This window comes from Oryctolagus cuniculus, chromosome 17, assembly GCF_051225735.1.
Source record: "Oryctolagus cuniculus isolate XC-2025 breed Fujian yellow rabbit chromosome 17, ASM5122573v1, whole genome shotgun sequence".
NCBI classification, from domain to species: Eukaryota; Metazoa; Chordata; class Mammalia; order Lagomorpha; family Leporidae; genus Oryctolagus; species Oryctolagus cuniculus.
The window spans coordinates 36,761,237-36,892,084 of record NC_142883.1 but is presented as its reverse complement, the minus strand read 5'-3'; the positions used below and the strand labels follow the sequence as shown (position 1 = coordinate 36,892,084).

The following is a 130,848-nucleotide window of genomic DNA, read 5'->3' as shown; positions in this document are numbered from 1 at the left end:
GGCTGGCGCACTGCAGCCGACGCACCGTGCTGATCCGATGGCAGGAGCCAGGTACTTCTCCTGGTCTCCCATAGGGTGCAGGGCCCAAGTACTTGGGCCATCCTCCACTGCACTTCCCTGGCCACAGCAGAGAACTGGCCTGGAAGAGGGGCAACCGGGACAGAATCCGGCGCCCTGACCGGGACTAGAACCCAGTGTGCCGGCGCCACAAGGCAGAGGATTAGCCTAGTGAGCCGCGGCACCAGCCCAGTGTAAGAATCTTTAACTTAGTCTCTTTTTCTGTCTTACCACATCCATGTTTAACAATCCTACACTACCCACTGAGTCTGTGAGTGAATGTTTGCTTGTTATAATATTCCCAGTCACCCTTCTTCAGACCAACACAGTGAAGTTGTGTTTCTGTTCCCTATAAATTTTTTTTTTCCAGCAAACGCCAACTACAAACTTGAGGACAACTACGTCAGTTGAACTCTAATCAGCCATGAATACGCATAGAGCAATGCCAATGCAGCTTTCCACACACGTGATATGACTTACTTCAGCTTCTGGGTCGTAAACAAGTTTGCCAAGTCACCTGGAGCCCAAGCTTATCAGTCTAATGTGCTTTCTTAGATAGCTGTGACATGCCGGCTCCAGCCACGTGCCTTTGACTTTGATTTCTTCCTCTTGTAGACGAGAGATTTCAACTCACTCAGGCCTTTTCCTGGTTCTTAAATCTACCACCTCAATATATCTTGAAATGTACACTCTTCCCAGTTCAAATCTTCTGGAGGGGCTGGCATTGTGGCACAGCATGTTGAGCTGCCACTCACAATGCCAGCATTCCCTACCAGAGTGTCCCTTGGTTCGAGTCCCAGCTGCTCAGCTTCTGATGCAGCTCCCTGCTCGTGTACCTGGGAAGGCAGCAGAAGATGGCCAAGTACTGGGGCCCCTGCCACCCACTGGAGATGTGGATGGAGTTCCTGGCTCCTGGTTCAGTCTGCCCTATGCCCAGCTGTTCGGGCCATTTGGGAAATGAACCAGCAGATGGAAGCTCTCTCTCTCTCTTTCTGTCTGCCACTTTCACTTGCAAATAAATAAATCTTTTCTAAAATATGCTTTTATTTTTGTTTCAGCCTGCATTTTTCTCTCCTGGCTATTAGACTTATCCTATTCTGTTTCTTTCTCTTTACTCAAGCACCAGTCTGCTGGTTTTCTAATTGTCCTCCTTTTCTTGACTGTGACTCTTTTTGATCAATAACTATTCAGATACTCAAGAATATTCTGATAAACAAATATTCTGAGGCAGAGATGTGCCCACCTATGTACAGCTATTTAATAGCCAAAGATTATGTTATAATTTGCAAGATCCAGGGATTTGCAGTGAAGTGAGGATGGACTAAGTCACTGGAGTCATGAAAGGAAAGGAAGCCAGACATGCCACAAGCAGTCTACGATTCCACATTTAGGTAAAACTCTGTTCTTGCTGGTACTGATTCAATAATTTCACATCTTGGGACTGGTGGCATGGAATTGTGGGTAAAACAGTTCATGTCTTTTAACAATCTATTTTCAGGGCTGGCACTGTGGCATAGCGGATAAACCCACCACCTGCAGTGCTGGCATCGTATATGGGCACTGGTTCAAGACCTGGCTGCTCCACTTCCCGTCCAGCTCTCTGACATGGCCTGGGAAAGCAGTAGAAGATGGCCCAAGTCCTTGGACCCCTGCACCCGTGTGGGAGATCCAGAAGAAGCTCCTGGCTCCTGGCGTCAGATTGGCTCAGCTCCAGCTATTGCAGTCACCTGGGGAGTGAATCAGAGGATAGAAGATCTCTCTTTCTCTTTATGCCTCTGCTTCTCTGTAATTCTGCCTTTCAAATAAATAAATCTTTTTTAAAAATCTATTTTCCTCCAAATGCATTTGAAATCTGTAAACTAGCATTTGGTCAAAGGTTAGCAAGTTTGTCCAATTGCCAGTGCTCTGCTGGGGGTGACAAATCCAATCTGGGTTTCTTAGAAAGAGGAAGGAAATTCATATAAAAAAAGGGGAAGTTGGCAAGTTCCACTCATGCCTCTTTAGCATTTTCCCACTACCCTAATAATTAGGAGAAATGTTGAAAATAGTTCATTTTAATGTTTATAAAGCACTTTCTAAACCCTAGGGAAAGTAATTACAAATTCTTTTTTAATCTCTGGAGTACTATGGTCAAGACAAATGCAGGATGTTATAAGAACCCAGAGTAGTCCAAGAGTTACAGAAGCCCAGCAGATGGAGTCCTAAGGGATAAATAAGAAAGCAGTCATTAAAAAATGATAATAATTATAATAGCAGTTATTCATTCACACCAATAAATCCAAAGTGCCTACTATGTGGCAAGCATTGCTTTAGGCACTGAAGATGCAAAGTTGAGAATTTACATTCGAGTAGGAAAATGAAGACAAAATAAGTAAAATAATAATGGCACATCAGTCGTTAGCCAAGATCAATGGAGAAAACTGCAGGGGAGGGAAACAAAGTTCTAAGACAGAGGCTGTAATTTAGAATGGTCAGAGAGGAGCAAGAAAGGTGGTCCTTAGCCAAGACCTGACCAAGACGACAGGTGCACCTTGTGGGTATCCAAGGGCTGAGTGTGCAAGACAATGAGGCAAGAATATTTCCTAACAGGTGTGAAAACCTACAAGAAAGGAAGTATGACTGTGTTATTGAAGCCTTCGGCTCTTAGTCTTTGGAAAATGGGAGGCTGCAGGTGTTTGAATGAAGAAGAGGTTTGTCAGACTTTTTTTTTTTTTGACAGGCAGAGTGGACAGTGAGAGAGAGACAGAGAGAAAGGTCTTCCTTTTCCATTGGTTCACCCCCCAGTGGCCACTGTGGCCGGCGCACTGCGCTGATCCGAAGCCAGGAGCCAGGTGCTTCTCCTGGTCTCCCATGTGGGTGCAGGACCCAAGGACTTGGGCCATCCTCCACTGCTTTCCCGGGCCACAGCAGAGAGCTGGACTGGAAGAGGAGCAACCGGGACAGAATCTAGCACCCCAACCAGGATTAGAACCCAGTGTGCTGGCGCCACAGGTGGAGGATTAGCCTAGTGAGCCGCAGCACCGGTGGTCTGTCAGACATTTTAAAAGGTATGTCTGATGCTGGGTTGAGAATGGACTGGAGAGCAGGGACAGAAGACAGACACAGGGAGGCAGGCTAAGGAGGCTACTGCAGCCATCCGGGCAGTGAAGACTAAGGGGTGAGAGGTTGATCCCCAGATCTTATTTTGAAAGAAGAGCCAACAGATTTGTTGACATATTAGCTTGGGATGTTTGAGAGACTATTTGAAGATGACCCCAAACTTAGTGACCCAAGTTACTAGAAGCACAGTGTCGCTCCCCCTCTTCGTGGAGGAACGACACAGGACCCTGCGCTGTTCTTTTGTCTGCTCGGCCCTCCCCGGGTTTGCTGCTGGTTCTTCCCGGGTTGGCTACTGTCCCTTCCACCTCCGTGGAAGGGCGGTTCCCCCTGGCCACTTTCCCCACTTCCGCAGGGGAGCGGCACACCGCCGGCCAGCTCTCTCGGGGGCTGCACAGGTGTTCCCCTTAGATGTTCCTGGTGCATGCCGTCTCTCTCCTCCTTTATAGTCCTCTTCCACCAATCCCAACTCTGCTACCCACACGCCGAGTACGCTGCTCTCCTCCAATCAGGAGCAAGTCCTACAGTTTATTGGCTGAACTGGAGGCAGCTGTGTAGAAGCTGTTTTCTTCTCTCCCAGCGCCATATTGTGGGAGAGCAGATGCATAGAATAAGTCTTAATTCCAGTAACTTAGTCTAGTCCGGGTTGCTCCCCACAGCACAGAATCGCTGTCACTGAGATGAGAAAGACGATGTTTGGGGGAAGACTTAGGTGCAATCTGGGGGCAGATTTTGCTGCAGCAAATAAGATACCACTTGGGACACCCGCTTCCCGTATTGGATTGCCTGAGTTCAAGTTCTGCTTCCTTCCAACTCCAGCGCACCCTGGGAGGCAAGATGATGGCTCGAGTGCTTGAGTCCCAGCTACCTACCTGGGAGACATGACTGGAGTTCTGGACTCCGGTCTTTGGCCTGGCCCAGCCCTAGCTGTTGTGAGCATCAGGGAGTGAACCAATGAGTGGGAACTCTCCCCCTCTCTCTCCCTATCTCTCTCTCCCTCTCTCCCTCTCTCCCTCTCCCCCTCTCCCTTTTCCTCTCTCCCTCTGCCTTTCAAATAAGTACAGGGGCCAGCACTGTGGTGCAGTGGGTAAAGCCCCAATTTGAGTTCTGACCCAGTTCCCTGTTAATGCTCCTAGGAAAGCAGCAAAAGATGGTCTGAGTACTTGAGCCCCTGCACCAATGGGAGACTCAGAAGAAGCTCCTGGTTCCTGGCTTTGGCCAGGCCCAGCCCTAGCCATTGCGGCCATGTAGGGAATGAACCAGCAGATAGAAGATGCCTTTTTCTTTATCTCTCCCTCTCTTCATAACTCTGCCTTTCAAATAAATAAATCTTCATAAGTACATAACATTTTTGGGAGAAGTCATCAGAAATCAGCAGAATTTAAGCTGTCTGGGAGCCGGCGCTGTGGCGTAGTGGATAGAGCCATCGCCTGCAGAGCCAGCATCCCATATGGGTGCCGGTTCATGTCCCAGCTGCTCCACTTCTGATCCAGCTCTCTGCTATGGCTTGGGAAAGCAGCAGAAGACGGCCCAAGTCCTTGGGCCCTTGCACTCACGTGGGAGACCTGGAAGAAGCTCCTGGCTCCTGGCTTCGGATCAGCATAGCTCTGGCCATTGCAGCCAACTGGGGAGTGAACCAGCAGATGGAAGACCTCTCTCTCTCTCTCTCTGCCTCTCCTTCTCTCTCTGTGTAACTCTGACTTTCAAATAAATAATAAGTAAATCTTTAAAAAAAAAAAGCTGTCTGACTAGATGAGCTCTCTCTCACTTGCAATGTGATAGCCACTTGCAGAGAGCCAACATTAAAAGCAGGAAGAGCAGCTAGCAGTAAGACAAGAAGGCAAACTGGAGAGGTGGGGAAGCGCAGAAGGAGAGCGGGCACGCCAAGAAAAAAGAAAACTGTGAGCAAAGGCACAGGGATGTAAGGTAGAACTCAAAAGATAAGAAGCTCTGCCTCGTCAGAGATGCCTTCGTACCAATGGAATCAAAGCCAGCTACCAACACAACCAGAAAATCAAAATTCATTATTAACCTGCAAGGTGATATTTCTCACTACTAACACTTGGTAACAATTGTAAGCAGTTTAGGAACACTTTCAGATAGATTTTAAGAGCTTCATTGATTCTTATCAGATTTCTGTTTTGCCAGGACCTCTTAGAGCTATGAATGGGCAATACTTGACAGGAGGTTCCGGGGACCACGGGCACCCTCCAACTTTGTCCAACAGGAATGGTGTGCCCAGTCCACCTGCAGCCCACGCCTGAGCATCCTGGGGCAGACCATTTTGTAACGATGCCCAAATAAACACACTGCATCTGCGTGAGCAAATTTCGACCCTGGCAGAAATGTGTATCCTTGCTGATGAAAATGACAGTAATGCTGGGGCTGAGACCCAAGAATTGTCACCTGCATGAAAACACTGAGACAGAGTCACTGCACTGAGCTTTTAGTGTCTTCCCGTTCAACACTGAAAATCAGCTCCTGCTAGAGCAGAGATGAGATGCTAAAATTATCTTTCCGGGTTGTTCTACCCATAGCTGTCATAGCATCCATTAAGTAAGCCAGGTGAGCTTGAAGGACATCATGCCACTGGTGTGGGACCCGTGGCACAGGGGTAGTTAAAAGCTGAATCAGGAGATCCGCACAAGAGGGTCCATTGGAAGAAATGAATTAGCCACCATGAGTTCACTACCAGGCTCACTCTGACAGTATCTGGGGTGAACTTGACGCTAATTCATTTAGTTTGTAAGGAAGAATGTAACTTTCAATCTAGATCCTGATGAGATTAAAAAAGAACCAGAAGAACTTGCTGAAAAAAGCAGCTGGTGGTGAAATTAAGATGACTCCACAGTTTCAATTATTGTAGAGACTTTTCTTTTTCAATAGTGTGATACCATAAAACATTTCAGTTTGTTGACTGTGAAAGAATATAAAATATGAATGTGCAGATGGACGAAGACTGAAAATTTTGTCTACCTTAGGAAACTCAGGCCAGCACCACGGCTCACTAGGCTAATCCTCTGCCTGCGGCGCCGGCACACCGGGTTCTAGTCCTGGTCAGGGTGCCACATTCTGTCCTGGTTGCCCCTCTTCCAGTCCAGCTCTCTGCTGTGGCCCAGGGAAGGCAGTGGAGGTTGGCCCAAGTGCTTGGGCCCTGCACCCCCATGGGAGACCAGGAGAAGCACCTGGCTCCTGGCTTCGGATCAGCGCAGTGGGCCAGCCGCAGCGCACTGGCCGCAGTGGCCATTGGAAGGTGAACCAACAGCAAAAGGAAGACCTTTCTCTCGCTCTCTCTCTCTCTCTCTCACTGTCCACTCTGCCTGTCAAAAAAAAAAGAAAAAAGAAAAGAAAAGAAAAAGAAAACTCAGAACAAAAATCATAACACAATTCCCTTAGATCCCTCATAATGATTCAGTGATACTTTATAATCAGAGTAATTGTAGCACAGTGGACTAAGCTGCCACTTGGAATGCCCAGATCATTTATCAAGGTGCCACTTGGGGGTCCTAGTTCCACCACTTCCAACTCAGTTTGCTGCTAATGTGCTGGGAATGCAGCAGATGGTAGCACAATGCTTGGATCCCTGCCACCCATGAGGGAGACCAGGATGGAGTTCCTGTCGCCTGGCAGATACCCGGCTGTTGGCTACCATTTGGAAACTGAAGCATTAAGTGGAAGATGATCTCTCAGACAATGCATGTTAAGATGCTGCCAGCAGCACTGGCATCCCATGTGAGTGCAGGCTCAAGTCCTGGTTGCTCCACTTCTGATCCAACTCCCTGCTGATGAGCCTGTGAAAGCAGCGGAGGATAACCCAAGAGTTTGGGCCCCTGCACCCATGTGGGAAACCCAGATAAAGCTCCCGGCTCCTGGTTTCAGCCTGGTCTAGCCCTGGCTGTTGTGGCCAGTTGGGAAGTGAATCAGCAGATGGAAGCTCTCGCTCGCTCGCTCTCTCTCCCCCTCTGTAACCCTGCCTTTCAATTAAATTTAAAAATCTTTAAAAAAGCTATCTCTATCATCTCTTCCTCTCTTCTTTCACTCTGCCTTTCAAACAAAAATATCTTTTTTAAAAAATGTTCTGTATCAAGAGAATATGGTAGTGAAATTTGAATTTGAGTTTATTTCTCAAACATACTCTCCTCAAAAGGGAAAGCCTGGTAGATACATAAGAGATTAGTTTATTATTACATATGAGTGCAGTATTTCCCCACCTCAACACTCCATCCCTCATTAGCCTCTCATTCCCCTGAAATGCTAATCCACTAATCAGGATCACATTATGGAAGACACATCTTTGTACAAGAGAGTGCACCTGTGCTACTGTGATATGTAGTGCCATCAACGGCAACAACAGTGTGGACATGTGGCACAGTGGTTAAGCTGCTGCTTGGGATGCTTGCACTGTACCCTGTGTTGGGGTGCCTGGGTTCAAAGCCCACCTCTGCTTTCAATCCAGCTTCCTATAAATGCATACACTGGGAGGCAGCAGGTTGTGGCTCACGCACATGGTTCCTGCCACCCATGTGGGAGATCCAAAAAGAGTTTTGGGCTCCTGGCTTCAGCCTAGCACAGCCATGACTGTTGCAGACATTTGTGGAGTGATCCAGCAGAAGGAAGACCTATTTCTCTCTCTCTTTCTGTGTCACTTTGTCTTTCAAACAAATAATAAATAAGAACTTTTTAAAAAGACAAAAAAGGAACAATGACACTTATTTTATTTACAAACCTGCAGTTTAGGCAAGGTTCACTGGGCACTGCTGACTTCTGTCCATTTAGTGTCAGCTGCTATGGTTCGAAGGCCAGGGACTGAAACTTCTAGAGGCTTGGTCACCCACGAGACTGCCGACTGATGCTGGTTGTCAGCTGAAACCTTAGTTGGTGCTTCCTCCTACCTCACACACTGTGGGCAGGTTGCAAAGGGGAGAAGAAAAGGGAAGAAGGAAGGTGGGAGAGAGGGAAAGAGAGAGGGAGAGAGAGAAGCTGCATTGCTGTTTATGACCTAGCCTCAGAGGTAACTCAGTGTCACTTCCACTGCACTGTAGTCCCTGAAGCAGCCACGCATCGTCCTGCCCAGCTCAAGATGGGGGAAATCACCTCCAGGGGCAAATTCTGGCTTGCACGTTGCATTAACCCCTGGAGGTGGAGGGAAAGCCCTTTAATTCCACCTTTGCCCAGATGTCTATGAGAAGACATATCCCATTTCCTTCAAGAGCTAGTGCTGGGATAAATCTCTCTTTGAGAGGGGAGATTTGGCTAAACTGAAACTTGGCTTTTCAGTGCTGTCTGAATTGCCTCTCACTGTAGGCACCTTGAAGCTTCCCTTGGCTCATTCAGAAACTGTGGAGGGATGCACATCAGTCTCCTTGTGACAAAAGAGGTGGGGATTAGCCTCCTCCAAGCACCATCATTGTGCTCCCAGAGCACAGACTAAAAATAGCGACCGCTGAGCAATGGCCTTCTCGTGTTTCCGGCTGGAATAGGCTTGAACAGAAGGCAGGTCTTTTTAGCTACGGTGTCAATCCCCAAACAAACAGGAACAGTCACAAAAGTCTCATTTTAGAGACTGTTTAATACACTTAAAGGCACAGGATGGCCATTTAATATGTTTACACCTAACCATTATAGGTACAATTTTATTCTTTCAAGACTGGTTACTGAAATCCTTGGACCCAAATCAGAAGTTTTGTCACCTCAAAATATCTAATTATCTATGCCAATGATTCATACAGAGTTCATTTTACAAGGCAAATCCTCTTCTTAATAATTTCTATCACTTATTTACCTCTTACACATATCAGACACTAGTTTAAGGTATTTTTCATATATCATTATATTATATAATGCTCACAACAGCCTTATAAAATGTATGTCATCATTATCTTGTTTTTTACAGATGAAGTAAATTGAACTCCAACAAGTTTACATAATAACTTGCCGAAAATCATGCATCTAAGTTGATGCAGGAACTGGAACTTGAACCCAGCAATCTGGAGCTGGAATCCTGCTCAAACCTACACTTACACCGTGTATTGGCAAAGAAAGCATGAACTGCAACAGATTTTTTTTTTTTTTTTTTGACAGGCAGAGTTAGACAGTGAGAGAGAGAGACAGAGAGAAAGGTCTTCCTTCCGTTGGTTCACCCCCAAAATGGCCACTATGGCTGGTGCTGCACCGATCCAAAACCAGGAGCCAGGTGCTTCCTCCTGGTCTCCCACGCAGGTGCAGGGCCCAAGCACTTGGGCCATCCTCCACTGCACTCCCGGGCCACAGCAGAGAGCTGGACTGGAAGAGGAGCAACCGGGACTAGAACCAGGGGTACCAGCGCCCCTGGCACAGGATTAGCCTAGTTAGCCGCGTCACTGGCCGAACTGCAGTAGATTTTGTGAGCTACTTTTCCTTCCTGAGATTACAGCTAAGCTTTTACTGCCCATGGTGAATATTCATTCCCTGGTAAATTAGTTTGTTTCTAATGATGAATATGAATATGATTAGATAACTTCTCTGCTATTAGAATCATAGGTCCACATGTTAGTAAGTTCTTAGGAGAAAGCAATCAGTCATTTAGTGACACTCGTTCATTAATTTACTTATTTAGCAAACATTGGTTGAGTAAACATTTTGTGTAGTCTGTGTATCAGCTATAACCTGGACAAGCCTGTTGGCTTCTAAAACAAGCAAAAAAGCCTCCAAGGTTGCAACTATTAGTATACTTACCTCAGCTGAAAAACTTTTAGATTTACAAACTGCATTTTTGTAGGTCAATCAGGTCCCCAAAGACTGGCTTCTTTCATCAAATTCCAAAGAAACAGAGGACTTTTTTTTCTGATTGTGATGGAGTTAAAACAAGCCAGATTTACCCTTCCACTATACACAACTTGGAAGCTAGAAAAATAGAGAAAACAGCCATCTTTAGCTATTGGACAATGAGTAGCATAGGGCTGACTATGTTGTAAGAAGGAAAACAAACGAGGTGACTTCTACAACTGCCCTGGCTTTTTCCAGTAGACACAGTCTGGATCATGAAATCAGAACATGGCAGTCTCGTTAAGGACACAGAGATTGGATTCACGGAACCTCAGTAGCGGGAGGTCGTGTAGAATTCCAAAAAGGAACAAGGTATACAAAAACAGAGAGAGAGATCCAAATACCTGCATAGAATTTTGAGTCTTCGCTAAATGTTAATGTAGTCATACACAGAGTTAAATTCCAGGAGGCTGGGCAAAGAATAATCGAACTATAACTGAACAATTCCCAGAGCTCAAACAGGGCTTGAAAACATTCAGAGTTTGGCCAACTGGAGTAGAAATACCTCCATGACAACCCAAGGTTTCAGGAGAGACCTCAGAAGAATCAAATCTGACTGATAGGTCTAAACTAACCCTAACGTATGCTCTACATCTGCTTAACAACAACAAAAACAAGGCTCTACAACATAAAGTTAATCTGAAATTAAGTTAACAGCCTGGCAAAAACAAGGACCTAAGTGCTTCAAGAGAAATGCAGACACTCAAAAATGTAAAAAACTACAGTATATGCCAAGAAGAAGGAAAAGAAAGAACTGGGAGAAATGGCAGACTGCCAGACCCCTGAAATAGACCCAATAATGACAGGAAGATCAGACAAGAAGGATAAAACTGCCACTATATTTAGAAATTTAAAGGAAAATACAAACATAATGAGAAAAGAAGTGGAAGATATGGAAAGAGCCAAATGGAAATCCTAGAGATGAAAAATAGAATAAATGAAGTGAAAACTTCAGCATGGCACCTGGCTTCTCCCAGAGCAAGTGATCAGGCAGGGGAAGAAAAGCGCAAAGAAGAAAAGAAGGTAACGAGGCTTTTTGTGGCTTCGTGTATCCAACGAGGCTTTTTGTGGCTTCGTGTATCCGTTTTCTACAGCCGTGATAACTTGCCACAAATTAATGGCTTAAAAGAACTCAAATTTAGCAGCTCACAACTCTATGGGCTCTCACAGTGTGAGGAAATTGAAGAAGTCCTTTCAAAGGTCCAGGTAGCAAACAATCAGCAGAAAGTTAGCAGGCATGTGAAATAAGCATCGTCCAAGTGGATCTCCCAGGAGCCAGCATTGCGGCGCAGCAGGTCCAGCTACTGCTTATGACTCTGGCGTTCCATTCTGCTTCTGAAGCTCTGCTTCTGATCCAGCTCCCTGTTAGTGCACCTGAGAAAGCAGCAGAGGATGGCCCAAGTGCTTGGGTCCCCACCACCCACATGGGAGACCAGGACGGAGTTCTTGGCTCCTGGCTTCAGCCTAGGTCAGCCCTGCCTGTTGTGTTCATTTGGGAAGTGAATCAGCCGAGAGAAGATCTCTGTCTCTCCCTCTCTAATAAAACAAATAAACCTTTTCTAAAAGAAAAAAAAAAAAAAAAAAAAAAAACAAGAAAGAAGGTGGAGCCAGCTCTGTGGCATAGCAGGTAAGGCCACCACCTGTGGCACCAGCGTCCCATAGGGGCACCAGTTCTAGTCTCGGCTGCTCCTCTTCTGATCTCACTCTCTGCTATGGCCTGGGAAAGCAGTAGAAGATGGCCCGAGTGCTTAGGCTCCTACACTTGAGTGGGAGATCCGGAAGAAGCTCCTGGCTCCTGGCTTCGGATTGGCTTGGCTCCGGCCATTGCGGTCATTTGGAGAGTGAACTGGCGGATAGAAGACTCTCTCTCTCTCCCTTTCTCTCTCTGCCTCTGCCTCTCTATAACTCTGCCTCTCAAATACATAAATAAATCTTTTAAAAAAGGAACTTTTTTGTTGTGCAGAATTTTTTTTTTTATTTTTTTTTTACAGGCAGAGTGGATAGTGAGAGAGAGAGACAGAGAGAAAGGTCTTCCTTTTGCCATTGGTTCACCCTCCAATGGCCGCCACGGCTGGCGCACTGCAGCTGGTGCACTGCGCCTATCTGAAGGCAGGAACCAGGTGCTTCTCCTGGTCTCCCATGGGGTGCAGGGCCCAAGCACTTGGGCCATCCTCCACTGCACTCCCGGGCCACAGCAGAGAGCTGGCCTGGAAGAGGGGCAACCGGGACAGAATCCGGCGCCCCGACCAGGACTAGAACCTGGTGTGCCGGCGCCGCTAGGTGGAGGATTAGCCTATTGAGCCGTGGCACCAGCCAGAATTGTTTTGTATATTAACTGTGGCTATAAAAGTTACAAAAGTGTATCACTTAAAACTCACTAAATATTACACATAGAATATTTGTTTTTATAAACTGAAAAAAAGATCCTATGAAACAAGTGTAGCTTCCTAAATAGCTATTACCTTTCATATAGGAGAGATTTATTCCATATTAAGGATCTGTCGCTTTCCAACATCAGAGGTACCCAGGAAACTAAATTAGCAGCATGAAGGTTTCTTGGCCAGCAGCTACCATTGTTCTAACTCCCCAACAGCTGATGTCACAATTTGTCATTGTCATTACAAATTTCTGGGATTGCTCACTGATGTTTTGCTCCTCCATTAGACAGTAAGCTCCACAAAGTTAGAGCCTGGGCCTGTTTGCCTCACTTCGGCATCCTCAGAGCGAAATGTGCCTAATATATATTTGTTGAATAAATTCTCTGTGTCAATCAAGGTCCACAAACTAATGCTATAAACACAGATTCCGGGCCTCTCTCACGGGGCGGGGGACAGATTCCTTTTCTCACACTCAGCACGCTGTGCTCTCACACAGCTCCCTTTGGCAGGCTTTGTGAGTTCTCCCTGTCCCTTCCTTTGTCTTCCCGTTTCTTCCTAGCCTGCCTGTCTTCTCTAACTCATGTGAATCCCTTCTCCAGGGGCCGGCGCTATGAGGTAGCAGGTAAGGCCACTGCCGGCAGTGCCGGCATCCCATATGGGTGCCGGTTCGAATCCTGGCTGCTCCACTTCCGATCCAGCTCTCTGCTATGGCCTGAGAAAGCAGTACAAGATGGCCCAAGTCCTTGGGCCCCTGCACCCGCGTGGGAGACCCAGTAGAAGTTCCTGGCTCCTGGCTTCTTATCGACACAGCTCCAGCCATTGCGGCCATCTGGGGAGTGAACCAGCAGATGGAAGACCTCTCTCTCTCTCTCTCTCTGCCTCTGCCTCTGCCTCTCTATAACTCTGCATCTCAAATAAATAAATAAAATTAAAAAAAAAATCCCTTCTCCATCTGCAGATGGTATCACAGACGCTGCCCCTGGCTTAGATGGCTGCCTTCCTTGACATTCTCTTCTCTTCCCTAACCCAGCTTCTTCACTTCCAGGAAGCTATTATGATCCTTTACCTCCACACAATTCTTATTTAAAAATTTTTTTTCATGTGATTTGAAAGGCAGCAAGACAGGAAAACATTCAGAGAGATCTTTTATCTACTGGTTCACTACCCAAATGTCCCCAATAGACAGGTCTGGGCCAGGTCAAAGTCAAGAACCTGGCAGATCTTCCACCTGGTGCCAACGACCGAAGTACTTGAGCCATCATCTGCCTCCAGGGTACACATTAGCAGGAAGCTAGATCAGAAGTGGAGGAGGGGCCAGCGCTGTGGCATTGTGGGTAAAGCTGCTGCCTGCAGTGTAGGCATCCTAGATGGGCACTGGTTCAAGTCCCGGCTGTTCCACTTCCAATCTAGCTCTCTACTATGATCTGGGAAAGCAGTACAAGATGGCCCAAGTCCTTAGGCCCCTGCACCCATGTGGGAGGCCCAGAAGAAGCTCTTGGTTCCTGGCTTTGAATCAGCCCAGCTCTGTCCATTGCAGCCATATGGGGAGTGAACCAGCGGATGAAAGATCTATCTCTCTCTCTCTCTCTCTCTCTCTCTCTCTCTCTCTCTGCCTTTCTGTAACTTTGCCTTTCAAATGAATAAATAAATCTTTAAAAAAAAAAAAAAAAAGAAGAAGAAGAAGAAGTGGAGGAGTCAGGACTCAAACCAGACACTCCAATATGGGATGTGGGCATCCCAAGCACGGTCTTAACTGCTGTACCAAACACTCTTTATTTACTTTCATTTTATTTGAAAGGCAAAGAGAGAGAGGAGAGAGAGATCTTCTGCCTGCACACTCCCCAAGTGCCTGGTCAGGCAAAAACCAGGAGTCTGGAACCCAATCTGGGTCTCCCACGTAGGTAACAGTGACCCAAATACTTGAGCCATCATCTGATGCTTCCCAGGGTGCACATTAGCAGGAAGCTGGAATCAGAAGCAGAGCTGGGGAGGCCAGCGTTGTAATACCAGCAGCCCATCCTGAAGTGCTCGTTTGAGTGCCAGCAACTCCACTTCCAATTGAGCAGTCCTGTTCATGTGCCTAAGAGGGCAGCAGAAGATGGACCAAGTACCTGGGCTCCTGCCGTCCATGTGGGAGCTCATGATGGAGCTCCTGGCTTCTGCCTGGCTCACAGCTGACCGCTATGGCCATTTGGGAAGTGAACCAGCAGATAGACTCTCTCTGTTTCTCTCTCTCTCTCCCCCTCCCCTTCTCCCTAGTCACTCTGACTTTAAAATAAAATAAATAAGTAAATGAGTACATAGTGTTAAAAAAAATAAGTTGAGTGGGGCTCAAAGCCAGGCACTCTGCTATGGAATATGGGCATCGCAGGCGGCATTTTATCGGAGGCACCAAATGTCTGCATCCTCACAGTTCTTTCTTCTTACTGTACAGTCTCCATGACTGTGACCAGGCCATTGCCTCCACTGCAAGAAACACTAATTCCCTCTTACCAGTCCACCAAATTTGGCCTAAAAATTATTTATTTTAGGAAACTATTCCTGCCAAACACCTCCTAACTGCTCTGCTCTGCTTGGGTTCAGCCTGGTCACACACAGACTGTGCACTCACGGAGCTGCCACTCAGGTGTACCAACCTAACGGACTTCGCGTGACTGTGATATTGTCCACTGACTTTAAACTCCTGCCAGATGCAGCCCGCTTGCCTGTTTCCCTCGTGTCTCTGTCCTTTCTTATACAACTACCCAGGGCAGAATGCTGTACAAGTTGCCCTAGAACTCTGGATCTGACCGTTGCACAAATGAAATCGCTGTGGGTTAATCACCTCAGGAGCCGACCTGAAGAGAAGCCAGACTTGACCTTACACAAGGAGCTTAAAGAGGACTGTTTGTCTTGGCAGTAGGTTCACAAATTCATCTCTTTTTGTAGGTATCAGAGCTTAGGGAATAAAAACACAATGTTACTATTTCTTTGCCATTAGGGACTCCTTGGAAGATGCCCAGTGAAGGTTTTCTGAAATTACTCTCCATGTGGCACAAATAAGCCATACAATAGAAAAGCTCAGTACAACGATAATGGGGTCCTTTGGTCAACCCAAAGGCCTTATATCTCATATTTGTTATTAAACTTTTTAAAAAAGATTTTTATTTATTTATTTGAGAGGGAGAGTTACAGAGAGAGAATGAGACAAAGAGAGAAAGGTCTTCCATCTGCTGGTTCACTCCCCAAATGCCTGCAATGGCCAGAGCTGTGCTGATCCGATTCCAGGAGCCAGGATCTTCCTTTGGGCCTCTCACACAGGTGCAGGGGCCCAAGCACTTGGGCCATCTTCCACTGCTTTGTCAGGGCATAAACAGAGTGCTGGATCGGAAGAGGAGCAACCGGAACACAAACCAGCACCCAGGTAGGATGCCAGTGCTGCAGGTAGAAGCTTAGCCTATTATGCCGTGGCACCAGCCCCATATTTTTTTGAAACACACTTTTTATTCAGAAATTGTTCTAGATTAACAAAAAAAAGTTGTAAAGATTGTGTAAAGAGTCCCTGAATACTGCTTACTCAATTTCCCCTACTGTTAACAGCTTTTATCACCATGGCACGTTTGTCAAAGCTAGAAATCAACAAAGCTGCATTATTAACTAAATTCCAGACTTTATCTGGATTTCACCAGTTTTTTTTCTTAACATTCCCTTTCTGTTGCAGGATTCCACGTTTCATTTAATTGTCATGTCTCCCCAGTCTTCACTAATCCGTGACAGTTTCAAACAGTACTGGCTGGATATCCTGTGGAATGTCCCCCAATCTGGGCTGATCTGATGGCTTTCTCATGATTAGACGGGGGTTATGGGTTTTTCAAAAAACTACTGTAGGGGCCATCATTGTGTAATAGTAGGTAGAGCTTCCGCCTGTGATACTGGCATCCCATACGGGTGCCAGTTGGAATCCTGGCTGCTCCACTTCCCATCAGGCTCTCTGCTAATGGCCTTGGGAAAGCAGTAGAAGATGGGCCCAGTGCTTGGGCCCCTGCCATCCATGTGGGAGACCCAGAAGAAGCTCCTGGCTCCTGGCTTTGGCCTGGCCCAGCCTTGGCTACTATAGCCATCTGAGGCATGAACCAGAGGATGGAAGATCAATCTCTCTCTCTCTCTCTCTCTCTCTCTCTCTCTCTCTCTCTTTCCTTCTCTCTGTAACTCTGACTTTCAAATAAATAAATAAACTACTACAGAGGTTAAGTGTCTTTCTTGGCACATCATAGGTGAGAATATAATATCCACATGACATCATTGGTAATAATATTCAGCCCTTAGTTAAGGTAGTGTCTGTCAGGCTTCTCCATGGTAAAAGACCTTCTTTTTTCCTACCCTATTCTTTGGATAGATTAGATTCTGACAGCCATCAAAAGCCAATTCACCACAGAGCAAGGTAATGTGATACTATAACAGCCTTAATTTTATAGATTTGCCCAGAACATTCTTAATTCAAGCTGAAGTCCAAGAAGACAAAGAATTCTCTCAAAATCTAAAACTCCAAACTATAGGAATGAACTAAAATGCATTAACACCCACAGATCAAGAAATAGAACATCACCAAGGCCTAAAAATGTCAAGATCATTGAATGTAACCTATGGGCCTCTGGGATACCCTCATCTCCATCTCCCTAAAAACTAGAGAAGATCCAACCTTCAGCATTAGACCACAGATCTTCAAAAGACCGCTCAGGCTTTCTCCAAGGACTTCCCAAGCGTTTGTATCACCATAGAGCTGGGTTCTGATCACCTTCCCTGCCTCTGCTACACTTTTTAGTCTGAAACACCATGTCCTGTCACTGTCCCTTCGTTGCCTCACTGGCAGCCGGGGCCAAAAGAGGCCAGCCCGGCTTCTTCTTGATTCATCACATTCCCAAACGAATCCAAACACAAGGCTGTTGAAGAGACTAGAAACTTCACTGAAGATGTGTGTGGGTCATAATGAGAGCCTACAGCAAACAAATACAGCCCGTTTTAACCCAGGAATGCCTATTAGAAATCCCATCTCCATCCCACCCGCCCTACAGCTCACTCCATGGACACCCAGCCTCTCCCTGTCTCTGCTTTTCTGGCTTCTATCCTTGCAGTGCCCCTTATTTCTGGCATCCTTTTCTGGGTCACAGAAAGGTCAAGCTCTTGTTTTCCCTTTCAGAGCTGCTGGGAGAAGACTCTCACCATGAGCGCAGGCCCCACCTTCTTCCCTAGCAGCTTCCAAAGTTAATTCTCTTACTGAAAGTGGTTCTGGTGCCAGCTGTTAAAATAGGAAAGCTCTCCACACTGGCACCAGGAATCCATCCATTTGTTCATTTGTTCAATCTAACATCTACTGCATGCCTCTAATAAAGACTTAGGAAACAGGTTATTTCAGCAGGATTGGCCCTCAAGGAGCTCAAGGTCCCTAGTGAAAAGGGACAAGTGCCATGTGGTGAGCACTCCCACAGGCCTTTTCACCTCAACTAATCCTCAGAGAAATTGCTGTTTCCTTTTCACTCTTGAGGAAACTGGGGGTCAGAATCAGTGGTGTGGAGCCAGCGCTGTGGTGTAACTGGTAAAGCCACTGCCTACAGTGCCAGCATCCTACAAGGGCACCAATTTGTCTCTGGCTGCTACACTTCCGATCAGGATCACTCGCTCGCTCTCTCTGTCTCTCTCTCTCTCTCTCTTTCTCTTTTTAATAGCCTGGGAAAGCAGTAGAAGATGGCCCAAGTGCTTGGGCCCCTGTACCCACGTGGGAGACCTGGAAGAAGCTCCTGGCTCCTGGCTCCTGGCTTCGGATCGGCTCAGCTCCAGCTACTGCAGCCATTTGGGGAGTGAACCAGCAGATGGAAGACCTCTGTCTCTTTCTCTCTGTAATTCTGCATTTCAAATAAATAAAAATAAATCTTAAAAAAAAAAAAAAGAATTAGCAGTGCGTTGACAAATGCTTAACAAACACTTGGAGGGGAGGAAAGACCCTGAGTTGTGGCGTTTTTGATTTCCAGCCAATATCTAACTATCAAGGTGATGTCACTGAGCATGGAGATTGGAAGAGATGCTTGACAGATACAGCAGACAAAACCTCAGAAACAAACCTAACTGTATAATGTGGAAAAAACTAGGAATCGTTCAATTTTGATGATTTTGTTTTCAAAATTATTTTTTTAGAAATGTGTATTTAATTTCTGACAGAATTCTACTTACTAATATGAACATATAGATGACACAAAATTTGTCATTTTAACCATTTCAAATATAATGCGGTAGCATTAAGTACTTCACAAAGTTGTGTAATCATTACCACTATTTCCAGAACCTTTTCATCATCTAAATGGAAACTTTCTACCCAATCGACTTTCCTTCCAGACTTGGAAACTTTTTTTTTTTTTTTTTTTTTTTGACAGGCAGAGTGGACAGTGAGAGAGAGACAGAGAGAAAGGTCTTCCTTTGCCGTTGGTTCACCCTCCAATGGCCGCCGCGGCCGGTGGGCTGTGGCCGGCGCACCACGCTGATCCGATGGCAGGAGCCAGGTGCTTCTCCTGGTCTCCCATGGGGTGCAGGGCCCAAGCACTTGGGCCATCCTCCACTGCACTCCCTGGCCACAGCAGAGAGCTGGCCTGGAAGAGGGGCAACCGGGACAGGATCCGGCACCCCAACCGGGACTAGAACCCGGTGTGCCGGCGCCGCTAGGCGGAGGATTAGCCTAGTGAGCCATGGCGCCAGCCCAGACTTGGAAACTTTTATTTTACTTTCTGCGGCTATGAGTTTTTCTGTTCTGTGTACTTCATGTAAATGGAATCAGGCAGTTTTTCTTTTTGTGTCTGCTTTATTTTACTTGGCATAATGCTTTTAAGATTCTTCCGTGTTGTCACATGTATCAGAACTTCATTGCGTTTTCGGGCTGAAGAACATTCTATTGTATGAATACACCTTATTTGTTTATCCATTCCCCTGCTGATGGGCACTTGCCCTGTTCTCCCTTGTTGCCTATTGTGAACAACGCTGCTATGAATATTGGTGTACATGTAATTTAATATTTAATAATGCCTATGGCTAACAGACAGCTGGCAAAAGTTGCTACAAACTTGATGGTCACCCTGTGAGGGCCAGCTCCAGCACGGTCCTGGGCAGCCTGTAGCACGCCCAGCTGGACGCAGACAAGGGCCAGTTTGGGATTCTAGCTCAGCACACCACTCTCAGTTATTTTTTGAAAAGAAATTATAGGAAAAGAATTGCCTGGAACATGTTTTTTAAATTTTTAAATTTATTTGTATTTATTTGCTAGGCAGAGCAAGACAGAGGGTGAGAGATAGCATCCATTCACTGGTTTACTCCCCAGATGCCTGCAATAGCTAGAGCTGGGCCGAGCTAAAGTGAGGAGTCAGGAGCTCCATCCAGGCGTCCCACACGGGTGGCAGGAATCCCAGCACTTGAACCATCACCTGCTGCCTCTCAGGGTGCACATATCAGGAAGCTGGAATTGGAAGAAGAGCCGGGACTCGAACCCCGGCACTGCAGTATGGGATGTGGTGTCCTGAGCCCTGGTTTAACTGCTGCACTACAACACCCACGCACAGGGACAGCTACTAACATACTTATACTACTCCTCCTCCCTCTCTGTCTCTACCTCTCTGTAACTCGGCCTTTCCAATAAACAGAATAAATATTTAAAAAAAAAAAAACAACACAACAATTAAGGGGCCGACATTGTGGTGCAGTAGGTTAAAGCCCTAGCCTGAAACGCCAGCATCCCATATGGATGCCGGTTTAAGTCCTGGCTGCTCCACTCCAATCCAGCTCCCTGTTAATGTCCCTGGGAAAGCAGCGGAAAATGGCCTAAGTCCTTGGGCTCCCGTACCCATGTGAGAGACCTGGAAGAAGCTCCTGGCTCCTGGCTTCAGCCTGGCCCAGCTCTGGCTGTTGCAACCATTTAGAGAGTGAACTGGCGGATGGGAGACATCTCTCTCTGCAAATCTTTCAAATAAATAAAATAAATCTTTTTTAAAAAAATACTGATAAAATTCTGATTCTGAAGATCTCAGTCAGGGAAACTCTGATATAAACCCCCAGTACCACCAATTCCAGGCCTGAAGGGAGAGTAGGGTACAAACCCATGGCCCTGGGAGTGTGGTGGCAAGCAAGGCGGCAGGACTGAATGCTTCAGGGCGGTGCTGTGGCACAGTGGGTTAAGCCGCCTGAGACACCTCACATCTCATAATCCCGGCTACCTTGCTGCTGATCCAGTTTCCTGCTAATGCATTCTGCAAGGCAGCAGATGATGGCCCAAGTACTTGGGTGCCTGCCACCCATGTGGGAGACCTGGATGGAGTTCCTGGCTCCGAGATTAGGCCTGGCCCAGCCCCAGCTGTTGCAGTCATTTGGGGAGTGAGCCAACTGATGAAAGGTTCCCATATTCTCTCTTTCTCCCTTTCTGTCTTTCTCTCTCTCTCTAGTAGATAAAAATATTTTTTCAAAGAATGAATCTTTGAAATTACTGAAAAATTCAGGATGCATCGTATGCTTTCCCAAATCATCTCCAGCTCCAGCATTAATCGTCTGTAACTCTCTCCTGCGCCTCCCCTGAATCCCATCTTAGGAAAGAAAAGCTTCAGAAAGAGCCAAGTGGAAATCATTAGGCCAGCAATTTACACAATCGCAGACACTTGCATATCATCAGACTATTTAGAAACACTGTGAAGTTCTGAGGCTGCCGTTCTGCAGTGCTATTCTGATACTGACAAGATATTTTTAGAGCACATGAAGCCCAAATTAAAACCTTGCTATTACAAAAGTGCATTTAAACCAGAGCTCCACTAACGGGAAAACCACAGTAAATATGAAATAAGAGCAAAGAAAACACTACCTCACATTTTTGCACACTATTGTGAGAGCAGCAGGAGATAAAGGGACGCTCCTGACCTGTGCGCTTGGCTGTGTCTGTGTCGTGGCCATCGGGAAGGGAAAGCCCTCGCACCTGCATCTCCTCCGTACAGCCCTGATGCCCTGTGTCAGCGCGAGAGGGACTCCCCGGCCTGTGATACAGGCTGGACGCAGGTGGCTGGCAGGGGTAACAGTAGCACTTCAGCTTCATTGTGTGTGGTCAAGGACTTCGCTGGCGTTCTGCTTAGTCTCTGGTTCCCTGGATGGGCCTGGGAAATGCTTAGACTTAAACTCCTTTGTCTTCTTCCTCTGTTCTTTTTCTCTCGAGACTTGCTGTTTCTGGTGTTTCTCAGAGTGCCTTTGTTTGCGAGTTTCTAGGAGCTCAGATTTAAAGATCTGAGCCTTGGGAAGTGGTCCACACCCTCATTAGACCCGGTAGATCGCTGGTGCCTAACATCTCTGAAGCTACGGACTTCTCCAGTGAGTTCTCAAAAGAACTTGCAGGCTGGAGTTTCAAAAGGCTCACTGACCAGGAGATCCCATTAAGAGATTCTGTCTTCAGCTGTGATTCAGACCCTGGGGGCCATGCCTTGGCCCTCAGCTGAGAGCTGTCAGTGTGATCTGCAGACATAGCCCCCCTCTAGGAGGAGAACTGTAAGCAGTAGACGCTGAGTCTCTTTCCTCCTTCACTTAGTTCAGGGCGTGTTGTGAGCTCTATCCTGTGGACGGGGGGTGGAGGTGGTTGGCGGGGTGGAGTGAGACACGATGCTTATGAAACCAATCTGTGCCATCGAGGGACATGGTGGCCTGTATGGAGTGCAGAGAAAAATTAAAGGCCCTTGTTCCTCCACCACCTGCCACGTGCCCAACACCTATGGCACAATTTTTTAAAATTAAACTAAATTTAATTTTATTTGAAAGCAGAGCTCTCATCTGCTGGTTCACTCCAAAATGCTAGCCGCAGCCATGGTTGAGCTAGGCCAAAGCCAGGATGTGTGAGCGCAATCCAGATCTCCCTCATGGGGGCAGGGACTCACCCACTGGGACCATCACCTGCTGTCTCCGGGGTTGCACGTTCCAGGAAGCTGGAATCAGGAGTACAGACGGAACTCAAACTCAGGCATTCCCATACGAGAAGCCAGCGTCCCAAGTGGCACTTTAACCACACCAGACACCCACCCCTGTTTGCCTGTTTTAATAAATGTTTCAAAATAACCTGTGGAATGAGTTGACTTGTCCTAAAGAGTCATTTTTAAGCTGACTAATTAGTTTTTGAAAGAATGTCTCCCAAAGGCAACGGATTTTTGCTCTTAGTTAATGTTGTGTGTTGAGCCATTATTCCCGGCTCATGTTAGGTTCAATTGTCTCTCCAGGCTACTCCCCATGGTTGATAATACACCCATTATGGGAACAGGGCAGCCATCCAGAGCCTAGCACTCACTGGAAGCTCTGGGAGGGAAAAGCAGGGGTGGAGTAGGGTGAGGATGCAAGCAAGGACAGCACAGCTTTGAAATGCGAGCACCTGGCCACCCCTTTGGAACTGGAGATAGTTGGGGATATACCTATATGAGGTGTTCAAAAGTTCACAGAAAATTGGTATGGAAAAGCCACCCATGGATTTCAATTCTTTGTTTTGGCATCAAAATAAACTCATCGGTGTGGGTGTTTGGTCTAGGGGTTGAGAAGGCTGGCGTCCCACACTGGAGTACCTGGTTCACCAGCTCCCGGTGCCAGCTGCCCACTACTGTAGACCCTGAGGCAGTGGGATGGCTCAAGGGAACGGGTTCCTGCCACCCACTGCGAGGCCTGCACTGCTTTCCTGGCCCCTGGCCCCTGGCCCTCGGCGGAGGGGGCGTCCTCCTCTCCCTCACTCTTGCAGGCTTCTTGAGTGACCCAGCTTTTGAAGGCTGAGCCAGGTGAGAGTTCTTTCTCCCTCTCCCTCTAAAATACACTCACTAATAAGCTTAAAAAGCAACACCTGTGAATTCTGTTTCCAACTCGAGGTACATTCCTGTGAATCTGTGTGCCAGCACACACACACACTCAGTTCCTTGCTTCTTTTCACTGTGCTTTCTTCCAGCCTTGTCCACACTCAGGCTCACTTAGGAGCTGTTACCATACACATCCTTTTGAGTTCTGTTTTCAAACTTAGCATCATATAACTTTTTAATGATATTTAGGCTTTTTTTTTTTTTACAGGCAGAGTTAGAGACAGAGAGAAAGGTCTTCCTTTTTCCATTGGTTCACCCCCAAAATGGCCACTACAGCTGGCAAGCTGCGCAGATCTGAAGCCAGGAACCAGGTGCTTCCTCCTGGTCTCCCATGGGGTGCAGGGCCCAAGCACTTGGGCCATCCTCCACTGCACTCCCGGGCCACAGCAGAGAGCTGGCCTGGAAGAGGGGCAACCCGGACAGAATCCGGCGCCCCGACCAGGACTAGAACCCGGGGTGTGGGCGCCACAGGCCGAGGATTAGCCAAGTGAGCAGTGGCACTGGCCTATTTAGGCTTTTCTGTCTGTAAAAGTAAAGCGCATTTTTTGAGTTAGGAAATTCAAAAAAAGAAAATGAGAACTCACCCTTGATATATGGAATTACATCTTGCAAGACTTCGTACGCGGCTGGCACCACAGCTCACTAGGCTAATCCTCCGCCTTGCGGCGCCAGCACACTGGGTTCTAGTCCCGGTAGGGGCGCCGGATTCTGTCCCGGTTGCCCCTCTTCCAGGCCAGCTCTCTGCTGTGGCCCGGGAGTGCAGTGGAGGATGGCCCAAGTCCTTGGGCCCTGCACCCCATGGGAGACCAGGAGAAGCACCTGGCTCCTGCCATCGGATCAGCGCGGTGCGCCAGCCACGGCGGCCATTGGAGGGTGAACCAACGGCAAAGGAAGACCTTTCTCTCTGTCTCTCTCTCACTGCCCACTCTGCCTATTAAAAAAAAAAAAGACTTTGTACGCGCACACACACTGACCATAACGGGACCTGCTACCCATGCTGCTTTAGTTCCTGTTTTCCACGTCAATAACTGTTTCGTAGCTTTTTAAATGGCTTTATGGATATACCTCAAATGCAAATTCCATATTTTTGAAGCACTCCGTTTAGCAATTATTACTCCCGAGAGAAGCGTACACGAGGCCAGCGTGACCATCCTACTTAACAGCCGCAAAATAATCCTGAATTAAGGCTCAGAAAACAAACGTTCCAGATCGGAGACAAAGTGCGAACTTCTATGTTGCCTCCAAACAGCAACAACAACAAAGATGCGTTAAACAAGATGGAGTAGAGAGCAGGTTAACACCACTTTGAGGACGCGCAGGGAACTCGATGGAACCCTGGGACTCTGCACCCCCACCCCCACCCTCACCCCCACCCCCACCCCCGCCTCGAGGCAGCAGAGCCGGGGTCCCTGTCACGTGCCCGTCGCGCCGCTAGGTGGCGAGCGGGGACCGGGCCGTCGGTGAGGCGGGACCCAGGCCCGAGCATCAACCGCGGCCTCCGACCTGGTGCCGGTGAAGGGAGGGGAAGAAGCCACTGCGTAGGGAGCGCCGGCCCCCGAGGCCGGAAGACACGAAGGGCGGCCCAGGCCACGCGCCTCCGCGTTCCCGGGAAAACGATGTGGCTCAAGGCGTCGCCCCGTGGTTGCAACGGTCTTTCCGCCGTCGAAAGTCGCCGGGCGCCGCCGAACGACGCGAGGGGGCGCCTGAGGCGCGTCTGGGACGAGATGGCCGCAGCTCGCACCAGCGCCGCGCAGCGCCCCCGGGGCCGGCCGGGCGGCCGAGACGCGGGGACGCGGCCCCGCGGGGGCCACGCAGGCCAGAAACGCCGGGGCGGTGGGACTCCGAGCCGAGTCCCCGCGCCCTACTTAGTGGCCGCGCACGCCAGGCAAGTAACAGGGTCTCCGTGTGTCCAGCTCGTGTCTGCGAAACGGGGTTCGCTGCCGGCGTCTTCGCCACGGAGGGTGTCCCTGCCCGCGTGCCTGAGAAACGCCGCCCCCAAGCCCAGCCGGGTGGGCGCCTTAACTCTCGGGCGGCCCCGGGCGTCGAGGAGAAGCCGCCCCCGTTCACTCTGCACAGCCCCGGGAGCCCACTCCGGCCCCCCACACGCGGGACGCTCGCTCCGAGAGCCTTGCCGGGACCCGACGGCCACGGCATCCCCGGCCCACGCTGGGCCCCCGTGGGAGGAGGTGGCTGGCGCCGCCCGCCCCGCCCCCGCGGTGAGGGCCTGGGGGAGGGGCTGTGTGTTGGCGGTTGCCATGGTTTTGCCCCGAGTTCTGGAGCCCACCTGCCCACTCCCCAAGAGGTTCAGGTCGCGGAAGCAGTAGGTCAGAAGCCGGAGGAGACATGAGCAGGGCCACCTCGGAGCCTGCCAGCACACTTGTGGAGATGGAGGCCTCGGATGGGCCAGGGGGTGAAGGGGACAAGCCACTGGAGAAGGTGACCACGCGGGTGGGAGGAGGGGAGCAGAGCGGGACCTGGGGGGCTGGTGTCGGAAAACACGGGATAAGAAGAATAAGAAGAAGATAATAAGAAGACGAGGTGGTGGGGTCCCGGAGCTAGCCTGAGGCCACAAGAACAAGAGGACAGGGGGACGGGAAGGAGCCCCAGCCCACTGTTGGCTGTGAAGACATGGTGTTATGGCCTGTGTGTGGCCGTGGCCGCGTGGTGGGTGTGGCACGTTTAAGAGTTCACCAGCCAGAGCCTCGAGTGTCCTGTGCCTCCTCCATCCGCCTTACCGTGGTCTCGCCCTTGAGTGTGCTCTGGACTTGGAATTTGTCGGCCCAGAACACAGACGGCTCAAAGCCAGCGGGTCAGTTCAGGGCTGTGGTCTGACTTGCGGTGCCGTCTCCTGGCCGCCCTGCTGTCACCACGCCTTTTCTCCTTTCTTTGCCCCACTTTGACTCAAAACGTTGTTTCTCATCATCACCGTCGGGGCGGTTTTCTGCCTGCCCTGACGCACAGCGTGATGCAGAGGGCTGGAGATGCGGAGCTGGGCCCGGGGGCTGGGCAGTGGATCGGTGTTTGCTGGACCAGTGAGCACACGAACCCTGCTCTCAGCTAACCTCACAGAACGCGTGGTGGCGTAAAAGGAGCTCATGTTTATCCAGTGCCCTGCAAAGGGACCCTGGTATGGCATGCTGGGATGACTGTTCTAAGTTTTCTGAACAGAGGGGTTTCCAGAGATGGCCGTGTTTACCCAGTGCTCACTCCAGCAGTTCTGTGTCCGGAAGGAAGTTGTAGGGGGAGTCATCTGGGCCAGCGTTTGCCCGGCAGTGTCCCAGGAAGACAGGCCCAAGCCCCAAGGTTGACTGCTCCCTGCCTCCTCCCAGGTGGCGAGCGCGCCCTGCCTAGGCAGGAGCTCCAGCACCACCCCTCGGGGAGGCTCCCTCGTGCGCCATGCCGAGGGCCTGAGCCAGGACACCTTCAAAATTGTGAGTGGAGCCCTGTCCCCTGTTGCCCAGGGGTGAGGGAGCTAGGGTCAGGAGTAGCATAGCCTCCAACCCACATCTCTGCCCCACTTGTCGTGCCCTTGTGGGGAGAGGGGGGAGGTCCACTGGCACCTGCTCACGCAACACACACGGCCCCGCCTGGAGCGCTGCGGCTGGCTCGGCTCCCGTGTGCCTCATCGCGTCCTCCCGGGCTCTCCCCCTCTCCTGTTGCCTCCCCAGTGTAAAGAATACCTAAGGCCGCTGAAGAAGTTCCTGCGAAAGCTGCAGCTGCGCAGGGACCTTCCCCAGAAAAAGCAGCTGAAGTACATGAAGCAGAGCCTGCTGGTGCTGGGCGACCACATCGACAGCTTCCTGCAGCACTGCTGCCGAGCCTGGGAGCTGAAGCACTGGAGGAAGTAAGGCCGCCTCGGCTCCCGCGCCTGCCCCGCGCCCGCCCCGCGCCCAGGGCCGCGCCTCAGCCAGCATCCCCCAGTCCCTCATCTCTGTGTGGACGGGTCAGGGGCCTGGGGGAGGGGCGCAGGGGGACCACGTACCCAGTGGAAAGAGGCCCCTCCCGCCTCCCAGGGAGAATGGCCTCCAGTGAACATCTACTCTGTGCACGTGGCTGTCCTCAGACAGGAGCTTCAAGGTCTAGCAGATCCCCACCTCTCCATCCCCCCAACCAAAAGCCAAGGAATCAGCAAGTGGCGCATTCCTTCCTGGGCGGGAGCTGGGGCTGTGCAGCGCCTGCCCCAGCCGCAGTCTCTCCCCACAGGATGCTCTGGAGGTTTGTCTCCCTCTTCTCGGAACTGGAAGCAAAGCAGCTTCGCCGGCTCTACAGGTACACCAAGAACAACCAGGCGGCCAAGTTCCAGGTGAGGCGGCAGGGCAGCTCCCGCGGGGGCCGGCTGAGGGGTGGCTGATGTGTTGCTCTTCGGTCACCGAGGGAGGCTGGCACCGAGTGGCCCTCCGCTCCTTTCCGTGACTCACTGCCCCCACCTTGACCACTGCACTGGCCACGGCTCCGCCTCCACACCCACACCCTGATGTTAGCAGGGCCATGGCTGGAGACAGCTGGAGCCAGGTGGTAGAGCCTATGACCTTGGGGAAGTCTCCAGGGACTGGTGACAGAGCCTGGCCTGGCTTTTCCAGAAACACTGGCTCTCAAACATTTTGGTCTCCGGTCACATTCGTCAGTGGGGTGGGAGCAGGTGTTTGGTGAGGTGCTTAGGTCACCGTACGGGAACACCCACACCCCCTATCAGAGTGCCTGCTCAGTGCTGGCTCAGCTTCTTTTTGTTTTAAAAAAACATTTTTTAGAAAAGATTTACTGGGGCCCGCCGGCTAAGCCCCCGCCTGTGGCACCAGCATCGCATATGGGCACCGGTTCTAGTCCCGGCTGCTCCTCTTCCCATCCAGCTCTCTGCTGTGGCCTGGGAAAGCAGTGGAAGATGGCCCGAGTCCTTGGGCCCCTGCACCTGTGTGGGAGACCCAGAAGAAGCGCCTGGCTTTGTATGGGTTCAGCACTGGCCCTTGCAGCCATCTGGGGAGTAAACTAGCAGATGGAAGGATTCTCTCTTTGTCTCTGCCTCTGCCTTTCTGTAACTTTGCCTTTCAAATAAATAAATAAATCTTAAAAAAAAAAAAAGAAGAAGATTTACTAATATTGTTGAAAGGCAGAGTGACAGGGAGAAACAGAGACAGAGAAAGATCTTAGATCCACTGGTTCACTCTCCAAAGGGCTACAACAGCCAGAGCTGGGCCAGGCTGAAACCCGGGACCAGGCGCTTCATCTGTATCTCCATGTGAGTGGCAGGGGCCAAGGACTTGGGCCATCTTCTGCTGTATTAGCAGGACGCTGGATCAGCAGCTGAGGGTGAATGAGCCCTCTGATACGAGATGCCAGCAGCTTAACCTGCTGCACACAACGCGGGCCCCCGGCCCAGCTTCTTGTTAACACATGCTCCAGGAAGCAGCTCACGAGCTTGGGTCCAGGCCACCCGCATGGAGGTCATGGCTCCTGGCTTTGGCTTAGCCCAACCTTGGTTGTTGCAGGCCTTTGAGGAGTGAACAGGCAGATTGAAGATCTCTCTCTCTCTCACTCACTTTCTCTCTTTCTTCCTCTGCCTGTCTCTCTGACTTTCAAATAAAAATGAAATTAATTAAAAAATTTTAAAATAACTTGAAGAAAAGTTACAACTTCCAATCGTGAAATAATATAAATACATATTTTTAAAAAGCTCAGCAAGTGGCGGTTTCTAAATTGCTCCGTGGAGTCTGAATCGTATCCAGTGAATTTTATGAATTGCCAGACGTTTTAGCTGTGGCAGCTTTAGGTTCACAGAAAAGCTGAGTGGAAGCAGAGGGAGTTCCCGGTCTTGTAGGTGGAGTCGCACAGTCTTCTACCCACTGCCCTCTCTCCCTTGCGCTTAAAATGGGCCTCACTCTCTATAGGCGGTCAGAATATTTTTCTTTTCCTCTTTTTTTTTTTTTTTTTTTTTTTTTTAACAGGCAGAGTTAGTGGGAGAGAGAGACAGAGAGAAAGGTCTTCCTTTTCCGTTGGTTCACTCCCCAAGTGGCTGCTACAGCTGGCACGTTGCGGCCGAGGCGCTGTGCCGATCCCAAGCCAGGAGCCAAGTGCTTCTCCTGGTCTCTCATGCGGGTGCAGGGCCCAAGCACTTGGGCCATCCTCCACTGCCTTCCCGGGCCACAGCAGAGAGCTGAACTGGAAGAGGAGCAACCAGGACAGAATCCGGTGCCCCGACCGGGACTAGAACCTGGGGTACTGGCGCCGCAGGCATTGGATTAACCTAGTGAGCCGCGGCGCCGGCCCCAGAATATTTTAAATTACGGTATGGTGGTGCCGCTGTTGCACTGCAAACAGGCCAGATTTTGCTTCTGCCTAAGGAAGGACAGGATCTCAATAAAGGATAACCCACGAGGAGACAGCTGACAGCCCGGCCTCCTGCTCCCCCAGGTCCTGGGTCCCTGTGGCTGTGACTCTGGCCCGTCTTCTTTGCTGGGCCTGGGTGAGGTGCGGCCCGACCACTGCAGGTTCTCACTAAGTCCAGGGCTGGGGCTCCGGAATCCGGTCTCTGTCTCAGCACGGTGCTCTCTTGCAGGTGGCCTTCCGCCCCTTTGACGCGCCGGAGAGGTCCCTGCTGGCCACCCGCGAAGACAGCCTGCCCAAGCTGTGCAGCGCCTGGGGGCTGCACGGCAACGTGAGCGGCATGAAGGAGAGGCTGTCCAGGATGCAGGCCCCGGGCCGGGAGGCCGCCCTGCCCGCCGAGCCGCCGGCCCAGCCCCGAGCCCGGAGAGGTGAGAGCCGCCGCACGAGGGGGCTGCCGTGGGCGCTGGGTGTTTCCCTGGCACAAACCAGGCAGCCGGAGCCATGGCCCTGAGCCCGACGAGTTTCCTTCTCTCCTTTCTGCCTTCTCTTCAGCCTGTATTTTTCTTTCTGTCCTTTCCTTCCCTTTCTCCGCTCTTTCTTTTCTCGTTTTAGCTCTGTCTGCTCAAAGATGCTTGTTGTAGAAAGTGTAAAACATACAGGTGGGGGTAGACCTGGCGGGTCAGTGTTGGTAAAACTGCTGCTTGCAACGCCTGCGTCCCTTGTAGGAGCACGGGTTTGAGTCCAGCTACTCCACTGCTGACCCATTTTCTGCCAGTGCGCCTGGGAAGGCAGCAGAAGTCACCCCTGGGGGAGGCCACGATGCAGCTCCTGGCTCCGGGCTCTGACCTGGCCCAGCCCTGGCTGTTGTGGACATTTTGGGGAGTGAACCGGCAGATGAAAGATTTTCTCTCTCTCTCTCTCTAGCTCTGGCTTTCAGATAAGTATAAATGTTCAAAAATAAATACAGGGGCCGGTGCCTTGGCTCACTTGGTTAATCCTCCACTTGCAGCACCGGCATCCCATATGGAACCGAGTTCTAGTCCTGGTTGCCCCTCTTCCAATCCAGCTCTCTGCTGTGGCCCAGGAGTGCAGTGGAGGATGGCCCAAGTGCTTGGGCCCTGCACCTGCATGGGAGACCAGGAGGAAGCGCCTGGCTCCTGGCTTCAGATCAGCACAGTGCTGGCTGTAGCGGCCATTTGGGGGGTGAACCAACGGAAGGAAGACCTTTCTCTCTGTCTCTCTGTCTCTCTCTCTCTGTCTCTCTCTCTTTCTCTTTCTCTCTCTCTCTCTCACTGTCTAACTCTATCTGTCAAATAAATAAATAAATGCATACACTGTCCAGATAGGAGCAGATGTCTGGTCTCGCAGCTCAGACGCCGGATTCCCATACGGGAGGACCTGAGTTGGACGCCCAGCTCTGGCTCCTGGTCCCGGCTCCTTCCAGTGCAGATCCTTGGAGGCAGGGAAAGGGACTCCAGTGAATGGGTTCCGGCCATCCACCCGGGAGACCTGGGCTGCGATCCGGGCTCCTGACTTCAGCCTGGGCTGCCTGCAGCCACTGCAGCTATTTGAACAGTGAACCAGCGGGCAGGAACTTTCCTTCTCCATCTCTCTCTCTCTCTCTCTCTCTCTCTCTGCCTTTCATATTAAAAAAAAAAATCGCCTTTTACAAAAATCTTTTTAAAATATTTATTTATTTGAAAGAGAGAGAGACAGAGACAAAGGGAGACCTCCCATGCATTGCTCTGGCTGGGCCAAGCTGAGGGCAGGAGCAGGGACTCCATCTTCATCTCCCCCACCGGCGCCAGGAACTCAAGCACTTGAGCCATCATCCATTGTTTCCCAGGTGCATCAGCGGGGAGCTGGCCTCGAACTGACACTCCTAGATGGGCTGCAGGGGACCCAGGCTTGGCTTTTCCCCTTGCCCCAGGACACCACCCCCAAAACATTGCTTCTCAAGTACAGAAAGTAGAAAAGAAGAAAGAAGGACCCTCTCCATGTTCCCCAAACCACACATTTCACCTGGATGTGTCCGCATCCCCCAGACAAAGCACCCCCACCCCCCACCCCACCCCCCAACCCCGCTGGCTGCCCGCGTGTCGGGAGGATGAGGCTGCTGTCTGGCAAAGTGCGCCCCCTCCTGGTCTTTGCTTGATTCCTTCCGGCACCGCTGAGCTCAGTCCCCTCTGTGTAAGCAGGACTTCAGAGGGAAGGACACGTTGGGGATGAGGCTGGGTCCCTCACTCTAATCCGGGCGAACCACCACCCCGAGTCTCCCTGTGCGCTCGAACCCGGGTGCTGGGGGTGTGGCCCCATGCTTGGCAGTGGTGTTCGCGGATAGTCTCGCAGCAAAGCTGAGTTGGGCCAAGAGAGCAGAGAAGGGAGTGGGAGCAACCAGGCCAAAGCCGGAGGTGGGGGAGACTTGGTGTGGTGCTGCCTGTGCCTCTGGCCTGTCATAAGGCTGTGAGCAGGTCGCCTGCTTCCCTGTGCCTGGAGAAGGGTCCTCTGTGAATCGGGGGTGACAGCGTCCCCCTGCCTTGCAGGGCCTCTGCGAAGAGAGCAAGGGCGTAGGTTGAAACTGAGGTCTGGTTTTCTTCTCTCTGCTCTCAGCACCCTCCCGTCTGCGGCAAACTGCAAGTCTCTGTTTGTGACGTCATCAAGGCTGTCTCCTGACCTTGCCTTTTGCAGGTTCTTTAAAGAGGCTCCTCCAAGAACCAAAAGTCAAGCGGAAGAGGATTAAGGAAGCCCCCGGAACTCCAGAGAGCTGCCCCTGAGAAGACCAGCTGGGGCAGGGCTGGGGCGGGGGACCCCTCGCGCTGGCTCCAACAGCTCAGCCCCTGGGGAAGGAAGAGGCCATCCTTATCAGAGGGACGCGTGGGTGTTCATGTGGCTGAAGGGCTGGGAAATAAACATCCTTAACACTTGGCTGAGAGTCGTCATGCAGTTTCTGATGAAAACCTTGCCAGCTGCCTGCTAAGAGGCAGGGGCCTCCCATGTGGGAGGATGGATGAAATGTGGCCTCTCGCATCCTGGACTGCCCCGTGGGGCGGGGACAGACGTGGACAGCGCAGCGGGCGGGGACTGCGGGATGCCTGGCGGTGACAAGGGCATTGATGAGGGCTGGCCAGGGGAGGGGCGAGCCTGGGGTCTGTGAGGGTGCGACAAGCTGGGCAGCCAGCCTGAGTCACCCAGACGTCACGTGATGGGCTCCCAGTGCCCGCGGGCAGAGGCCATGGGAGTGAGTGAGGCCAGGCCCCGCTAGCATAGGGTGGAGGTTGGAGGCAGCTGGCGAGTGAACGCAGACTGCTGCTGGGTGTTGACTTCCCTGGTGGTGGTCTGTGTGACATTTGAAGGGGGTGGGTATTTGGAGTAGTGATTAAGCTACTACTTGGGATCCCCACGCCCCATATTGGGGTGCCTGGTGTGAGCCTTGGCTCCACTTCTGACTCCAACTGCCTGCTAATGCACACTCCGGGAGGCAGCAGGTGAAGGTTCGAGGACTTGGGTCCCTGCCACCCCTGTGGGCCACCTGGAAGAGGCTCCAGGCTCCTGGCTTCAGCCTGGCCCAGCCCGGCAGGTTGCAGGCATTGGAGGAGTGAACCCGTGCTTGGAAGATCTCTTCTTTCTCTCCTTGCCTTTCAATAATATTTTTAAAATTATTTTAATGAGGCCGGCACCACGGCTCAATAGGCTAATCCTCCGCCTGCGGCGCCGGCACCCCGGGTTCTAGTCCCAATCGGGGGGCTGGATTCTGTCCCGGTTGCCCCTCTTCCAGGCCAGCTCTCTGCTGTGGCCCGGGAGAGCAGTGGAGGATGGCCCAAGTGCTTGGGCCCTGCACCCCATGGGAGACCAGGGGAAGCACCTGGCTCCTGCCTTCAGATCAACGTGATGCGCTGGCCACAGTGCAACGGCGGCGGCAGTCATTGGAGGGTGAGCCAATATCTCTCTCTCACTGTCCACTCTGCCTGTCAAAAAAAATTATTTTAATGAGTTGCCAATATTAAGACCACAGCAAGGGCCGGCACTGTGGCACAGCAGGTTAAAGCCCTGGCCTGAAGTGCCGGCATCCCATATGGGTGCCAGTTCTAGTCCCGGCTGCTCCACTTCTGATCCAGCTCTCTGCTGTGTCCCGGAAAAGCAGTAGAAGATGGCCCAAGTCCTTGGGCCCCTGCACCCACGTGGGAGACCCGGAGGAGGCTCCTGGCTTCAGATCGGAAAAGCTCCTGCCATTGAGGCCATCTGGGGAGTGAACCAGTGGATGGAAGTTTCCTCTCTCTCTCTACCGCTCTCTGTAACTCTTTCAAATAAATAAAATAAATCTTAAAAAAAAAAAAAAGACCAGCAGACTTTATGGTTCTCACAGAAACTCCCTCCACGTGGGCCCGCGCATCAGCAGGCAGCCAAGGCTGGTTGGCATTACAGAGGCTTGGCTGCCAGCCCCCACTCCGGCCTTGCACCTGGTGCCTTCCCTCAGTGACATCATGTGCCTGAGCCTCGGATCCTTTGCTACTTGCTACCTGCAGAGCATGCGGGCAAGGACGGTGCACAGAAGAGAGGGTGTAGTGAGTTTATCAGAATACACTGGGTGAAGCGGATTCTGGGGACAGGTGTGGGAGATGGGGGTGGGGGAGGGAGGGAAGCTGGCAGGGGCTCCTAGCTGGGGAGATGGGGGGATGGTTGTCAGCCTCAGGAGCGCAGCAGCTACAGTCATTTCCCAACCACACGGGCGAAAGCCCGGCAGGTTGTGGCCAGGGCGAACCTGGGCCACTCTTTCTCTTGGCTAAGTCTGTGCTCAGGAGTGGAGATGGTCACCAACTAAAATGAACGGGGGCTGGTGCTGTGGCGTAGCAGGTAACGCCGCCACCTGCCTGCAATGCTGGCATTCCATATGGTGCCGGTTCGAATCCCGCTGTGCCATTTCCCCTCCAGCTCTCTTCTACCGCGCCTGGGAAGGCAGTGAAACATGGCCCAAGTGCTCGAGGGCCTGACACCTATGTGGGAGACCTGGATAAAGTTCCTGGTTTCTGCCTTCAGCCTGGCCCAACCCCGGTTGTGGCCACTTGGAGAGTGAACCAGCGGATAGAATTCTCTCTCTCTCTCTCTGCCTTTCAATTAAATCTTTAAACAACAACAACAAAAAATAAGTGAAAGGGAACAGCAGCTGTCATGGGAACAAGTGCAGGGAAACGTGAACAAGGAAGAAGGGGCAGCTCCCTGTCTTTCCCAGATCCAGAGCGTCCGTGGAGCGGCCGGAGGAGAGAGCTGGGAGGATGTGGGAGAGACGGGCAGGCCGCCTGAGGGCGTCGCTATGACCAGGGCGCGCTCAGGTTTTCTTCTCAGGGCTCCCATGCCAGTCCTGGGGAAGACACCAAGACCTCGGGCACCCCATTTGTGAGGCAGCAGCACCACCTAGAGGAACGGTGGGACACTACAGCCTCATGCTTCCAGCCGCACACAGGTGGAAGCGATGAACAAGAGAGAGACTCAGGTGCGGGGTGAGGGTGGGGTGTTTCCCATCAGCCTTGACAGCTGTTTCGGTCTGAGGGCAAAACGGACCACAGGGTCAGGCTTGGTGGTGATGCCTTCTTAATTCTCTCCCTCAAGTTCACGGGGACCTTAGAATCCTGAAGAGGCAGTCACACTTCGTCACTCTGCTGAAAATCCTCCAAAAGCTTTATTTGGCTCAGAGAAAAAGTCAGAGTCATTACAGGGACCTACAGTGAGGCCCCCTAAGTTCTGTCCCCACTGTCCACTGTGCCACCTCTCTGCCTCATCCTCGTCAAGCACTTCCCTGCCGCAGGGCCTTTGGGTGGGCTGTTCCCGGTCTGGAATGCTCTTCTCCAAGATATGCACCTGGCCAGCTCCTTCCCGGCCTCCAAACCTTTGCTCAGATGTCATCCCCTTAGTGTGAACAGTTTGTCCCTGTCTGGGTGATTGTTGTTTTGTTGTTGTTGTTGTTTTGTTTTGTTGGAGCTTTGAGATGTTTCATCTGAAGGTAATCTTAATACTATTAAATTCACAAATATGCTAATTTAAACACCCAATCCTATTTATCTAAAATACACGGCAAACATTATGAATATCTATTCTCTCCACATGTCAGGCACCCATTCATATCATGGTTCAGAAACAGGCAGCAGGCGCTCCTTTATAGCTAACATTAGCAACATTCACACAAATACTCTCAGAATGTTCGCGAGCATTGTTGATTCACGAGCACACACTTTCCAAACTGCGTTGTGCTATAGACTCTGTACTGCAGTGTAGGAAAATAGAACCACACAAACATGTGAGAGTTAACAATGCCTTAATTATCTATTCCTGCTGCCACTACCACTGACGGTGCACAACACCTGTGCAATGAGAGGCTGAGCCACAACAGGTGAAAGTCCTCAGGAATGCACGTCTAACTGACACCAGGCCACGTTCATCAATAGCTGCACCTTTTGCAAATTGTGGCTGTGAGATCCTGAACAGGAGGGAGGTTTCCTGTGGGAGCCGCAGTCAGTGTGCTGACCATAGATGACCATTCCAGCAGATGGAAGATCTCTCTCTCTCTCATAAAATCAGAAAGTAAAAAGAGTAAAAAATATGCTAAAAACATTAAATGTAGCTCTCACTTTTAAAAAATTATTAGGGGCCAGCACTGTGGCGTAGCAGATAGAGCCGCTGCCTGCAGTGTCGGCATCCCATATGGGCACCGGTTCGAGTCCCAGCTGCTCTACTTCTGATATGGCTCTCTGCTGTGGCCTGGGAAAGCAGTGGAGGATGGTCCAAATCCTTGGGCCCCTGCAACCACATGGGAGACCTGGAAGAACCTCCTGGCTCCTGGCTTTGGATCGGCTCAGCTCTGGCCATTGCAGCCAGTTGGGGAGTGAACCAGCAGATGGAAGATCTCTCTCTTTCTCCTTCTCTCTCCCTCTCTGTGCCTCTCCTTCTCTCTTTGTGTAATCTGACTTTCAAATAAGTAAATAAATCTTTAAAAAAGTTTTTTTTAATTATTTGAGAGACAGATAAACTGTTTCCATCTCCTGGTTCACTCCCCAAATGCCTGTGCTGGTTGGGTCTGGGTTGAGGCTAAAGCTGTAAGGCAGGACTCGGTTCAGGTCTCCCACATGAGTAGAAGGAACCCAATCTTGCACCGGGTCAAGGGCCAGAGCAGAGACGAGGCCCCAGGCACTTTGAAATGGGATAGAATGTCTTAACTACCAGGCCAAATACCTGTTACCATAGCTATCTTTTGGCTATAGGGTTATAACTATTTAAAAAAAATACTTTATAGTATTTTTTAGTTTTTTTTTTTTATTATTATTTATTTGACAGGGTCAGTGAGAGAGAGAGAGAGACAGAGAGAAAGATCTTCCCTCTGCTGGTTCATTCCCCAAACGGCCGCTATGTCCGGCACTGCACTGATCCGAAGCCAGGAGCCAGGTGCTTCCTCCTGGTCTCCCATGCGGGTGCAGGGGCCCAAGCACTTGGGCCATCCTCCACTGCACTCCCGGGCCACAGCAGAGAGCTGGACTGGAAGAGAAGCAACCAGAACTAGTACCTGGCGCCCATATGGGATGCCGGCGCTGCAGGCGGAGGATTAACCAAGTGAGCCAAGGCACCGGCCCCTGTGGTATTTTTCAATACAATTAATATACACCTCCTCTATGGAAAAAAAGAAAGAAAACATTGCTCGGCTCTCTGGTTGAGTTGACAGCCCTGCTCCACTGCAGCCCAGTCCAGGGAGAGGGGTCCCCGGGTCTCGTCTCGGGACCTTCCCTCATTTAACACCCCAGCCCCGTCACCTCACCCGACTTCTGCTGGGACCTGCAGCCAGGGAGCTTGGGGATGGCTACCGTGGCTTTGCGAGTGACCTGAAGGAAGGACATGGCTGCTTGTCAGCTGATCCTGCTAGGAAGTGGCAGAAATGGGGTGTCACAAGCCCTGTGGGGTTGTGGCTTTGATGTCCTGGAGTTTCATCGCGTGTGCAGTCCTCCACACTCCTGCCCTGGACCCGAGTCTGCCTCGCTCTGACTCAGCACACCTTACCGTACGTTCCTCCGTTTTCACGTTCTTTTGTCACGCGGGGAAAACGCTCTCCTCACAGGTGTCCGTGAGGATGAAGACAACACATAGCAAGGTCTTCAAGAAATTCACAGAAAATGTAGATTATGGAGTTCAGGGCTTTGTTTTGTTTTGCATCAAAATAAATAGCTAGAGTTTAAGTTTATAGTTTATTTTTTGAAAGGCAGAGTGACAAAGAGACTGATGGTATCTCTTCTATCCACTGTGACACCCCAGATGCCCACAACATCCAGGAGAAAGCCAGGAGGTCTGGAACTCCGTTTGGGTGTCGTACGCGGTGGCAGGAACCCAAGTATCTGAGCCGTCCCCTGCTGCCTCCCAGGGCGTGCATTAGCAGGGAGCTGGACGGGAAGAGGAGGCAGGCGTCAACACTGGCGTCCCACACAGCAACTTGCCTGCTGCACCATGAAGCCAGCCCCAACCTCATATGTTAATGTCATCTTCTGTGCTTTGTGGAAGCCCTGACAGAAACATCACAAGCACACACTTGGCACAACTGTGAACTCCCGTCTAGTGGTGGCAATGTCTGTTGGCTCATCAGCAAGCCAGAGGCCCAGTGAATGGGCACCAAGCATCTTAAGCCTTTCGTGTTCAGGTGGTTTAGAATAGCTTCCCAGTGGAGCTGGTGCTGTGGTGCATCGGGTTACGGCCCTGAGCTGTGGTGCTGGTATCCCATAAGGGTGCCTGTTCGTGTCCCAGCTGCTCCACTTCCAATCCAGCCCTCTGCTATATATATATGAAGAAAGGAACATTTCCAGAGCATATAACTACCATTATGGGCCTCATGCTCACCCAGGCAGGCACTTGAATTGTTTTACTTAATCTTCATGGTAACCAGAGAAATATTTAGTACTTATCTGGCAGGTAAGGAGCCAGGCACAGAAATGGTGTGATGGCTCCTTGGGACTCTGAAGTCCCTGCTCTCCTACAATTCTGCCTCCTACAATTCTGTCCCCTCTTTCTTTTAAAAGCTGCTTTTAGGCCGGCGCCGTGGCTCACTAGGCTAATCCTCCGCCTAGCGGCGCCGGCACACCGGGTTCTAGTCCCGGTCGGGGCGCTGGATTCTTTCCCGGTTGCCCCTCTTCCAGGCCAGCTCTCTGCTGTGGCCAGGGAGTGCAGTGGAGGATGGCCCAGGTGCTTGGGCCCTGCACCCCATGGGAGACCAGGAAAAGCACCTGGCTCCTGGCTCCTGCCATCGGATCAGCGCGGTGCGCCGGCCGCAGCGCGCCAGCCGCGGCGGCCATTGGAGGGTGAACCAACGGCAAAGGAAGACCTTTCTCTCTGTCTCTCTCTCTCTCACTGTCCACTCTGCCTGTCAAAAAAAAAAAAAAAAAAAAAGCTGCTTTTAGGTAAACCGCTTATTAAAAAAATATTTAGTTGAGACACACAGTGAGACAGCCTGAGGTCATGGTCCCCCTCTCCTTCCGATCCAGCCTCCTGCTGCTGTGCCTGGGAGGCCGCAAGTGAAGGCTCACATAGCTGAGCCCCTGCCACCCATGTGGGTGAGTGGATGGAGTTCCAGGCTCCTGGCTTCAGCCTGGCCCAGCCCCAGCTACTGTGGGCTTTGGGAAGAAAACCTCTCTCCTTCATTATTCTGCCTTTCAAATAAATATGAAAAGAAAATCACACACACAAACTTTTTTAAAGGCTCAAGGTTGGGGCCAGTGCTGTGATGCAGTAGGCTAAGCCTTCTCCAGTGCCAGCATCCCATACGGGTGCCGGTTCATATCTTGGTTGCTCCTCTTCTGATCCAGCTCCCTGCTTATGGCCTGGGAAAGCAGTGGAAGATGGCTCAAGTGCTTGGGCCCCTGCACCGGCTCGGGAGACCCAGAAGCAGCTCCTGGCTTCGAAATGGCCCAGCTCCAGCTGTTGTGACCATTTGGGGAGTGAACCAATGGATGGAAGACTTTTCTGTCTCTCCCTATCTGTAACTGTACCTCTCAAATAAATAAAAAGCTTGGAAAAAAAAAAGGTTCAAGGTCATTCAGAGATGTTTTAAAAACAAAACCAACCAAGCAGGTTGGCCTCCTGTCTGCAGCATTGGGATCTCATATGAGCACCAGTTCAAACTTCGGCTGCTCCACTTGCAATTCAGTTCACTAGTATGCACCTGGGGAAGCAGTGGAGGATGGCTCAAACTGCTTGGGCCCCTACATCCATGCGAGAGACCCAGATGAAGCTCATGGTTCCTGGTTTTGGCCTGGCTCAGCTCCAGCTGTTGTGGCTATCTGGGGAATGAACCAGTGAATGGAAGATTTCTCCCCCTCTTTCTGTAACTCTGCCTTTGAAATAAATAAATTACATCTTATAAGGGGGGTTGTGGCAAACTTACAAAAATTTTCAGTATCATGAAGAGGTCAGGCAATGAGGCTGGGGCTAACTATTCCAACTGAAGTTGGGATTTAGTTTAAAATTTTCCTTCTAGTAGTTCAGATTGAGGCTCATTATTGCCTGTAACTATTGGGTGATTAAGAGTTGTGCTGCCGGTGCCGCAGCTCAGTAGGCTAATCTTCTGCCTGCAGCGCCGGCACACCGGGTTCTAGGCCCGGTCAGGGCGCCAGATTCTGTCCCGGTTGCTCCTCTTCCAGTCCAGCTCTCTGCTGTGGCCCGGGAGTGCAGTGGAGGATGGCCCAGGTGCTTGGGCCCTGCACCTGCATGGGAGACCAGAAGGAAGCACCTGGCTCCTGGCTTTGGATCCGCGCCGGCAGTAGCAGCCATTTAGGGGGTGAACCAACGGAAGGAAGACCTTTCTCTCTGTCTCTAACTCTGTAAAAAAAAAAAAAGTTGTGCTGCCCTTCTTTTTTTTTTTTAAGGATTTATTTTATGTATTTGAAAGTCAGAGTTACAGGGAGTCAGAGAGAGAGAGGTCTTCCATCCGATGGTTCACTCCCCAGACAGCTACAATGGCCAGAATTGCGCTGATCCAATGCCAGAAGCCAGGAGCTTCTTCCAGGTCTCCCACGTGGGTACAGGGACCCAAGGACTTGGGCCATCTTCTACTGCTTTCCCAGGCCATGGCAGGGAGCTGGATTGGAAGTGGCACAGCTGGGACTCGAACTGGCACCCCTATGGGATGCTGGCACTGCATCTCATAATTTGACCTCCTCATTCATGTGCAGAAATGAAACACAAAGAGGGTTCCTTTTAATAAAGATGCAGAGCTGGAATTCCCCCAACATCCCCAGCACAAAGTTAGGTGTCTTCTGAGCTATATGGCCAGAGACAGGAATGGCAGTTAGTTGGTATAGACTAAAATAGCCCATGGCATCAATGGAGAGCCTATTTGCTCAAAGTGCTTCCAGGAGCCCCGCCTGCAGATGCTGTTTCCATGTGTCTCCTCCGCCACATACCCTCATTTTCCTTGACAGCAGGCCTCTTACTGTAGTTAAGTTTGCTCAGAGTTCATTAATGAAAACAGTCTGTAAAGCTTAACAAAACTTCCAGTCCCAACCCAAAACAATCACAACTAAATTAGAAACATGTACACTGTGAAAGCAGGAACACTATATTTATTAGGTCAATAATTCATTTTTAGCAATACAAGTACAGAATATATCACAATGCTGGGTACAAACATACTTAGTATGGTTTAATAATTACAAACCATGATGGGCACTACAAGTCAGTAAGAATGGTATGAAAGGTTGTCAGACACAATGAACTGTCTTCAAAAATCTATTAATGACCTTAGGTATGTCTATAGAAATTACTGTGGCACTAGGAATGGGGATTTTCGTGGAGAGACTGGTTAGTGATTTAACTGGTAAAGTAAGAGCTCTTTGTTTGAGCCTATTAAACTAAAATCCCCTGCTGCTTAATAAAGTATAAAAATAGTACTGACCTGGTAATATCTAACAAAATGTAGCATTCATTCACATCGTAAAAGTAGAACAAAGTTGAAAAATTTTAGTTACCATGGCAACATATCTTCCCATTAAAAAGAATACACAGAACAAGTCATGTTACACGAATGGTACCTGCAATGGTTACTTAGAGATCCAACACTTAACTGTGCACCACAAGCCGAGATTTCTAGTATCTAGATAGAACATAATTTTAAAATTTTATTTTGAAAAACGTGTACTTCAACAAACTCACTAAGGCCACTCATGCTATAGATACCTAGGATTGCAATTAAGCAGTATTTAGTAAATCCTACAGCACACTCCTTTAGATCAACAGGGTAAAACTAGTTTTCTTCTTCAAACATTCCTGAGATTTGTGGAAAAACAATGCTAATTTTTAAGCTGGATAGATGATTCCAATGTCAAGTTAAAAAGAAAAAGAAGAAAAGGGGATTTCCTGGCAGCTGAGGTCCTCCAAAGCCAAAAGGTGAAACATGTTAATTTTTAAGGCAAAAATAAAACTCTTTTAAAGAATGTGTGTACTTATCAAATATTTTTCCAGTTGTATTTTTGCCATCCAAAGAGGTCTAGAAGCAGCAAGGCTACAAATACTGGGGAAAACACAGAAAACAACTGGCAAGTAACAGTATCTATTACTTAGCAAAGCATCCTTTCAGTTTGTAGATTTGGCCGAAAGCTTCAATTGTTTTAGGCATGTGACACTGCCCGGTTTTAGTTTGCACTGTAAGCAGCAGCCAAATGGCACCCTCACTATCTCCAAGCCTGACTTATTCCTATCATGCCTTGTCAAACTCTTTATTTTCACAAAGGTAAGAATACCTGGGCAGGGGTTCCTACAAAGCAACAGTTAATTTTTAACCAAGCAGAGACAGAGATTTGATGGTAAGAAAGGTCCTAATTCTAGGGAACCCATGAAGATTGTACTGGGGCAAACCCAACTAACCTTATTAAACAGAGGGCAGCAGTGCCAGCACCAGGATGGCACATGCGAGCGTGTGACAGAGCTCCCTGATGCACCTGACTCCAGTAGCACCAAACTTTAAGTCAGGCCCCTTATTTAACAACTCTCTGCTGGACCTCCAGAAAAATCTTTTAGGCTGGCCAGGGCTTCCTTACATACAACCTCACTAGACGTATACAAAAGGTCTGCAAGCTACTGGTTAACATGAAGTCCATTTCAGCCTTTTTTGAGATTTTTTTAAAACTCCATAAATCAAGGTGGCATTCATCTAATGTCTCCCAAGCATCCAAGGGATAAATTCCAATTAAAATGACTAGGGTATTATTCTTCAAAAGAAAGATAAACAGCATACTAAGTCATATTACTAACAGAAAATGGCGATCTTTTTTAGGCTAGCGTGTATGCATTAAGACAAATCATATGAACTTCATATTAAACCAACATTAAAGCAATGGTAACAGAGAAACGGCCAACAGTGATGTTTATAAAGAACTGGCCGCCACCTGACATCATTACCCTGTGGTCCCAGGCTTCTGAATATCATGCCGCCTTATCACTGTGTGAGAGCTGAGCTGAGGGTGAACGAGGCCTTACATCATATGCTAATTTACTCTAGGAAATGCTAAATGTGCACAAAGCCAAAAATAAACATTAAAAACAAAACCACTTCATATGGCAACATAAATTTCAAAATATTTATTGAAAAACAATTTACCATGACATTCCTTTACCACAGACATACCACAGGACTCTAAGTAAACACTTAAAGTACACAAGGCCTATCCTGAAAATATCTTTGGAGGTATTAAATATATAGGCCCACAAGGATAGAGCTGAGTAACTTAAAAATGTTAGTCCTTGGTCAAACTATTGGTAATTAATAAAGAAGTGCCTCTTGGCATCAGACTGCAATTAAGTGGAAGGGGGACCAGCTTCATAAACTGCAGGTGTGCCAATTAACCTAAAATTCAAAAAAGAAAATAACTGAATTTGAGAAGTAAGCCAGACTCCTGAACCCCATCATCATCATGTTAGGGCCTGGGCTGCATGTCCATCCTTGAATGTACTGGTTCATAACAAGATCGCCCATTACAAACTCAAACAGGGTTAAACTGGAGGAGTGCAAATGCATGATGAAAACACATGTTTTCTGTTCTCACACGACAGACAGTTCAGACTTTTCCTCCTCCCACCCAATGTGCATGTAAAAAGAAAACCAAAACCCAACACACATCCACTCACCCACCATGACAGCTCCTGGCATTAGTCAGGAGCAACATCTTTTAACAGCCAAGTCACAAACCCCTGAAAATAGGGGGGAACCCAGATTCTTAACTATAGAGGTACCACATGGGCCACTACAGTAAGAATTGAGGTAACAGCAAAAGACCTTTAAGTTTCTTGGATTGCTATGCGTTGTAATGTCAAATTTCATTACCTCAGCATTAAAGAATTTGGCCTAAAAAAAAAAAAAAAAACCACTAAACAGAAAGACAAATTAGTGAAACAGACATATCATCAAGGGATTTTTTATTTGACTCTTCAATTTCAAATAAAATGACCCAACTGTGTTATTATTTACCATAAAAAAAAACAAAGGATTTTCAAAGACTTATTTTGGGGCATTCATTTTCACTAATCCCAAACCATACATTAACTTAAAAGTCTCATGTGGACATGAGCTAATTCATAACCTAGACAACAGACTAGTTAAGTGCGCGGATTATCAGGGTGGCGCTTAGAGTGAGGGCATGGCTGCAGCAGACATTTTTAATTTACAGACTTGCTTATGGCAATGTCATCTGTGTACCTGACTAAAGGCTTGCCACTGAAATTGCCAAATTTCCATAGTTTGGTATCTATATTACATGAATATAATTCTTGCATTATCAGTTTTCATCATATATATAAATGAAATCATTCTATTAATAAAAGTATAGGCAGGTGCTAAAATAATGTCAAGCCTCTGGTCCAAATAACCACCTTCCATGTTAGGCTGGTCCTTTTCAGGTCTTCCTGGTCCTCTGAGAAAACACTATCAGAGCATCTTGCACTGCAGTACCGACACAAACAAGCAGAAAGAATTCAAACTGCTGGTCTATACAATTTTTCACTACTTACAGATCAACACTGGTCCAGTTTGGATGACTCTGACAGCACCCCGTGGAGGTACAGCTCTGGGGTGGTTGTATCCACTTCTTGGGGTAAGGTAGCCAAACCTAAGTCAGGATGTCCCTCTTTTATTAGTACTTGTGTTAACTTTTCTATACTGCATATAAAGATTATTCCCCATAAAATTTCTTTACAATATTGAATACCTCCACATGGAAGAATTATCTGTTAAAAAGTTGTTAAAATCATCCTTACATAATAAGAATGCAACTCTTTTAAACTCTTAAATAGTTTTATTTAGGGGTTCTTTTTTTTCTTTCAGGCTTTTTGCAAAATGAATTATTTTTAAAAAGAAAAAAAAAAGATTTCTTGTTGTTTTTTTCTACTAGGTTGAAAATGTGGGCCAGACTACTTATACATGCGGTACATGCTGAATATAACTGAATATATGCTTATTCCTACGGACACTCTGAAAGATAAGGATCACCCAAAATAGGGTCTTCAATGGACTGGACCAGTGTTTCAATACAAACTCCAGCCCCCAAAAACAACGTGGTTTAGATTTCACAGTATGAATTCCCTGGAATCTGGGAAAAGGTAATTGGTAGACTGAGGTCCTCCCTCAGCAGCTTGGTCCCTCAGCACTGTGAGAAATCAGGAAGGACTGCACCACTTCTTCAGTGGACTGGGGGCTGGTGTTGACGTCTTCAAGCGCATCGGTCACGGAATACTGCCGATCTCGCAACCGGTTCCAGTTAGACAGAACATTATGATATTCAAACACTTTCTCATAATTTCCAATGGAGTTGTAAAGTTTAATGAGACCACGGTAATCATATTCTAGTCCACTGTAGCCTTCACCAAAAAGTTTCTTCCCTGAAAGAAAAAAAAAAGCTCAAGTATTAGATAAGTACTTTCTGCAACACCAACGCAAGTTCAGCTCTTTATCATCAGGCAGATTGGTTTCACTCCTCTGAAAGGAACAGACGTAATTCTTGCATTAGCACCCTCAACCCATTCCATCTAAGAGCAGTCTAAGGTTTAAAAACAAAAAACAAACAAACAAAAAAACTTCTCTTGTCTAAAGAAGCTGTTCTCAGGGGTCAGTGCTGTGGCACAGCGGGTAAAGTCACAGCCTGTTAATGTCCGCATCCCATATGGGCACTGGTTCAAGTCCCGGCTGCTCTACTTCCCATCCAGCTCTCTGCTAATGTGCCTGGGAAAGCAGTGAAGGATGGCCCAAGTGCTTGGGCCCCTTTCCCTAGAAGAACCTCCTGGCTCCTGGCTCTGAATTGGGACAGCTCCAGCCATTGCACCCATTTGGGGAGTGAACCAGCAGATGGAAGACTTCTCTCTCTGTCTCTCTCTCTAATTCTGCCTTTCAAATAAATAAATAAATCATTAAAAAAGCAGCTAAAGAAGCTGCCCTCATCAGAATAAATTACAAATTCTATGATTTGAAGAGACAGATGAAAAAGTTATTTCTTACTCTGAGTAAAGAATGGCAGTACTAACAATTGGAAGATACTATAGCAGTGTTTGTATATAAACTAATAGAATAAAATGAAAACATATAGAATATTTCAATAGTGGTACTTTTCACTCAATGGCATATTATGTAGCTATAAATTGAGGAGGAATTTCCCTATTCTTTATGAACTGATATGGATGGAGTATACTGTTTTGTTAAAAAAATTTAAGCGCAAACATGTATCTATAGTGTTCTACCTGTTGTATGAAAAAGGGAAAATAAGAAAATATTTGTTGATCTGAAATGGAAATAACCTAAATGTCCCATATGTTCATTAATGATGGAATGGAAAAACACAAGGGGTCTTCAAAGAGTTCATGGAAAAGGCAAATTATGAAAACTATGCATGAACATCACCAAAAGAAGCCAGACACATAAAAATATCCATTGGATGACTCTATTTACACCAAATTCTAAAACAAGTAAAGGTGATCCATGATGTTAAAGGTCAGGCAAAGGGAGGGGGAAAACTCTTGGGGCACTGTTTGCACAAATAATTGCAAATAACTGCTTCTACTTACATTTGGATAATACTGTCACACCTCCCAGAACTAACATCAACCTCAAAAAAGCAATTTCAGCAAAATGCTCCCATGATTTTTGGGTGGTTCCTGGATATCCCCTTGGCAGTGCTAAATCCATTAAGTCTTGTTAGTAATATCATTTCCCTCACACACATAAAAGATATGCTGACATACTGATCGCTAATCAACTGACTAAAGAAAACTGAAAGGTAACATACCAATTGCTATAGATCGCAAATAGAGTTTCTCAGCATTTTCATACTGATTCATGTCATAATTATACAAAGAAGCCAGATGTCCCACAGAAAGGGCTACTTCATAATCTTCTTGACCAAGAAGTTGCTCCTTAATTTGAATTGCTTTGATGTGCATTTCTTCAGCTTCCTGCAAAGTAATTTTGCCAGCCCAATCATTAGATTATGATTTTTCTTAACAGGTCAACAGTTCTTATTGAGTAAGAAAGAATCTTTTAAATGCCAGTGACATCTTATGAATGCCATAATCATTAGATCAAAGAACATACAATTTATTCCAAAAGTTGTCAATACAAGCATTACTGATAAAGACATCCTATTCCAAGAGTAAACAAAAGAAAATTTGCTCTGGCAATAAAAATTCTTTAAAAGAAATTAACAAAACATTCCTAAATGAAAATTATTTCGTTTTGCTAACATACTCTAAAATTTAAATGTTGTTAGGAAACTCAGTAGCATCATATTTTAATTTAAACTTCACTTCCTTTTTAGTTTTGCCAATATGATTCCCAAAAAAATAAACTCAGAGTAACTGGGACACAACAACAACAACAACAAAAAGAGTAACTTGGGCAGACACTCATTCTGTCCTTGCTGTGACTCTAAAACAGACAATATTAAAAACATAAGGGGCTGGCACTGTGACATAGTGGGTAAAGCTGCCGCCTGCAGTGCCAGCATCCCATATGGCTGCCGGTTTGAGACCCGTTGCTCCACTTCTGATCCAGCTCTCTGCTCTGGCCTGGGAAAGCAGTGGAAGATGGCTCAAGTCCTTGGGCCCCTGCACCTTTGTGGGAAGACCCAGAGGAAGCTCCTGGCTCCTGGCACAGCTCTGGCCATTGCAATCAATTGGGGAGTGAAGCAGCGGATGGGAGATCTCTCTTTCTCTTTCCCTCTCCTTCTCTCTTTGTGTAACTCTGACTTTCAAACAAATACATAAATCTTAAAAAAACAAATAAAAGAAGAACATGAAACTCCAGGGTAGTGTTGTGGCACAGTGGATTAAGCCGCCACCCACAACAGTGGCATCCCATATGGGTGTTGGTTCTAGTCACGGCTCCCACACTTCTGATTTAGATCCTGCTAATGTGCCTGGAAGCATCAGAGAATGGACCAAGTGCTTAGTTGGGCAACTGCAACCACTTAGGAGGCCCAGATGAAATTCCTAGCTCCTGGCTTCAGGCTGGACAGCCCTGGCTGTCACAGATATTTGGGAGAGTATATCAGCCAATGGAAGATCTCACTCTGCTCTGTAACTCTGCCTTCCAAATAAGTAAAATAAATCTTAAACAAAAATGCCAACCAACAAACAAAAAACCAAAAAACACTAAATGCTTAGAGAATTAAAGTAATTTATATTGCCACAATTAATGGTACTTAGAGTATCTGTCTTGTACCTACCAGATATTCTGCTAAGAGTTGCACATACTTACCTAACTTAAGAGATACAATTTAAGGCTAAAAATCATATTTGCCTCTTGGTCTTTAAAATTTTTCCCTTTTAATATATATTTTTATAAAGATTCATTTTAGGGGGCTGGCGCTGTGGTTTAGTGGGTAAAGCCACCACCTGCTGTGCCGGCATTCCCATGTGGGCACCGGTTCAAGTGGCTGCTCCACTTCTGATCCAGCTCTCTGCTATGGCCTGGGAAAGCACCAGAAGATGGTGCAAATCCTTGGACCCCTGCACCCACGTGGGAGGTCTGGAAGAAGCTCCTGGCTCCTGACTTCTGATCGGCGCAGCTCCTGCTATTGTGGCTAATTGGGGAGTGAACCAGCTGATGGAAGACCTCTGTCCCTGCCTCTCTCTCTCTGTAACTCTTTCAAATAAATAAATAAATACATCTTTAAAAAAATCATTTTATTTATTTGAAAGGTAGAGTGACAGAGAGAAAACACACCTCCCATCTGCTGATTCGTTCCTCAAACTGCTTTAAAAGCCGGGACTGGGCCAGGCCAAAGCCAAGAGCCAAGAATTCCATCATGGAATTCCAGGGACTCCAGTACTTGCGGCATCTTCTGCCGCTTTCCCAAGGTGCATTAGCAGGGAGCTGTACCAACAAGAGGAGTAGGTGGGACTCAAACCAATAGTTCCATATGGGATGCTGGTGTTGTAGGCGGTGGCTTAACCCACTGCACGACAATGCTGGACCAAGCTTTTTTGGATTGATGGATTTATTCTTTATGCACGATCCTGCATTTTCTTATTTATATTTTGACTCTTTATTAAAGACTTAATGAAGTTTATTTAAGATTTAGAGAGAAAAACATAATAAAATATGTTCCTACCTTAAATTTTCTCATTGACTGATAAAGTCTTCCAAGATTTCCATAGTGTTTTGCTGTCTGTACATTAAACTCCCCAAAAGCTTTCTTAGCTAGCTGGAGTGAAGACAGGTGCAAATCATGGGCTTCTTGAAGCAGCCTCTGCTCAGTTTCCTTATTGTGACAGTCAATTGCAATCTCCTCTAAAATAAGTGCTGAATAATGAAAGCAACCAGTCAGTGCACTTCAAAACCCTCTGTCCAAGTTATTCAGAATACTGAACTCAGAACTGAATACAAATATGTTTATTGAAGATGTTAAATGTAACCATGGTCTATACTGGTCAAGATCAAAGTATTCACTTTAACAAAAAAAAGTACACTTTGAGGAGGTTACCGTATAAGGTATGATGAAGTAAAATTCAAGAAAAAGAATAGTAAACATCAAATTATTTTTATAAAATTAGTTTCTATTAACAAATTGCTCTATTTTACTGATATGAATTTGTATTTTAAAGGAAATGGAAAGGACAAGCAAAGTTTTTAGTTATGAAACTGTGTCAAGGAGCATCTAGATACTTCTGAAAATTTTGAAACCACCCTCTGTAAAACATAACCTTTAACCAAATATTACTAAAAAACTGGTTTCCTCCTACTCACTTGACCAACCAAATCAGGAAAGACGATATTTCAATTTCAAAGTTGCATTCAAGACTTTCAAATTCCATCTAATGCCTTAAAAATATACATATTCTTTTACCAGGTAGTTTTATTTCTTGGAAAAATGTCTATGTGCACAAAGGTAAGTAAAAGAAGTTTACTTCACTATAGCATTTTTAAAAACAAAAGGTTTAAAACAATATAAAGGTGCAATAATAAAGGTGAAGTTAAATATATGAGGAAAAAAGGTACACATTTACATGTATTGGAAAGAAAATCAGGTTACAAAACTGGAAAAAAAAGAACTATTCATTCATTTAACTGAAAACAAAGAAAATTTTTTAGAAAATCCACCAAAATGTTCAATCAGGATTGGTGAGATATCAGTTAACTTATTTTGTGTTGCTTTTCTATCTTTTAATTTTGACATTAATCACTATTACTTGTAAAACTTAAAAAATGCAAACCCAGAGGGAGGAAGCCTAGTTAGGGCAAAATTTACCCATGATGTATAAAATTACATATGGGTGGCTCAGTCAAGTTAGTAAAATAATACATTTTATGAAAGAGTTTTGGTAGTGATTAGAAGAAAAGTTAAAAGAAGAAGAAAATACTATTTGGGCATAGCCTTGCAACATGGACAGTAAGCTGATACGAACCTCAGTTTAAGAAGCTAAAGCTATAAAACTCATCATCTATTTTCTATCCATGTGACTGCAGACTTATTTACATTACTCCTCCTTGCTGTTCTCAAACGAAATTAATGCATGTGTTGAAAAATAAAAGAGACAAAAAGAAATTCTGGCTTATTAACTAATGATAAGTGAGAAGCAAACAATCTCATCAAAAATTATAGGAAACTCAACATGTAAGTCTAACCTAGTGTTACCTCTGAGAAAATAAACAAATACTCCTATTTTTGTAACATGTATCATCACCTAAAAATTATCTTGAGACTAGAGTACAAAGGATACCTTTCACCCTCTTTGAGGAAGCCAAAAGAAGATGATCTTCAGGCAGGATGTGGGTAATGATACCAATAGCTCTTTCTGCATGAAATCTGGAATAGAGACAGATATAGCCTAGCATTTCTCCTTGGTTACAAGTGATTTAGCATATATATATTTATTTTTTTTTAAATCACACATTATAGAAACAAACCAATTTTTTGTTTTGAATTTTCAATCAGTTGTGGATTAACCTTTCAATATCCAATGGATTACTTTCTCCCTCAGAATAAAATAGGAAGTCTGCGTTATGGTCTCCAAGGTTAACAGGGGCTCTTACATCCTCAGATTAACCCTTTCTCCTCCAGTCACATAGGCCAGGTGTTTCCTGAATATGTGAAATGCATCTTTGCCATGTGCTATCCCCGAATATCTACATGACCTACTCCCACTGAACAGGCCTTCCCACGAGAGACAATATAGAAGTCCCTAAAAAACCTACCATCATTCTGAGAACTCTTCACCTAAATGATGCTACTTACTTTTTTTTTTTAGGGAGGGGAAAGGAAGAGTTAGACAGTGAGAGAGAGACAGAGAAAGGTCTTCCTTCCGTTGGTTCATCCCCCAAAGGGCTGCCACAGCCAGCACTGCACTGATCCGAAGCCAGGAGCCAGGTGCTTCTCCTGGTCTCCCATGTGGGTGCAGGGCCCAAGTACTTGGGCCATCCTCCACTGCCTTCCCGGGCCACAGCAGAGAGCTGGCCTGAAAGAGGAGCAACCGGGACAGAATCTGTTGTCCCAACTGGGACTAGAACCCAGGGTGCGGGCGCCACAGGCAGAGGATTAGCCTAGTGAGCCGTGGCGCTGGCCTCTGGTTTTGTTTTTTTTTTTGACAGACAGAGTGGACAGTGAGAGAGAGAGACAGACAGAGAGAAAGGTCTTCCTTTTGCCGTTGGTTCACCCTCCAATGGCCGCCGGCGCCGCTAGGTGGAGGATTAGCCTATTGAGCCGTGGCACCGGCCCCGCTGCTTACTTTTTTAACGTTTTAAGATTTGTTTATCTGAAAGTCAAAGTTACATACACACACAGAGAGAAACAGAGAGAGAGAGAGAGAGAGAGAGAGAGAGAGAGAGAGATCTTCCTTCCAATGGTTCACTCCCCAAGTGGCCACACGGTCAGACCAAGCAGAAGCTAGGAACCACGAGCTTCATTTAGGTCTCCTCCATCAGTGGCAGGGGCCCAAATACTTGAGCCATCTTCCACTGCTTTCCCAGGCCATTAGCAGGGAGCTGGATCAGAAGTGGAGCAGCCAGGACTCAAATGATTCAAACTGGGGGTCCTATGGGATGCCAGCATTACTGGTGGCAGCTTAATACACTACACCACAATGCCTACTTTTTTATTCATAGCAGTATTCTCATCTTACACACTTGATTGTTTATGACCAACTCCACCAAATACAAAGTAAATTATCTGTTTTGTCTGCCAGTTTCTTTTTTTCTTTTTTTTAAGATTATTTGAGAGGTAGAGTTATAGACAGTAGAGGGAGAGACAAAGAGAAAGGTCTTCCTTCCGTTGGTTCACTCCCCAAATAGCCACAATAACTGGAGCTATGCTGATTCAAGGCCAGGAGCCAGGCGCCTTCTTCCTAGTCTCCCACGTGGGTGCAGGGGACCAAGGACTTGGGCCATCTTCTACTGCTTTCCCAGGCCACAGCAGAGAGCTGGATTGGAAGTGAAGCAGCTGGGACTAGAACTAACGCTCATATGGGATGCCAGTGCCACAGGCAGAGGATTAACTTACTGTGCCATTGCACCAGCCCCTGCCAGTTTCTTTCAAACAACTCCCAGCCTCCCAGCCCCATCCTCCAGGTAATCACCATTTTCTCAAATCTGTCTCTCAATTTGCTAATTCTCTCTTTGGTTTTAAGTAATTTGCCATTTAAGTTTCACTGAATTTTAATGTCAATAATTTAGTTATTCACTTTATGTTTTACTTGAAAAAAATTTTATTTTTCAATTTACTTGAAAGGCAGAGATAAAGAGAGGGAGACATCTTCTATCCACTGATTCACTCCCCAAAATGACAGCAACAGCCAACACCAGGTTAGGCAAAAGCCAAGAGTCAGAAACTCATTCTGGAACTTCCACATGGGTGGGTGGTGACCTAGATACGTGAGCCATCACCGGCTGCCTCTGAAAGTGTACATTAGCAAAAAGGTGGCCTGGACGTAAAGGCAGGCATACCCTGTATGGGACGTAGGTGTCCCAAGCAGCATATTAACCACTTGGTTTTCTTTTTTTTTTTTTTTTTGGGGGGGGGGATAAAGATTTATTTATTTATTTGAAAGTCAAAGTTACAGAGAAAGACAGAGAGATACAGAGACAGACAGAGATCTTCCATCCACTGGTTCAGTCCCCAGATGGCCTCAACGTCCAGGGCTGTGCCAGGCCAAAGTCAGGAGCTCCATCTGGGTCTCCGATGTGGGCAGCAGAGGCCCAACACTTCGAATGTCCTCTGCTGCCTTTCTCAGGCCATTAGTAGGGAGCAGGATTGGATATGCAACAGCCGGGATATGAACCAGTGCCCATATGGGATGCTGGAGTCAAAGGCAGTGGCCTTACCCACTATACCACAATACTGGCCTCTTGTTTTATTTATCTTAACAGCTCTTCTTATTAAGATATAATTCAAATAGCACAAAATTTATCATTTAAATTATTATAACTCAACAATTTCTAGTATATTCAGAGTTGTATGAATAACTAGCTCACCATGACATAATCAATTATTCTCCCCCAAAAGAAACATGCTCACTGGCAGTTACTCCCTATTTCCCCACAACTCCCCAGCCTATGTAAAATCAATTTACTTTCTGTCTCTACAGATTTTCCTAAACAAGAAATTTAATTTTTTTTTTAAATTTATTTATTTATTTGAAAGGCAGAGTTACAGAGAGGCAGAGGGAAAGAGAAAGAAAGAAAGAAAAAAGAGAGAGAGAGAGAGAGAGAGAGAAAGAGAGAGAGAGAAATCTTCCATCTGCTGGTTCCCTCCCCAAATGGCTACAACAACTGGAGCTGTGCTGATCCAAAACCAGGAGCTGCTTCTGGGACTCCCATGCGGGTGTAGGGGCCCAAGATGTGGACCATCTTCTACTGCTTTCCCAGGCCACAGCAGAGAGCTGGATTGGAAGTGGAGCAGCTGGGACTTGAACTGGCATCCATATGGGATGCCAACACTGCAGGGGGTGGCTTTATCCGCTAAGCCACAGTGCTGGCCCCCAAGACATTTCAAATAAATGAAATCATACAATATATGATCCTTCTTAACTGGCTTCTTACACATCACAAGTTTTCAAGGTTCATCTGTATTGTAGCACATACTAGTGGTTTTGTTTTAGAATCTGTCTTTTTTATTGTCCCTCCAAAATATTACTGATTCCTTCTTTTATATCAGCGTCTACAAGCTTTCTTGTAAAGGGCTATAGTGTATAACTCTGCTGTTGGATCATGAAAGCAGCCGTAAGATATACACAAATAAAAGAACATGACAATGTTCCACTTTATTTTGCCTACAGGCAAAGGTATGCCAGCCCATTTTATGGCTTTAATCATTCAAGAATATGTACTTTATGGTACTACTAAGAAAAATTTGGTAACTAAAGTTCTTAGGGTTCTAATCCTGTTCTCTCACTCATAATGCAAATGTTTTCTTAAGCAATTAAAAAAATTTTTATATTTACATACTTGAATGGCAGAGAAACAGACAGCAAGTGAGCAATAGCACTCTCATCCAGTGGTTCATTTCCCAAATGCCCTCAAAAACTGGGACCAGTTACTTGACCATCTCTGCTGCCTCCAGGGTCTACATCAGCAGGAAGCTGGAGTCAGGAGTCAGAAGCGGTTTGAACCCAAGCACTGCAATATGGGATGCAGGTGTAACTGCTAGGTCACATGCTCATCTCTATTTTGCAATTTTTGATGGTGAATTTATTTTAGCTAGAGCTATATCTATGAGATCTATGTATGGTTTCGGTTGATGACAAATTATTTCCCAGAGTTTTCCATTTTTCTCCACAAGGCATCTCAGGAGAACTAGCTGCCTCAAAGTTCCTTTTAGTATTTGTTCTCAGTTTGGAGGTTCCTGCATCTATGAAAATCAACTGAAAAACAGGTCTGTAGTTATAAATTCTCCTATGAGGTCCATTTCTTTCTTCAAGCACAGCATAAATGTCTCTTAAACTCATGGCTGTTGTTCAATCAAGGCTACTGAAACTTGGCAGCTTTCCCATCACAGAGAACAATTACACCATGGTTCGTGCCTAACCCTTTGGATTCCAGCATGCATTACTAGCCCTTGAGGATTTCCCTTCTTAAAAGCTCAGTTTTGCATTGAAAAAAAAAAGATGACATGCACATATATATACACAGAGACACACAGACACAAGTATTTCTCTGTTCTGATTAAAGAAAATACTTAGAAGTCACACTATATGATAATATGCAAGTCTCAATATTAAATCAAGTAAAGTCTAAATGAAAGACCTACACATTTGGCATGATTTTTTATAAATTCAAAAACATTTTAAGGGTGAGTGGCCTAGTGGTTAGGATGCACGTGTTTAGGTTAGGATGCATGCATCCCACACTGGAGTGTCTTGGTTGGATTCCAGGCTCCTGACTCCAGCTTCCATTTAACAGAGAGATTGGGAGGCAACGATAGTTAAAGTAGTCGGGTTCCTGCCACTCATGCAGAAGACCTGGAGTCAGACCCAGGCCCGTGGCTTCAGTCCTATGGGTATGGTGGACATTTGGGGGGTGAACTAGCAGATGTGGACACCCATGCTGGCACTCTCTCTCTTACTCTACTTCTTATTTAAAAAAAAATTTTTTTTTTTGACAGGCACAGTGGACAGTGAGAGAGACAGAGAGAAAGGTCTTCCTTTTGCCGTTGGTTCACCCTCCAATGGCTGCTACGGCTGGCGCGCTGCGGCCGGCGCACCGCACTGATCCGAAGGCAGGAGCCAGGTATTTCTCCTGGTCTCCCATGGGGTGCAGGACCCAAGTACTTGGGCCATCCTTCACTGCACTCCCTGGCCACAGCAGAGAGCTGGCCTGGAAGAGAGGCAACCGGGACAGAATCCGGCGCCCCGACCGGGACTAGAACCCGGTGTGCCGGCGCCACTAGGTGGAGGATTAGCCTATTGAGCCACGGCGCCGGCCTAAAAGATTTTTTTATACATTCTATTAATGTTCCAGAAAGACAACTTCAATTCATAAGGCATATTAAGTACTACTATATCAGGGAAAAGACAAAAAAGTTGTTAACCCTTCACAGAAAAGACGACTGTGGAACTTACAGTGCATTGTCAAATTTTCCAGAACTATACTGGTGAACATAGGAAGAATAAGCCAAGTCTTCATGAGCTGTTGCTACATGGATATTTTTGCCACCAAATACTGACTGTCGAATGTCAAGAGCTGCCTGAAAGAATCATAAAAATATGACAATACTGTAAGCCTTTAGAAAACACCACCTAGTTAAAATAAGCATCCTAAAAACTTAAATACATATTCTATAGAACCAGTTCCAAAGTTACCCAGAAGGCCTGATATTCCAAGATGGAATCTGAAGTGAAAGGCAGTGATTTAATAATAATCATAACTTCTACATCTTGGGAATCATACCACTGTTTTTTCTCTATGTCTCTCTTCAAAATTAAACCACAAAACCAAGGATCCCTTGTCTAGAGCAATGGAATACAGTGACACCTGCTAAATCAACAAAACAAGCCATCACCTGGGCAAATGAAAAATGGAAAGTGTTCCCAAATACAGGCCACAGTCCATTTCCTTTCCTGATTCTCTTTAATCCCTACAATATTAACTTTTAGGCATTCTAGATAAAACTTGGTAAAATACTGATATGCCCTGGGGAGAGGAGGGAACTCAGTTATTTTTAGGGACCAGTTTATATTCTCCAAATAAATACACATCAGCAAGTCAATTTAAATTGAAAGAAAACAAAAGAGGTAATCATTAACATACCTGATAAATTGCAACAGACTGACAGATATTATCTACATTGAGTAAGTAGAATCCATAATCTAGCAGTGTATCAGAATATTTTGGGTGTTTGGACCCAAAATGATCCCTATAAAAAGATACAAAATTATTAAGGTATACAACAGAGAGACAACTAAAAAGCCATTTTTAATAACAATCACCTACCGTGCTAGATATACTGCATGTTTAATTAGCTGTTCTGCCTTCTTAAATTCACGTTTTACTACACAAGCCTAAAGACAAAGTGAAAAATTATTAATTAACTCATTATTAATTATTAATTAGTTCATTAGTGTGCTACAGTAAGTATAACTTATATACTACTGACTATAATAGTCAATAAGAGGGGCCGGCGCAGTGGCGCAGTAGGTTAATCCTCTGCCTTCAGCGCCAGCATCCTATATGGGCACCGGTTCTAGTCCCAGCTGCTCCTCTTCCAATCCAGCTCTCTGCTATGGCCTGGGAAAGCAGTGGAAGATGGCCCAAGTGCTTGGGCCCCTGCACCTGCAGGGGTCCTGGCTTCAGACCGGTGCAACTCCGGCTATTGCGGCTATTTGGGGAGTGAACCAATGGAAGGAAGACCTTTCTCTCTGTCTCTCCCTCTCACCATTTGTAACTCTACCTCTAAAGTGAATAAATAAAATCTTTTAAAAAAATAGTCAATAAGAAAAAAAATCTTCAAACAGAAAATACAAGGGTTCTATTTACAATTTATTTTCTGCCAAGTAGTCCAGAATTCTATTACAGATATATATACAATTCGGGAAAATCATAAAATTTGAAATTTTGACACTTATTCCCCGTGTAAATTTGTTACAATAAAGTATCTTACAAATTGTAGGTGTATAATCCTATCTATGTTTTTAAAAGATTTTATTTATTTTTTATTTGAGAGACATAGTCACAGAGAGTAAGGTCTTCCATCCACTAGTTCACAGAGCTGGGCTGACCTGAAGCCAAGAGCCAGGAGCTTCTTCTAGGTCTTCTATGCAGTTTCAGGGGCCCAAGCACTGGGCCATCTTCCACTGCTCTCCCAGGCCATAAGCAGAGAGTTGGATCAGAAGTAGAGCAGCCAGGACAGGAATCAGTGTTCATATGGGATGCTAGCGCAATAGGTGGAGGCTTAGCCTACTACACCACAGCACCAACCCCAAACCCTTCTGTTTTAAATTAAAGATTTTTTTATTTATTTGCTGCTTTCCCAGGCCATAGCAGAGAGCTGGATCGAAAGTGGAGCCGCTGAGACTCACTCTGGCGTCCATATAGGATGCCGGCACTGCAGGCAGTGGCTTTCCTGCTCCGCCACAGCACCAACCCCACCAGAATATTTTTTAAGGTACTCATATCTAAGTTCTGGAGTAGATTACAATTATCTTTTGTAGTCTTCATTTTATAATTTTGAAATATTACACAATTTTTTAATTCCTAAAATATTTGAACCATGAGGATAACTAGTAACTCTACAAAGTATAAATGATTTGCATATATAAATATAAACTTGCATTAATTTTCAATGTCTTGAATTTAAAACATTCTAATATCCCTTTTATAGTGCTGTTGATAATGACTGAGTCAATAAATTTCAAAGAAATAGCAGACTCTTCTATATCCACAGTTTTGGAATCTTTGTTTTAACTCAATTTCCGTAAGTAAAACTAACCAAAATGAAACTTCTGGGTAGAAATTCAAAACTTCTGTGTAGAAAGAGTGTATGTTGAAAAGTACATTAATGCTTTAAGGTCTTGGTATCCCGAAGCAGCAGTTTTGAAATACTACATAACAATTTCAAAGAGTTAACGCACTTACTTTCAGAGTAAGAAACAAGAGAGAAATCAAATCTGAATTGCCCAGAGAGTCAATACAGCAGAAAGCTGACTTGAGACTGTAATACTAATACTAACGTGAGGCTACCCTTTAAGAGAAAAGTGACTGAAGTCCATAAAATTTGGACTTCAGTCACATATGGAGCTCAGGTTGCTATAAAGGTTTAAGAAAAGCAAAAATAAATTCAAGCCAGAGTATCACCAACTACTGTGATGTGTACTTTAGCAATCTGAAAAAATTACCAATACAAATTATTTCAGAGGCTTTCTTGGTAAAGGAAAATTAGTCTTTAAAACATAAGTTAGAAAAGAGTTTTCTAAAACTTGGCTCAAAAAATTTGCAAATAGACTTGTCTGTATAGTATCAAGTAACTAATATATAAGGCAACAGGTAAATTAAAACAAATTTATAGCCTGATAAGTCCTATAATTCATTTAATAAATTATTTACCTTAGATGCTTGTCTTAAAACATCTACCACAACTTTGACTGGTAAGCCTGCTGTGATTTCTTTCATGGCCTCAATACACCACTTGTATGCCTAAAGAGAAAGGCAGTTACAGAATACACAGAGGTGCAATAAATCAAACTAACAGTAGTTAACAAAACAGTTGGGAATCTTTCCTAAAAGCTTTCAAATACTTGACACGGGATGTCAGTATCCCAAGTGGTACCTTAACTACCACACCAAACATCCATCCGTTTATGGTTATTTTTCCTGTATCTGCTGAATCCATTCTGTTTTGTTGCCCTTTGTGTACAATGTTCCAAGTACTTGAGCCATAATACACTGCTTCTCAGGATGCATTAACAGGAAGCTGGATAGGTAGCAGAGAAGCTGGGACTGGAACCAGTACTGTGATGCGGGATACGATATAGACCTCCCAAGAAGCAATTTGACCTGCTGCGATGCAAAGCCCACTCCTCCCTTTTATTTTATTCCAAGCAGCATTTATAAAATCTTTTATTTTTTTTTAATTTATTTCTTTGAGAGGCAGAGAGACTGAGATAGACAAGAGTGAATTTGAAATTCCTAGTTCATTCCCCAAATGCCTTCAATAGCCTGAATGGGGCTGAGCTGAAGCCAAGAACTAGGAACTCAATCCAGGGATTCCATGTATGTAAGCCATGCCTGCTGTCTCCCACAGCATACATCAACAGAAAGCAGGAGTCAGGAACCACAGCTGGATATCAAATTCAGGCACTCTAATGTGGGACATGGGTTAACCTGCACTTGAACCGTTAGGCCAAACACCTTCTCCTTGACGCATGACATATTCTTTTTTTTTTTTTTTTTTTTTTGGACAGGCAGAGTGGACAGGGAAAAAGGTCTTCCTTTTCTGTTGGTTCACCCCACAATGGCTGCTTCAGCTGGTATGCTGCGGCCAGCGCACCACGCTGATCCGAAGGCAGGAGCCAGGTGCTTCTCCTGGTCTCCCACCTGGGTGCAAGGCCCAAGGACCTGGGCCATCCTCCACTGCACTCCTGGGCCACAGCAGAGAGCTGGTACTGGAAGAGGGGCAACCGGGACAGAATCCGGCACCCCAACCGGGACTAGAACCCGGTGTGCCAGCGCTGCAGGCAAAGGATTAGCCTATTGAGCCATGGCGCCAGCCAATGCATTCTTGTGGTAGATATTGAAAGCAAGATGATGCTACCATCAGAGTTACACAAACATCACAATTATTCTATAATTTTCAGACTTTAGTTCTAGTGAAGATTTTTTTAAAAGATTTTAGTTATTTGAAAGCCAGAGTTAGAGACAGAAAGAAGGAGAGACAGAGAGAGGTCTTCTATCTGCTGGTTCACTTCCCAAATGGCCTCAATAGTCAGCACTGAGACAAGCTGAAGCCAGGAGCAAAGAGCTTCATCCGGGTCTCCCACCTGGGTGCAGCGGCCCAGAGACTTGAATCATCCTCTGCTGCTTTCCCAGGCACATTAGCAGGGAGCTGGATTGGAGTGGAGTAGCCGGGACTCAAACCTGTGCCCAAATGGGATGCCAGCATTGCACACCAAGGCTTTAACCCATTGAACCACAGCATTGGCCCTAATAATTTTCATTTAAACACAGTATATGTATGTATGATATATATATATGATGTGTGTGTTTGTGTGTACACATATATGTGGACAGGACAAAATCAAGATATGGATTATTTTAAAATATGAAAGCAAAATGGCAGCTGTTTGACAGCATAAAATAACTACAGCTGCCGGTGCCGTGGCACAGTAGATTAATCCTCTGCCTGCGGTGCTGGCATCCCATATGGGTGGCGGTTCAAGTTCCGGCTGTTCCACTTCCATTCCAGCTCCCTGCTTCGGCCTGGGAAAGCAGTAGAAGACGGCCCAAATGCTTGGGCCCCTGCACCCACATGGGAGACTAGGAAGAAAACTTGGCTCCAGGCTTCGGATCGGTGCAGCTCCAGCTGTTGGGGCCATTTGGGGAGTGAACCAACGGAAGGAAGACCTTTGTCTCTCCCTCTACTGTCTATAACTCTACCTCTCAAATAAATAAAATAAAAAAAAATACATAAGTAAAATAATTACAATATCCTTTTATAAACACAATAACCACCAAAGGAGTTAAGCATATATAAAGTATGTATTTATTAGCACCTAAGCATTAATTTATCGATTAAAAAAAAAAGGCCAGAAATGAAGCTGTATTCCTCATAAGGTAGGGAGCAAAGCAATGAAATAAAATCTAGCTTCCCAGGGCAGGTGTTTACCCTAGCAGTTAAGACATCCTCATCCCACATCACAGTATTTGCATTTGATATTGGCTCCAGCTCCTAACTCCACCTTCCAACTAATGCAGATCCTAGGCAGAGATAACTCAAGTAATTCAGTTACTATCACACATATGGGAGACCCCAATTTTGGCTCAGCCTAGATTGCTGCTGGAATTTGGGGAGTGAACCAACAAATGGGAGTGTGCTATCTCTCTCTTTCAAATTCAGAAGTAAAAAAATAAAATCTAGCTTTGCATCGAAATGAACACCTTAAATTAGGAGAGTTGATTTGGAGCTACATATCCAATCAAAAGCATCTATGAAGGTTCATTTAAAAGAAGATGCCCACCAAAACAATTTAGGCAGAGAGACACTAAGTCAAATTAATATAAGAACAAAAAAGGTCCTAAAATTGTAAATGTACATATTTAAAGTCCACCGCACAAATACTCCTTCTAATTTTAAATATTCCTTTACAAAAGTGTAAACCTAACACTTGAAAATGAAAATGAGATCTCTAAGACATACTGGGGAAGACTGATTTATCCTATTTTATAGGTGCTGATCACAATGAAATGTGCCTCAAAACACTTACCTCATCATAATGGCTTTTTGCAAATAGAAGTGCACACAGCTCTCCATAGAGTGCAGCTTTGTTTGCTTGTTGGCCATGTTTTGATAGTTTATCCATATATGTCTGAGCTAACTTAAATGTTTCTTCACCTAAATGGTATTTGCAGTTTCCATTTCGCACATGAAGCAACCTGTAAAAACACAAGTACAATCCTTTATGGTTGGTATTTTTAGTAGGGCAGACCTAATAATCTCTTTCAGTTCACCACATAGTCCCATATGACTCAAGGCAACTAGATCAGACCAATGCCCAAAAGTTAGTACAGCACACGGTCTTCTCAGCAGACCTTCCATGACTAAGTTAAGCTCATACAATACTGACTCCCTATCTTCTTAAGTACTTTCACATACTTTGTGTACTCAGCATGTGCTACCTTTAAAAAAAAGAACACTTACTCCTTGGGTTCCAAATCCAAAAGTAACATGGTTTCAGCATAAGCAATTTGGAAAATCATGAAGAAAATTATACAGAACACTACCATCCATAATTTCCTTTTTTTAAAAAAGGAATAAAAAAGATCTATTCATTTGAAAGGCAGACTAACACAGAAAAAGGGGAGAGGGAGAGGAAGAGGGAGAGGGAGAGGGAGAGAGCGGGAGAGGGGGAGAGGGGGAGATGGAGGAGGGGAGGGAGAGGGGAAGGAGGGGAGGGGAGGGGATGGGGACAGGGAGGGGGAGGGGGAGAAGGAGATCCCCAAATGGCTTCAACAGCTGGTGCTGGGCCAGGGTGAAGACAGGAGCCAGGAACTCTACCCTGGTCTCCTCACATGGATGGTGCATTAGCGGGAAGTTGGGTCAGAAGCAGCCCAGCTAGGACCTGAATATGCACTATAATATGGGATGCTGGCATCACAGCTTAACCCATAGTACCACATACTAGCCCTTGTTCTTATTTTTAAATCATCTGTGTAACACTTGAGCAATTACCAGTGAATTCATGATGATTCCTAACAGCTTATTGTTGTTCATCTTTCCAACAAGACTAAGTTCACTAAAAACAGCACTAGAGTCAGCAATTTCTTTGATGACCTCTATCCCCTATGGTAGAAAATATCCAGTTCTTTCCACAAAATAACCACAGAAAGATGCTTTTTAATGATATATAGGAACAGTAAAGCGCTTTAGATCAGAACATTTACACAGACTATATAAGATAGAAGGATAGTGTGAGGACTAGACAAATCCTTATGTATCTATAACAATGCTAGCGAGAATACTGTGTCCACATACCAGGTCAACAGAATTTTCTGAAAATGCTTAGCCTGAGAGGGAACAGAATTATAAAAAGCCACTAAAAAAAAGTATGGACAGGTTAGGAAGCAGTTTTCAGGAGTAAAAAGCTAACTGATCAACAACCCAAAATGAGAACAATTCAAATAATCTTCTATTCTCTAGCACTCCTTTAAACAGTCAGAAAAAAACAGAATAACTTCAAAATAACAAGAACTTATCAATAAGGTGGTGCATACCATACAATATCAGCATGTTTCTGCTCAACACTCATTGTAGAGTTAACTGCTTTTAGGAAATAACAAAACCCTTAAACAAAATAATATATTTTGGTTAATCCAAAATCGTGCAGTATCTTTTAGAAAACCAAATTCTAGTTTAAAGTGGAAATGAATATAATAATTTGCCAGGCTACTCTAGAATGGTGAGTTGAATGAATTTTATTTTTTTTATTTTAGGATTTTTATTTTATCTGAAAGAGTTACAGAGAGAAGAGACAGGGAGAAATGGGGAGAGATGGAGAGACAGAGAGAGAGATCAATCTTCCATCCACTGGTTCACTCCTAAATTGATGTCAAGCAGCTGGGACTCCAACTGGTGCTCTGATACAGGATGCCAGCACTGCAGGTGGAAGCTTCACCTGCTATGCAACAACGTCGACCCCAAAAGCTTCCAAAATGAAGTGCTTAGCATAGAGAGAATTCTTCTGAGGATGTAATATCAAAGTTGGGACTTAAAATGTTGGTAAGACAGCCACGTGAAGAATGCCAACTGCAAAGGCCCTAATAAAGGGGGAAAATGTGTCACAAAGAACAGAATGAAGGGTATAAGAATTAGGGCTGGTGCTGTGGCACAGCAGGTTAAAGCCCCGGCCTGCAGCCCCGGCTGGCATCCCAAATGAGCCGGTTCGAGACCTGGCTGCTCCACTTCCAAACCAGCTCTCTGCTATGGCCTGGGAAAGCAGCAGAAAATGGTTCAAGTCCTTGGGCCCCTGAACCCACGTGGGAGACCCAGAAGAAGCTTCTGGCTCCTAGCTTCGGATCAACTCTAATCTGGCCATTGTGGTCATTTGGGTAGTGAACCAGCAGACAGAAGACCTCTCTCTCTGGCTCGACCTCTCTAACTCTTTCAAATAAATAAAATAAATCTTAAAAAAAAAAAAAGAATTATGTAAAGATAAATAAGATAGAAATGTCAGGCCAGCGCCACAGCTCAATAGGCTAATCCTCCACCTTGCAGCGCCGGCACACCGGGTTCTAGTTCCAGTCGGGGCGCCAGATTCTGCCCCGGTTGCCCCTCTTCCAGGCCAGCTCTCTGCTGTGGCCTGGGAGTGCAGTGGAGGATGGCCCAAGTGCTTGGGTCCCTGCACCCCATGGGAGACCAGGATAAGTACCTGGCTCCTGCCAACGGATCAGTGCAGTGCGTCGGCCGCGGTGGCCATTGGAGGGTGAACCAACGGCAAAAGGAAGACCTTTCTCTCTGTCTCTCTCTCTCACTGTCCACTCTGCCTGTCAAAAAAAAAAAGATAGAAATGTCAGAGATTTCTGTAGGGCCTTGGAACCATGAAAATAATTTTTAGTTACAAGAGCAAGTAAACTAATTTATGATACAAAACAATGCTATCTAATACAGTTTCCCTAGGTATTATGTTAATTTTTTACTGGCCAGCATTGTGGCGCAGCTGGTTGAGCCACTGCCTGCAACACAGGCATCCCTTATGGGCTTTGGTTCGTTTCCCAGTTGCTCTACTTCTAATCCAGCTCCCTGCTAATGGGCCTGGGAAAGCAGTGGAAGACAGCCCAAGTATTTGGGGCCCCCCACCCACCCACCCACATGTGAGACCAGAATGTAGCTCTTGGATCCTGATTTCAGCTTGGTCCAGTCCTGGCCATTGCAGCCACCTGGGGAGCAAACCAAAGGATGGAAGATCTGTCCCTTCCTTCATCTCACTTTCTTGCAAAAAAAAAAGTTCTGTTACCTGTGTTGCTTAATTTAGTAGCAACTAGCCACAAGTGGATTCTGAGTATTAAGAAATGTGCCGGGCCGGTGCCGCGGCTCACTAGGCTAATCCTCCGCCTTGCGGCGCCAGCACACCGGGTTCTAGTCCTGGTCGGGGTGCCGGATTCTGTCCTGGTTGCCCCTCTCCCAGGCCAGCTCTCTGCTGTGGCCAGGGAGTGCAGTGGAGGATGGCCCAAGTCCTTGGGCCCTGCACCCCATGGGAGACCAGGATAAGTACCTGGCTCCTGCCATCGGATCAGCGCGGTGCGCCGGCCGCAGCGCGCCGTCCGCGGCGGCCATTGGTGGGTGAACCAATGGCAAGGGAAGACCTTTCTCTCTGTCTCTCTCTCTGTCCACTCTGTCAAAAAAAAAAAAAAGAAAAAAAAAAGAAAGAAAAAGAAAAAGAAAAGAAAAGAAAAAAAAGGAAATGTGCCGAATGTAATTAAATACTCATTTTTAATTTTTAATTAATCTAAATGTAAGAGACTGGCATTGTAGCAGGTTAAGATGCCACCTGCAATGTTATACCCTGTATTAGAATTCTGGTTCATGGTCCAGTTGCTCCACTTTTGACACAGCTCCCTGCTAATACACCTAGGAAAACAGCAGAAGTCGGCCCAACTGCTTGGGCCCCCACCACCTGGGTGGGAGACCTGGATGGAGATTCTGGCTCCTGGCTTCAGTCTAGCTGTTTGTGGCCACTTGGGAAGTGAACCAGTGGATGGAAGATCTCCCTCCCTCTTTCTCACTGTTCTTCCCTCTCTGTCACTCTGTCAAATAAGTAAATCCCTCCCTCTTTCTCACTGTCTTTCCCTCTCTATCACTCTGCCAAATAAGTAAATCTTTAAAGTAAATAAACAAATTTAAATGTAAATAGTTACATATGGGTAAAGGCTATCATATAGGCCAGTACAACTCTAGTAAGATAGTTCCAAAGCAGTGTAGAAAACGAAGTGGAGCAACCAGGGTCCAGAGCTGTGGTGTAGTAGGTGAAGCATCTGTCTGTGATGGCAGCATCCCATACAGGCAATAGTTGGAGTCCTGGTTGCTCCACCTCTGATTTAGCTCCCTGCTGATGGCCTGGGAAAACAGCAGAAGATGATCCAAGTGGTTGGGTCCCTGCACCTGTGTGGGAGACCCAGAAGAAGCTCCTGGCTCCTGATTGGCCCAGCTCTGACCACTGCGCCCATTTGGGCAGTGAACCAGCAGATGGAAGACTCTAATTCTGCCTCTCAAGTATATAAATAAAATTTAAAAAAATAAATAAAGCAGCCAGTATAGAATATAGTGCAATAGTCCAGGGGGAAAAAATCCTTGTAGTAGAAATAAATTTGATAGTTAGCTAAATGGCTGAATGAGAAAAAAGGAGAACTCAGGCATCAATTGTAAATTTAGAGAATGAAAAAGTGCTTACTTCTCATTTTACAATGCTAAGGATTGCATTTCCCAAGGCTTTCACTCACTTAAGTATTCCCTGAAAATAACAACTTCTGAAAATTACATAGTAAGTGGTGTATGATGAGGCAGCAAACTAGACATTTTATGCCAGAAAGGCACAACTTAATGTTTTCTCTAGTCCCTACTGCTTGTCTATTCAAACAGAAGGTTGAAGTAAACACACGGAGACTCTTTACAGTCAATGTGGCCATCTGAGCTGACACTAAGCAGCATGCAGGAGAAGGAACTTTTGGCTCAACCAAATGTACAATTTTTTTTTATTTGAAAGGCACAGAAACACAGAAAAAAAGAGACAGGGAGATTATCTTCCATCTGCTGGTTCACTCCCCAAATCGCCAAAACAGCCAGGAATGGGTTAGGCTGAAGCCAGGAGCCCGGGACTCGATCTGTGTCCCCAAGTGAGTAGCAGAGGCCTCAACATTTGAGTCATCACCCACTGCCTTCCAAGTTGTATTAGCAGGAAGTTAGATCAGAAGCCAAATAGGCAGTACTCAAACCATCACCCTGGAAGGCTGGCATTACAAGTTACTGTTTAACCAGCTGTGCCACAATGCTGGACCCTTGTCTAATTTTGTCTTGAGACTTAGGCTAAGGAAAAAGCATGTTCTCAATTCTCTCCAAGTGTAGCACTACCAATGTTAAGCATGGTATTTTACTTTTATGACAACACAAAAATCACATGTACCTGATCAATGCTATTGTCAGAAGTGTTAGTTAATTAGCTCAGCCATTCAATGTTTGGAATGGAAAATCTGAGTATTTAGATGTCACTAGTTATTAAGTTATTTACCTTAAGAAGAATTAAGATTACTAGTTAGAACTCATCAGACAGATATGACACAAATAAAGCATACTGAAAGCAAATCTAATTCTAAGCAATGAATTTCTCTCCTTCCCACAAGCATCTTTTGAAAAGAATTTGATAAAACTTTGGAAAAATGACAGATTGAAAGGGGGAATAGATGGATGATGAGAATAAAGACTGGTACAGGTTCTTAACTTCATCATGAGAATATATCTAAAAGATGCCATATTCACCATATTTAGATACAATCCAGTGGCATTAATTATATTCATCATGTCTTACAACCATCACCACCACACCTCTCCAAGATGATTTAATCACAGCCCCCCCGCCCCCCCCAATTCTGTGACAATGGGTGTTTGGCCAGTGGTTAAGTTGTCCATTTCCCATACTGGAACACTTGGATTTGATGGCTGGTTCCACTCCCAATTCCAGCTTCCTGCTAATGTGCACAATGGGAAGCATCAGGTGAAGTTCAAATGACTGAGTCCCTAATATGTACGCTGGAAATCTGGATAATGTTTTCAGCTTCTGCTTTAGTTCTGGCTGAGCCCTAGCTGTTGTGGGAAATCTGGGGAGTAATCCAGTGCACAGATTTTGTTTTTGTTTTTGTTTTTTTTTAAAAAAGGGTCTGGCTGGGCCGGCGCCGCGGCTCACTAGGCTAATCCTCCGCCTAGCGGCGCCGGCACACCGGGTTCTAGTCCCGGTCGGGGCGCCAGATTCTGTCCCGGTTGCCCCTCTTCCAGGCCAGCCCTCTGCTGTGGCCCGGGAGTGCAGTGGAGGATGGCCCAGGTGCTTGGGCCCTGCACCCCATGGGAGACCAGGAAAAGCACCTGGCTCCTGGCTCCTGCCATCGGATCGGTGCGGTGCGCCGGCCGCGGCGGCCATTGGAGGGTGAACCAATGGCAAAGGAAGACCTTTCTCTCTGTCTCTCTCTCTCACTGTCCACTCTGCCTGTCAAAAAAAAAAAGAAAAAGAAAAAAAAAAAAAAAGAAAAAAAAAAAGGGTCTGGCTTTGTGGCATAGCAGGTTAAACCTCCACCTTCGATGCCAGCATCCCATACAGATGCCTATTCAAGTCCTGGCTGCTCCACTTCCGACCCAGCTCCCTGCTGTCTTTTCTTGTAAAGTGTTTTTCAGCTTTAGTACCAGGGTAATGGTGGCCTCATAAAATGAGTTAGGAAATAATCCCTCCTCTTCAGTTTTCTGCAAGAATTTGCACTAATTCTTCTTTAAATGTTTGGTTGAATTAACTAGTAAAGTCTCCTGGTCCTGTATTTTTCTTTACTAGGGAGTTTTTGATTACAAAGTCAATCTTTTTACTTGGTATACAACTGAGATTTTCTATTTCTTTTTGGGTCACTTGGGTAATCTATCCATTTTATCTACACAATCTGGTTGGCATGCAATTGTTCATAGAATTTTTTAAAAGATTTTTTAAAGATTTATTTACTTGAGAGGTAGAGTTATAGACAAAAAGAGGGAGAGACAGAGAGAAAGATTTTCCATTTGCTGGTTCATTCCCCAAATGGCCACAGAGGCTGGATGTGGGGAGCAAACCGGACTAGACTGAGTTACTGGAATTAAGACTTATTCTATGCATCTGCTCTCCCACAATATGGCGCTGGGAGAGAAGTAAACAGCTTCTGCACAGCTGCCTCCAGTTCAGCTAATAAACTGTAGGACTTGCTCCTGATTGGAGGAGAGCAGCGTACTCGGCGTGTGGGCAGCCGAGTTAGGATTGGCAGAGGAGGACTATAAAGGAGGAGAGAGACGGCATGCACCGGGAACATCTAAGGGGAACATCTAAGGGAACCTGTGCAGCCCCCGAGAGAGCCGGCCGGCGGTGTGCCGCTCCCCTGCGGAAGTGGGGAATGTGGCCAGGGGGAACTGCCCTTCCATGGAGGTGGAAGGGATAGTAGCCAACCCGGGAAGAACCAGCAGCAAACCCGGGGAGGGCCGAGCAGACGAAAGAACAGCGCAGGGTCCTGTGTCGTTCCTCCATGAAGAGGGGGAGCGACAGCTGGAGCTGAGCTGATCTGAAGCCGAGCTGATCTGAAGCCAGGAGCCAGGAGCTTCTTCTGGGTCTCCCACACGGGTATAGGGGCCCAAGCACTTGGGCCATCTTCCACTGCTTTCCCAGGCCATAGCAGAGAGCAGGATCACAAGTGGAGCATCCAGGATACAGACTGGCATCCATATGGGAAGCAGATGCCACAAGCCGGAGACTCAGCCTACTATGCCACAGCACAGGCCCCACAAAATTCTCTTTGTCTCTGGAAAAGGTTGGTAGTGATGTCCTGAGTCTCACTTCTGACTTTAGCTATTTGTGTTTTCCCTCTTTTCTCTTTGTTACTCTGGTATGGTTTTCATTTTAAGTCAAGGAAGAAATCACTGTTAGGTAAGACACTGTTGGCCCCTTAACTGACAACCATAGTTCCTAACTCTTACTTGATGGTAAAGCTCTGATTTTGTTCAGGCATCAAACCTTTTCATACAGGACTTAGGAGTAAATCATGATTATTTTACAATTCCCTTTGACCATAAGTGAATCTAGACATCACCAAATGATCTGGCTCTGGCTAATGAGACTCATGGATTGAGAAAGATTGTCTTTAAAGACAAGAAATGGTATGTATGGGTTTGGATTTACGGCAGGCCCACTGTCCTGCGCCTCTCATGGTATCCCACACCAGAGCGAACTGTGGCCCTGAACCATTGCCCGGCCTCTGTCCATGGGGTACTGGCACTCAAGTGGGCTGCACAGTAGGAAAAAAAGAAAAAGAACATGGTGCTTAAGAGTCGTCTCCTGATCCATGTGGAATCTTCAATGGATAATTCAAACAATGGCAGCAATCTTACAACACCAGAGGGGCTGGTGTTACGGCACAGCACGTAAAGTCGCTACCTGCGACACCAACACCAGCATCCTACACATGACCCAAATACCTTCACCTGCTGCCTCCAAAGGGCACACATTAGCAGAATGCTAGATAGGAAGCAAAGCAGCCCCGACTCAAACCAGGGACTCTGGTAAGCAATGTGGGCATCACAAGAGCAACTGAAGTACTCTGCCAAATGCCTGTCTCTGTACACTTAAAAATCAGTGCATCCTACGACTGTTAAATCTGCACTCTTAAATCCATTTTCACATGAACTTTTTGAAGGCCTAATATAAAGTAATTTAAATATAGTAAGATAAGCCTCTCGTTCCAATTTAAAAACATTTATCAACTTGAAAATATCAAGTTTTAGGGCTTTAAAGGACTTTTTAAAGCTTATAATTTTAATCTTTTGTTAATAAAGTCATTCTTAAAATTTAAACTTTTGAAAATTGCTTTTGTGCCTCACAATTTATAAAACTATTCCAACAACTGACATACATTGGAAACATGTATTCAACAATCCCATAGTTAATTCTGAGTTATTTGACAGCTTTTCAGAGTAAAACACTTCCACATGTGAAGTCCATGTTTAAGTGTGATGTCACCAGAAACTTTAGCCAAAGCTATAAGTGACCAATTCGCAAAGCGTTAAAAACAGACATCTATGATCTTCACAACTGAATCACTCCCTGAATCTCTCAAATGCCAATTAATAAAGATACAACTATATTATTTACAGATACAACTATAAGGACATTTTTTTAAGATCTATTTTATTTATTTGAAAGGCAGAGTTACAGAGAGGCCGAGACAGAGACAGAGACAGAGAGAGCGATCTTTCATCTGCTAGTTCACTCCCCAGGTGGCCATAGCAGAGAGCTGGATTGGAAGTGGAGCAGCCAGGTCTCAAACAGGTGTCCATATGGGATGCCAGCACTGCAGGTGGCGGCTTTGCCCACTATACCACAGCGATGGTCCCCAGAGTAGTTCTAAACCTGTTAAATTTTATTACTTCCTTAAAAAGAAAACTGCCAGTGGTTTCTAGAAGCTTCCTGACCATCAGCACTGACAGCTGTTCAGAGTACTTTGCTGTTCACTCCATGTGACTCAAGAAACTTTCTTCTGCTTTTGCTAAGGCAAGATTTTCAGAAAAAGAAAACTTACATTTAAGAATATATGGTAATTGAGAGTCCTTTCTTATGTCATTTCTATTATCAGCCTTTCATTTCCAATTTGAAAAGTATACTTAAGACCTAGTAAAAACATCCCATTACATATTATAAATTCTCTTCATAGTATATTTACATGAAAAACACGTATTATAATATTCATTACTCACTACTGTTTCTACATCTTTCCTTAACATTTGTTATTACTCAACTTGTAACTGGTTACAGAAATTCCTTGAGTATTTAACTCAGATAGGTACAAAGAGGGGTACTGGGTCTTGGTAGACTTGAAAATTATTTATTTTACCCTAGAAGTTGGCAAGGTATAGTTATTTTACCTCAAAACTGAGATCCTGCTATTTTCTTCTCACTTCTAATTTCAATTTAACTTCGGATTTCAGGAAATTCTACTGCCTAGGACTCACGGTTTTCTTTCAATCTTGATTCAAGTCTCTCCCCAATCTTTACTTCAGAAAGCTGTTTTTCCACTTAAGAAAAAAAATTAAGATAATCATGGTCTATGATTTAAAAAAATAATAGACAGTAGAAAATGATTAAAATAAAAATGTTAAGTTTTGGGGCCAGCGCTGTGGCACAGTTGGTTAAGCTGCTGCCTGTAATGCCAGCATCCCATCTGGACACAGGTTCAAGTCCCACCTGCTCCACTTCCAATCCATCTCCCTGCTAATGTGCTTAGGAAAGCAGCAAATGATAGCCCAGGTGCTTGGGTCCCTGAACCCACATGAAGTTTCTGGTTCCTGGCTTCAGCTTGGCCCAAGCCCAGCTGTTGTGGCCATTTGCGGGGGTAGGATCAGCAGATGGAAGACCTCTCTCTAAGTCAGTCTTTTTTTTTTTTTTTTTACAGGCAGAGTGGACAGTGAGAGAGAGACAGAGAGAAAGGTCTTCCTTTGCTGTTGGTTCACCCTCCAATGGCCGCCGCGGCAGGCGCACTGCGGCCGGCACACCGCGCTGATCCAATGGCAGGAGCCAGGTGCTTCTCCTGGTCTCCCATGGGGTGCAGGGCCCAAGGACTTGGGCCATCCTCCACTGCACTCCCTGGCCACAGCAGAGAGCTGGCCTGGAAGAGGGGCAACCGGGACAGAATCCGGTGCCCCGACTGGGACTAGAACCCGGTGTGCCGGCGCCGCAAGGCGGAGGATTAGCCTAGTGAGCCGCGGCGCCGGCCTTCTAAGTCAGTCTTGCAAATAAATAAAATAAATCTTTAAAATAAATAATTTTTAAAAAAGACATATTGCTAAAACAAAAAAATCTAAGTTTCTTCTGCCCCTCCTCAGAAGGCCAAAACAAAGTTCTCTCTCCTCTGGAGGTCTAGAGAAATCTTAACCTCAAATAAATCATACTCATGGACTGATTAACTTGAGACAAGGCTCGAAAAGGAGATCAGGTACATGCTTTTAGGTTGTCAGCCTCCAAAAATGTAACATCAGTCAGCCCTCCATAAACGTGTTCCTTTCCATGGGTTCTGAGGATAGAGAACATTCAAGAAAAAAAATCTGCATATGTACTGAACATATACCAATTTTTTTTCTTGTAATCTACAGTATAACTATTTACATAGTACTTACATTATATTAGGTGTAAGTATTCTAGAAATAATCTAGGGTATATGTGAAGATATACATAAGCTTTATGCAATATTTTTACCATTTTATATTAGAGAATTGAACATTCATGAATTCTGGAATCCCAGAACCAACTGTGGGTCAATCCCACATGAAAGCTGAGAGAGGACTATATAACAACTGTGGTTATTTCTGTGTAGCTGGGTTACACATAACATTTTCTTCTTCATAGCTTTCTCCATTTCCTGAATTTGTTTGGCAACAGCATGAATAAACAACAACAAAATAGTTCTTAAATAAAAAAAAGAGTTAAGGGAAACAGGCAAAGTCCTGAAGGAATACAAAAGAACTAAAAAATTGTACCAGGTTTAACCCCAGAAATACTAAGAAAGGGGCTGGCACTATGGCAGAACAGGTAAAGCCACCAGCTGCAGTGCCGGGATCCTATATCGATGCTCGTTTTGTTTTTGTTTTTGTTTTTGTTTTTTTTAAGTTGTACTGTGTGTTTATTGACACCACGAAGTCCTGGCTGCTTCACTTACAATCCAACTCTCTGTTATGGGCTGGGAAAACAGCAGAGAATGGCCTAAGTCCTTGGGCTCCTGCAACCACGTGGGAGACCCAGAAGAAGCTCCAGGCTCCTGGCTTCGGATCAGCTCAGCTCCAGTGTTTGTTGCCATTTGGGGAGTGAACCTGAGTATCAAAGACCCGTCTCTCTCTCTCTCAATAACCCCGCCTTTCAAATAAATAAATCCTTAAAAAAAAAAAAAAAAAAAGAAAGAAAGAAAGAAAGAAATGCTAAGAAAGCTCTCTGACATTAGCTCTATAATGTTTTCATGCCAGCCACAGATAAGAAATTGGCTTTGTGATATTAAATTGAAAAAGTCATCCTTTCTCTTGCACCAATCTCAAAACTCCGGGGATTAGCCAAATAGATTTCATTAGTATCTGTTCTCCAAAACACTTTTTTTCCAATTTTACCAAACACATGGTCAATTAATAACCCACATTTCTTTCCGCCCTAAAATAACAAAAAACAAAACTAGGTCAGAAAAATTTAACTGTCTTTTTCAAACAATACTAAGTATATGACAGAATTTTAGATTTTATATAAAGTAAAAAAAAACTTGCAATAACCAAGAATTTGGCAAACATATTTATGTAGGAACAAAGTATATTTTGAAATCTCAAATTCGTAAGTACAAAATGTCTTGGCCTGGTATACAGGCAGTAAGCTAGCATTTTAAGTGGCTTGGTTTCCTGGTCCAGCCAATATTCTAATTTCGCATGTACTTGCTTCAAAGGCAAGGTAATCACTATACTGTTAGTTGCCTATTCAATATTCTCTGCTCCCTTTTCCTTAATACAGACCCATGAATTTACTCAGGGTAGGAAAATGCACAATTAAAAATGTTTTGCTTCCCAGACAACCTTACACAAGTGAGAGGGTATTCAGAATTTTCTGAGTTTACACTGGGGGGTTGGGGGTGGGGAACAGGGGGTGTCTGGTGTAATGATTAGGGTGTGGCTTGAATACCTAGATCGTATATCGTAGTGTCTGGGCTTGAGTCCCACCTCTGCACTCTAGAGGTAGCACATGATGGCTCTAATACTTGGGTCCCAGCTGCAAACTTAAGAGACCTGGACGCATTTCCCAGCTCCTGGCTTCAGCCTGGCCCACCATTTGGGGAGTAAAGCAGCACACAGGAACTCTCTCTGTGTCTATATGTCTCTTTGCCGCTCAAAAAAAAAAAGAGAGAGAGAGGGAGAGAGAGAGAGAGACAGGCTTATGCTTCTGGGAAAGTAGTATGTTTTCTATTACAAAAAGAGAGGTAGGCAGGGTCAGTATTGTGGCATCGCACATAAAACCTCTGCCTGGGGTGCTGGTTTCTCATTTCAGGGCTGGTTGGAGTCCTGGCTGCTCCACTTCCGATTTAGCTCCCTGCTAATGTTCCTGGGAAAGCAGCTGAAGATGGCCCAAGTACTAGGGTCCCTGCACCCACAAGGGAGATATAGAAGAAAAGAAGTTCTTGGTTCCTGGCTCTAGCCCCACCAAACCCCAGTCATTGCAGCCATCTGGGGAGTGAACCAACAGGTGGAAGACCTCTTCCCTCGTCTCTCTCTGCCTCTGCAACTCTGCCTTTCAAATAAATCTTTTTTTTTTTTTTTTTTTTGACAGGCAGAGTTAGACAATGAGAGAGACAGACAGAGAAAGGTCTTCCTTCTCCACTGGTTCACCCCGCAAATGGCCGCTACAGCCAGCGCACTGCACCGATCCAAAGCCAGGAGCCAGGTGCTTCCTCCTGATCTCCCATGTGGGTGCAGGTGCCCAAGGACCTGGGCCATCCTCCACCACCTTCCCGGGCCACAGCAGAGAGCTGGACTGGAAGAGGAGCAACCGGGACAGAATCTGGTGCCCCAAACTGGGACTAGAACCTGGGGTGCCGGCGCTGCAGGTGGAGGATTAGCCAAGTGAGCCGTGGCACCAGCCAAATAAATCTTTAAAAAAATTTTAAAAAGTGACGTCAGTTAACAATCATATCCCACCTCAAAGCACACAGGTTTAACTCCCAGCTCTGGCTCCTGACTCAGCTTTCTGCTATTGTGGACCCTGGCAGCAGCAGTGATAATCCTGCAACCACTTGTAGACCTGGATTGAGTTCTGGATCCTGGCTTCAGCCCCAGTCCACCCTTGGCTGCTAAAAGGCATTTGAGGAATGAACCAACAGATGAGAGCTTTCTCACTCTCCTCTCTTTTTTCCTCCTCTGTAGCTCCCTTACTGCCCCTCAAATACCTAAATAAAAATTTAAAAAAGAAAAATAACAGACTCAGTTGGCATAAGCCTTTGCCCTTCCCCCTTCCTCCTGGTTATCACACTTCCAACTATAACACTGTGTGCTACTTGATAAAGATGACAATCTAGGAAGGAAGGAGAGTCTTGCTCCTAAAACAAAAGTTAACTTCTTGGTTAGGCTAAAGAAAAATTTATACAGGAATCTGGGACCGGCACTGTGGTACAGGAGGTTAAGCCTCTGCTTGTGGTGCCAGCATCCCATATGGGCAGTCAGTTCAGGTCCTGGCTGCTCCTCTTCTGATCCAGCTCTCTGCTGGTGGCCTGGAAAAGCAGTGGAAGATGGCCTAATTGCTACATACATCCAGGACCCTGCACCCATGCCAGAGACCCAAATGAAGCTCCCGGCTCCTGGTTCCAGATTGGTCCAGGTCTAGCAGCTATGGCCATTTAGGGAGTGAACCAGTGGATGGAAGACCTCTCTCTGTGTCTGTCTCTCTCTGTAGCTCTGCCTCTCAAATAAAGAAATACTGGGTATCTGGATGAAATGAATTTTATGATTCAGTGAATAACAACCAAACACATAGAGAAAGAAATATATTATCTTTTGGTCAAGAAAGCTATAAACTATAATGAAATCATGTGGAATGGGTTTTCTATTTTAAATAAATCAATTCACATAATAAAAATATGTAACTCTTCAAATCTCATATGGGATACTCTAGTCTCCTATTCCTACAATGACAGAATAGGCAGAAGTGGAATGGGTGACACAGACATGTTACTACAAATTACTAATATGAATTACTTGTCCAAGTCTCAAACCCTTGAGTTTCTTGCACATAAAAATTCTTATAATTCATCATCTAGTACTTATTAAATACATGTGGGGATTTATCATAAGCTGCTAAAATAGTTATAAATAAGTCTATACATTATTAACTTTTGAATGTCTCTATAGGGAAGGCCTACATAAAATAAACTCAAAGTACAGAAATCCAACTGGTTAAAATAGAGCATGTTAGCTTATAAAAAAAAGATTTTATAGAACAATCTATATTCTAGTTTTGAAGGGGTTTAGATTTAATTAAGTCATCTCTAAAATACTCAGGAACTAGGAACACCGGCAGCCTAGATCAGTGTACCACTCTGAATACTGGCTGCTCTGCTTCGATTCAGTTCCTTGATAGTACACCTGGGAAAGCAGAAGATGGCCTAAGTACCCAGACCTCTGCCACCCATGTGAGAGACCCTGGAAGATCTTTCTGTCACACTGCCTTTCAAATAAAAAGTAAACCTTAGAAAAAGAGTGACAGAAAAGTGGCACAGGGAAAGAGGGAGGAAGGGATAGAATGCTGTGGACAGAAAGATAGACTAGGCCAGGAAAAAGCTGGAAACCAGAAACTTAATCTATGTCTCCCAGATGGGTGGCAAGGACCCAACTACTTGAGCCATAACCACTGCCTTTTTTTTTTTTTTTTAAATCTAGCCTTGCTTTTCTTTCTTTCTTTTTTCTAAAGATTTTATTTATTTATTTATTTGACAGGCAGAATGACAGAGAGGAAGAGAGAGAGAGGTCTTCCATCTGCAGGCTCACTCTCCAAATGGCTTCAACAGCCAGAGCTCTGCTGATCTGAAGCCAGGAGCCCTGCAGGAGCTTTTTCTGGGTCTCTCATGCAGGTACAGAGGGCCAAGGACTTGGGCCATCTTCCTCTACTTTCCCAGGCCACAGCAGAGAACTGGATCGAAGTGGAGCAGCTGAGACTCAAACCAGTGCTCATATGGGATTTTGGCACCACAGGCAGTGGCTTCACCTGTTATGCCACAGCATTGGCCCATCCACTGCCTTCTTGAGGGCACATTAGCACAAAGCTGGAAACGGCAGCAGAGCTGAGACTGGAACTTAGGTACTCTTGATACAAGACATTACATCCCAACTGGTGGCTTAACCAACAGGTCAAGGGTAAATGCAAATTTTTAAAAATTTATTTTGAGCTCCCTTTAGTTTTATATAAAAACATATTTTTTAGAAAATGCCAAATCAGATTGTGGTACAGAGGAAAAATGTATATGAAAATAGCTAAAGATAAATGTTATATGTGCAGAAAAAGATAATGAAAGTAACCACTAAGGGATAGCATTTTAGTATATCAGGTTACACCAATACCTGTGATGCTGGCATCCCACTGGGTGCCAATTCACACCCAATTCCCATCCCAGCTGCTCCACTTCTGATCCAGCTCCCTGCTAATGGCTCAGAAAAACAGCAGAAGATGGCCCAAGTGCTTAGGCCCCAAATACTCATTTGGGAGAACTGAAAGAAGCTCTTGGCTCCTGGCTTTGGCCTGGCCCAACCCTGGCCACTGTGGCCTTTTGTAGAGTGCACTTGAGAACAGAAGACATCTCTATCTATTGCTCCTCCCCATCAACTATGCTTTTCAAATATCCTTAAAGACAAAAATCACCTCTAGATTTGTTTGCCTTTAAGAACATCTGAAAAAAAAAGGATTTTTCACAGAAAACAGCCAAGTTATAAGTAAAATATTAATAACTATGCACAATAATAGAAATGTAAATAAAGCATGGATTTAAAGAAAACACCCAAGGAAAAAGTATGTCTTGAGTTTACCAGCATCGAATACCTAACATAGTTTCTAGCACAAATGAAATAAATATTTGTTGAACGATCAAACAAGATCTATGAGAAAGCAAAAATACACATATGAAACAATTTCTGATTCGTAATAATGCAATCTAAACTAAGCTGTCTAGAACAGATTAACCATATTTTGAAGATGAACTACAAAAGGCCAGACTAGTGAAACTTTGACATATAAATACCCCAGTAGACACTTACTCAAATGCTTGAGTATACTTGGAAGAACTTAAACTACAAAAGCCACTCAGTGCCACCAGAGCATAGCTGAAGGATCCATTCCAACTTACCGCACACAGCACTCTACCGCACGAAACCAATGAAGCATCTCATCATGGAGAGTACACAACTGCAGGCAAGACAGGAAAACCTTCTCAGCATCACTGTACCAGCCTGCATCTGAAAGAAAGCCACCTGAAGAACAAGAAAACCCAGTAACTTCAGATAACATAATACAGTTCTTGAATCCAAACAGTGAATATCTAAACTAAAAAATTTCATAATATTAAAGTTCCCTATTCAGCCGTCACTTATTGTGAAGGTTTATTTTCTAAAAATGTTTCAAATTAAGGGAATTAGGATCAAAGCTGAACTCTGAATGAGATTTCAAGAGTTTTAACCCTCAAAGAATTCTCTATTGCCTAAGAGTTGGTATTTTATAGGTAATGAATAATAATCAGACTAAATTCTAATTATTCTGTATATATTTTCATCTTGCAATACATGCATAACTTTCAATCTCCGCATTCCATAAAGAAAATTAAGAAATATGAATATGGGTCCAGTGCTGTGGCATAGCAGGCAAAGCTGCCGTCTGCAGTGACAACATCCTATGGATACCAGTTCAAGACTCGCCTGCTCCACTTCCGATCCAGCTCTCTGCTATGGCCTAGGAAAGCAGAAGATGGCCCAAGATGCACCCACATGGGAGACCTGGAAGAAACTCCTGGCTCCTGGCTTCGGATCAGTGCAGCTCTGGCTGTTGTGGCCAACTGGGGAGTGAACCAGTGGGTGGAAGACCTCTCTCTCTCTGTGTGTCTCTCCTTCTCTCTCTGTGTAACTCTGACTTTCAAATAAATAAATCTTAAAAAAAAAAGAAAACTATAAGAGAGACAAGGTTTAAAAAAAAAAGAAATATGAATAAACTTAATCTTATTATAGCGGTACATCACCAAGAAGAGAGACAATGAGGGGCAGGTGTTTAGTGTGGTAGTTAAGACACCTCATCCCATATTAGAGTGCCTGGATTTAAACCCCAGCTCTACCTAATTTTTAAGATTTATTTATTTGTAGAAGTTTCAGAGAAAGAGGGAGCAACACAGAGAGTCTCCCATCTCCTGCTGGTTCACTCCCCAAGTAGCTGCAATGGTCAGGGCTGAGCCAGGCCAAAGCCAGGAGTTTCATCAAGGTCTCCAAGGTGGGTGGTAGGGGCCCAAGCACTTCAGCCATCTTCCACTGCTTTTCTCAGGCCATTGCAGGGAGCTAGATCGAAAGTGGAACAGCCAGGACATGAACGGCAGCTTTATGGGATGCCAGCATCACAAGTAGGATATTTACCCACTGTAACCCAACACCGCCCCTACTCATTTTCTAATTGAGATGTTTCTTGTTGAGTTGTACTTTGTTCCTTTCTTTTCTATGATTTACTTTATTTATTTGAAAAGCAGGGGCTGATGTTGTGGCATAGATTAAGCCTCCATCTGCAGTGCCAGCATCCCACAGGGGTACAGGTTTGTGTCCAGGCTGCTTCTTTTCCAATCCAGCTCCCTGCTTATGGCCTTAGCCCTATGTGGGAGGCCCAGAAGAAGCTTCTGGCTTTGGATCGGCCCAACTCTGGCCACTGTAGCCATTTGGGGAGTGAACCAGCAGATGGAAGATCTCCCTGTCTCAAACTCTGCCTCTCAAATAAATAAGTAAATCTTAAAAAAAAAACAAAAAACAAAAAACAAAAAAAAAAAACATTAGAAGAAAAGAAAAGAATGGCAGAGTCATGGAGGCAGAGTCTAGGAGATATCTGAACCATCTGCTGGTTCACTCCCCAAATGGCCCCAGTGGCTGGAACTGGGCCTGGCTGAAGCCAGAAACAGGAGCTTCAGCCGGGTCTCCTATGTGAGTACAGGGGCCCAGGCATTTGGGACATCTTCCTATGCTTTCTCAGGTGCTTTAGCAGGGAGCTGGATTGGAATCAGAGCAGCTGGGACTCAAACCAGTGCCCATATGTGATGCAGGCACTGCAGGCAACAGCTTAACCTACTATGTCACGGTGGAACCCCCACCACCATCCCCAGCTCTACTTCTAATCCAGCCTTCTGCTAATGCACACCTTGAGAGATAACAGGTGGGTCTCTGCCATCCATGTAGGAAACCAGACTGAGTCCTGGGATCCTGCCATTGGCCTTGCCTGATCCTGGTTACTACAGGCATTTAGGAAATGACCAGGAGTTGAAAAATCTTTCAAATTAATGAAACCATTTTAAATATGACAAGTTGGTTTCTCTCCTTTTTTTAAGCAAGAAATTAAATAACTGCCCTCCTACAGACTCAACATACTGCACATCATTAGCTGAGAATATTGTTACATTTTTGGAGGATTTTAGCCCCGTACAATACCTAACATTTAATACATTTTTACTAACTATGTAAATCGTTTTGTATCGTGTTAATAATGCCATATGAATTTTCTCATTCAAGTTTCACAACACATTCAACTTAAACACTATTACTAATCCAATTTAACAGAGAAAAAACCTTGAGGCACAGTAAAATCAAAGTTTACAAGGTATGAGGTAAAAAGACTTGAATCCATTCAATCTGATTGTAGAGGCTCAAATGTAGTTATTATTCCACCTTAGCTATTATGAGAAACCTCTCACAATGCTATTCAGGATTAGTTACAATAATAACACAAAAAGTAATTTACTGTGTTTTTCTAATCTTAAAACACATTTTGGGCCGGCGCCGCGGCTCACTAGGCTAATCCTCCGCCTTGCGGCGCCAGCACACCGGTTCTAGTCCCGGTCGGGGTGCCGGATTCTGTCTCGGTTGCCCCTCTTCCAGGCCAGCTCTCTGCTGTGGCCAGGGAGTGCAGTGGAGGATGGCCGAAGTATTTGGGCCCTGCACCCCATGGGAGACCAGGATAAGTACCTGGCTCCTGCCATCGGATCAGCACGGTGCGTCGGCCGCAGCGTGCCTGCCGCGGCGGCCATTGGAGGGTGAACCAACGGCAAAGGAAGACCTTTCTCTCTGTCTCTCTCTCTCACTGTCCACTCTGCCTGTCAAAAAAAAAAAAAAAAAAAAAAAAAAAACCCACACACATTTTTGCACATTTTAAAATCTTAAAAAAAATTTTTTAAAGGATTTCATTTATTTATTTGAGAGGTAGAGTTACAGACATTGAGAGGGAGAGACAGAGAGGAAGGTCTTCCTTCTGTTGGTTCACCCCCCCAGATGGCTGCAACAGCTGGAGCTGTGCTGATCTGGAGCCAAGAGCCAGGAGCTTCTTCTTGGTCTCCCATGTGGGTGCAGGGGCCAAAGCACTTGGGCCATCTTCTACTGCTTTCCCAGGCCACAGCAGAGAACTGGATTAGAAGAGGAGCAGCCAAGACTAGAACCAGTGCTCATATATGCCGACGCTGCAGGCAGAAGATTAACCTACTGTACCACAGCGCTGGCCCCTAAAGACTTATTTTTTTATTTGAAAGACAAAATTATATAGAAAGAGGTAAAGACAGAGAAAGAGAGGGATTTTTGCTCTTTCCGTTCTCTTAACACCTGGTTCAAAACTCTTAATGAAAAACAAATTCTATCTCGACAACATGGGTGGACCTTGAAAACATTACAATAAATGAAAGAAGCCAGTAACAAAGACCATGTATTGTTATGAGTCCATTTATAATCAGAAAGCAGCTTGACAGTTGCCTAGGGCTGGAGGGAAGTGGAGAATGCTTATGTGTATGGGTTTCTTTTTTGAGGTAGACAATATTCTAAAAGCGTCTGTAATGATGTCTGCACAACCTGCTTCAGCGCACAAGCACTAAGTACTCTGAATCATATGCTTTACACGGGTGAAATCAACGGCATGTGAATTATCTGTCTCTAAACTTGTCGGTTTGTCTTTTAATCTCCACCACTGTATACTCCTGGTATGAAATTTTTTCACTCCTTTAGATAATTTTAGGATTAAGACTGATAATATGAGAGCCGGCGCCGTGGCTCAATAGGCTAATCCTCCACCTAGCGGCGCCGGCACACCGGGTTCTAGTCCCGGTTGGGGCGCCGGATTCTGTCCCGGTTGCCCCTCTTCCAGGCCAGCTCTCTGCTATGGCCAGGGAGTGCAGTGGAGGATGGCCCAGGTGCTTGGGCCCTGCACCCCATGGGAGACCAGGAAAAGCACCTGGCTCCTGGCTCCTGCCAGGATCAGCACGGTGCGCCGGCTGCAGCGGCGGCCATTGGAGGGTGAACCAACGGCAAAGGAAGACCTTTCTCTCTCTGTCTCTCTCTCTCACTGTCCACTCTGCCTGTCAAAAAAAAAAAAAAAAAAAAAAAAAAAAGACTGAAAAGACTGATAATATGAGTTTGTTAGGACTGCTTCTATCGCCAAGATATCGAATTCATTTCAATGGCCAGATTGATAACAGTATATGTGGAGTTGACAGAAAAACTCAATGAACACTACCTTGCTTGGCACTATTCTCCCTTATAGATTATTACAAGATCTAAAGTTATTTTTAACTTCTAAATTTTTTAATTTAAAGTTTTGTATTTATCTTTATTTATTTGAAAGTCAAAGTCACAAACGGGCAGAAAGAGAAAGCAAACTCTTCCATCCTCTGGTTCACTCCTCAAATGCTTGCAGCAGCTAAGGCTAGGAAAGGAAGAAGCCAGAAGTCTAAAAATCACCTGGAGTCTCCCATATGGACGACAGAGCTGCATCCCAGAGGGTACAGTAGCATGAAATTGGATTGGAAGCGAAGCAGGACACAAGCACCCTGACTTGGGATGTGGATGTCCCAAGCAGTGACTCAACTACTGTGCCACAATGCCTGCCCTGACCATCTAAAATTAACTGGGGGCAGGGGCAATGTTGTAGCATAGTGGGTAAAGCCATTGCCTATGATGCTGGCATCCCATGTGGGCGCTGGTTCATGTCCTAGTTGTTCCACTTCTGATCCAGCTCCCTGCTAATGGCCTTGGAAAAGCAGCAGAACATGGCTCAAGAATTTGAGCAGCTGCCAGCCATATGGGAGACCCAGATGAAGCTCCTGGCTCCTGGCTCTGTCCTGGCCAAGTGGTGGCTGTTGAAGCCATTGGGGGAGTGAACCAGCAGAACTTTCTCTCCCCCTGACTTTCAAAATAAACAAACAAATCTTTAAAAAAGAAAGAATAGTTCTTTGTAGTGGTCAAAGACAGTTTGCTGAAACAACCTAAGAATAAATATTCTTTTCTGGAAAGAATTTTCAGTATTTACTCTTTCAAAGAATGTCTCTAACAATGGAGTGCTGTGACCTTAATAGATGTCTGTGATGACAGCTTTTTATTAAATAATTTATTTGAAAACCAGTAAAACAGAGGAAGATGAACAGATGTCCCTTTGATCTACTGGTTCATTCCACAAATGCCCATGACAGTTGAGGCTGGGCTAGGCCAAAATCAGGAGCCAAGAACTCAATACTGTTCTCCTAAGTTTGTGTCAGGGACCCAGATACTTGAGCCATCACCTGCTACATCCCAGTGTACACATAGCACCAAATTGGAATTAGAAGTAGAGCTGGACATTCTGATACGGACTATCCAGCAGGAAGCTGGATTGGAACAGCTGGACACAAACTGGCACCCATATGGGATGCTAGTGCCACAGGTGGCATCTTTACCAGCTACCCCACAATGCCAGCCCCTGCAAAGGAGTGGGTATTTGATACAGTTGTTAAGATGCTGTGTGGACACCTGCATTTCACATCGGAATACCTAGGTTCCAGTCCCCACTCCATTCCTGATCCAAGCTTCCTAACTAATGCATACAACAGCAAGTGATGGCTCAAGTACTGGATTTCCTGCCACCCATGTGAGAAATATGGACTGAGTTTCCAGCTTCAGCTGTTATGAGCATGTGGGGAATCAAATCAGTGGATGGGAAATTTCTCTCTCCTGTTTTTAAATAAATAAAAATTAACAACTGAAAACAAAGATTTAAAGACGTGATGAAAGCTTGTTGGAAAAGCCTTGTATATGCATATGGGTTTGCACATGCATTTGACAGAGAAAACATGCATATGCACACAATAATGTGAGAACCTAAAAAACAAAAGGTAGTCTATAGTGACAGAACAGTATTGTTTCCAGACAGCAATGAGGATGACACAAATCTACATGAAACCAATTACACAGAAAAACACACATACACAATGAGTGCATGTAAAAAGGTGAAAACTAAGCAAGGTCTGTAAGCTAGTTAATAGTATAAAATTCCCTGGTTTTAGGGCCAGCGCTGTGGCACAGATTAATGCCCTGGCCTGAAGCACTGGCATCCCATATGGGTGCCAGTTTGAGATCTGGCTGCTCCACTTCAGATCCAGCGCTCTGCTGTGGCCTGGGAAAGCAGCAGCAGATGGCCCAAGTCCTTGGGCCCCTACACACACGTGGGAGATTGAGAAGTTCCTGGCTCCTGGCTTCAGATCGGCACAGCTCCTGCAGTTGTGGCCAATTGGGGAATGAACCATCGGATGGAAGACCTCTTTCCCTCTCTGCCTCTCCTCTGTGTAAGTCTGACTTTCAAATAACTCTTTAAAAAAAAAAAATGCCCTGGTTTTGATTTTTGCCTACAGTTCTAAAAGAGGTTATCAGTGGAGGCTGCTAGAGAAACAGTTCAAAGGACTCTAGGTAATCTTTTACAACTTTCTGCAAATTTACAATCATTTCAAGGAACATTTTTTTTTTTTTTTTTTTTTTTTTGACAGGCAGAGTGGACAGTGAGAGAGAGAGACAGAGAGAAAGGTCTTCCTTTGCCGTTGGTTCACCCTCCAATGGCCGCCGCGGCCGGCGCACCGCGCTGATCCGATGGCAGGAGCCAGGAGCCAGGTGCTTTTCCTGGTCTCCCATGGGGTGCAGGGCCCAAGCACCTGGGCCATCCTCCACTGCACTCCCTGGCCACAGCAGAGGGCTGGCCTGGAAGAGGGGCAACCGGGACAGAATCCGGCGCCCCGACCGGGACTAGAACCCGGTGTGCCGGCGCCGCAAGGCGGAGGATTAGCCTAGCGAGCCGCGGCGCCGGCCATCAAGGAACATTTTTAACCATGAAGAAAAAATGAAATGCAATAACAACACAAACAATTGCCTAGAACCAACTTATCCATACAGACTTGTGAAAACCATTTAAAATGCTATCCAAATACTAAACATTTTTCTTTATGTACAGCATACAAAATTTTTTAGAATGCTTCTACATTTATATTTTACTATCCTCATAATATTCCCATGAAGAAACACAGAATAAACCTCAATTTAAACATGGAAAAAATTAATGCCACAAAAGCATTAAATCCCATTACACAACATACAGCAGACGCGTGAAAGAGACTGATGGCAGTATGACATGGTAGAAAGATATGTACTTTGGAATTATATAGAAACAGGATTCTAAACTTAGCTCCACTACTAGTATGTGACTTGAGTCAGTCAACTTTTCTGCTTCCACATATGAAAAATGCTATTAATACTGTCACTTGACTGGAATGTCATGATCATTTACAAAGATTTCATTTAAATGTCTATTACAGTATTTGCCATAGAGTTAACAATCAACAAATCACAACTAGTTCTTTCGATGTTGTTCCCATAATCTCCTCATGCACACTTTGGCAAAGTCCTGGAGGAATCTTTTATTGTTAGGTTGAATTCTGGTCCATCACAGGACAAAATCATCCTCTATATTACCATTACTTACCTAAAACAAAGCCAACCTGAATGGCTTTTTCCTTTACTGTAGCATCTGATTCTGCTATATAAGAGCACCGTCTACTGAATGAGTAGGCCAAGACTGAAGCAACTTTAACACCATGATCCATCAAAGCCTGAAAGCAATGATGAAGTAAATGTCTAAAAGAGAAGAAAAAAGTTATTTTATAAAGGTAACATTTTTGTCATTCTGAAAATGCTAGCTGCCTCTCTATCAAATAACAGCACCACTGGGGCTAGCACTGTGGCACAGTGGGTAAAGCCACTGCCTGCAAGGCTGGCACCCCACATGGGAGCTGGTTCAAGTCCTGGCTGCTTCACTTCTGAGCCAGCTCCCTGCTATGGTCTGGCAAAGCAGAAGATGGTCCAACTTCTTGGGCCCCTGCACCCATGTGGGAGACCCAGAGGGAGCAGCTTCTGGTTCCTGGCTTCAGATAGGTCCAGCCTATCTGAACCATTTGGGGAGTGAAACAGCAGATGGAAGACCTCTCTCTCTCTCTCTCTCTCTCTCTCTCTCTCTCTCTCTCTGTCCCTGCCTCTCTGTTAACTCTGCCTTTCAAATAACTAAATACATTTTAAAATACTAACAATAACAGCACCACTATTTTCCAAGAAGGAATAAGTTAAAATGTGTTTTGCCCTAAGACTTATAGGCTACAACAATTCAATATTTAGTCTGATACGCTTATTCAGTGGATCGCTCAGTAAGTCTGTAAAACTGAGAAGTACTTAGTATATAACTTGATGTCAAAGATGCAGGTAACTTTTTCAAAAAATATTTACTTATTTATTTTGAAAATGAGAGTTAGAGAGAAGGCAGAGACAGAGAAAAAAAAAGACATTGCTCTTCCATCTACTGGTTCACTCCCTAGATGGCTATAATAGCCAAGGCTGGGCCATGCCAAAGGCAGGAGCTTCATCTGTATCTCACACCTGGGCTATCCTTGGCTGCTTTTCTCAGGACACTGGCAGGAAGCTGGACTGGAAGTGGAGCAACTGGGACAGAACAAGTGCCTTATGGGATGTCAAGCCACAGGGAGAAGCTTAACCTGCTGTGCCACAACACCAGCCTGAAGGTAACTTTTAAAAACCAATTTATAACTCAACAATAAAAGACAACTAATTAACAGGAAATAGATTTGAAGATTTTGCCAAAGAAGACACACAAATAAATGGCCAACAAACACAAGATGCTCAACACCATCAGTGATTACAGAAATATATATCAAAATCACAATAGGTAACATTTCACATCCAATAGACTAAGGTTCTCTGAGCTGGAACATCTATCTTCCCCTGACTTGGATACTGGCATTCTTGGTTCACACTCACTGATATCAACATTGTCCACCACTTGGTTCTTGGGCCTTTGAACTTAATCTGAATTATATCACCGGCTTCCCTGGTCTTCAAACTTGCAGAGGGCAAATATCAGATTTCTTAGCCTCCATAATCAATAAGCCAATTCCCATTATAAATCAACGTCTCTCTATCTACACACACACAAACACACACACACACAAAGTATATATGTAGATACATATTCATACTTGTATATCCTACTCATATATATTTATGCATTTGCTATTCATATGTATCTTATTCATCTACAATCTGTATTTTATGTGATTATACCTGTATACATACATAAATGCATTTGTGTGCATGTGTATGTGCACACATATAAATCTCTCATTTTTCTGGAGAACCTGACTAATAAAATTTTGGTAGTGATGATGTTTGAGAAACAAATTTTTTTTGAAGATTTATTTATTTAATTGAAAGTCAGATTTACATAGAGGAGAGGCAGAGAGAGAGAGAGAAAGAGAGAGAGAGATGTCTTCTATCTGCTGGTTCACTCCCCAACTGGCTGCAATGGCTGGAGCTGCGCAGATCTGAGGTCAGGAGCCAGGAGCCAGGAGCCAGGAGCTTCCTCCAGATCTCCCACGTGGTTGCAGGGGCCCAAGGACTTGAGCCATCTTCTACTGCTTTCCCAGACCACAGCAGAGAGCTGGATTGGAAGTGGAGCAGCCAGGACTCTAACTGGTACCCACATGGGATGCTGGCACTGCAGGCGGCGGTTTTACCTGCTACGGCACAGCGCCAACTCTGAGGAACAGAATTTTAAGTATGACATTTCTGAATTAGTTCTGAAGTTTCTGGAAGTGGCTCTCTGATATTAGATTTAAGGATGCTAATGGCCATTTTCAGTAGTTAAGAGAATACCAATATTCCACAACAAAAACTGCTTATGTTGATGTACAAAATGTTTGCATTGGCTACTCCTAATCAACCACTTTTTTAACAATCAAGGAGTTAAGCAAGACTTTAGAAGATTTTGGAAAACTAATCAATATAATGACAGTGATTAGTTGCTTCTAATGTCCCTGGACAAAATGGATGAAACAAGGGCCAGTGCTGTGGCTCATTTGGTTAATCCTCTGCCTGTGGCGCCGGCATCCCATATGGGCGCCAGGTTCTAGTCCTGGTTGCTCCTCTTCCAGTCCAGCTCTCTGCTGTGGCCCAGGAAGGCAGTGGAGGATGGCCCAAGTGCTTGGGCCCCTGTACCCACATCGGAGACCAGGAGGAAGCACCTGGCTCCTGGCCTTGGATCGGCGCAGCGCACCGGCTTTAGCAACCATTTGGGGGTGAACCAACGGAAGGAAGACCTTTCACTGTCTCTCTCTCTCATTGTCTAACTCTGCCTGTCCAAAAAAAAAAAAAAAAAAAAAAGCTGAAACAAAAGGATGTGTCAGGGATTCTCCAGTATAAGAACTATATAATCTTTTTTTTTTTAATTTTTAATGTTTTTTTTTATCTTTTATTTAATGAATATAAATTTCCAAAGTACGACTCATGGGTTACAATGGCTTCCCCCCCCATACCGTCCCTCCCACCCACAACCCTCCCCTTTCCCACTCCCTCTCCCCTTCCATTCACATCAAGATTCATTTTCGATTATCTTAATATACAGAAGATCAGCTTAGTATACCTTAAGTAAGGATTTCAACAGTTTGCTCCCACACAGAAACATAAAGTGAAAAATAATAAATGATTTTTTTTTAATGATGATGAAATCAGATCAGACCTATTGTCATGTTTAATCCCAGTGAGAGTCAAGTTGGGAATTGATAATTTCTTTTTTCTTCTTTTTTTTTTTTTTTTTACAGAAGATCAGTTTAGTGTACATTAAGTAAAGATTTCAATCGTTTGCACCCCCATAGAAACACAAAGTGAAATATAGTGTTTGAGTACTCGTTATAGCATTAAGCCTCAGTGTACAGCACATTAAGGACAGAGATCCTACATGAGGAGTAAGTGCACAGTGACTCCTGTTGTTGACTTTACAAATTGACACTCCTGTTTATGGCATCAGTAATCTCCCTATGCACCAGTCATGAGTTTCCAAGGCTATGGAAGCCCCTTGAGTTCTCCGACTCTTATCTTGTTTAGACACGGTCATAGTCAAAGTGGAGGTTCTCTCCTCCCTTCAGAGAAAGGCACCTCCCTCTTTGAAGACCTGAAGAACTACATAATCTAAAGGCTCCTAGATGTGCCCTGAAGGTCCCATCTCCTGTAGGTCCTGGGCTGAAACTGCTGAAAATAAAACACAGAAAACTATAAAAGGGGGAAAAAAAAAAAAAAAGGCTAGTGGTTAAGATACAGAAAAATTAGAAACCTTATACACTGGTGACAGAAACGTAAAATAATACAACCACCACAGAAACAGTTTAGCAGTTCCTCAGAAAGTTAAACAGTTAAACATAAGGTTATATACCCAGAATTAAAAACACGTCCACACAAAAATCTAATCCATGAATGTTCCTAACAGCATTATTTATAATAGCCAAAAGAAAGAAACAACCCAAATGTTTACCAATACACAACTGGATAAACAAAACACAGTCCTGCAAGTACAATGGAAAATTATGAGTAGTCTTTCTTCAAAAAAAAAATGCACAAAAAATGCACATTATGAAGACTATTCATAGATTTCAGTATTTTTTGTACCCAAAATAAGCATCTTTTAATTCCATTTTGCCACAAACTTTTTGGAGTTTTCTCATATCCAGCCATAAAAAATGGTACCACTGACACAACCATATGAGTGATCCTTGAACATATTATGCTAAGTGAGTTAGCCACAAAAGACCACAAGATTCCATTTTAAAAAAGATTTAGAATAGGTAAACCCATACAGATAGAAGATTAATAATCAGCTAGGGTATGAGGAAACAGACAGCAACTGTTAATGGTTTCTTTTTGAGGTGATGAAATGTTCTAGAATTAGGTAGTGATGGTTGCAAAACTTTGTGAATATACTATGAGCCATAGGATAGTATAATTTAAAATGGTGAATTTCATGTTCTGTGAATTGTATCAATAACACAATCTTTAAAAAACAAAATTATGGGGTCAGTGCCGTGGCACAGTGGAAAAAGCCACTGTCTGCAGCACTTGGATCCCATATGGGCACCAGTTCAGTACCTGGCACATAATAGCCACTTGACAAGTCTTTATTTAGTTTGTTGAACAAATCAAACAACTTAACAATATCTGTATTAGAGATGAGCAGTATTTTTTTTGAACTATTTTATTTTTCTAGAAATTTGGGTCAGGAAAAAGAAATAACCGTTTAACTAAATTTAAGGACAAACACTAAAAAGAATATCGAGTATAATCAAGTCAATCACCTCCCCCTGTGGATCCTATTATATGATAATACCTCATTGGGGAACATCCTTCCTGGATCTCAGAGAGTTACACTGGGAGCAAGTATTAGGCACAGCGGTTAAGTTGCTTGGGATTCCTTGCATCCCTTATCAGAGTTTCTGGGTTCAAGCCGTGGCTCTACTTCCAATTCTAGTTTCGTGTTGATGTGTACCTTGGCAGGCAGGTAATAGCTCAAATACCTGGGGTCTCTGCCACCCATATAGGAAACCTGGATGGAGTTTCCAGCTCCTAGATTTGGCCCTGTCCAGCCATAAGCATTTAGGCAGTGAACCAGGGACAGGAGATCCATCTGCCTCTTTGTGTCTTAGCTTTCCAAATAAGTAAAAAATGAACTTATGAAAAACAGTACAATGGTTTCTCAAAACAATTAGAAGCTGAATTATCATAAAGTGATTATACATCTTGGTATATAAACAAAAGAATTAAAAGCAGGGACATGAAGAGATTATTAGCATGCTCATGTTTACAGCAGTATTATTTACACTAGCCAAAAGGTGGAAATAACCCAAATATTCACTGATAAAGAAACAGATATGGGACTGGCACTGTGGTGTAGAGTAGGGTAAGCCTCCACCTGTGGTGCTGACATCCCATATGAGCACCAGTTCACATCCTGGCTGCTCCATTTCCAATCCATCTCTCTGCTAATGTGCCTGGGAAAGCAGCAGAAGATGGTCCAAGTGCTTAGGCCCCCGCACCCATGGGAGAGATCCAGAAGAAGCTCCTAGCTCCTGGCTTCTACCTGGCCCAGCCCCAGCCCCAGCCATCATGACCATTTTGGGGAGTGAACCAGTGGATGGAAGACCTCTCCATCTCTTCCTCTGCCTGTAACTCAGCCTCTCTCAAATAAATCAATCTTAAAAAAAAAAAAGAAAAAAAAAAGGAACTGGATAACAAAATATGGTAAATACAATATAACAGAATATTATCCAGCCTTTAAAAAGGAATAAAATTCTGGGGCCAGCACTGAGGCTCAGGTTAAGCCACTGTCTGCAGCACTGGCATCCCATATGGATGCCAGTTCATGTCCTGGCTGCTCCACTTCTGATCCAGCTCCCTGCAAATGCACCTGGGAAGGAAGCAGAGGATGGCCCAGGTGCTTGGATCCCTGTACCCACGTGGGAGATCCAGATGAAGCTCCCAGCTCCTGGCTTCGGCCTGGCCCAGGCCTAGCTGTTGTGGCCATTTTGGGAGTGAATTGATGGATGTAAGGTCTCTCTTTCTCTGTCTCTCCCTCTCTTTCAGTGACTCTGGCTTTCAAATAAATACATGATTCCACGTATGTGAGGAACCTAGGAGAGTCAAATTCACAGAGATGAAAGTAGAATGGTAACTTCCACCTGCAGATGGGGGATTACTATTTAATGAGTATAGATTTTTTGTCTGAGGCAGTGAAAAAGTTTTGTAAATGGACAGTGTTGATAGTTCTACAACGTGAATGCGTGAATGTATTTAATGCCACTGAACTATATACTTAACAATGATTAAAATGGTAAATTTTATGTTATATGTATTTTACTACAATTTAAAAAAAATCTTACCTTTTATCCAAAGCACGCAATACTTTAGCAAAAACTTCCAATTCACAAAACTCACTGCCCAGTTGACATAAACGTCCCTGTTGGTAAAGCTGAAATAAAAAAATGGAAAATGATGATTTTGAAGTTCTAAAATTCATTTCAATTTCTACTTTAATCATAGTTTATGAGTATAATGGATTCAATATATGACATTAAGGAATACAATTCAAAGTCAGGATGACTAGGAGGTAATATTAGGAAATACGCCTATGGTAAGAGAAATGTAATACTAGTTGAAGAAATGTCTATAATCCATATAAAAACATTTTAATACACATATATAAACACTTAGAATAATACCTAGAATATGGCAAGTACTATGAAGTGCTAAATATTTATGTATTTATTAAACACAAAAGCTATTATACTAAAAAAACTTAAAATTGTTAACCTTTTTCTTTAAACAAAACCAGACAGTTAATGGAAAATTATCAAAATAATAGCAAAGATAATTTCCAAAAAGCAGAGCTGGTCAACAGATTCCATTAGATTCTTCAGATCATCTTAAGAGCCTCAGTTCTGTTCCAAGCATGATTCTTCATAAACATCCTAAATAGAGATGGCGAGCGGTAATCCAGGATGCCAGGATTTCTAATCATGTCATCATCACTTACACAGGCTGACTTTAGAACTGCTATTTACAATAACATTTTAATACATGCTATATGTTTATCTCACAGAATAATGCACAAAGTAATAAATAATAATGTATATGGTAAAGAGATATCACTACTGCCTCCCAGGGTCCTCTTTCATCCTGCCTTAATTTTATCAAAAGCTTAAAATTTATATTCACTCTATAAATAATACAGTACATATATATATATATATGTGTGTGTGTGCATGTATTTTTTTTAAGGATTTACTTCTTTATCTGAAAAGCAGAGTTAAAGAAGGAGAGGGAGTCAGAGAAAGAAAACCTTCCATTAGCTGGTGCACACCACAATGGCCAAGGCTGGACCTGAATAAGCCAGAGCCAGGAACTCCACCTCAAGTTTCTCATGTGGGTGGCAAGAGTCTGAGCACTTGGGCCACTGTCTGCTACCTTCCCAGGAGCAGGTGCATAAGCAGAGCAACCAAGCCTCAGACCAGGGCTCCACTAAAGGATGATGGCATCGCAAGCTGCAGCTTAAGCCTTTATGCCCTAATTCCAGCCTCAGGAATTTTGCTATATTAATATGCTGCATGTTATAGGCATTTAAGTCTTAGTTCAGTTGATAAGAACATGGTTTCAAAGAGAGGACAGGCTCATTCACCAAATGGGCCCATTTACTTGACTTAGAAGGCAGAAAAAACATTACAAACTTAGAACATTCAAGCATAAATCAAGTCACAACAGAATTCAGGTCAAATTAGGCATATGTTTTAATACAAATCAAAATTAATGTTGCTAAGAAACAATATTACTGATTGTTGAAGGGCAGACAGGATGGTGATCACCACTGCTCAAGAAGGTGAGGCAGAAAAGTTATGTTCACTGAATGGCTGCAGAATCCTATTAAGAAATATTTGCTATTCTTAGAAATAATTCTGGATTTTCTGTTACAGAAAAATATGAGCTTCTGGAACTATACATAGAAAAATGCTCTAGAGCCAGTGCCGCGGCTCACTAGGCTAATCCTCCGCCTTGCAGCGCCGGCACACCGGGTTCTAGTCCCGGTTGCCCCTCTTCCAGGCCAGCTCTCTGCTGTGGCCAGGGAGTGCAGTGGAGGATGGCCCAAGTGCTTGGGCCCTGCACCCCATGGGAGACCAGGAGAAGCACCTGGCTCCTGCCATCGGATCAGCGCGGTGCGCCAGCCGTAGCGTGCCGGCCGCGGCGGCCATTGGAGGGTGAACCAACAGCAAAAGGAAGACCTTTCTCTCTGTCTCTCTCACTGTCCACTCTGCCTGTCAAAAAGAAAAGAAAAGAAAAGAAAAGAAAAGAAAAGAGAAGAGAAGAGAAGAGAAGAGAAGAGAAGAGAAGAGAAGAGAAGAGAAGAGAAGAGAAGAGAAGAGAAGAAAAGAAAAGAAGGAAGGAAGGAAGGAAGAAAGATGCTCTACTATTAATCACTGTCATTTTACTTGACTGTTAATCAATACAGAGTAACTCAGAGAAAATAAAGCTGAGAATTTATGACCAAATTCCTATTTGTGTGCTTAATGTGATAAGCTTCTAATATGGAGCAGGACAACAACACAGTTATCAAAATAAATGTATACAGGATAAAAAAAGAAAAAGAAAAAAATATATAGATATCTCAAAAAACACTAAGATAGGTCTTTCATCCACTGGCTTACTCCAAGTGTCTGAAAAAGCCAGAGGGTTGGCCAGGCTATTAAGCCAGAAGCCACACACTCAATCTGGGTCTCCTGAGTACTTAAGTCACCATCTGCTGACTCCCAGGAAGCTGGAAAGTGGAGGCAGAGCTGGGACTCAAACCCAGGCACTCTGATAAATAAAAGCAATTATATTCAAATTTATGTGTTCTGTAACTTACAGTAACCCTGTAATAACTGAACACTAGTTTATCTTATTAAATGTGATTTGAAAATAGAATTTAGGAAAGTTGCTTACCTTAGTCATGATCTAAAAATATATATTAACAAATGCCAGCATTTTTCTGTAGTCAGATATTTAATTTCTCTTGTTAAAAATGGTTTCACATATAAATCAGGGGAAAGGGTAATGATATATTGTTAACTTATCCTTACCAAGTTTTTCCAAAGAATGCAAATTAATACATTTTATGAAGCAAAGGGGTTTTTGGATACCTCTATAATAAAAATACACCTAATCTTTATAGAGATCTTCTATAATCCAGGCACTGTTCATGGTGCTTTTCATAAATAATTCATTCCATCCTTTTATCGATAAGGAAACTGAGGCATACAGGGTTAAGCCCAGAGTTGGGAAGGAGAGGTGGGAATCAGGGCTGGAAGCAGGGGAATTCAATTTCAATCCATATCATCCAGATGTGTGGTAGGAACCTAATTACTTGAGGCATCGTCACTGCCTCCCATTAGCATTAGCAGGAAGCTGAACCTAGAGAGCAACCTCAGGTACTCCAAGCGGGATGTGGCTTGCTAACTAGTAACTTAATACTATGCCAAACACCAGCCCCACTGTTAAACCCTTTTATAGAACAGAACAATTCAGAATTAATCCCTTCATACAGTCATATATCATATGAAATAGAGCATAGAGGTGAGAACAATGAGGCTCGACATTCTGTTAGTGACTCTCTTAATCAGATTTTTAAAACTTGATTCATGAGTTCATTATTACAATGTTTAAATTCTATATCCATAGAATAATGAGGCTATTAAATGTTATCAACTACTTTAAGATGCTGGTACCCTAAATAAAAACAAGTTTATTTCTAGAAGTATGCAAATTGTCTCCCACATAACAGACAATCAAAATACAATCAAAACTAGCATATTTATTATAAGATAGGCCAACCAATAGGACAAAATGGAAAGTTCAAAAACAAATCATAAGCAAAAATTGACACAAAACAAACATTTTAAAATCAGAGGGAAGAAAAATTAGTTGAGTGCATAAAACCTTGAAAACAAATATTTTTATCTGATAAAACCTAACAAAAGTAAGTTCCAGATTTAAATGCCAATAAATTAAAGCAAGGTAGTATTAAATGTTACCTGGAGCACTGTCTTTCTAAGTATTGTATCTCAAACAAAAATCAAGGGGGATAACTGATTATTTAAAAATGTAACATGTGCAGGGCCAGTGTTGTGATGCAGAGGGTTAAGTGGCCATCTGAAGTTACCAGCATCCCATATGGGCACTGGTTCGAGTCCCAGCTGCTTTGCTTCTGATCTAGTTCCCTGCTAGCGCACCTGGGAAAGCAGTAGACGATGGCCTAAGCTCTTGGGCCCATGCACCGATGTGGGAGACCTAGAAGAAACTCCTGGTATTGGCTTGGCCCAGCTCCAGCAGTTGTGGCCATTAGGATGGATGATCTTCCCCCCCCCCCCAACTATGCCTTTCAAATAAATAATTAAATCTTTAAAAGAAAAATAAGCCTAATGTTTTAGAAGCAAGGGCTTACAGGGACTAAAGTAAAAACTTTGAGGAAAATCAATGGCAGCTATTGTCAAGGCCATGGAAGACACCCTGATCGCAGAAAACAACAATGGAATAAAGATGGGAATGAAAGCCTTCCTTAACTCAAGAGATTTTTAAATTGCCAAGGCTAAGAGTGAACAGCTTAGTCTTAATAGCAAATTAGCACAGACGCTAACCTAGCTTAATTCTCAGCAACAAAAATTTATAAAGGTTTAGAAAAATCTTAATACTCATACAAACATGCACATACACAATGAAACATGTATAATACTCATGTTTGGAACTCTTGAGTTTTTAAGTCATGAAAATTTTCAGAAATGAAAAAGAGCTGTTATCAGAAAAAAATGATCATACTATAAAAAGTTTTCAAAATCTAATGCTATTATTTTTAGCATTTAATTTTTTCCCCTGATATATTCTAAATCTTTTGAGATCAGGGAACAATTCTTAATGACTTTGTTGTTTTGTTTTGAACATTTATTTTATTTATTTGAAAGTCAGAGTTACACAGGGAGAAGGAGAGGCAAAGAGAGGTCCTCCAGCCACTGGCCACAATGGCCAGAGCCACGCCAATCCAAAGCCAGGAGCCAGAAGTTTCTTGTAGGTCTCCCACGCAGGTGCAGGGGCCCAAGGACTTGGGCCATCTTCTACTGCTTTCCCAGGCCATAGCAGAGTGCTGGATTGGAAGTAAAGCAGCCAGGTCTCGAACCAGCACCCATATGGATGCCGGCACTGCAGGCGGTTGCTTTACCTGCTACACCACAACACCGACTGCTTAATGACTTTGTATTCTTGTGGTACTCACAGTCACCACTATATTAGTCATCAAAACTAACATAGTGCCTTCCACAAATGCTCCCAATGATGAATGTCAAGTGTCTCTAGTTGTAATATTCTTGCCTATAGTAAGCTGAAAACCACATAATGAATATGTTAAGGTATTTGGTGAACAGATGTTAAAATAGGAGATATCTATTTTTGTCTATAAATTCAAGCAACTATTTACTAAATTCATAGATTCTCCCTCCATTTTTATTATTTTTCTCATAAGTGAAAATTTAATGTAGCTGTCCCACTAGGTATTGGCAACAAGTTGTCTTTCATGACCCCACTTTATTAAGTTTACATTAATATTTGTTTTCAGAATTTACTACATGTGCTTGTTCCAGAGGGAGTACTATAAAAACAGGACATAAAACTGCCATTAAATCTTTCTTTTTTAGCTGTTTACAGTCTGAAGAGACAACAGTAACTGTTAAGTATATGTGAAATAAGGGTTTCAGAGTCAAATTCACCAACTTAGATGACTACTTCAGAGCTGAGACTTCTCCTGAATTTCTTTGCTTCCTTTGAGGTTCCCAGTTCAATCTAAAGGAGATAACTAACAATTTGGGTTAATTCCTTGCAACACAATGCCTATCTACCCACTTTTTAATACAAGTGACCAACACAAAATTATTCATATCTTGCAGGGTAAAAAGTACTTTGCTAGGGCTGGCGCCGTGTTGCAGTAGGTTAATCCTCTGCCTGTGGTGTTGGCATCCCATATGGGCACCGGTTCAAGTCCCAGCTGCTCCACTTCCAGTCCAGCTCTCTGCTATAGCTTGGGAAAGCAGCAGAAGATGGCCCAAGTCCTTGGGCCCCTGCAACCACGTGGGAGACCAGGAAGAAGCGCCTGGCTCCTGGCTTCGGAGCTCAGGCCGTTGCGGCCATTTGGGGAGTGAACCAACGGAAGGAAGACCTTTCTCTCTGCCTCTCCTTCTCACTGTCTGTAACTCTAACTGTCAAATAAAATAAATAAAATCTTAAAAAGAAAAAAAAAGTAGTTTGCTAAATTTTTAGTAAGCCCAAGGTTTAAGTGTACATATTCACATTATTAAAAGCCAAAAGAAACAGAATATTCAAATTGGAAGGCCACCCTTTGCTGAAGCTAAAATATGCTCTGTACTTATTAAGATGAACTTATATTTAATTACCCAGATCTTCTAATTCTATCCCTTACTGTATGGGTCAATGGCATAAGTTGCTACCACAATACAAATGAAAACTCAAAACTAAAATCTAGTTAGATGCAAGAGTTATTAATCAATGGTGCTCAGCAACACATAACTCAGTAATCTATATAAGGCATGTTCAAAAAACCTATGAAAACACACATTATCTTTTAAAAATAAATTTTTAAAAAAAATGTATTTCAGGGGTGCAGAACCTTTTTATGCCAAAAGCCATTTAGATATTTCAGGTTCCTGGCTTTGACCTGGCCCAGCTCCAGCTGTTGCATTCATTTGAGAAGTGAACCAGCAGACAGGCAAAAAGATCTGTCTCCCTCTCTAACTCTGTGTTTCAAATAAATAAATCTTTATATTAAAGATTTTATTTATTTATTTATTTAATGTGTGTGTGTGTGTGTGTGTGTGTGAGAGAGAGAGAGAGAGAGAGAGAGAGAGAGAAAGGTCTTCCATCCACTGATTCACTCCCCAAAAGGCCTCAACAGCCAGAGCTGGGCCAATCTGAAGCCAGGAACCAGGAGCTTCCTCTGGGTCTCTAATGTGGGTGGCAGGGGCCCAAGCACTTGGGCCATTCTTCACTGCCTTCCCAGGCCATAAGCAGAGAGCTGGATCAGAAGACGAGCTGCCAGGACACAAACCAGTGCCCATACAGGATGTCGGCACTGCAGGTGGAGGCTTACCCTACTACGCCACAAAGCCGGGCCCCCAAATAAATTAATCTTTTGTTTTATTTTGTTTTTCTAAAAGATTTATTTTATTTACTTGAAAGAGTTACAGAGAGAAGCAGAAATAGAGAAGTCTTCCATCCTCTGGCTCACTTTCCAGATGGCCGCAACAGCCAGAGCTTCACTGATCCGAAGCCAGGAACCAGGAGCTTCTTCTAGGTCTCCCACATGGGTGCAGGGGCCCAAGGACTTGGGCCATCTTCCAATGCTATCCCAGGTCATAGCAGAGAGCTGGATGGGAAGAGGAGCAGCCAGGACTAGAACTGGGGCCCATATGGGATGCCAGCGCTTCAGGCCAGGGTGCTAACCTGCTGCGCCACAGCACCGGCCCCCCAAATAATAAATAAACAAATCTTAAAGAGAACAAGCAAGAAAGAGTGAGCACATGCAGGGACTTGAACCAGGCACTCCAAATATGGACACACTAGAATTATTTTTCTATATATACAAATACATACAAATTAGATTTTCTGAATAATTCTACAAATTATTTTTCTAGATCTACTAATGAGATGTTACTATTTTAGAATTAGTTATCAGTCTTAGCTTTTTACTTTTTTAAGTGTGAAGAATTAGGATGGTCTAAAACAATTTAAATATCAATAGCACCAACGTTTCTTTAAATATTCTCAATGTTTTTGAAGTTGGTAGTTTCATTTGCTGAAGTAGGAGGTAGCCAGTCAGTGGTAAAAGTATAATTTCTCTATCTCAGTTTTTGGTCTGCTAGATTCTCCCACAGGCCATTTATATTTTCTTAGAAACAGTAAGTTTTCCAGCCTGATTAGTGTGGCATTATTCAAACTATTCTACATCTTAAGAAACCTAATAGGCCGGCGCCACAGCTCAATAGGCTAATCCTCCGCCTAAGGCGCCGGCACACAGGGTTCTAGTCCCAGTCGGGACACCAGATTCTGTCCCAGTTGCTCCTCTTCCACCAGTCCAGCTCTCTGCTGTGGCCTTGGAGAGCAGTGGAGGATGGCCCAAGTGCTTGGGCTCTGCACCCGCATGGGAGAACAGAAGCACCTGGCTCCTGGCTTCGGATCAGCGTGGTGTGCCGGCTGCAGCGCACCAGCTGCAGTGGCCATTGGGGGGTGAACCAACGGAAAAGGAAGACCTTTCTGTCTGTCTCTCTCTCTCACTGTCCACTCTGTCAAAAAAAAAAAAAAAAAAAAAAAGCCTCATAATCTGTAATTTAAGAAACTCATTTTCTCCTTTCCATTTTATCTGTGGTTTTCTTTTTCATCCCTAATTTTGAGACTGAGCTCTTTCCCATTATTTTTTATTTAAATAGCCGGTGAATTAACAATATGGCTAGCTGAATTACTTGCTTTTTAAGCAGCCACTTGACATTTTCTTGCTGTCAAAAAAAAAACTGTTAGAGCAACTTTGCGTCCCACACATCTTCTTCCTAAAAATTTCATTTTGTTTTTAAAAATTATAAATACATTTTCTGCTTGATGAAACAATATATGATCCTAAAAATCCAAGTATTAGGAAAAGATAGATAATATATTAAAAGCAAATGACTATAATCCTACCTTTTGAGAAAACATCACTAAGTTTCTTGTATTCCTCAACTGTTATTTTCAATGCATACAAAGAAATATACATATATATAGGGCTGACGCTGTGGCATAGCAGGTTAAAGCCCTGGCTTGAAATGCCAGCAACCCATATGGGCGCTGGTATTGGTCCTGGCTGCTCCTCTTCCAATCCAGCTCTCTGCTATGGCCTGGGAAAGCAGTAGAAGATGGCCCAAGTGCTAGGCTCCTGCACCCATTGGAGACCCGGAAGAAGCTCCTGGCTCCTGGCTTTGGATCGGCGCAGCTCTGGCCATTGCAGCCATCTGTGGAGTGAACCAGCAGATGGAAGACCTTTCTCTCTGTCTCTCCCTCTCTCCATCTGTAACTCTCTAAAATAAATAAATAAATAAATAAAATAAATCTCTTAAAAAAAAAAAAAAAAGTAAAGCTCAAGGGCCAGCGCTGTGGTGTTAATAGGCTAAGCCTCTGCCTGTGGTGCCAGCATCCCATGTGGGGCACCGGTTAATGTCCTGGCTGCTCCTTTTCCCATTCAGCTCTCTGCTATGGCCTGGGAAGCAATGGAAGATGGCCCAAGTGCTTAGGCCCAGCACCTACATGGGAGGCCCGGAAGAAGCTCCTGGCTCCTGGCTTTGGATCGGCACAGCTCTGGCTGTTGTGACCATTTCAGGAATGAACCAACAGATGGAAGACCTTTCTCTGTCTCTTCTGTCTGTAACTCTCTCTTAAATAAATAAATAAAATCTAAAAAAAAAAAACCAACTCAATAAATTCTTACAAAGTGAACACACATGCAACCAGCAGTTAGATAATGAAGCAGAGTATTACTGGAATCCCAGAAGGCTTCTCTCGTGTTACTGCAGTGACTACCTTAACTACCAACACCTTGGATTAATTTTTCCTGTTTTTGAACTTTATGTAAAAAAAGCTTGCACTATAAAATCAGTTTACAAACTACAAACCAAGGTTCCCTGGGGCACTTCAGGATATAAAAACATGTATAGGCTAGCACTGTACCATAGCAAGTTAATTCCTTCAACAGCTACACTCCAGCTGGAGTATCGGCTGTTCCACTTCCAATTCAGCTTCCTGCTAATGCATTTGGGAAAGCAGATGTCCCAAGTGTTTGGGGTCCTGCTACCCATGTAGGAGACCCAGATGAAGTTCCAAACTCCTGACTTCAGCCTGACCCAGCCCTGGCCATCACGATCATTTGAGGACTTAACCAGAAGACAGAAGATCGATTTATCTTCCTCCTTCTAACTTTTTCAAATAAATAATCTTTTTAAAAAAATGCAAAAATTAACATGGAACAGGTAACAAGGGTGATGGTGTCTTATCTGGTTTCAAGGTGTTGAAATGCTATACAGTATTTGGGGCCGGCGCTGTGGCGCAGTGGGTTAATGCCCTGGCCTGAAGTGCCAGCATCCTATATGGGTGCTGATTAGAGTCCCAGCTGCTCCACTTCCGATCCAGCTCTCTGGTATGGCCTGGGAAGGCAGTACAAGATGGCCCAAGTCCTTGGGCCCCTGCACACACATGGGAGACCCGGGGGAAGCTCCTGGCTCTGGATCGGCGCAGCTCTGGCCATTGGGGCCAATTGGGGAGTGAACCATCAGATGGAAGACCTCTCTCTCCCTCTCTCTCTGTATAACTGACTTTCAAATAACAAATAAATAAATCTTAAAAAAAATAAAGAAAAAAATGTTATACAGTGATCAAAACACACAAACATCCCATTAGTAACTGTGGTTATTTAAGAACGAAATACTATTATTTCTCTATAATATTTTTTCACTTAATTTCTGTGAAGACTTCAATTTCACAGAACAATTATTTGGACCTCACTACTTAGTATAAAGAATTGATATTTATTTCTTTTGGCCTGAGGGTACCACAAAGCAACTGCTGGAGGGACAAAGTTTGGGAGTCTTGGCTATCTACAGTAATCCCAGCTTATTCACAGGAGAGACATCCCAAGACCCTCAGTGGATATGTGAAACTGCAGATGGATTTTTCCCTACATGCCTTGTAGCATTGCTATATAGTATCAAAGTTCATATGTCCTCCCATGTATATGCTCCAGTGCCTCCCTTCATCACTACTCTTGTACTCTGGAACATTATGAAGTAAAATAAAGGTTATTTGAACAAAGCACCAGGACAGTTAATCTGATAACTGAGAAGGCTACTAAGTAAATAAATGGCTGGGGTAGCAAACAACGCACAAGCTAGACAATGGAATGATTCACATCCTGGGAAGGATGGAAAAGGGACAACACCAGATTTCATCACAATACTCAGAATGCTGTACACTTCAAAACTTATGAATTGTTTACTTCTGGAATTTTCCATTTAGTATTTTCAGACCACAAACGACCAAAAGTAACTAAAATCACAAGAAGTACAACTTCAGATAAGGAGAGACTATATTATGTATATATGTATTCTGTGACTTTACGAAGAGTGACAAAGAAGGAGAAACAGAGAGAGAGCTCTTCCATCAACTGGTTCACTTCTCAAACACCTCCAACAGCTGGGGCTGGGCCAGGCTGAAGCCAGAAGCAAGGAGGTACGAATTCCCTATGGGTCCCTCACATGGTGGCAGGAACCCAACCACTTGGGTCATCATCCACTGCTTCCCAGGCATATAGCAGGAAGCTAGATATAAGTGTAGCACCTGGGATTCACACCAGGCATTCCACAATGGAATGCAGGCATCCCAAGGGTGGCTTAACCTAATGAGCCACAACTACCACCCACATCCCATATTTGAACATTGGTTTAGTTTCCAACAGCTTCCTGTTAATGCTCAAGAGAAGGCATTGGAGGATGGACAGAGTACTTGGGCCCCTGACAAACATATGGTAGATGTGGAAGAAGTTCTAGATTCCTGGCTTCAGCATGGTCCAGCCCAAGCCATTACATCCATTTGGGGAGTGAACCAGAAGATGGAAGATACCACTATGTCTGTCTGTCTGTCTGTCTGTCTCTCTCTCTCTCTCTCTCCCTCTTCCCCACTCCCCCCTCCCTATGACTTTGCCTTTCAAATAAATAAATAAATCTTAAAAGAAAAAAAAAAGTGAAAAGGCATAGTCCAGCAGGAAAAGAGGCATATAATCAATGGAAAAGATGTTCAATTCCACTCCTATAAAACCAAATTTTAAATAGTCATTAAATTATTGAAACTATACTAGTATATAATTATAATCCCAATCTATTTGGTAGACGATAAGTAATTTTTATAAAGATTTATTTATTTGAAAAGTTGAGTTACAGAGAAATCTTCCTTCTGCTGGTTCACTCTCCAAATAGCCTCAAAGGCCGGGGCTGAGCCAAGCCAAAGCCAGGAACTCCATCCAGGTCTCTTATGCAGGTGGCAGGGCCCCAAGCACTTGAGCCATCTTCTGCTGTCTTCCCAGATGCATTAGCAGGAAGCTGGAACAACAATGGAGCAGCCAAGACTTGAAAGTTTGCATTGCAGGCTGCTGCTTAACCTACCACACCACAATGTTGGCCTGAAAGGTGATTTTTTAAATCAATAAATCTTTACTCAAATAAAGGAAATTTTTTTCTAAAACTATTTTTTTCCACATTGAGATCAGCAATCTATGTGCAAATGATTTTTGTAGATAGTATACCCCTCCTACAGAAAAGTTACAAACCAAAATCTTATCTTTGACCTTCCCTATGGTACTGCTGTCAGTGCCAAAACTGTATTACCTTAATTGTTACAGGTAGGTAACCAGGAGAAGTCCTTCTGGGTGTCTTTTTCTTCATGACTGGCATGGCTGATACTATATTTGAATTTGCACTTCAATTGGATATCCTCAGATGCTTATTGGTCATTCATACTTGGCTGTTCAGGTCTTCTAGATATGGTCACCTTTTTCATACATTAGATTTCTCTGCATTAGGAAACTTGCCCTTTACCTATCAAATGCCATTTGTATAGTATTTTCAAAATGTGCTAATATTTTCTCCTTATTTTTAACGTATTCAAATGTATCCATTTTTCTTTTTTCATCAATGATTTTGGTTTTATATTTGGAAAAGTCTTCTCCACACCAAAATGGTATTACAAGGTTGACAAGATGTGTTATCAGCAGACTTTACTTCTTACATTACTGATCTGTATAATGTCTGATGTTTTTATAATTTGCAAATTCTCTTAGAAACAAAATATCTAAAGAGAAATTTCAGTCATTTCTGAATACAAGATACTGACAAAATAATTAATTCTGGTAATTAAGATTTCAGCAGCCAAATTTAAATATTCAACTTATTTGGAATTCATTTTGATATATAATTTTTTTGTTGTTTTTTTGTTTTGTTTTTTGTTTTGAAAGGCAGAGTGGACAGTGAGAGAGAGAGAGACAGACAGAAAGGTCTTCCTTTTCCATTGGTTCACCCCCCAATGTGTGCTGCAGCCAGCACACCACACTGATCTGAAACCAGGAGCCAGGTGCTTCTCCTGGTCTCCCAAGCGGGTGCAGGGCCCAAGAACTTGGGCCATCCTCCTCTGCACTCCCGGGCCACAGCAGAGAGCTGGACAGGAAGAGGAGCGACTGGGACAGAATCTGGCATCTGGACTGGGACTAGAACCCAGTGTGCCAGCGCTGCAGGCGGAGGATTAGCCTAGTGAGCCGCGGCGCCGGCCTCATTTTGATACATAATGTGTTTTTTCACAGTCAAGTTACCCAAGGCATTTTTAAATTTCTCCCCCAGATCTGAAACATAATAGTCTCATAATTTTATCATGCAGTATCCCCCCCCCAATTTATTTATTAGAAAGGCAGAGTTACAGAGAGAGAGTGGGAGAGACAGATTTTCCATCCACGGTTTACTCTCCAAATGGCCACAACAGCCAGGACAAAGCCAGGAGCCTGAAGTCCATCTAGGTCTCCCAATTTGGTGGCAGGGGCCCAAGTATTTGGGCCATTCTCCACTGCTTTCCCAGATGCATTAACAGAGAGCTGGACTGGAAGTGAGGCAGTAGGAACCTGAACCCATGGTCAAACAGGATGCTGCCATTACAGGAGGTGGCTTAAAGTTTTCCAATGTTTGTTTCTTTCTAAACTGTTATGGTCTATAAATCAATTTGTCTCTGTAGTTCTTGTGCCAATTCTATACTGTTAGGAAAAATATGTAGCTCTAATAAACTTGTAGCTAATATACTTTACTGTCTTAAAATGCACATCTCTCCTAAGTAAAACGGTACTTCAGAAAAGTTCATTATAGGGGTTGGTGCTGTGGTGTAGCAGGTAAACCCGCCACCTGCAGCCCCGGCATCCCATATGGGCACCAGTTCGAGCCCCAGCTGCTCCACTTCCATTCAGCTCTCTACTATGGCTTGAGAAAGCAGCAGAAGATGGCCCAAGTCCTTGGGCCTCTGCATCCACGTGGAAGACCCTCAAGAAGCTCCTGGCTCCAGGCTCTAGATTGGCCCAGCTCTGGCTATCTGGGGAGTGAACCAGTAGGTGGAAGACTTTTCTCTCTTTCTCTCGCCCTCTCTCTCAAATAAATAAATCTTAAAAAAAAAAAAAAAAAAAAAAGTCATTGTAAAAATGAAAACAAAAGAAGTTTACTTTCACAGCAGGCATTTGGCTCAAAAGATGTCCATTTCAGAGTACCTCAATTTGAGTTCTGGCTCTGCTTCCATTTGCAGCTTTTTAAAATTTATTTTATTTGAAAGAATTATAGAAAGAGAAGGAAAGACAGAGACAGATCTTGCATCCACTGGTTAACTCCCCAAATGGCCACAACAGCTGAAGCCAGAAGCTTCATCTGGGTCTCCCATGTGGGTGCAGGGGCCCAAGGACTTGCAACAGAGAGCTGGATCTGAAGTTGAGCAAACAGGACTCAAATTGGCACCCTTTTTTTTTTTTTGACAGGCAGACTGGACAGTGAGAGAGAGAGACAGAGAGAAAGGTCTTCCTTTGCTGTTGGTTCACCCTCCAATGGCCGCCGCGGCCGGTGCACCGCGCTGATCCGATGGCAGGAGCCAGGTATTTATCCTGGTCTCCCATGGGGTGCAGGGCCCAAGTACTTTGGCCATCCTCCACTGCACTCCCTGGCCACAGCAGAGAGCTGGCCTGGAAGAGGAGCAACTGGGACAGAATCCGGCGCTCCGACCGGGACTAGAACCCGGTGTGCCAGCACTGCAAGGCGGAGGATTAGCCTAGTGAGCCGCAGCGCTGGCCTAAATTGGCACCCTTATGGGATGCCAGCACTGCGGACGGTGGTTTAACCCGAGGCACCACGATGCTGGCCTCCAAATGCAGTTTTCTGTTAATACATATCCTGGGAGGCAACAGGTGAAGACTTAAGAGTTTGGGTCCCTATCAACCAAGTCAGAGACTCAGACTGAGTTGCTGGCTCCTGACTTCATCGCTCAGTGCAACCCCAACTATTGTGGACCCATACCATGGTACCAGTAGATGGCAGAGAGCAATTTCTCTCTTCATCTGCCTTTCAAATAAATTTTTTGAAAATTTTTACAAATTTATTTTGATGCAAATGCAAATTTAAACTACGAAATTTCTTCTTAATATCTATTTCCCATAAACATTTTGAAGATCCTTTATAATATGCTCCAAAACTTACTTAGCTCACTTATTCAGAGGTAATTAGTTCCTCCAGATGAACTTTATATTCAACCATTTTCCTATACCAAATAAAATTCTGAGATTCTAATATAAATTATGATAAACTCACAGCTTAAAGTGAGATGAGCTAACATAGGAAACATCAAAAGATTTGCAAAAAAATGGAATTAAATATGAGTTTATTTGGAAGCAAAAAAAATCATTTTGATAATATGTAGAAAATAATTATGAAATACTATGTATGAATTTCAAAGATTTTTCTTTTTTTTTTTTTAAGGTATATTTATTTGAAAGACAGAGTTACAGAGAGATGCAGAGACAGAGAAAGAGGTCTTCCATCCACTGGCTCACTCCACAGATGGCCACAACGGCCAGAGCTGTGCCTATCAGAAGCCAGGAGCCAGGAGCTTCTTCTGGGTCTCCCATGCGGGTGTATGGGCCCAAGGACTTGGGCCATCTTCTACTGCTTTCCCAGGCCATAGCAGATCATAGCTGGATCAGAAGAGGAGCAGCCGGGACTAGAACTGGCGCCCATATGGAATGCCGGTGCTTCAGGCCAAGGCTTTAACCCACTGTGCCACAGCACCGGCCTTCAAAGATTTTTCCACCAAAATAAACTCATACTTTTGATTCATTTTTTCTGTAAATTTTTAAAGTTTCCTTGTATTTGGAAAATATTATCTTCCCAGGCCGGCACTATGGTGTAATAGGTAAAGCAGCCACCTATAGTGCCCAAATCCCATATGGGTGCCAATTCAAGTCCTAGCTGTTCCACTTCCCATCCAGCTCCCTGCTAATGTGCCTGGGAAATCAGTAGAAGAAGGGCCAAATGTTTGGGTTCCTGCATACACATGCGAGACTGGGAAGAAGTTCCTGGATCCTGGCTTTGGATGGGCACGGCTCTGGTCATTGCAGCTATTTGGGGAGTGAACCAGGGGATGGGAGATTGATTGATTGTGCGTGCGCTCTCTCTCTCTCTGCCTCTCTGTACTCTTTCAAATAAATAAGTTAGTCTTAAAAATATATTATCTTTCCATCCAGATACATGGTACGGCCAGCTCTCTATGTTTTTCATGTTCTTTCCCCAATTCCCCTGGTAAGTTTGAGTTCTCATCTTACTGAAGTCTAACAGTTCTTAATACGAAAAGGACATTAACTGTTCAGTTATTAAATATGTTGCACATTGGGGCAGGCACGTGGTGTAGTGCTTAAGATACCACTTGGTAGGCCTAGGTTCAAGTTCCTACTCCACTTCTGATGTCAGCTTCCTACTAATGAATACCCTGGGAGACAGCAGGTATTGGCTTAAGTATTTGTGTTACCACACACATGGGAGACCTTGACTGAATTTCAGGCTCCTGGCTTCAGCCAGCTCCAATTCCAGCTGTTGTGGTCATCTGGGAAGTGAGCCAGCAGATGAAAGGTCTCTGCATCTGTCTGCCTGCCTTTCAAATAAAGATTTAAAATTAGAATATATTGAGGCCAGCGCTGTGGCATAGTAGGCTAAGCCTCCACCTGCAGCGCTGGCATCCCATATGGGTGCAGGTTCGAGTCCTGGCTGCCCACTTCCAATCCAGCTCCCTGCTAATATGCCTGGGAAAGCAGAAGATGGCCCAAGTGCTTGGGCCCCTGCACCCACATGGCATACTTGGATAAAGATCCTGGCTCAGGCTTCAGCCACTGCAGCCATTTGGGGAGTGAACTAGCAGGTGAAGACTTCTCTCTCTCAGTCTCTCCCTTTAAGACTGAAAACACCACACAGACCACATTACTTAAAAACTTCACCTAGTCAAAACTTAATTCTGGCAAAGTTTGTATTTGGATCAGGGCACAAAGTAGACCATTAGACAGTCAAAACAAAACGATCATAAACTTCATTCTTGAAAGATCTTAGCCCTCAACACTACTTGCTTTCACTTTGTATATGATTTTATAATTCTTCAAATTCACATTACCTAACTTCCTTACCAAATGGCTGAACACTTCTGGAGAAAACGCATTGAAGATCAAAGTTATTTTTAATTTCCTGGTTTGTTGTTTTTTTTTTTTTTTTTTTTTGACAGGCAGAGTGGACAGTGAGAGAGAGACACAGAGAGAAAGGTCTTCCTTTGCCGTTGGTTCACCCTCCAATGGCCGCCGCTGCAGCCGGCGCACCGCGCTGATCCGATGGCAGGAGCCAGGAGCCAGGTGCTTTTCCTGGTCTCCCATGGGGTGCAGGGCCCAAGCACCTGGGCCATCCTCCACTGCACTCCCTGGCCATAGCAGAGAGCTGGCCTGGAAGAGGGGCAACCGGGACAGAATCCGGCACCCCGACCGGGACTAGAACCCAGTGTGCCGGCGCCGCAAGGTGGAGGATTAGCCTATTGAGCCACGGCGCCGGCCTAATTTCCTGGTTTTTTATTCCATCATCTATATACTGTCTGTGAATTCTTCTATACATTTTTAGTCAGCTTCCCTTCCCATATACCTTATTAGCTATTTCCAACCACCATTTAGCCTTTCTACATAAAAGTTACTGCTTCTATCCCTTACCCTTACAAATATCCCCTCCTAACTTGTGGCAATCATCCATTCCAAACTTACCTATACTGACTCTTTCGGATCTTAGAGGAAAAAGTATTCTTTCTCCAATTCCAATCCAATACTTTAATTTATCGACCGTGAAACAAGAAAAACAAAAAACCAGCAAGACTCATTAATTAATGCTCCTGTTCAGGAACTCTGCTCCATAATTTATTTCCCATCTAACCTGTACAATCTCTTGGTTTCTGTCATCTAGCCAACAAATGTATTTTAAGATCTCCCAAACTTAAAGAATCACTTCATATTTTACCTTTTCTACTTACCAACCTTCTTCCTTTCCTTCTTAGTGAACAGTCAACATTCTACTTCTTTACCTCCCAATCATTCCAAACCTCCTTTCCTAATGCTTTATGGCTGTGTGGTCATCTGAAGCTATTTATCAAAATTAACACAGTGACACAGGACTACAACCAATGAAGAAAATGGAGAAACTTTTGATTCCACAAAAACCACAATCTTGTCTATGAGTATTGACAGAAATTGGACTACAAGAGAAATCTGACTGCGTTTCTCTGTGGTGCTAATGTGAAGAAGAGGGGAAACTACGTAAACAGTAAGCTGCCTAAAATTTTTACCAACGTGAGCAGGGGATGAGTATCTTGCACCTATCCATGTACTTAAAGTGCTTAAGAATCACATTTATGTGCTGATACAGTATTTTTGTAGATTTATTTATTTGAAAGGCAGATTTACAGAGGCAGAGGCAGGGAGATAGAGAGAGAGGTGTCTCCCATCCACTGATTCACTCCCCAAATGGCCAGAGCTGCACTGGTCAGAAGCCAAGAGCCAAGAGCTTCTTTCGGGTCTCCCATGTGGGTGCAGGGGCCCAAGGATTTGGGCTATCCTCCACTGCTTTTCCAGGACATAGCAGAGAGCTGGATAAGAAGTAGAACAGCCAGGACTCTAACTGGAAGCCATATGGGATGCCGGCACTGAAGGCAGCAGCTTTACCCACTAAGCCACAGCGCCAGGCCTGGTGATATAGTATTAAGCCTGGTTACTAACATTCCCTTCACTCTATTAACTTCTATAGGAACTAAATAAAAACCTAGTCTACAATGTATTTTTTTAAAAGATTGATTTTATTTATTTGAAAGAGTTACAGAGAGAGGCAGAGACAGAGAAAGAGGTCTTCCATCCGCTGGTTCACTCCCCAGATGGCCGCAACGGCTGGAGTTGTACCAATCTGAAGCCAGGAGCTTCCTCCTGGTCTCCAATGTGGGTACAGGGGCCCAAGGACTTGGGCCATCTTCTACTGCTTTCCCAGGCCATAGTAGAGAGCTGGATTGGAAGAGGAGCAGCCGAGACTAGAACTGGCGCCCACATGGGATGCTAGCACTTCAGGCCAGGGCTTTAACCCCCTGCACCACAGCGCCAGCCCCTACAATGTATTTTTTTAAACTCATCTACTATATCTAGTTTTAGCATCTTTTAAAGCAAAAACAAACAAAAAAAATACACAAGGAACTCAAAGACTAAATATTGGGTTTTGAGACCTTGACTCAACTACTTAACTTTCTCACCTATAAAACAGGGTTACACTCTACTGTTCAGTTTAATTGTGAGGATGAAACAAGGTAACAAATGTAAAAGCACTTAGGGGACTGGCAGTGGAAAATGGCTCAGGTCCTTGGACCCCTGCACCTGTGTGGGAGATCTGGAAGAAGCTCCTGGCTCCTGGGTTCAAATCAGCTCAGCTCTGGCCACTGTGGTCATTTGGGGAGTAAACCAGCGGATGGAAGATCTCTCTCTCTCTCTGTAACTCTTTCAAATAAGTGAAATAAATATTAAAAAAAAAAAAAGCACTTAGCACAGTTTCTGGCATATATTAAATACTCTCTTTCACCTTATCATAGTGCCAAAGTTCCAATAAGCATACAAGAAAGAGTAAAAGTGTATCCAAAAAAAAAAAAAAAAAAACCCGAAGTATTAACTTTGTGAACCACAGAAAACATGACAAAAGCACCATCTGTTCAAATGAAAAACTTCCATTAGAAACAAGTTAGAAGCCAGCATTGTGGTTTAGGAGGTAAAGTCGCCGCCTGCGATGATGGCAGCCCATATGGTCAAAGGTTTCAGTCCTGGCTGCACCACTTCTAATCCCCTGCTAATGTGCCTGGGAAATCAGCAGAAAATGGTCCAAGTGCAATGGGCCCACGCCATCCACGTGGGAAACCCAGATGAAGTTCCTGGCTTTGGCTTAGCCCAGCCCTGGCCACTACACCCATCTAGAGAGAACCAGTGGATGGAAGATCGATCTCTCTTTCTAACTCTGCCTTTCAAATAAATACATAAACCTTAAAAAAAAAAAAAAAATAAGAAGAAACAAACAAAAGTCAGTAGAAGACATGGGAATAGTTTGAGGGAAGTCAACTAGTAAATTGCTCTAAGGTGTACAGATTAATATAAGTTAATAAAATGCGGAGATAGCACACACCAGCTGCCAGTAGTGAGGTTTAAAAAGACAACCTAATTTGTCCTGCTTTAGGAGGAATGGACAGTAACTTCAATATACAAAATTTCCTTTGATGTACACAAAAGTCAATCAATGTAGGCCGGCGCCGCGGTTCACTAGGCTAATCCTCTGCCTAGCGGCGCCGGCACACCGGGTTCTAGTCCCGGCTGGGGCGCCGGATTCTGTCCCGGTTGCCCCTCTTCCAGGCCAGCTCTCTGCTATGGCCAGGGAGTGCAGTGGAGGATGGCCCAGGTGCTTGGGCCCTGCACCCCATGGGAGACCAGGAAAAGCTCCTGGCTCCTGCCATCGGATCAGCGCGGTGCGCCGGCCGCAGCGCGCCGGCCGCAGCGGCCATTGGAGGGTGAACCAACAGCAAAGGAAGACCTTTCTCTCTGTCTCTCTCTCTCACTGTCCACTCTGCCTGTCAAAAAAAAAAAAAAAAAAAAAGTCAATCAATGTATCAAAGGGAACTGGAACAGAGGGAGGGTTTTCCCTAAATCTAGTAACAATAGTAACAGGCATAGGGCCCTCCGCTGTGGTGTAGCAGCTTAGTGACTAAAGTTGCAGCCCCTGCAGTCCATAGGAGCGCCAGTTGGTATCCAGGCTGCTCCACCTCTAATCCAGCTCTCTGCTAGCGCCTGAGAAAGCTGTAGAAGATGGCCCAAGTCTTTGGGCCCCTGCACCAGTGTGGGAGACCAGGAAGAAGCTCCTGGCTCCGGATCAGCTCAGCTCCAGGCATTGCGGCCAATTGCAGAGTGAACCAGCGCATGGAAGACACCTCTGTCTCTCTGCCTCTCCTTGTCTGTGTAACTCTGACTTTCAAATAAATAAATAAATATTTAAAAGATAATAACATGCATGACTAAAACGAAGCTCCTTCAAGTTTTTAAAGGAAAAAAAAAAACTTTAACTGCTAGAATCGGTGCCAAACAGCTGGATTTAGTAAAACACAGCAAGTCAGCTGCTAATTCTGAAAAAAAAAAATTATTCAAAGGGTGTAGAAAGTGGGCAACTTTCCCAATAAAACCGCCATAAAAACACTATACTTATATAAGAACGTACACATCTGTTGAGTATCAATTTACATTATTCTAGCCAACTTACAAATCAAGAAGAAGTACTTCAGAACTGAAAAATAAAGCACATTCTACTTCTGGTCACATTTTGCATGATGGCTACTGGAGACTGGGAGTTGTCCACCCCGATTCCAGGCAAGAACTGAATAATAAAACCAGTGTTCACATTCAAATGTGGGAGGGGAGAGGAAACGGGAGGCTCTGCGTCCCTAAGTTCTCCTCCCTCTCAAAGCACTGCACAAACAGTCCACGTCTGAAGACACTCACCCTTGAAACTCCTTGGACAGTGGCTTGAGAAAACTTGCTGCTCAGATTTTTGAGGGGGAGCACTTTAGGAATGCTACAAGTCTGCGACTTTCAAATACGCGGACATAATTTAAACTACGTACACCCCCCCCCCCCAGAATTTTTCCTCCCTTCCTTTTCAGTGAATCAACATTCTCACAAGAGGAAAATCCCCAACTATAAATTTTAAAAAAACCGAAGCCTTAAAGAACGTGCAAATCAAGCACAAAGACTTCCAATAATCCCTAAAACTCCCTCGCGACTGGGAAGTGAAAGGAGGAACGAAGGACAGGACATTTAGGGAAGGAAAAGGCGGCGAGATGAGAAAGTAGGAAAGGGCGGGAGGAGGAGCAGAGCAGCAAGTCCAGCTGATGCTGACACAATTTGGGAGGAAAATACTCCGAAGACACAGGCCGGGGGTGAGGGGCACGGGGCGCAACAGAGGAAGTCCCCGCACAAGGCCTACCCCCGAGGGGGTCCGCGGTCGAGACGGGACACCTGAAAGGGGGCCAGACTCATCAAGAAGAAAGATCGAGGTCCCCCAGCGAGGAAGGCAGAGGACGTGGCGATACGGCATCTCTACCCCCGCAAGGCGGATGCCTCGAGAGCGCTTAGGCTACGCGGCGTGAGGGGTTAACCGCAGGGGTTCGCAGACGTGGAGGGGGTGCGGCCCCGGGGGTTGCGGCAGGAGAGCCGGGAGCAGGCCCACGGTCCCTACCTTGTAGTAAACATCGAACTGGATGTTCTCGGGCAAGGAGCGGATGTCTCGGCGGGAACGGATGTAGTTGTCCACGACAGCGGAGATGGCGGTGTTATAGAGAGTCTCTGGGATCCACTCTAGTTCCACGGCCGCCATCTTCCTTCCCTCCTCCTCCGCCTCCTCCGCCTCCTCCTCCCGAAGGCCCCCGCCTCCCTCCGTAGCGAACTCTTCTGCGGCCCCGGAGGATTCTGAGGGCGGTGGCAGCCACGCGGGCACACGGCAGAAGGGCACGGCCGCCCTGGCACCTGCGGGAGCGCGCCTGGGGCCAGCGGCGGCGGACGCAGGCCTAAGCTACGAACGGGACAGGGAGCACCCGACAACAGGGCCGGAGCCTCACATTCCGGGTTTAAGAGGAACCCGGGTTCCGTCCCAGCGCCGATCTCTGCAGGGGCGGGACTGCGTGTGCGGCGTCATGACGTCAGAGCGCGCCGACGCGCCGGAGGGAAGGAATGCGGCAGGCGAGAAACTTGGGGAGAGGAGGGAGCTCTCTCGCACAGGGAACCTGTTTTCCGAGAGGTCCTGGAGTTCGGCGGCGGCAGACGGAGTTTTTACACGGGGAGAGTTTGTCACGGGGTTTTAAAATCGGTCTGGAGCCGTTCGGGCGCTCCGGCCCGGCCCCCTCCGTAGGTCCCGCCTCGGGCTGTACTGAGGCTCAGGCCGAAGTTGGGATCCTCTGCCCGCAAAGGTGCACAGTTAAACCCACCCTGGAAGTTACCTGCGAGCGGTGGGGAATTCGCGCGACTCCACAAGTGCTTTATCTTACGCTCCAGCCCTTAGCCCGAATTCAGAACCCGCTTGCTTCTCGTTGTGTACCTATTTGCCTCCTTTGAACTTTTTACCATGTCTCGTCATCCAAATACAATTTAGACATTTTTATAAAGCCAAAATAAGTCCTGCTCTAAAAGGAAGGTTAGCTTGATTATGGAATGACACGCAATGGTGAGAGGAAAGAAGACTAAGTGGGGACTGTGATAGCGCTTAATGGTAAGATAGAAAAGGTTTCCCGTTTTCTCCCAGAGTGGTACTTCTGGTTCGAAGGTACTTATTTCAGTTCCTTTCCTTCCTCAGCCTGAACATCTTCTATTCATGTAATTTCATCTTGTAAGCCTGCAATTTGAAGAATTTGATGCAGCCTATTTCTGTTCCAGGAACTTAATGAAATTCTGGCCATAACTTTGAGTGACACTAGCCATCTTATTGGCACTCCTAACAGTTGAAACCCTGAATATGACAATAATAGTGTCTTGATGTTTAGAGATAAAGGGATTGAAAATTTACTCTTCTGCCTGATATTTCAGTGCTAAATGGTTTAGAATTCAGTGGAAACCAGAGAAGCACATTTAGTCTTTCAGCCTACATACATTTTTCTGTAATCTGGACATTTAGGAAAGCTGTAATTGGTCTCAAGAGTTGCCAGATTTAGCAAGCAAAAAATACAAATGCCCAATTATATTTCAATTTCATATGAACAGTGAATGGTTTTTAACTGCATCTAACTGTTCCGTACAATAGTTAAAGACATTTCATTTTGAGTCTCATAAAGACATCATTTGGGTCAGCAAATCCTGTACCAAGAGTTCTCAGACACAGATCCTTTTGAATCTCTGGTGGACGTTTGGGTCTCCTCCCCACAAAAGATGAGTAATTATCCTTTATCCATGCGAACGTTGAAGAGGACATACTTTTTTTTTTTTTTTTTTTTTTTTTTTTTTTGACAAGCAGAGTAGACAGAGACAGAGAAAGGTCTTCCTTCCATTGGTTCACTCTCCAAACGGCCACCACAGGTGCGCGCTGCACCGATCCGAAGCCAGGAGCCAGGTGCTTCCTCCTGGTCTCCCACGCAGGTGCAGGGCCCAAGCACCTGGGCCATCCTCCACTGCCCTCTCGGGCCACAACAGAGAACTGGACTGGAAGAGGAGCAACCAGGACAGAATCAGGCGTCCCAACCACGACTAGAACCTGGGGTGGCCATGCCGCAGGCAGAGGATCAGCTAAGTGAGCCACGGCACCAGCCAGAAGAGGACATACTTAACACTGAAAAATAATTACATGTTCATCTGAAATTCAAATTTAATTGAGTGTCTGTATTTTATCCAGGAACCGTACCTTGAGGGATGCACTGAGTCCCTGAAATTGAATACAGATGTTCTAGGACGTTTTGCTAAATCAGGACCTCAACTCTAGTTTGGTAAACAAGTAAATTATGTGTTAGGGGCTGACGCTGTAGCACAGTGGGTTAAAGCCCTGACCTGAAGCACTGGTGTCCATTATGGGCGCCAGTTCTAGTCCCAGCTGCTCCTCTTCTGATCCAGCTCTCTGTTATGGCCTGGGAAAGCCCTAGAAGAGGGCCCAAGTCCTTGGGCCCCTGCACCCATGTGGGAGACCCGGAAGAAGCTCCTGACTCCTGGCTTCGGATAGGCGCAGCTCCAGCTGTTGCAGCCATCAGCAGATGGAATACCTCTCTGTCTCTACCTCTCTCTGTAAATGTCTCTGTCAAATAAATAAAATAAATCTTTAAAAAAAGCATGTTAGACACACATATTGTTTGCTGTATGGAACTTAGATGCTGGTGGGCACACTTAAACATTTAAAAATACTAGGCCTATGGCCGGCGCCGCGACTCACTAAGCTAATCCTCCGCCTTGCGGCGCTGGCACACCGGGTTCTAGTCCCGTCGGGGCGCTGGATTCTGTCCCGGTTGCCCCTCTTCCAGGCCAGCTCTCTGCTGTGGCCAGGGAGTGCAATGGAGGATGGCCCAAGTGCTTGGGTCCGGACCCCATGGGAGACCAGGAGAAGCACCTGGCTCCTGCCTTCAAATCAGCGCGGTGCACTGGCCGCAGCACGCCAGCCGCGGCGGCCATTGGAGGGTGAACCAACGGCAAAGGAAGACCTTTCTCTCTGTCTCTCTCTCTCACTGTCCACTCTGCCTGTCAAAAAAAAAAAAAAAAAAAAACCAAAAAACTAGGCCTACATTGTGGCACAGCTGGTTGTCACGGCTTGGGAAAACTGCATCCCACATAGCGGTGCTGGTTCCAGTCCCAGATGTTCTGCTTCAGATCCAGCTCCCTACTAATGTGCCTGGGAAAGCAGCCAACAATAGATCAAGTGCTTGGGTCCCTGCCACCCACATGGGAGACCTGGATGGGGTTCCTACTCCTGACTTCAGCCTGGCCCAGGCCCGACTGTATAGCCATTTAGGTAGTGAACCAATCAATGCTAGATCCTGTCACTCTGCTTTAAAAAAATAAATAATCTGGCCGGCGCCGTGGCTCAACAGGCTAATCCTCCGCCTGCGGCGCCAGCACACCAGGTTCTAGTCCAGTCAGGGCGCTGGATTCTGTTCCGGTTGCCCCTCTTCCAGGCCAGCTCTCTGCTGTGACCCGGGAGTGCAGTGGAGGATGGCCCAAGTACTTGGACCCTGCACCCCATGGGAGACCAGGAGAAGCACCTGGCTCCTGGTTTCGGATCCGTGCAGTGCGCCGGCCGCGGCGGCCATTGGAGGGTGAACCAATGGCAAAGGAAGACCTTTCTCTCTGTCTCTCTCACTGTCCACTCTGCCTGTCAAAAATAATAATAATCTGTCAAAAAAATAATAATCGTTTTTAAACATTTAAAAAATGTGTATAGAAGTAGAGGTTGCCACAGTAGTTAGGCTTGGGATGCCCACATCCCTTATCAGAATGTTTGGTCCTGCATCCGGCTCCACTTCTGATTACAGCTTCCTGCAAATGTGATGGCTCAGTATGTAGGTCCCTGTCACCAAGGCCAAGTTCCAGACTCCTGGCTTCAGCCTGGCTCAGTCCCAGCTGTTGCAGGCATTAAGTGAGTAAATCAGCAGATAGAAAATCTCTGTATATCTGTTTCTGTTTTTCTGCCTTTCAAATAAATATTTTTTAAATTTATGTAAAGAGAGATACAGAGGGAACTATGGACAAAAGGGCCTCTTGATCCCTTTTTCTCTGCTTTAAGATTAGAAGTTACAGGACCAGGCCAGCACTGTGACATAGCAGGTTAGCTGCCAGCTGCAATACCGAATCCAGTATCCCATATGGGTGCCTATTCCAGTTCTGGATGCTCTACTTCCAATCAAGTTCCCTGCTAATGCGCCTGGGAAAGCAGCAGAAGACAGCCCAAGTCCCCTGGTCTCCTACCCCTACATGGGAGACCTGGAAGAAATTCCTGGCTCTTTGCTTAAGCCTGACCCAGCCCTGGTCTTTGTGGCCATTTGGGGAGTGAACCAGCGGATGGAAGATTTCTCTCTGTGTCTCTTTCTCTCTGTTGCTCTGCCTTTCAAATAAATAAATAAATCTTAAAAAAAAAAAAAGATTGTAAATGACTAAAATATATGTAATAGGCTGGGAAGCCTTGACCAAAGCAGACTGTTCAAAAGGTAAGGCCTCTGAGGAACAATTCATCTTGAGGGTTAGAGGAGTCAGAGCTATTGGGCTTGCATTTATACAAAAGGTCAAGGGTCAAGAAGGAACATTGACTCCAGATTTAGAATCCTCCTTCAGGAGTGTGGGTGTTTGGCCTAGCAGTTAAGATACGGATGTCTGCATTCCATATCACTGTGCCTGGGTTCCAGTCTTGGCTGTATTCTGGACTGGGTCCCAGGCTCCTTACCTGGGACCAACCCAGTCCTGGCCTGCCTGGACCCAGCCAGCCCAGGGAGTGAACCAGTAGGTGGGTACTCTGTCTCTCTGCCTCTTGAGTAAATAAATAAATAAACAATTTTTTAAAAAAAGTTTGGGCCCCCAAGAACTGACTGAACAGAGAAACTGATAGAAACTAGGTCATTTTTGTTATAGATTAGCTTCAACTAAGAGAAGAAATGTCATCTCCTACACTCCAAGAAACTAATGAGGCCTACCAGAGGTACGAATTGAATTCAGTAATTATGCTGTAGTATATACTATATGTCATTTCTTGTGTTCATCTATATCATAGAATATGAGTTTGCAGTGATCAGAGATAGGTCATGAAAGGTCTTATCTGTGATAATGATGGCCTTCGACCTTATCCTAGAGATTAGGGGGTTATATGCAGGAAAGTAAAAGGACTGTCAGATTTGTGGGTGAGAAAGGGCATAAAAAAGCCAGAAGATCTAAAATTATGCATTCCCAGCTCCAGAAGAATATAACATAGAGGAGGCCTGCTAAACTGTCAGGATCATGGCCACCTATGTATTTTGGTGGACAGACATCCTTTGTGTCAAAGTTAACTCTGAGTTATGCCAAATCCTTGATTTCCATCCAGTAGCCTCAAATTTGGTAGGTGGTCTTTTAAAAAATAAAAGATTTATTTATTTTTAAATATGTGTTATTTTATTTGAAGGGAAGAGTTACAGAGAGACAGAGAAAGAGGGAGAGAGAGAGAGAGAGAGAGAGAGAGAGAGAGAGAGAGAGAGAAAGTTCTATCATCTGCTACATCACTCCCCAGATTGCCACAATAGCCAGAGTTGGGCCAGGAGCTTCATCCAGATCTCCCACATGGGTACAGGCGCCCAAGTACTTGGACCATCCTCTGCTGCTTTCCCAGGTGCATTAACAGGGAGCTGGATTGGAAGTGGAGCAACCAGGACTCAAACCAATGCCCATATGGAATGCTGGTGCTGGTGCCAGGCCATGGCTTTAACCCGCTGCACCACAGCACCAGCCCAGCTTCTTAAGATTTTCAAGACCACCTACCAAGGGTCCAGCACAGCATTCCAGATGACAGTGTGTTGAGGTTTTTTTTTTTTTTTTTTTTTTTTGACAGGCAGAGTGGATAGTGAGAGAGAGAGAGCACGAAAGGTCTTCCTTTTGCTGTTGATTCACCCTCCAATGGCCGCAGCGGCCGGTGCACCGCGCCTATCCAAAGGCAGGAGCCAGGTGCTTCTCCTGGTCTCCCATGCAGGGCCCAAGCACTTGGGCCATCCTCCACTGCACTCCCGGGGCCACAGCAGAGAGCTGGCCTGGAAGAGGGGCAATCGGGACAGAATCCGGTGCCCCGACCGGGACTAGAACCCGGTGTGCAGGCGCTGCAAGGCGGAGGATTAGCCTATTGAGCCACGGCGCCAGCCTTTTTTTTTTTTTTTTTTTTTAAGATTCTTCTCTTGGGGCCAGCTTGATGACAAACCTGCAGTGTCGGCCTCCCATGTGGGCGTTGGTTCGGGTCCCGGCTGCTCCTCTTCCAATCCAGCTCTCCACTATAGTCTGGGAAGGCAGTAGAGGATGGTCCAAGTCCTTGGGCCCCTGCGCCCACGTGAGAGACCCAGAAGAAGCTCCCTGGCTTCAGATCAGTACAGCTCTGGCCGTCGGGGCCATCTGAGGAGTGAACAGCGAATAGAAGACCTGTGTGTGTGTGTGTGTGTGTGTGTGTCCTCTCTCTGTGTAACTCTGACTTTCAAGTAAATAAACCTTAAAAAAAAAAAAAAAAAGATTCTTCTCTCTCCTTGTTTGTTGTGGTTGCCTAAAATTAGTTGGCTCTCGGCCAGCTAATGTGTGGTTGCTTTGGTAAATTGCCACTTAGGGGAGAGCCAGTTTGAGAGTATAAAATCACGATCCTTTTTTTCTTAAAACAGTGAACACTGCTTCACGGTCATTTTGCATGCACTGTTGCATGAGAAAACACAGAAAGTTGTGTTGGTTTTTTTGTTTGTTTTCATCTTTGGAATATGGTAAATCACCAGAAATCACTTGGAATCATCTTTAATTCCTCTCTTTCTTGCACCCCACATTCTACCCACTAGTAAGTCTTGTTAGTTCTTCAAAGTACTGTATAGCTGATCACTTCCCATCATGTCTATTACTACCCTCTGGTCCAAGCCACTGTCATTTCTCACTGGACACCTGAGCTAGCCTCCAAAGCCCTCTCCCAAAATCATCTCACTGCCCCTCTCTGGCCTGATGCTCTGCTGCTCCCTTCCTCTCCAGTCCTGACACAGTGGGCACCTGCCCTTCTGTTCCCTCTGCCTGGAGCACTCTTCCCCCTGAGACCTTAACTATGACCTTTGTCACCTTCTTCAGGTCTTTGCTCAAAGGAGAGCATTGTCAGGGAGGGGTCTCTATTCCCCTGGATGATGTTGTAGGTAGCCTTCGCACCAGCTGACTCATAGCCCTTCCCATTCTCTACTTTCTTTTCCCATAGCATTTATCATCGTCCAACACACCACATGCACACTTATCATGTTTACTGATAGGGCCTCTCCTTCCACTGCAATCTAAGTTCCGGAACAACAGGGATTTTTGTTTCTTTGTTCACTGTTCTATCCCTAGTGAGTAAATCAGTGTACAATATGTGCTCGATAAATATTTGTCAAGTTGAATAAATAGAATATCCAAGGGCATTTCAAAAAGTATGTGGAGGGGTGGGCCTTTGGCTGAGCTAATAGTTAAGGCACAGTGGTTAAGATAGTGTTTGGGATGTCCACAGCCCAAATCAAGTGCCTGGTTGGAGTACCAGCTATTCTGCTTCTGGTCCAGCTTCTTGCTAACGCACACCTTAAGAGGCAGGAGATGATGGCTCCAAGTACTTGGGCCCCTGCCACCCACATGAGAGACCCAAAATGAGTTGCAGGCTCGTGGCTCTGGCTTGGTCTATCTTGGATGTTGCAGACATTTGGGAAGTAAACTGTCTCTCTGCCTTTTAAATAAAATTAAAATAATTGAAAAGAATTTAAGAGAAGTAGAATTCTAAGAAAAATTTATTTTGGTGCAAAAAATCTTTTGAAAACCCACACATTTGAGAGGTCTTCAAAAAGATCATGGGAAATGCATCTTATGAAAAAACTGGGACTGGCATTGTGGCATGAGAAAGCAGCATCCCATATCAGAATGCCAGAAAATGTCCCAAGGACTTGGGTTCCTGCTGCCCACAAGGGAGACATGGATGAAGTTCTTTGTTCTTGATTTCAGGTTGATCCAGCTCAGGCTGTTTCAGGTGTTTGGGAAGAGAACTAGCAGATGGAGGATCGCTCTTGCTCTCGCTCTCACTCTTGCTCTCTGTTTTTGTATCTCACCTTCTCTTATTATCTGCTTTTCAAATAAATATACACCTTAAAAATTATGCATGCATTTCAATTTTAAAAAAATAAACTTATACACTTGAGAGGCAAAGACAAAGTTCCCATCTACTAGTTTACTCTTCAAATGCCTGGGAACCAGGAACTCAATTCAGATTTCCCATGTGTGCTACTGCTGTGGCCTAGCGGGTAAAGCCTGAGTGCCGACATCCCATATGGGCGGCCAGTTCAAGTCCTGGCTGTTCCACCTCCAATCCAGCTCTCTGCTATGGCCTAGGAAAGCAGTAGAAGATGGCACAAGTCCTTGGGCCCCTGCACTCCTGAAGGAGACCAGGAAGAAGCCCCTGGCTCGTGGTTTCAGATTGGCACAACTCTGGCCATTGTGGCCATCTGGGGAGTGAACCAGCAGATGGAAGACTTCTCTCTCTCTCTACCTCTCCTTCTCTCTCTGTGTGTAACTCTGCCTTTCAAATAAATAAATAAATCTTAAAAAAAAAAAAAAAACAGGGGCAGGCACTGTGGCACAGAGGGTAAAGCCGCCACCTGCAGCGCTGGCATCCCATATGGAAACTGGTTTGAGTCCCGGCTGCTCCACTTCCAATCCAGCTCTCTTCTATGGCCTAGGAAAACAGTAGAAGATGGCCCAAGTCCTCGGGCCCTGTAACCATGTGGGAGACCAAGGAAGATGCTCCTGGCTCCTGGTTTTGGATTGGCACAGTTCCAGCCATTGCAGCCATCTGGGAAGTGAACCAGTGGATGGAAGACCTCTCTCTCTCTGCCTCTCCTTCTCTCTCTATGCAACTCTGCCTTTCAAATAAATAAATAAATCTTTAAAACACGCAAACAAAACAAAACACAGATCTCTCATGTGGGTAGCAGGGACCTGACTACTTACGCCATCACTGTTGCCTCCCAGGGTCTACATTAAGAAGAAGCTGGAATCAGAAGCTTAGCCAAGAACTGGCATAGGTACTGTGATATAGGGTGTGAGCACTCCAACTGGCTTCTTAACTGGTCAGCCAAACACCCACCCTTAAATTTATCTTTTATTTATTTTTAAAGAAGATGTATTTTACTTTTTCATAAAAAGATTTATTTATTTGAATGGCACAGTGATGAAGAGAAGAGAGACAGAGGCAAAGGCAGAAAGAGATCTTCCATATACTGCTTCACTCCAGAGATGGACCAGGCCAAAACCAGGACCCAGAACTCTATCCAGGTCTCCCACATGGGTGTGGGGGCCCAAGGAGCTGGGCCATCTTCCTCTGCCTACTTGAGCACATTAGCAGGAACCTGGACCAGAAACAGAGTTAAAAAGACTTGGACCAGCTCTCCAATATGAGATGCAGGCATACCAAATGGTGACTTGACCTGCTGGCCATACACTTACTTCTAAACTTTTAATTCCATTTTCTACAGTCATTTTAAAGTATTCTTCTATTTAGATAACTCCCTGATATTTAAATATCAGGTTTACTGATACTGTTTATGTAACTGGCTCTTCTGTAGCCAGCAACCTAAAATGTAGACAAATGTCACTTTATAGATATTGTTTCCCAAATAAAGGTCATGTCACGCATGGAAAGCTCTCAAAGCAAAAGCCGTCTTTCATCTCAAAACGAGATAATCTCAAACATTGATTATACACTTGATTCTGTCCTCCAAATCTTTCATCTGACTCAGCTTCATGGAAATTACTTGAAGATCAAGATAGGAAAGGGCTTCCTTTTTTAGTTCCCAGGAACAAGACAAAAGTTTGCTTCTGCTCAATCTTGAATCATTTCATCAGGAAGTTGGAAAGAGAAGAAGAGGAACATTTGTGATTTGTTCATCACCTAAGCCAATTCTACATCTGTTTTGTATTCATTTTAAAAAAAACAGTATTTAAAAGTTTCCTAATTTCTAGTTAAAAATGGTACTTTGAATATTGTTTTTGTTTGTTTGTTTGTTTTTTGCCAAAAACTTCCCTCTTCACCAAAACTCCTTTATAACAGTGGTAAAGACTTTTTAAAAATCTTTGTAAAAAGATGTAATCCAACAAGGTATTAGCCAACAAGAATGCAAACAGTAACAACAAAGTCTCAGCGACTGGAATGAAGGTGTATGTGTGTTAGCTGACTTAGGAACTTAATCACAAGCTTAAGTTTGTGATTAGGAAAGCACAAACTTAAGCCAGCGATGGACAAAATAGAGGATCAATGTGATCTATAACACAGAACTCAGTGTACCTCTGGAATTGTGGCGAACAAAAGGACAGAAACAGGAGGCTTGACTGCAAATTTGGTTAGGAAATGTAAGCCTGTCTGATGCTCACATGCCCACAGCCTGCCAGGTAACTGTGCTGTTGGAGGGGAAGAAACTCTTTTCTTCTTTCCTCCTCCTTCTCCTCCTCCTCCTCCTCCTCCTCATTATTATTATTATTATTATTATTATTATTATTAATGTTTGTCTATTTTCATCTACTTGAAAGGCAGAGCTACATAAAAATAGAAAGGAAGAGATCTTTGGTTTACTGGCTCACTTCCCAAGATGCTTGCGACAGAAGCCAAGAGCCCTAAACTGAATTCGGGTCTCCCACATGAGTGGTAAGGGCTCAAGCCCTTGAACCATCATTGGCTGTCTTCAAGATGCATTAGCAGGGAGCTAGATCAGAAGCTGAGTAGCCAGGATTTGAATTAGCACTCCATTATGGGATGTGGGTGTTCCAAGCAGTAGCCCAACCTTCACAGGGGATATTTGGATTGAAATCTGGGCTCCTGGCTTTGGCTTTGCCAGCTCTGTCTCTAGTGGGTATTTGGGGAGTGAACCAGCAGATGAAGATCAATCTCTCTTTCTCTGACTTTCATATACAATGAAAATCAATAAATGAAAAATTTGAGAAAAAGAATGGATTTATATGACTGAAAAAGATCTGAGATTGAATTAATAGTATACAATTAGTGGTTGGCATTGTGGCACAGAGGGTTAAAGCCCTGGCCTGAAGCTCTTGCAACCCTTATGGGCATTGATTCGAGTCCCAGCTGCCCCACTTCAGATCCAGCTCCCTGCTAATGTGCCTGGGAAAGCAGCAGAGAATAGCCCAAGTGCTTGAGCCCTTGCAACCAAATGGGAGACTGGTAAGAAGGTCCTGGCTCCTGGCTTCCCATCAGCTCAGCTCTGGCTATTGTAGCCATTTGGGAAGTGGACCTGCAGATAGAAGACCTCCCTCTCTCTGTCTCTACCTCTCTCTTTAGCTCTGTCTTTCAAATAAATAAAATAAATTCTTAAAAAAAAAGTAAATAGGTAGAAAGTGAATGAGAAAACAAAGTAAACTCGTGAAAGACAAAAATGGGCAAGAAAGAAAGAGTAATCTAACACTAGTTTTAATGAGTAGCATTTATATAATGATGCAGCATATCACTCCATTGATATTATGATTTAAATATATGGGAAGAAAAAGGAAATTGGAAGGATTATTATGTGACATGGCAGAGGATGACAGAGTTAAATTCTCATCTTCCATAAAAGGAAGACAATAGGTATCGGACAAATTTGAGAAATAAGAAGTAGCAATGTGTGCTATTTTAGGTATGGAGGTAAAGGCTAAAAAATATAGGTTAGAATAATGTAAATTAATTGCTCTTGGGAAAAATATTTTGTGAAAAGGGTAAGCAAATCACAAAGGCATCCAGCTTCTCAGTAGGAACACTGTTGTTGGGAAACTGATTAATTAGTGTGCACATCCAGAGACTGACTTTATAAGAAAAATGATTTCAAATCTAAAACAACCTGGGCAGGGAGGCAGTGTTGTGGTGTAGTGGGTAAAGCTACCGCCTGCAACGCCAGCATTCCACATGGGCGCCAGTTCAAGTCCCTGCTGCTCCACTTCAGATTCAGCTCCCTGCTAATGTGCCTGGGAAAGCAGCAGAAGATGGCCCAGGTGCTTGGGCCCCTGCAGCCAAATGGGAGACCCCAAAGAAGCTCCAGGCTCCTGGCTTCAGATCAGCCCAGCTCTGGCTGTTGCAACCATTTAGGGAGTGAACCAAAGGATGGAAGATCCTTCTCTCTCTCTGTCTCTCTCTCTCTCACTCTTTCTCTCTCTCCACCTCCCGTAACTCTGCCTTTCAAATATTTAAAATACATAAAAATAAATCTTAAAAAAATAATAATAAATAAAGCTATTTGGGGATGAAAAATGAAAGAACTGCTGTTTTATGTTCTCTAACTTACAGAACAAGTAGACTCTTCAAATTATGTGGCTGCAGAACCCAAGAAAACTAATTACAAAATATTTTATATCCTTCTATTTGGGGTATTTTATTTAAAATTAAATAACTCAAAATGATTAAAAAGCTTGCTAATTATTTTCCTTATGCAGATATTAAAAGCTAATTTTTCTATTTCATAAAGTAACTGACAAATGATTATGTATGAAAATGTTCATGTTGGCCAGCGCCGCGGCTCAGTAGGCTGATTCTCCGCCTAGTGGCGCCAGCACACTGGGTTCTAGTCCCGGTCGGGGCGCCGGATTCTGTCCCAGTTGCCCCTCTTCCAGGCCAGCTCTCTGCTGTGGCCTGGGAGTGCAGTGGAGGATGGCCCAAGTCCTTGGGCCCTGCACCCCATGGGAGACTAGGAGAAGCACCTGGCTCCTGCCATCGGATCAGCGCGGTGCACCAGTCGCAGCGCACCGGCCACGGCTGCCATTGGAGGGTGAACCAATGGCAAAAGGAAGAGCTTTCTCTCTGTCTCTCTCTCACTGTCCACTCTGCCTGTCAAAAAAAAAAAAAAAAAAAAAAAAAGAAAAGAAAATGTGTTGGAGCTCAGTAGGGTAACCTGCAGCTTGGGATACTAGCCTCTCACATCTGAGTACCAGTTCAAGTCCTGGCTGCCCTGCTCCCTGATAATGCACACCTTGGGAGGCAGCAGATGATGGCCCAGCTACGTGGGGGACTGTGATTGAGTTCCTGACTCCTGGATTTGGCCTGGCCCAACTCCAGCTGGTGTAGCGGTTTGAGGAATAAACTGTGGATTGAAGATCTCACTGTCTCTCCCTCTCTTTCTGACATTCTGCCTTTCAAATAAATACTCTTTAAAAAAAATTGGAAGAATCTTGATAGTAAAAAATTATTGTACCATATTTAATCCATCACCTCATAAGACACTTATATTTTTTCCCTTTTCATCATGAATATTCCTTATACCCTGTATACTTGTGTGTTATCATTAATACCAATTCCTAGAGATGAAATCATGGAGCAAAAGAGTATGTCCATTTGGAGCCAGTGCTGTGGCATAGCAGGTAAAGCCACTGCCTGTTGTGTGGGTATCCCATATGTGCAGCAGTTGGAGACTTTGCTGCTCCACTTCTGATCCAGCTCTCTGCTGTGGCCTGGGAAAGCAGTAGAAGATGGCCCAAGTCCTTGGGCCCCTGCACCCGCGTGGGAGACCCAGAAGAAGCTCCTGGCTCATGGCTTCAGATCAATTCAGCTCCGGCCACTGCACTATTTGGGGAGTGAACCAGTGAATGGAAGACCTCTCTCTCTCTAGCTCTGCCTTTCAAATAAATAAATACATCCTTTTTTAAAAGATTTTTTTATTTGAAATACAGAGTTACAGAGAGAGGTAGAGACAAAAAGAGAGGTCTTCCACCTGCTGGTTTACTCCCCAGATGGCCGCAATGGCCGGAGCTGCACCTATCCAAAGCCAGGAGCCAGGAGCTTCTTCCAGGTCTCCCATGTGGGTGCAGAGGCCCAAGGACTTGGGCCATCTTCTACTGCTTTCCCAGGCCATAGCAGAGAGCTGGATCAGAAGAGGAGCAGCCGGGACTAGAACCAGCGCCATATGGGATGCCGGCACTGCAGGCGGTGGCTTTAACCCACTGTGCCACAGCGCCAGCCCCACATTTTTTTTTTAAGAGTATGTCCATTCAAAACTGTGATAAATATTGTCAAATTTCTCTGCAAAAAGAAGTCATACTAATGCACACCTTCATGAAAAATGTTTGGGGTGGTTTTTGGATATTTCTTTCCCCACCTTTATTCCAATTCTGATTAATGGAAAACATGCATCAAGAAACTGGAAAATAGGAATGGACATGCAATTCTATTAATATGGGCAACACCTCAGTTTTCTTCAGCTGCAGTTCAGCTGAGGTTTGAGGCCACATAGGGCCTTTTTCCGTTCTGAATTCAGACCTTGTGACTCACATACTCAGGCTTTCTTATAGAGAAATTAAAAGATGAAATTTCCTTATTTTTGTAAATTAGAGTCCCAAATTCTAGCCCCAATTTCCACTGAAATTAAAATGGTGTGTCTGGTTTCCAACCACAGTAGCTAAAGATCATGTCCCTCCACTACCCCACATGGGGAAGCCCCTTGGAAGTACCTCCAAAATGGTCCATTGCATAGATGGGGAAGTTGAGGCCTGAGCCTGTGGCCAATGCTTATATTAAACTCCAGAAAGTTGGAATGATGGCTTGCTATTACAAAGTCACCAATACCAGGGTGTAAATAATATATCATTTTACTTCCTTGATTAAAGCCCTCTGGTGACTGATCATTGCTTAAGTCATCAAGGTCTACATTTTCTAAGAGAGCTCTGAAAATCCTTCACAATCTATACCAAACCCACCATTCAGCCTCTTTCATTACACCCACCCTACTTCCACCCCACTCTCATACTTCTTGCAATCTGATCTCCAGCTACACCAAAAAGCTACCAATTTCCTAGTAAGGTGACACCTAATGAATCGTGCTCCCTGTGCTCCTACTATGCTGCATCAATACTGCAGACACCTGTCTGCCGCAGATTACTCAGTGTATCCCACCTGGGCTGTCAGGCATCTCAAAGTTAGATTTGATGCCTACTTGCTGAACTCCCATTGCTAACTCTTATTAGCCTAGTTATCTTTTACATAACTTTAGACCACACAAAAGCACTTCAAAAAGTTCATGCAAAATGCAATTAAAAGTCGTTTAGGGGCTGGCAGTGTGGTATATCGGGTAAAGTAACCGCCCACAATGCCAGCATCCCATATGGGTGCCAGTTTGTGTCCCAGCTGCTCCACTTCTGATTCAGCTCCCTGCTAATGAGCCTAGGAAGGCAGCAGAGGATAGCCCAAGTGCTGGGGCCCCTGCCACCCATGTGAGAAGCTCCTGGCTTCAGCCTAGCCTAGCCCTGGCTGTTGTGGCCATTTGGGGAGTGAAACAATAAAGCAATAGATGGAAGATCTCTCTCTCTCTCTCTCTCTCTCTCTCTCTCTCTCTCTCTCTCTCTGCCTCTGCCTCTCTGTAACTCTGCCTTTCAAATAAATATATAAATCTTTTAAAAAAAGTTTAATTTTGGAGCTGTGCTGTGCCATAGTAGGTTAAACCTTTGTCTGTGGCACTGGCATCCCATATGCATGCCAGTTCTTGTCTCAGCTGCTCCTCTTCTGATCCAACTCTATACTTATAGCCTGGGAAAGCAGTAGAAGATGGCCCAAGTGCTTGAGCCCCTGTACTGCATGGGATACCCAGATGAAGCTCTTGGCTCCTGGCTTTGGATCAGCCCAGCTATTACCATTGTGGCCATTTGGGGAGTGAACCAGTAGATGGAAGATCTCTCTCTCTCTTTCTCTCCCTTTCTCTATCTGTAACTCTCCCTCTCAAATAAATAAATAAATCCTTTTAAAATTTTTAGTTTAGGGGTGAATGTTTGGTGTAGCAGTTAAGAGATCACTTGGGGTGTCTGAATCTTATATCTGAGCACCTGGTTTGAATCTTAGTTCCACTCCTGATTCCAGCTTTCTACTAATACACACCTGGGGGATAGCAGGTGCTGGCTCAAATAGTTAGATTTCTGAGATTTCAGTTGACTTCTTGGCTCCTGGCTTCAACTTGAGCTAGCCCAGCTGTTGCAGATATTTGGAGATTGAACCAGCAAATGGAACAACTGTGTTTCTCTGCTTT

General features: G+C 44.9%; 2 protein-coding genes, 1 non-coding gene and 1 pseudogene across 3 annotated transcripts; 3 read left to right on the top strand and 1 right to left on the bottom strand.

Annotated features, from left to right (window-relative positions):
• The first annotated feature begins 5,445 nt into the window (after positions 1 to 5,445).
• Positions 5,446 to 6,039, top strand: LOC100357771 (isopentenyl-diphosphate Delta-isomerase 1 pseudogene; annotated as a pseudogene).
• Positions 6,040 to 25,143: 19,104 nt separating this feature from the next.
• Positions 25,144 to 32,445, top strand: CHCT1 (CHD1 helical C-terminal domain containing 1). Its single transcript, XM_002719083.6, has 6 exons — positions 25,144 to 25,642; positions 26,536 to 26,637; positions 26,875 to 27,050; positions 27,410 to 27,509; positions 29,757 to 29,952; positions 32,213 to 32,445. The coding sequence occupies exons 1-6, from the start codon at positions 25,550 to 25,552 to the stop codon at positions 32,296 to 32,298; spliced, it is 753 nt and encodes a 250-aa protein (XP_002719129.4). The 5' UTR covers positions 25,144 to 25,549; the 3' UTR covers positions 32,299 to 32,445.
• Positions 32,446 to 41,081: 8,636 nt separating this feature from the next.
• Positions 41,082 to 115,337, bottom strand: APPBP2 (amyloid beta precursor protein binding protein 2). The gene is made up of 13 exons (XM_008271184.5): positions 114,876 to 115,337; positions 92,769 to 92,857; positions 86,483 to 86,634; positions 78,834 to 78,957; positions 61,931 to 62,099; positions 59,055 to 59,144; positions 56,946 to 57,013; positions 56,763 to 56,868; positions 56,075 to 56,199; positions 50,744 to 50,829; positions 49,135 to 49,325; positions 46,810 to 46,975; positions 41,082 to 45,412 (listed from the first exon to the last, which is right to left on the bottom strand). Exons 1-13 carry the CDS (start codon positions 115,011 to 115,013, stop codon positions 45,159 to 45,161), a joined length of 1,758 nt encoding a protein of 585 aa, XP_008269406.1. The 5' UTR covers positions 115,014 to 115,337; the 3' UTR covers positions 41,082 to 45,158.
• On the top strand, positions 70,094 to 70,227 carry LOC127484530 (small nucleolar RNA SNORA42/SNORA80 family). Its single transcript, XR_007911591.1, has one exon. It is a non-coding gene; the product is annotated as a small nucleolar RNA SNORA42/SNORA80 family (small nucleolar RNA).
• Positions 115,338 to 130,848: the final 15,511 nt, after the last annotated feature.

Coding starts and splice junctions, on each gene's coding strand:
- CHCT1 (XM_002719083.6), top strand. CDS start 25,550: ATGAGCAGGGCCACCTCGGAGCCTGCCAGCACACTTGTGGAGATGGAG. Junction 26,638..26,874: donor GCCAGGACACCTTCAAAATT/GTGAGTGGAGCC, acceptor TTGCCTCCCCAG/TGTAAAGAATACCTAAGGCC. Junction 27,051..27,409: donor GAGCTGAAGCACTGGAGGAA/GTAAGGCCGCCT, acceptor CTCTCCCCACAG/GATGCTCTGGAGGTTTGTCT.
- APPBP2 (XM_008271184.5), bottom strand. CDS start 115,013: ATGGCGGCCGTGGAACTAGAGTGGATCCCAGAGACTCTCTATAACACC. Junction 56,200..56,762: donor AGTCTGTTGCAATTTATCAG/GTATGTTAATGA, acceptor TGATTCTTTCAG/GCAGCTCTTGACATTCGACA. Junction 50,830..56,074: donor GGAAAATTTGACAATGCACT/GTAAGTTCCACA, acceptor TCTCTATTCCAG/ATTTCATGCAGAAAGAGCTA.